The sequence below is a fragment of the Camellia sinensis genome, chromosome 3 (genome assembly GCF_055761805.1).
Source record: "Camellia sinensis isolate YWXY chromosome 3, ASM5576180v1, whole genome shotgun sequence".
NCBI lineage: Eukaryota > Viridiplantae > Streptophyta > Magnoliopsida > Ericales > Theaceae > Camellia > Camellia sinensis.
In genome coordinates, this window is record NC_138963.1 from 110,792,673 (window position 1) to 110,936,851 (window position 144,179).

At 42.3% G+C, this 144,179-nt stretch overlaps 1 protein-coding gene across 1 annotated transcript; it reads right to left on the bottom strand.

Moving 5' to 3' along the window:
- Positions 1-73,590: 73,590 nt before the first annotated feature.
- Positions 73,591-76,381, bottom strand: LOC145821754 (uncharacterized). Its single transcript, XM_082918316.1, has 3 exons — positions 76,312-76,381; positions 74,337-74,449; positions 73,591-74,067 (listed from the first exon to the last, which is right to left on the bottom strand). Exons 1-3 carry the CDS (start codon positions 76,379-76,381, stop codon positions 73,591-73,593), a joined length of 660 nt encoding a protein of 219 aa, XP_082774442.1.
- Between the last annotated feature and the right edge of the window lie 67,798 nt (positions 76,382-144,179).

Here is a 144,179-nt window from a genome sequence, read left to right on the forward strand (position 1 = left end):
ACCACCACCCACTCGCTACCACCCGCCATCCGCCACGGTCACCCACCCACCCACCCACCACCACCCGTTACCTACCCGCTACCACCACCCGCCATCCGCCACCCACTCGCTACCATTAACCACCCGCCACCGTCACCTGTCTACCACCACCACCACCACCGCCACCACCCACCACCACCAGTTACCCACCACCAACTACCACTCACCACCCACCTGCCACCACGCACCACTACTACCACCACTACCCACTCGCTACCACTTACCACCCGCCACCGTCACCCACCTACCCACCTACCCACCCACCCCCACCACCCACTTGCTACCACCCATCACTCGCCACCATCACCCACCCACCATCACCATCCACCACCATCCACCACCACCCGCCACCACCACCCACTTGCTACCACCCGCCATCCACCACCGCCACCGTCACCCACCCACCCACCACCACCACCACTACCACCCGCTACCTACCCGTTACCACCACCCGCCATCCGCCACCCACCTGCCACCACCACCCACCACCACCCACTCGCTACCACCAACCACCCGCCACCGTCACCCGCCCACCACCACCACCACCACCACCACCACCACCCACCCGCCACCACCCACCACCACCAGCTACCCACCACCCACCGTTATCACTTTCCACCACCATCTTCCGCCGCCACTTGCCACCACTTGCTATTTCTCACTCTTTTTTATATTTTTAAACATTTTGTCAATTACCAAACGCGTTTATAGGTTATGTTTTTCTAAAAATAAACAAAAAATAAACAAAAACCAGTTTATAAAATTTTTGTAAATATAAACTGAAAACGTAAATGTTACCAAACACACCCTTATAAATTTATATGGGGCTTTTACTCATAAATTCTATTGTACACACTTATATGTCACTAGGTCTCATGACTTTTTTTCCTTAATTTATTCCCATTATATAAGTTGTTTGGAAGACAAAATGTTTGAGACATTTTTACCCTTAATTATGTGCAAGAGCAAATCTAGGAAGTCGTCAACATACTTGTATGGAAACTATTTTATTTTTTTTTAATTTTTTTTTATGTTCCAAACTTTATAATTTCATATTTTTTATGTATACATCTATTTTTTATATAAAAAATCTGTCGTTTTAAAAACTATTCAACGATATCTATAAACACAATATCTCAATTGATTATAAAATTATGTAAAATGAAAAAAAAAAAACCATAAAACTTCACCCATGTTTTTTTGGGGTAGGTAAACTTCACACTTGTTTGATTTTGAAAATATGAAAATTTTCAATTTTGAAATTTCACATTTTTTTTTTTCAAATGTCACATAGTTTCTCAATTAAAAGAAAAAAAAAAAAATTCAAACTTTCAATTCTAATACAGTGTGAAATTTCACATATTGTAAATGAAAAATAAAATAAATTTCACAATGTCATATTAAGTCCTAAAGATATATTTTTTTTAATTTATATTTTTTTTTGTTGAATGATTTTTGTAATTTTATAGAATAAAATATGTGAATGTTCACACTTTGTTATGAATAAGAATAATGTGAATATTACTATTCTGAATTACCTAAAAAAAAGACTGTGGTGTAATGGGTTTAGGAGTACTCTATTGTCCAAGAACAGAATCCTCTTCTCTATCATCTTCTCCTTTGTTTTATATTGTTTCCCTAGTGACCTTCCAAGGGCCCACTGTTTCCTCTTGGGCTTTGACCCCATTCATGGACCCCCCATATAGCCTGTGAGATAATAGGTTTAGGTGGCCCTTTAAGCCTGGTTTTATTCGGCTTTGGCCCACTAGACTTAATATGGCCGACTTATCTGACCGTGGGCTCTGCGTGTTTCGCCGACTCGCATTGTGCCAGCCCAAAGAAGATATTTCATATATTTGGCTACCACAATTGCCCCCCGAACATTCAATTAATATATGTTATTCGACGTGGTCAGTTGAATATTCCGACAAATCTTGGAAGTCGAAAATATGGCGCACGCACCTCTTTTGGTATTGATACATCAGATCAGTCACATTTGGGGTCATCATTGCTTCCTTCCCCTTCATAGTTTGATGTTCATTTAGTGCGGTTTTTAAAAATTGTACGTATTGAATTTTGGCTCCTTCGCATTCTTCATACCGTTCTTCCTCCCTTACGACTCCTGTGTTTCTGACTCTGCTTCATATCGCTTCTTCACTTTGCTCTCTCGTTCTGACCTGTAAGTCTCTTTCTCTCTTCATCTTTTGTTCATATTTCAATCCCCTTTGTGCATTGTTATTTATCTTCTATCCTTTTTGGAATGGCGACTCATTTGAAAGCTCTCTTTTCTGATGAGCGAGTTGCCGCCTTCCGTTGTCACTTTTTAATCCCTGATGACGTCCACCTGTCCCTTGTGGTAGACAGTGTACTTAATAAGAGGGCTGATGCAAACACTATATTCTTCCCTCTATTGTCAATTGCTAAGGGTGGGGTTCATTTTCCCTTGTACCCCTTCCTGAGGACCATTTTGCGCTACAAGGGTTTAATTCCCTCTTAACCCAATGTGAATTTTTTTCGTATAATCATGGGTTTGGTAGAATTGAATTGCCGACTAGGGCTTAACTTGGCAATTCCAGCGATTCGGCATTGCCATGTCTTGGCGAAGTCAACTGGTCGTCAGGGCCGTTATTTTCTTAGAGCCAAGGACATAGATCACCATTTGGTGACTATGCTCGCTAGCTCTGGAAAAAGAGTCGACGACGTCATGGTTGCCATTCGAGGTAACTAGGAATTCAGCGAAGGAGAAGTTCGCCAAGACCTTGTGCCGAGATGAAAGGGCGAGCCAGGTGGCTTAGATTTTAGTTTAGGTGTTATATTCAGCTCCTAAAGATTACTAAACTAGTTTGTTTTTTGTAGGTAACGACTTAAAGAGAGTTCTTCTGTCGGCGGGCCAAGCCATTCTTAATTAGTTGAAGACGACCCTTAGATACAAAAGGCTAGCCAATCTGCAAGGACAAGGACACGTGACACACATTCTGCTGAGATACGAGCCAACCTATGCAACCTTTTCAGCAACAGATCATATTCCTGTGCCAAGAGAAGAGTAGTATCTCACGACGCTTATATTCCTCAACTTTAAGAGCTCAAAGGACATCGGCCTTGAAGGTCCGAGAGCCGAAGAGGCTGAACCAGAGGGCCGTTTAGAAGAGCAGAGTTCAAACGTGAAAGCTAGACAGGGGATCCGTTTGGAAGAAGAAGAGTTGAATAGAGAAGTTGAGTTGGCTTTTGAGCAACTCAAGCAAGGGGACAGCGGCCAAACCTCTATTTCAGGCCGAGTGGAGATTGCTTCTCCAGAGGACATTTTTTCCGAATTAGGAGATTTTCCTAGAGTCGACTCTGAAGAAATGGGCGGTGAGTCACTTACCCAATTTGCCAGAAGAAGAAATCCAAAGAAGATGGCAGTACGCAGGAGAGCTAGTGGTGGAGGGAACTTAGAAACTCCCCCTCCGGTGGCCGTCGTAGCAACTCAAGAATTGATCGTGGCTGATAAAGTCCCCGCTCGTCAGCCGATGGAGACTTTGGGCTCTGGTCAAGTCGATCAAAGGGGTGAAAAGCGCCCCACCGAATATATTGCCGAATCGCCAGAAGAATCGGTTGACAAACAACAAAGGCTGGAGTTCGTTTTCTCTGGATTCGGCTGAGCCATTCGTCATCCAGCCAAGGATAAAAAATACGCCGGTTCTATCCAGCGGATCAACCATTAAAGATCCCACTGTGGCCCTCAGTGTGGCATTGGCACTTTCACTTTCATCAGATAGGGTCGCGTTCTGTGCTGAGCCAGACGTCGTCTCTATTGCTTTGGCAGTGCAGTCGGCTATACTGGTAAGTGCACTGGGATGAATTTGTTTTTCCATTTTCATGTTTAATTTTATGTTTAATGTGGTTGCTGTCTTACTTGTTTAGACAGCAGGCAGGATAGTGGAGATTGACCGTCGTCATTACGATGTCGTAGAGAGACTCAATGTGATCGAAGTCCAACTTCAAGATGAAAAAAACAAGGTTGTCACTGCGATCGCTGATTTGAAGATGGCGACAGATAAGGCGGAGGCCAAAGCAAGGAGGGTAGACGAGGAGTAGGAGAAGGCTGCAGCCGAAAGAAGAGAAAGCTAGGAGCACCGAAGAGAGGGCTGTCAGCATGGACGGTGAGTTGGAGTTGGCCAAGGTAGAGAATCTGAGATTGATGGTCGAGATGCAAGAAGCAAAGAAGGCCTAAAAGAAAGCGGAGGTAGATACAACCAAAGCTTTTGATGCCAACGAACTTCAAGGCAAAGGATTATATGTTGACGAAGCACTGAAGTTCAAAAACTGAGGCTTCAAGCATGGCTGACTTAAAGCTTTGGCGGCTGCCAAAGTGAGTCTTGATCTACCGATTCCGTATGAATAGCTAGAGGTTGAACCTCTAGAATCAGATCCAAAGGATTTTGAAGAATTTTAACAATAGTGTGCTTATTTTTGCTGTTTATTTTGTAATTGTTTAGTGTTAATATAGTATTAGAAATGTTTATGTATTTAGGGCCGTTTTCATTGATAAAATGATACTTTCTTTGTATTTAGTTTATGAATGAAAAATGCCAGTTCTGAGAAGTGATGTGTGCATACAAATGAATGGTTTATGTTTGAAATTATTGTAATGAACTTATGTGTGATGCTCAAAGCAAAAAAATGAACTTCGACAAATGGTCAAGTGGGGCAGCAGAGTAATTCGGCCAGATATGGATGAGTCGAGTAGATGAAATATCTGCCCTTGCCCCAATTGAGCATAAAGTTTTCGTCGAGTACAAAAACAGGGCCTTCATGATCAACTGATCAAATGGGGCAGAAGAATAATTCAGCCATATATGGATGAGCCGAGTAGATGAAATATCTGCCCTTGTCCCAATTAAGCATGAAGTTTCCGCCGAGTACAAAGCGTGGCCTTCATGGTCAAATGGGGTAGAAGAATAATTCGGCCATATATGGATGAGTCGAGTAGATGAAATATCTGTCCTTGTCTCAATTAAGCATGAAGTTTCTGCCGAGTACAAAGCGTGGCCTTCATGATCAAATGGGGTAGAAGAATAATTCGGCCATATATGGATGGGCCGAGTAAATGAAATATCTGACCTTGTTCTAATTGAGCATGAAGTTTTTATAAAGCGTGGCCTTTGTGATCAAATGGGGCAAAAGAATAATTTGGCCATACATGGATGAGTCGAGTAGATGAAATATCTGCCCTTGCCCCAATTGAGCATGAGGTTTCCACCGAGTACATAACACGAAAAATGGTCATGTGGGGCAGAAGAATAACTCGACCATATAAGATTTAATTTGGCTGATTAATAGTGTCGATGACGGCGATCGCGATCGCATCGTTAGCAAGGCACGTTGTAATTAATAAAGGGGGCGTCATTAAATAGCCCTTGCGCAGCCCACGAAAAGGGTATCCAGTGTTAGTGAGTAGTGAGTAAAGGGGAAGATGCCAAAGTATCTGCGCAATTACTATAGTGTGAGCGTATGTCTGGCAAATTATTTTTTAACAACAAAGGTGAAGGAAAAAGTTTAGTAGAGTTGGACACAGAAATGGATCGTGGAATAGCTTCTCGTGTGAATACTGTGGTGTTAGAGGAACAAGGAAGACGTTATTCACCTTGTCGACAAAGCAGGTCTCCAAGGAGGAGCGAAGTAGAGAAATCGCCCAGAGACGGGCCTCAACAAAAAGGCAACGACAGAGCGCCAAGTGCACGAGCGTTCGTTCGACAGGAGCCGAGCTGACCGCTACGTCCTCTTTGTTTCGCTGTGTTTATTGGTAATAAGCCCATGATTGAAGTGGATTCGATCATTCACGATGCCAATGTGGCGGTGGACTTTACTCGTCAATTTTTTTTGCTTAAGGTACAACAATCTATGATCGGGCGGAGCGATTATGAGGTGTTCATAGACGGAGTCCATGGGTCGATCAAGGGACTTTGTAGTGCATACGGGACCGGCATGCGGCTACGAGCGGCTTAAAAAGAAATTGTTCAAAAAGATGGATAGATTCGAGACTTGAAATGTCGCACTGAGAAGGCGAAGAGCGAAATACGCAAAGCTAGTGCTGCCGAGAAGATTCCTGTAGGGTCGGCGAATACGGCTGTCACCGTTAGAGTAAACTAGCGTCTGATAGATCATGCCATAGCTGAACTGGACACGGCCGCTGTATTTGCCAAAGAAACCATTCGATCCCACGCGTATGAGGAATGTTATTTTCACAGTCGGAAAGTCGGTATCGTGAAAACCAAGGAAAAGCTGGCCGATGATGTTTGTCGTTGCGAGAACTGTGGTTTCAAACACGAATGGCTCAAGGCTCTTTGGGCCATAGTTATCGACGACTCTTCGCCCCTGTACCGAAGCTACGAACTTTCGTTTGAAGCATATGATGCCGAGAAGACTGGTGACGAAGAGAAGGCAAATGATAGGGATCCAGCAGTTTAGTATTCTCTTGTAATTTTAATGTCTTGTGTGCCATTTGTTCTAATAAAACTCGAATTACTTTGGTACCAAGCGTTTGTTTCTTTCGTTTGATATGGCATCACTTGTATTATCTTTTATAATTAGTTCGAAAAAATCCAATCGTCTATGACATATTATTTAGTTGATTGTGACTTGCACAAGGGGCGCTGTGAATTTAGAGTCGTATATTGGCCAATTGTGCCAAGCACAAAGGGCGCTCCGAATTCGGCCAATCGTGACCTGCACGAGGGGCGCTCTGAATTCAGAGTCTTATATTGGCCAATTGTGCCAAGCACAAAGGGCACTTCGAATTCGGAGGCTTATTCGAGTGATCGTGACCTGCACGAAGGGCGCTCCGAATTCCGAGTCTTATATTGGCCAACTGTGCCAAGCACAAAGGGCACTCCGAATTTAGAATTTACTTGGATGATCACGACCTACACGAGGGGTGCTCTGAATTCGGAGTCTTATATTGGCCAATTGTGCCAAGCACAAAGGGCGTTCCGAATTCAGAGTCTTATTCGGTCGATCGTGACCTGCACGAGGGGTGCTTTGAATTCGGAGTCTTATATTGGCCAATTGTGCCAAGCATAAAGGGCGCTCCAAATTCAAAGTCTTATTTAGTCAGTAAATCAGGTAGATATGAGCCATGAAGATTCATCGAGTTATAGAGATACATTAGTGGAAAAGACTTGATTCATTGATAAACTGTAAACATACATTTGTGCAAAAGAAACTGAGTCATTACATAATTACAAAAAGCTAGTTTTGATGCCGTTTAATGGTAGAATTTGCGCAAGTGGGTTGCGTTCGAAGGTCGGGAAAGCTTATTACCTGTCATATTTGAGAGCCGATATGCTCCGGCCCCAGCAATTGAGTCGACTTGGTAAGGACCATTCCAGTTGGAGCCCAGTTTGCCATCTGCCAGATTTTTGGTGGCAGGAAGCACCTTCTTAAGAACCAGTTCACCTGGGGTGTATCGGCGTTGTTGCACATACTAGTTATACGATTTGGCAAGTTACTGCTAGTATCAGGCCATATGCACAAGGGCTCGATCACGATGCTCTTCAATCAGATTGAGGTCCAAGGCCAACATCATATCATTTTGCCCCAAGTCAAATGCCTTTGATCTTAAAGTTGGCAGGTTGATTTCGAGAGGAATAATGGCTTCCGTACCGAAACACAAGGTAAATGGAGTTTCGTTGGTAGGTCGTCTCGGTGTGGTGCGATAAGCCCACAATACACTGGGCAGTTCTTCAACCCACTTTCCTTTGGCCTTTTCTAGGCGGTTCCATCTAGGATCACTCTATTGGTGGGCTCAGCCTGGCCGTTGCTCTACGGGTAAGCTGGTGAGAAGAAGTATGGCTGTATACCGTATGTGCTGCACAATTTGCGATAGACACCACAGTCAAATTGGGTGTCGTTGTGGGATATGAGTGCTCGCAGTATGCTAAATCTTGATATAATGTTTCTCTACACGATGCGTCTAACGTCTGTATCCTGGATATGTGTCAATGGTTCCGCCTCTACCCACTTTGTGAAATAATCCGTTGTAATAATCAGGAACCGTTTATTCCCTGGTGCTCTTAGGAGTGCTCCAACGATGTCCAGTCCTCATTGGGCAAAAGGTCAAGGGCTAGTGACGTCATTCAATTCTTCCGCGGGCAAATGAGTCAAGGAGGAGAATTTTTGGCATTATTTTTCACTTCTTTAAGTAATTCTCTACGTCGGTTCGCATGGTGGGCCAATAGTACCCCTCGTTGACGGCTCGGTGGGCCAGTGAACGTCTTCTGAAATGGGCGCCGCAACTTGTAGACACCCCATTTTTGACCGTCCTCAAGACTTGGACGTCACCGTTTGAACACTCGGTGATCATCCATGTTTGTGTTCGTCTTGAGTTCCCGGAGGTCTCGGCTTGTGCGCCTTGCCTCAGGATCTCTCGACTCGACTGTTTAGTGTCTAGTTTTGCACCAAACACTTGTGTTTTGCCTTGGAAGGGCAGGGAATGCCTTGTGAGGCATCCCCACACACCACCGGCCATGGCCAGAGGCCACCGGCTGGTGTTTTGTTACCATCGGCAATGTATATTGCCGGTCGTCATTCTTTGTTGCCGGTCGGCACTAAATTTTGACAAAATGGCATTTTTGAGCAGCCGACTACTGTTCATCTACTTTTGGTAGATATTTTGTGCCAGCTGTGATAGCTGGCACCCACTCTGTTCCCCTCCATACACGTGTATGGAGGGATTTCCCTCTAAGCAAGCTTGTTTGATAAGCTTTGCAAAGGGGACTTCTATAAGAGGAAGGCTCTTCTCCCTTGCTTAGGGTTAGACATTTTAGAGACAAAAAATACAGAGGAGAGCTCTGGTTTTAGGGTTAGGGTTTGATACACATTCTATCTCTCTTTCTCTCTCTTGAGTGTTCTAGGTGCATTTGTTCTTAGTATTGTACACAAACACACACTACTACACCTTTTCTTGGTTCCTTGAAGGACCAGAGGTTGTTCTTGGTGTTCTTGGGTGATTTTGAGCTTGGAGAACCAGCTGGTCCACCATTTTTGAAGAAAGTCTTCAAGGGTAAGAAACTAGCCCTTTTATTCCCCATTTTTGCATACTATTTTTTCCTATCTTAGAACTATTTTTGAGCTTAGTGTATAATACAAAAAAGTTCTGTTTTTAGGCTCTCTAAATAGTTTGTTTAGAGTGTTTTGTGGTTTGAGGTTGTTTGACCCCTCCTAAGCCTTGTAAGGATCTATTTTGTGCTATTTTGTGTAAGCTCCGAGACCTTGGTGTTTGGGCCTCCTCACCACTGAAATCTTGAGGGATTTCAGAGGTGAGGATGGTGCCTTGAGGTCCCAAGAAGGAGAGGGCCACCCCCTCTCCTTGTTGTCCTTGAAATGGACCATTTTTGGCCTCTTAAGGGAGCACCTAGCTAAGCTTCTTGTTGACCATGCCTTGGCTGTTTTTTGTGCTTATTATGTCATAATATGCCTCTGTTTTTTATTGGTTTTGGTACACCATGCATGCTTAGCATACCTACCTTGTAATGCCATGTTTAGGCCTTAACATGCCTTAGGTTGTGAGCCTTTGTTCTAGCATGTTTTAAGTCTAGCTTTGTGAAGCTTTTGTGCTTATTTTACCATGCTTGAGGTCTGTCCATAGTTGTTTGGGTCGGCCATGGCACGCATTGTATAGCCCCTTTGCATTTTTGGTTTGTTGGCCTTAAGTGTGTGAATGTGTAGCATGCATCCTTGCCTTAATTTAGTGGGATGGGACCATTTGCCATGCTATTTCAGTCCCTTTAACATGCTTGTATGCTTGCCTTGGGTGCCTCTTTGAAGCTTTGGAAGCTTGTGTAGCATGCTCCATGTTTTGATATTTGTGCATGCCTTTGAATTTAGGACATTTGGATGCCATCTAAGTGATCTTTAGGCCTTGTTTTAATATGCTAAAATTCTGTTTTTAGTCATTTAATTCATGCCATGTGTGGTTGCACTAAGTGTAGTTCAATGCTTCTTTGGTGGGCTTTAGGAATTGGGCCATATTTGCATACATGTGTGTGTGTGTGTGTTTGGTCCCATTTCCTTGGCTTTGGTCACTGTTTTGGGCCTAATTAGAGCTGCCCAAATCATGTTTAAGTCCATCATTTGCTTGCTTGCATCCTTACCTTGCATGTTATTTGTATGCTTGCATGTACATCTTGCATTCCCATGTTGCATCCTTAGCTTGCATGCCTAGGTTGCATTGCATCTAGCATGCATGTCTTGTTCCTTGATCTAGTGATAGGAATTGGGCTTTGGTTTGTTGGTTTGCATTGCATTTGACATCAAAATGTGCACACTTGGTCCCTTGGGCCATCACGCATGGAAATGCGCGATTGGTGGTCCGAGAACCAAGGAGCATGTCCCTTTGACTCACTCACATGATAAGGAACATGATTGGTGCATATATGGCTTGAATTGTTTTGCCATGCAAAGTCATGTCCTCTGCTGCTGTCAAACAGGTTCTACAGGCATTCTCTGCCGATCGACTGCATGAAGTGCCGACCGACAATCAATTAGCAGCTGATGGATTCATTATGTGCCGATGACCACCAGACCACTGCCGGTGACCATTCTACTCAGCCGGTGATGTCTCCCAATGTCCAGAGAAGAAACTCTGAGACTTTGACAGTCTTCAGAGGAGCAGAGCAGGGAAAACAGAGGCAGATTGCGCATGGCAGTGAATTCCCGAGCAGGACCGAGCATGCATTGCATCGAGCTCTCTTTCCGAGGCAGTTTACTATTTTTCCTAGCTTAGTTAATTTGTCAATTAATTAGGTGATTTGTAATAATTAATTAGCTTGTAGGTGTAGACACCCCATTTTTGACCGTCCTCAAGACTTGGACGTCACCGCTTGGAACACTCGGTGATTATCCATGTTTGTGTTCGTTTGGAGTTCCCGGAGGTCTCGGCTCGCGCGCCTTGCCTCAGGATCTCCGAACTCGACTGTTTAGTGTCTGGTTTTGCACCAAACACTTGTGTTTTGCCTTGGAGGGGCAGGGAATGCCTTGTGAGGCATCCCCACATACCACCGGCAGTGGCTAGAGGCCACCGGCTGGTTTTTGATGCCATCGGCAATGTATATTGCCGGTCGGCACTCTTTGTTGCCGATCGGCACTCAATTTTGCCAAAATGACACTTTTGGCCGGCCGACTACTGTGCATCTGCTTTTGCAGATATTTTTTCACAGCTGTCTTGCTTTTGGCTCCCCTCCATACACGTGTATGGAGGGATCTCCCTCTTTAGAAGCTTGTCTTGTAAGCTTTACAAGACAAAAAGCCTCTATAAAGAGAAGCCTTGTCTCTTGGCTTTAGGGTTAGACACTTGAGACATTTTAGAGATAGAAAAGACAGAGAGAAGCTCTGGTTTTAGGGTTAGGGTTTGATACATATCCTATCTCTCTTTCCCTCTCTTTAGTGTTCTAGGTGTTTTAGTCCATACTATTGCACACAAACACCTAGTGTTTCACCTTCCTTTGGCTCCTGAGGTTCTAAGGGGCTGATTTTGGTGTTTTGGTGTTGGATTCAAGCCAAGGAGGGCCATTGGAGCATCATTTGTGAAGGTGGTCTACAAGGGTGAGAAACTTCCCTTTTATTCCCCATTTTTGCATCTTGTTTTTGCCTATCTTTGAACTATTTTTGTGCTTAGTGTATAATACAAAAAAGTTCTGTTTTTTAGTCATCTTGATTGTTTATTAAGAGTGTTTTTTGGTTTGGAGGTGTTTGACCCCTCTTAGGCCTTGAAAGGCCCTATTTTGAGCCATTTTGAGCAAGTTTCGAGACTTTGGTGTTTGGGCCTCTTCACCACTGAAATCTTGAGGGATTTCAGTGGTGGAGATGGTGCCTTGAAGTCTCCAAAAGGGGAGGACCACCCCCTCTCCTTGTTGTCCTTGAAATGGACCATTTTTGGCCTCTTGAAGGAGCATCTAGCTAAGCTTCATGTTGACCATGCCTTGGCTGTTTTTTGTGCCTATTATATCATAATATGCCTCTGTTTATTGTTGGTTTTGGTACACCATGCATGCTTAGCATACCTACCATGTAATGCCATGTTATTGCCTTAATATGCCTTAGGTTGTTAGCCTTTGTTAGAGCATGTTTTAGGCCTAGTTTTGTGAAGCTTGTGTGCATATTTTGCCATGTCTTAGGTCTGTCCATAGTTCTTTGGGTCGGATTTGGCATGCTTAGTATAGCCCCTTTGCATTCCGGCTTGTTGGCCTTAAGCGTGTGAATGTATAGCATGACATTTTTGTATTGATTTGGTGATTTGGAACCATCTACCATGTCATTTCAGTCCCATTTGCATGCCTATACGTTTGCCTTGGACACATCTTTAATGCTTTGAAAGCTTGTGTAGTATGCTCCATGTTTTGGCCATTGCGTATGCCTTTGAATTTGAGCCACTTAGATGCCATCTAGGGAGTCCCCTTTGCGTGGTCTAGGTCTGCCTTGAACCTATTTTAAGTCCTCTTAGCCTTGTGAGGCTTGGTTAGCTTAGCCATGGTTCAACCCCCCTTGACTTGCTTCAAGTACTTGGACCATTTGCATGCTAATGTTTAGCCTATCTTGTTGCTTGGTTTGACATCATCGTAACATGATTTACAATGCTTACCTTGCATGCTATTTGTCCATGATTGCCTCATTCAAATGTGCTTAGAAATAGCCCTTTGATGCTTAAGCATTTGGGCCTTAACATGTGCATGCGTGTATGTGTATTTTGGTCCCTTGTTTTGGTTACTTTGGCTACTGTTTTGGGCCTATTTAGAGCTGCCCAAATCATGTTTAAGTTCACCTTTTCATTGGTTGGCATTGCCTCATGTTTGCTTGTATGCTTGCATAAATGTCTTGCCATGCCATGTTGCATCCTTAGCTTGTATGTCTAGGTTGCATTGCATCTTGCATACATGCCTTGTTCCTTGAATTGGTGATGGGAATTGGGCCTTGGTTTGTTTGTATGGTTTGCCTTTCATTTGACATGAAAGTTGTACACTTGACTCCTTGGGCCATCATGCATGGAAATGCGTGATTGGTGGTCCGGGAATCGAGACACATGCCCTTTTGAGTCATTACTATGATAAGGGACATGATTGGTGCATATATGCCTTGAATTGTGCTGCCATGCTTTGCCTTGCCCTCTGTTGCTGTCAATGCAGATTCTGCAGGAACACTCTGCTGACCGGCAATTTCTAGTGCCGATCGGCAATCATTTCCCTGCCGATGGATTCATTTTGTGCCGGTGGCCACATGCTACTACCGGTGGTAATCCCACTCAGCCAGTGATGTCTTCCAGTATCCAGAGAAGCAATCCAGAGGTTTTGGCAGCCTCCAGAGGAGTAAAAGAAGGAAAACAGAGGCAGCCTATGCATGGCGGTGCATTTCCGAGCAGGATCGAGCATGCATTGCATCGAGCTCTTCCCCCGGGGCGGTTTATCTGTTTTCCTAGCTTAATTAGTTTGTTAGCTGATTAAGAAATTTGTAATATTTAATTAGCTTGCGTAGTTAATTAATTTGTATTATTTATTTGGTCCCTCCGAGCGAGGGCAAATCTGTAATAAGTGTGCGTGAGTGTGTGTATGTCTTCCAACCTCACGTCTTTCTTCCCTTTTATTTACCTGCTTATGATGGTAGATTAGGGCACGTTTAAATTAGCATACCTCATGCAATGCATGCGTGCATTCAGGCATTTGCTTTACATGCACCGGGCTCGGCGCATCATTCTAACCACATCTGTATTTCAAATTCCAAACTGAATACATTTTGGTGGTGCATTTTCACATGTCATTCATAGACTAGCCGAGCCTACTCTAGTGGCATTTTGTATGCGATGCATTAGGCACTTAACATAAACTAGGACATGCATGTTTGCTAACTAGTTTATTGTTTTGGCACGGAGTACGATGTAAGTATTTTAGCTTTAGCATCCCGCATGCGTGTGAATGTTGCCATGACAGTATGCTTACCATGTGGCTAAGTGCTTATATGAGATAAACTGTTTGAATGCCTGTGGGTGAAGGTTGGATTGTTTGAGTTGGAAAAACTCGTTGAAATCCGTGTTTTAGCCTACTTGCGAGTAGCAAATTCCAAAGTACTTTTTTTTAAAGACAAACGGATATGCAATGCTTATTTCCAAATTAGGCAATCTAGTCTATACTTGTTTGCCGTGCGCATAACATAGTAATTCTAGGCTAATAACCGGAATAAGAACACATAACGTTTTCAAAATCGGATATCATGGTTAGTAGAGGCCGGTCTTCGGACCGGGCGAAAAGGGGTGCTCATAGCTGACCTTCCCCGATCGTACCCAAGCTCCCGAGCCGAGACAACTCCGGTGATGACGGACATGTGGCCTTCGGCACCGAGTCAGGGTTTCCTAAATTCCCCCAAAAATAAAATATTTAGGTGGCGACTCTGTATCTGGCAAAGCAGTCCATGTTTGGCACTTCTTTTCAAAAAATCTGTTTCTCAAAACGATTTGCCGGATTTGGACTCTTTGGTTCAGATTAAGAACCGTGACACAAAATCGAGTCCAAACTGTAGCGAGGGCCCCTCGCGGGACGCGTCTACAGTAGGTTAATTATCTGTACTATTCTTTCGGTCCCTCCGAGCGAGGGTAAATTTGTAATAAGTGTGGGTGAGTGTGTGCATGTCTTCCAATCCCCACTTCTTTCTTCCCTTTTATTTACCTGCTTATGATGGTAGACTAGGGCATATTTAAATTAGCATACCTTATGCTATGCATGCGTGCATCCATACATTTGTCTTGCATGCACCGGGCTCGGTACATCATACTAACTGCATTTGTATTTCAATTCCAAATTGAATACGTGCATCAACTGATTGCATTTCACATACCATGTTTAGGTTAGCCGAGCCTACTCTAATTGCATCATGTATGCGTTGCATTAGACATTCAAACATGGACTTGGATCATGCATTGTTTACTAACGAGTTTATTATTTTGGCATGGAGTACGATGTAAGTATTTGTGCTTTAGCATATCTCATGCGTGTGAATGCTATCATGACAGCATGCTTACCATGTGGCTAGATGCTTATGTGATAAACTATTTGAATGCCTGTGGGTGAAGGTTGGATTGTCTGAGTTGGAAAAACTCGTTGAAATCCGTATTTTAGCCTACTTGCGAGTAGCAAATTCCAAAGTGTTTTTCAAAACAAACGGATATGCAATGCTTATTTCCAAATTAGGCAATCTAGTATATACTTGTTTGCTGTGCGCATAACGTAGTAATTCTAGGCTAATAAATGGAATAAGAACACATAACGTTTTCAAAATCGGATATCACGGTTAGTAGAGGCCGGTCTTCGGACCGGGCGAGAGGGGGTGCTCATAGCTGACCTTCCCCAATCGTACCCAAGCTCCCGAGCCGAGGCAACTTTGGTCATGACGGACACGCGGCCTTTGGCACCGAGTCAGGGTTTCCTAAATTCCCCCATTTTAAAATATTTAGGTGGCGACTCTGTATCTGGCAAAGCAGTCCATGTTTGGCACTTCTTTTCAAAAAAATCTGTTTCTCAAAATGGTTTGCCGGATTTGGACTCTTTGGTTCAGATAAAGAACCGTGACACAAATCGAGTCCGAACTGTAGTAGCGAGGGCCCCCCACGCGGGCGCGTCTACACAACTGCCCTCATATATCTCGGCTAAAAAATCCTACACTAGGTCTAGATGCACACACTCCAAATACGGCCCAGAAAGAGACTTCTTGTAGAGTTTCCCATTGGAATCTAAATAGTAGTGTAGGGCTTTGTTTCGTAGCTTATGGGCCTCTTTCTTATCTGTTGGAAGCCGTTCTGATGACAGAAATGCGGCAATGAGGTCCATCCAACTCGGCTCCAAATCAATGACGTTAACACTGGCGGGTTTAGGATGGTTGATACTTGGCTTGGGGATGAATCCCATCTCAATGGTTCGCTTGATTTCTGAATTAATTGCGGAGGCAAGGCAGGCAAGAGCATTTGCGTGGGTATTTTGATCACGAGTAATCTGATTCAACTCATGGAAATCGAACTATAAGAGTAGTGAATTTGTCGTCTTTACGTAAGCAGCCATTGGTCACCCTTAGCTGCATACTCCTCCTTTAGTTGATTGATGACCAACTTTGAATCACAGAAGACTTGTAGGCGTTTGGCACCTAAATGAAGCGTGTTACAGAGGCTGACTAGCAGAGCCTCGTATTCGGCCTCATTATTTGATGCATCAAAACCAAGTTTCATCGCTTGCTCGATTATTGCGCCCTAGGGTGTCATAATCACAACTCCCCCCCCACTACCACGTTGGTTAGAAGAACCATCGCAGTATATCTGCCAGATATCTCTAACGTACATTTGCCACTTCTGTTAGGGTTGGACAACAGGTTGCACCGGTTCCAAATCGGCATGACAACCTGTGAACATGGAAACGAAGTTAGCCAAAATCTGACCTTTGATAGCCGTTCTGGAAGAGAATTGGATGTTGTACTGGCCGAGTTCTAAGGCCCATTTCAAGACGCGCCCTGACAATTCTACGCTGCGAAGTACTTTTCGGAAAAGAGTAGTCTGTCAGCACAGTTATGGTATGGGCTTGGAAGTAGTGCATTAATTTTCTGGTGGCCACTACGAGGGCCAGAATTAGCTTTTCCAATGGTAAATACCGTGTTTCAGCGGCCACCATTGCCTTGCTAACATAGAAACTAAGCCTTTGCTCACCTAGCTCTTCTTTCAACAATACGGTGCTAACCGCCCGATCAAATGCCGCGAGGTACAGGATAAGTGGGTCGTCCGACGATGGAGTTGTAAAAACTGGTGTCAAAAAGAGGTATGTTTTTAATCCATCAATGACAGTTTGGCATTCGGGGGTCCACTGGAATGCCTTTTCCTGTCGGAGTGTGTGAAAGAACAGCCGCATTAGTCTGAAGAATGGCTGATGAATCTGTTGAGGGTTGCGGCCATTCCCATTAACTTTTGCACTTCTTTGGGCGATTGAGGTGAGCTGAGTTCCATGATTCCCGTAATCTGCTTTGGGTTGGCTTCTATTCCACGATGGTTCACAATATTGCCAAGGAATGTGCCAGAACCAATGCCAAATGCATATTTTAAGGCGTTAAGTTTCATCTTGTATTTCCGAAGAATATCAAAGGTTGTGGACAAGTCGGCCAGGTGGGTGTGCTTTGCTTTGGACTTTACCACCATGTCATCAACATACACTTCCATAGTATGGCCGAGTTGATCTTTAAACATTGTAGTGACAAGCCTTTGGTAAGTTGCCCCGGCATTCTTCAGGCCGAAGGACATGACTTTATAACAATAAGTGCCTCTCGGGGTGAGGAATGCTGTTTTTTCTTGGTCGTCGGGATGCATGGCGATTTGGTGATAACCCCTATAGGCGTCCAGGAAGCTCATACATTGATGATGAGCAGTTGCGTCGACCAGTTGGTCAATTTTGGTGAGGGGGAAACAATCCTTGGGGCAAGCTTTATTGAGGTCCGTGAAATCCACGCAGATATGCCAAGACCCATTTTTCTTCTTGACGACGACTGTATTGGATAGCCAGGTGGGGTAATTCACTTCACGGATCACACCGACTTCCAGAAGCTTGTCTACTTCGGCAACAACGGCTAAAGTGTGTTCGGCTACGGATCGGCGACTTTTCTGGATGATAGGCTTAGCAGTTGGGTCTACATTCAAATGGTGTTGTGCCACACTTGGGTCTACACCCGGCATCTCGTAAGGCATCCAGGCGAGCACATCAATATTGCTGAGAAGGAATGAAATCAACTCCTGGTAGTCGTCATCATATAAACATGTGCCAATTAGGAAAAACCTGTCTGGTTCGTTTACAAGTTTGATTCGATCAAGATCCTTAGTCGCCTTATCGGCGAGAAGTTTTTTGATGTCCTCAAGGCTTTCTTGGTCCGAAATTTCGATTGAATTTACTTCCATTTCCTTTGGTTTTTTGACTGAAGTCGTAAGGTAGCACTCCTTCGCCAACTTCTGAGAGCCGCAAATCTGCTCAATGCCGTGTTGCGTTGGGAAGTGAAGGAACTGATGGTAAGTACTTGGTATGGCCTGCATTGCGTGCAACCAAGTTCTTCCCATGATCAAGTTGTATGGCGATGGAAGTTTTACGACTAGAAACTCTACGTCCAGTGTCGTTGTGCCTGCACGCACTACGACCCTGAGTTTGCCCAGAGGGTATTCAGGATTAGTGTTGAAGTCAAACTGGGGGCACTCTGCCGGCATGAGGTGTGATGCCGTGAAGCCGAGTTTAAGAAAGGTCTTGTAGTACATTATCTCTGATGTGCTTCCCTGATCTATCAAAATGCGTTCAATAACAAATTTGTTGACGCGTAACTCAATAACGAGAAAGTTGTCATGGAGAAGGACCAACCCTTCGATATCTATGTCATCGAAGCTAATTTTGCCAATTGAATGAGGCCGTTTGGCTAGTGTGAGTGGCTTAGATGGGCATGGTTGTGATTGGTGAGATTGAATCGCATGGACATTACTTGGTGATGGAAGACTATAAATCATATGGATTACTCCCAGTGGTGGTGACTCCAGGTGTAAGGCTATTGCGTTGGGTGTGTTGACCTTTCATGGGAGGTATTGACCTAGTCGGCCATCCTATACCAACTCTTCGAGATGATCTTTCAAGGTGTAGCACCTGTCGGTTTCGTGCCCATGATCTTTACGGTAATCACACCGCCGATCCCTTCACCTTGCGTTTGGGGGCCCAATCATCTTGGTTGGCCATTTAAAGAAGGGACGGTATTGAACTTTGGTTAGTATTTTACTGATTGGCTTGGTCAACTCGGTATATTTCTTGTCAGACCATCTGGGATGCTTGTTCTCCACTTGATATTGTTCGCTCGATCGGCATGGACGCTGGTCTCTCAATCGGCAATTGTCTTGGTGACTTTCTCGTTTTGGCCTACTTCATGGTTCAGGGCTCACTTGCGGCGAAACTACGCTTATCGGATACACCAGAGTGGGTGCGTCCGTTTCCATGACCTTCTAACCTGCCTTGACGCGGAGTGCATCGTCCTCCACTTTGCAGTACTCCTCAACCTTCTTCATCAAGGCCCACACAGTTTTAGGAGGTCGCCTTGTCAATGAGCTCCGGAGCGGACTGTCAGGGTGTAAACCCATCTTGGAGGCAATGATGGCCATGGAATCATTGCAGGCGTTGTCGACTAAATTGAAACATTCCCACTAACGCACCGAATACTCAAGGAGGGTTTTTACTGGATTGATTTGCATTGCCCAGAGTGAGTCGGCTTGTTTTGGTTGAGCTTTGTTGGTGATGAACCTTGCTTGGAAGGATTTTTGGAGCTGATAAAAACTTTAAACTGAGGCTGGTTTGAGTTTATAATACCACTGGGCCGCTAACGAACCCAGGCTGCTTGGGAACATGTGACACATAAGCGCCTCATTGTCAGTGTGCAATGTCATTGCCTGCTTGTAATGGCAAATATGATCCGTAGGATCTGACTTACCGTCATACAATGTAAACGTCAGTGCCTTGAATTTTTTAATCAGGACGGCCATTGCAATTTGCCGTGTGAAAGGATTATGTCTATCTTCTCCTTCCGAATCATCACCTTTTCCTTGTCCGTGCCGCACATATGGACTCTCTTCAGATGAGTTAGAGGTGCAATACGCTCCTTCTTTCTGGGTTCTTGAGTTGACGAGTCGGAGGTAGTGCTACTTTCATGCCTCCAGTGTCGACGTCGTGGATTATCTTTCTTCTGTTTTAGTGACCGACCTCGTTCGAGATGCGGTGGGGTCTATTGTGATTTGGTTAACTCCAGAGCCAGCTCCTTATGTAATCATTCGTTGTCAGCCGCCATCTCTTCCAGTCGTTGTTTGTTTCGTTTTGCCTGGTTTATTATCATTTGCATGGTTTTCTATATCGAGGTTTAAGGTGAAGACTGAGTTACTGCATCGAAATATAAAGCTCTTCTTGTTCTCCAAACCAAGCATGGTTCTTGGCGTAACGTCGTTAGCCCCCAATGGAGGATTGTCTGTTACGTCTGTCATGAACGAGCTCGAGTATTCCCACAGACAGCGCTAATTGTGGTGTAATGGGTTTAGGAATACTCTATTGTCCAAGAACAGAATTCCCTTCTCTGTTCTCTTCTCATTTCTTTTGTATTGTTTCCTTAGTGACCTTCCAAGGGCCTACTGTTTCCTCCTGGGCTTTGAACCCGTTCATGGACCCCCTATATAGCCCGTGGGATAATAGGTTTAGATGGCCCTTTAAGCTTGGTTTTATTCAGCTTTGCCCACTGGACTTAATATGGACGACTTATCTGACTGTGAACTCAACGTGTTTCGCCGACTCGCACTATGCCAACCCAAGGAAGATATTTCATATATTCAGCTACCACAAAGACTAATGTGAATTGTTTTTTCTTTTTGAAATGTGTGAATATTCACACTAGTTTTTACATTTTCTAAAAATTAATAGCATTTTATTCATTAAAAATATAAATATTCACATTTATAATTATCACATATTTTAGAAAATTCACACTAAAGAGATTCATATTATTATCTAACTGTGGAGATTTTTTTTGGGAATAGAAATATTTTCATTATATGTATATATAAAATAAAAAATAAATCGTATTGTAGAAGATAAATTAGATTAGATACTCTAATGAAATATTCTTCTATGAGAGTATCTCCAATCCTTCATCAAATCTTTCATCAAATTTAAATTTGATGAAAAATTGATGAAACCGGTACTCCAACCGTTTCGTCAATTTGGTATCAAATTGAGGATTCTTGGAGCCTTTCATCAAATTACTGTAAATAGCTATTAGTGTAGAAGGACTGGACAACTGAACAGTTTCCCCTTGGACATCGACTTCTTTGCAAATTACGTTGTCCGATCGACTAGTTGGACATCCTTCCGGTTGTCCTCCTAGTCAACCGATGATTTGATAAAAATTGAAAATTTTCCATTGGAATGCTCAGTATCAGATCAAGTTTTTACTCAAATTTTTTGAAAAAAAAAGAGTAAACGTTGGAGATACTCTAATCAAATTACAGATTGAATTAAGATTCTATTACCAAATTTAGATATTATTAAAAAATAATTTTTCGATCTTTTTACAAGCTATAAGACCGAATGAAATTGTAAATTTTGAATATGACCAAATGATATGCAAGTTTTAGTTAAGGAATTTACGAATAAAAATTGTACGAGCACAAAATAATCTTCACTTGTATAATCCTGTTGATCAAGCTCGTATTCGTTCAAGCGTCGATGTAATACCTGAGATCACAAACATGAGATAGCTGGCGGGTGTATACTGGAAACCCCTTCGATGCCTAAGTTGTCAAGTAAACTAAGGATACAAAAGCTCTGTGAGTGGGAGTATGAATTGCCATACCTAGATGAGAGTTTGGCTCTAGCTTTTGTAGGCTCTGCATGGCATAATCCTAGTAGGACTCTAATTCTCCTTAGTAAAGTCCTCCTAGAAATCACGTTCCCAAAGGATAATGCATATCCTTTGACACCTTTCTCACTGCAAGCCAAGTGAGATGGCTCAACTCTTCGCTCAGTTAGCGCAATTGACCTAGCTAATTTCACCTTGTTCGCCACCAATAATACCGAACAACACGCCTTGCCGTCCTAAGCTTACATGGCGTGCCACCATGCTATCACAATGCAACCCATCAAGTAGCTCAGTCGGAACCTCATTCCTAATTTCGTTCAACCGTCTTCTGCTATAGCTTGGTTAATGCTTTGACCGCCACTAAGTAGCTGGGCTTTTATCAATCCAGTCAACTATCTTTGACCGGTCTATCCTTTGTTCGGCCCAACACCAAGTTTGTTCTTGCTCTTAGCTCGGCCCAAGTTACATGGTCTCTTTTACTTAGCTTGGCCCAATTTGGTTACACAAATTACCCTCTCAATTTCCCCTTAATTCCATTTGCAACACATGATTGGGATTACCCTGTCAAGCCGAGCTAGGCTACTCCAGTTCGTCATCATTTCATTTTGATCCAGAGCGATCTAATTTGTTATACATCACGTTCACCAACCACGCTGACATAATGTCATTTTTGGGACACGTGGTCGGCCACCATTGCGCCTATGCACTATCACAGATGTCACGCACTGGCCAAAAATTTGAAACGTCCTGTGTATTCATCTTATGCATATATATAAACAAAACATATACGATTTCAGTCTCCACTTTTCATCTTCCTCGCTTGCAACCCTAAAGCCAGAGCCACAACTCTTCATATTCTTACATTCCTGTCGCAGATCGCTGCACCTCCACTAAAACAGTAGGCTCGCAAGGCCCGTGAGCACATTTCCATCAATTGGAACCTGATTCACCCCTCAAACCTATAAGTTCTTCGAACTCCTCAGTATTTCCATTAATAACCATATGTTCTTCAAAATTTTTGGCATTTTCGTATGGTTAAACCACTATCCATGTCTTATGAATAGTACTTTAGTACTTAAAACTACTAGAGTTTAGACAAAATGAGTTTGGAAACTAGGTTTAGGGTCTGTGATTACCCTTAAAATTCCATAGGCCAAGATGAACATCAAACGAATGGGTCCAAAACCAGTTAGACACTGTCTTTTTGATCTAAAATTACATTGGAGCCGAGCGAACATCCTGTTTGCAATGCTTTCAGTGAAACCCATCGAACTAAGACTTTGCTCATCATCAAGACCAGGCTAAAATCATGCCTTTCGGTTAGGACCGGGCCAAAACCTTGCCTCTTGGCCAGGACCGGTTAAAACCTTGCCCCTTGACCATGACTGAGCTAAAACCTTACCCCTTGGCCCTAATTACCACCGAGCTAGAGCCTTACTCATTTTCATGGCCAAACTAAAACCTTCCATAGACCTCAAACCGAGGTCCCTGTTTGCGAGTGAGGCCAAACTAACACCTTTAGCTCAATGACCAAGCTAAACAACACTAGCACTCTCCTCTACCGAGCCACCTGTTAAAAGTTTTATCACACTCCACACGATCTACACTGTTGCCTTAGCTTGGTCAATCACTTGAGCATAACACAATTCGTTTTCGATCGTGTAGACTCAATTAAGATTTGTCAGGTACACCATCACAATTGCCCCTTGGCAACGCCATTCAGCCAAACAAACACACGCAAGTTTGTAGCCATGTTGTGAACCCAATCAAAACTGCTAAATTGTAAACTTAAACTCCACACCCGTGGGCAAATATTGTTTCTTGGTTAGCTCTCATGGTGCCATAGCTGAATTTCGATGATAGTACAACGTCCCCTATGATGTGCATTTCTTTTTAGCCGAACAAGATATAATCCCTTGGGGAAAAACTGGGTTTTGTCGCTTTACCGTGCTATCCATCATTGAGAGAGGGCTACGCTTTCCTGTCCAGCCATTAATTTGTGAATTCCTTAGGCAGACTAGGCTTTGCCCAACCCAACTTTCCACTAACACCTATCGAATGATCAACGGTATAGCCAAGCTAAATTGTTGCCTAGGACTTAACCTAGGACTGGTCAAGGTATTTCACCAATATTCTCTCGATCAATGCGATGACGGTTGGTGCTACTACCTGAAGGTGAAAAGAGGCCGAGAGAAGATCATCAAGAGAACACTAGATAAAGACTTGCACGACTATGACCTTCTTTAGGTCTCTGGCAATTATGAGGACCAAAAGTCCCTGGTACCAGGCTACGACATTAATTGCAACAAGAGGACAGCCAGTATAAGTAGAACGGTTTTGCTTTTCTTATTTTAGTAATTTTGACGCCCCAACGCCAAGCTAACTATTCTCTTATTTTGTAGATTTGAACCTTCTAAAGAAGAGGTATGCATATGCAAACCAAGATACTCTTCGCACCATGCTGAGATACTGACAATGGGACTGGACCGATCTACTCATCTTTAACCTGACCTATCGATACAATGGGAAATGGAAGAGCAAAGTAACAGACTTTCTCCTCGAGCCGTCGTCTGAACTAGATCCTATCTTACCAGAGATCAATATGATTTCCCTGACTGAGGAGCAAGACATGGCTAAGAAGAGAGCCATATGAGCCCACATCATCGAGCAAACCTCCATGGTGCCTGCTAATGCTTAGATTGAGCAGTGTCCTACCAAACAAAGGAGGTCAGTCGTGATTGCCCTGTTAATAGCTAGGGCGTCTTCATCTCGGCTCAACAAAAGGGCCTGGACTATGTCCACTAAGTAGTATTTGGTGGACGAAGAAGACACGGAGCAATAGACTACCAAGCTGCTTGATCATGAAATTCTTTTAAACGAAAGCTTGACCGAGTGAGATATCCCATCCACCCCATAGTGTAGGCACCAACTTTGACCTAAAAGGGTTGAGCTGTGACCACTGAAGACTTAGTCTGTGCTGATAAGGGTCATAATTTTGCCTTCAGTTTGGCCAAGAGTCTCTGCCTTCTGTAGACACTCCATTTTTGACCGTCCTCAAGACTTGGACGTCACCGCTTGAACACTCGGTGATCATCCATTTTTGTGTTCGTCTTGAGTTCCCGGAGGCCTCGGCTACGCGTCTTGCCTCAGGATCTCTCGACTCGACCATTTTGTGTCTGGTTTTGCACCAAACACTTGTGTTTTTGCTTTGGAGGGTAGGGAATGGCTTTTGAGACATCCCCACACTCCACCGGCCATGGCTTGAGGCCACCGGCTGTGTTCTGTTGCCATCGGCCAAATGTGATGGCCGGTCGGCCAGTTTTACTGCCGGTCGGCCACTTTGATGGCCGGTCAGCCAAGTGTGGTTTTCAACAGATATTTCTGTAGACAGCTGGCAGCTGTCATTCTAGGCCATACCCCAGCCCATACGTGGACGTGGGTGTTTTGAGGAGTTGAGATTGATACATATCTATATCAATCAAGCTCTCTCAAACAAAAAAAAGAGGGGAGAAGGAAGGGAGGAAGGGAGATAGAACTTGGAGCAAAAAAAATATCTCTCTCTTTCTCTACATTTTCTGCCTCTCTCTCTAAGGTTTAGGACTTGTTTGTGCTTAAAAGTGCATTTTCTTTGCACTTTTGCACACAAACACCTAGTTCTCTACTCCCTTTATTGAGCTGAGGTCCTTGGAGATGATTCTTGGGGTGATTTGAAGCCCTTTTTGGTCCAAAAATTGCTGATTTGCTGCTGTGCTTCAAGGGTAAGACTTTTGTCCCTTTTTACCCCTTTTTTGTAAAGCTTTTTAGCCTATCTTGCATCTGTTTTTGAGATTAGCATATAACATATAAAAGTTTTTTTTTTGAGTGCTCTAAATATTTTGTTAAGGGTGTTTTAAGCTTTGGGGTTGTTTGACCCCTCTTAAGGCTTGTTTGGCCCTTGTTTTGTGCCATTTCGGTTGAGCTGCGGGACCATTGTGTTTGGGCCTCCTCACCACTGAAGTCTTGAGGGATTTCAGTGATGAGGATGGTGCCTTGAGGTCCTAAGAAGGAGAGGGCCACCCCCTCTCCTTGTTGTCCTTGAAAAGGGTCATTTTTGCCTCTTGAGGGAGCATCTTGTTTAAGTTTGTGTTGGCCATGCTTTAACTGATTTTTGTGCTTATTATGTCATAATATAGCTCTTTTTTCAGTTGGTTTGGACACACCTTGCATGCCTTGCATACATGTCTTGTAATGCCACATTTTTTGCCTTAACATGCTTTAGGTGTAGACCCTTGTTCTAGCATGATTTAGGCTTAGCTTTGTGAAGCTTACATGCATATTTTGATGTGTTAAGGGACTTTTTTAGGTCATTTGAGTCATTCATGTCTTGCTTTGTATAGCTACCGTGCAATCCCTCTTGAATGCCTTAAGCTTTGGCCTCTCTAGCATGCATTACTTGCATTGTTTCAGTGGTTTGGAACCACTTACCATGTTATCTCAGTCCTTATAACATGCTTGTATGCTTGCCTTTGATGCCTCTTTGATGCCTTATGAGGTTGTGCCTTGTGCTCCATGTTTGGTCATTGTGCATGCCCTTGAATTTAAGTCATTTAGATGCCATCTAAGTGGTCTTTAGGCTTTGTGTTAATATGTTAAAACCCTGTTTTGATCATTTAATTCATGCCATGTTTGGTTTTGCTAAGGGTAGTTCAATACCTCCTTAGCTTGCCTTAAGCACTTGGACCATTATTGCATGCTTTGCTTGCTTTGATTACTCGGTTTGGCACCTCTCTTTCATGCAATTTCAGAGCTTATGATACATGCCATATGCCCATGTTTGTCTTCCTTTAAATGTGCTTAAAGGTTGCTTGTTTGATGTTCAAGTGTTAGCCCATTTGCATGCATGTGCGTGTGTGTATTGGTTATCATTTCCATAGTATTGGCCACTGTTTTAGGCTTGTTTAAGGGCAGCCTAATTTAGTTCAAGTCCACCCTTTGGCATGTTGTTGCGTGCTTAGCTTATGACATGTTGTTGCATGTTGAAATAATGTTGCATTTGGCATGTATTCTCCTCCTTGTTTTGGTTGCTTAACATGCCATATGTTTTGCATGCTTGTGTCTTGACATTGTGCCTTGTATGCTCATTTAACTTGCATGCTTGTTATATGCCTTGCATGCTTCCCATATGCTCATGTTGCATGCCTAGTTAACATACTTAGGTTGCATTGCATTTGCATGCATCTTTCACCTCTTGATCAAGCCATGATAGAGGTTGAAAGCCCCTTGGTTTGTTTATGTGCATTGCATCTCATTTGAAATCGAAAGGCACACTTGATTCTTTGGACCATTATGCATGGAAATGCACGATTGGTGGCCCGAGAATCGAGGCCCATCCTCCTTTGAGTCATAAATATGATAAGGAGTGTGGTTGGTGCATACATTGCTTGAAATACATTGCCATGCCAAGTTCTATCCTCTGCTGCTGTCAAAACAGATTCAGCAGGAAGATTTGGCCGGCCGGTAGTATTGAGTGCCGACTGGCAAAGAATGCTTGGCCGAGATCATAATGTTTAGCCAATGACCATTCTCCATGGTCGGTGATGATCCCACTTAGCCGGTGGTGTTCCACAACACTCAGAGAAGCAACCTTGGGAGTTGTGCAATTTTCAGAGAAGCAGAACAGTCAAAGCAGAGGCAAACTTGTGTATGGCGTTGGATTTCCAAGCAAACCCGAGCACGCGCGCATTGGATCCTCTTCCCGAGGCCTTTACTACTTTCTTAGCTTAGTTAAGTTGCTTAATTAATTAGGTGGTCTATAATAATTAATTAGCTTGTAGGTTAATTAATTTGTATTATTCTTTTGGTCCCTCCGAGCGAGGGTGAATTTGTAATAAGTGTGGGTACGTGATCTGAAAATGAAATACAGATTGTTATTTACTATTATTGACAATACAGTGTAAAGCGAAGCTTAAATGAACCGCAAGTAAAACATACCTCTGCGGGGGTAATAGTGTCGAAGTAGCGGCGGAAAAAGATGAATGTCTCCCGGGGCCTCCGCACGCACCTCACGTCAAAGCGACGCGAAAATGGGACGACGAGAGGGGTCTCTACGTCTGGCACTGGGGCGAGTCTCGAGAAGTAGGCGTAGACCCACAACCGCAGAGCCAATACCAGAAGGGTTATCAGATAAAGCAGAACACAAAATAAAGCAGAAATTGCAGGACCGTGTATTGTGCAGTGTATTGAGCAGAGTGTACAGTGTGTGTAGTGTACAGTCAGTGTAAAGCAGAGTATATGTGTGCCGTGTGTGCAGTATACAGTCAGTGTAAAGTAGAGTATATGTGTACAGTGTGTGCAGTGTACAGTCAGTATAAAGCAGAGTATGTGTGTGCCGTGTGTGCAGTATACAATCAGTGTGAAGCAGACCACAGTGTGTGCAGTGTACAGAGTACAAAAAATGTAAAGCAGAAATGAAAAGCAGAGGAGAAAACGTACCTCCCAAGCTCGCCAATAGCCCCCAAGCAGCTGTCCGCTACAACGGGAGGCTGAGCTCATATACCCGTACAGAGTGGCCAAGGCAGCGCCACCCCAGTCATAGCGCAAGATCCGAGTGACATCCACGAGAGCGCTGAGCAGGAAGAGGGGCACAGTGTTCGCCCGGTCGGCGAAGATAGTCGTCCCCAGTTGGAACATGAGAAAGCCGCGCGCGTATCGCTCTACCGCCTCCTGAGTCATCGTAGCCTCCTCGACTAAGGCTGGCTGGACTCTGAACTAGACCTCCAACCATAAATATCGAATGAAGCCGGGACGTGCGAGAGGCGGCACCTCACCATGAAGGTAGATCTGAGCAGCCTCCCACTCGTCCATGTCGGTGTCGAAGGGGATCGAATCACCCCCTACCCCGATGCCGGTGAGCATTGAGAAATCATAGGGAGTCATCATCATGTCTCCCGCGACGGAGAAGTGGAATGAGTCAGTGGTATCCCACCACCTCTCCACTAAAGCAGCAAGGAGAGACCTGCTCGTAGTAAGGCGCGAGAGGCCCCTGCAGAATGCGCCAAATCCGGCCTGGTCAACAATGCGACGGACTGCGTCCGGTAACTCCATGTACCAGTCCCTGGCGGCAACATTCCCATACTCGCGGACAGTATGGGAATCTCACTGTTCAAAAGCAAATAGTTGCGAAGAATGTAAAATGTACAATTTTGAAGAGTATTCAGAATTGGTGGCAATATAGCGTGTGTGCACGTTTTCAGGTTCAAACATACATTGGGTGCCGGTGTGCTAGCAGGGAACTACAACATGTGATGTGTCAGCGTGTTTAAGTGGTTCAGTACAGATATAGTGTGTGTGCATATTTTTCAGATTCAAACAGATATCGGGTGTTGGTGTGCTCGCAGTGGAATACAGTGTGTACTATGTCAGTGTGTCTGAGTGATTCAGGGCCAGTGTAGTGTGTGTGCACGTGTCAGTTTCAAATAGATATCAGTTGCAAGTGTGTTCACAGTTAACTACAATGTATCTGAGATAAGCAGTTAAAGAATATAATCAACTATAGCAGTTAAGTGTTCTACATTGCGAAAAATGAAATGGAGGAGAATATACCTCAGAAGCGCCATGTGATAAGTGTGACTCCGGTTCACGCAGAAGCAGCTTTGATGGCACACCTCTCCCAAAATCTCGGAACTGATGAAGTCCGTCGGGAGGAAGCACGTGAATCGCCGGCCGGTAGGTCAACGGGTCGAACGGGCGAACGCTCAAGGGGAGGAGCTCAGCCTCTAGATCCATCTCATGCTCTGGGGGAGTCCTGCCCCGTGGAATATCATCCGCCATGTCAAAAGTGGTGTGAAAATGGCCGGAAGAGAGAAAATTGGCCTAGAATGCGAAGAGTCAACAAAAAGTCAACCCCGAGAGGGCGGAAAATGGCCAGAAAAGCCGGGAAATGGAAGAGGCACGGAAATCGAGAGAAACTCAGGGGAAACAAACCCCAAGAGGTGGAAATAGAAAAGGAGACACCGAAACGAAGAAATGTTCGGTTCAAAGTGTTTGAAATGCGATGAACTTCACGAATCAAACGTCGAAAAGGGCGTGAAAATCAAGGAAAACGATGGAAATGAAGAGAAGAAAATACTCTAGAGAGAGGGAGGAGAGAATTTCGGCTAAGTGGAAGTAAGAAAAATAGGGTTTGGAACCCTATTTTAAAAGACCCGAGCCAAAAAGACAAAACTGCCCCGATTCAGGTATTTTTGGCCGGTCGGCTACATTTTTGGCCGGTTGGCCAAATATTTGGCCGGTGAGATGTTTCGATAGCTGGTGGACAGCCGGTGACTTCCCCTTTTGGCCGGTGAGCCACCTACAGCCTTGTTTGGGTCAAATTAGTGGTTTTGGACCTTCATTGCTCAAGTCAGTGCAAGAACAGTGCGTTTCCGAAGCTCAACCAGCCTCTGTTTCAACCTCGGACTATGTCTTCTGTGCGTGGCACTCGGATATGTGCAAGGTGTATCCTTTTTGTATCCTTTTGTCTCTTTTAAAATTCGAAAGTTGCCCCACGTGGGTTACATTACAACGCTCTATCGTGAACGCGCACTGATTTTGCGTCATTTCTGTTACGTCGTTGCACACACATCTCACATTGTCGTGCGCATGTCATAATCATGCATTCAAAATAACAAAATTCATGTATTTGCCTGGTCTGGCGAGACCTTAAACCCGCTCGGTTGCATTGTCATGCATTTCAAACGACGCGCGTGGTTGCGTATTCGGGTTCACATGCATTGTCATGCATATCAAAAGACGTGCGTGGTCACGCACTTACATCAACATGCATTGTCATGCATCTCAAAAGCCGCGCGTTGTCGCGCATTTTAAAATCATGCATTATCATGCCTTTTCAAAAGAAAAACAAAAAAGAGAGCAACATGCATCGCTACGGTCTGGTGAGACCTTAAGTACGCTCGGTCTAGGAGACCTTAAATCCTCTGAAGGTGCAAGTCCTTCAGTGTTTGTCGTGCCCGGACGACTTTTGATAAGTTGCATTATACATGTATTTCAAGCGACTCGCGTCGTCGCATGTTCAAGTTCACGTGCATTTCAAAAGCCGCATGTTGTCACCCGTTTCAAGATCATTTGCATTGTCATGCATCTCAAAAGCCGCACGTTGTCGCGCATTTCAAAATCATGCATCATCATGCATTTGCATTTCAAAAACAAAAAAAAAACATGCATATGTCATGCATCATTGTAAATAATGCATATGTCATGCATCATTATAAATAGTGCATATGTCATGCATTCATTGTAAATAGTGCATATGTCATGCATACCACTGTAAATAATGCATATGTCATGCATCTGACTGCAAATATTACATTTACGCCCATCTGTTGCATATTGTAGATATTGCATTGTAGCTTGCATGCATTCACTGCATCACTTCCATCTAGGGTTTGCGCCTTTCCTTGTTGAGCTTGGTCTGGTATGTGCTTATACTTTTCATGTCTATACACTCATAGTCCTGTATGACCGTTCTATGTTAGACGTGACTTGTTCGTGTCCATGCCTTTCCTAGGCAAGATACGGCTTGGCCGTAGGCTTTAATCCACTGTATCCATTCCACTGCATACTTGTAGATATTGCATTGTAGCTTGCATGCATTCACTGCATCACTTCCATCTAGGGTTTGCGCCTTTCCATGTTGAGCTTGGTCTGGTATGTGCCCATACTTTTCATGTCTATACACTCATAGTTCTGTATGATCGTTCTATGTTAGACGTGGTTTGTGTGTGTCCATGCCTTTCCTAGGCAAGATTTGGTTTGGCTGCTTGCCATACCCATTGTATATATATTACATTATAGTGTAATTTTCGCATCCAGCATTAGGATCATTGGTCTTTCGTTAGTGGGTCATTTCCCCACTTATGTCATTCCACCCAATTACTTGTTCATGTGTCCGTCTACATCACTCATAGTTCTGCATGTGTATGCGCCTATTCCACGTTGGTATGTTGGTTTGAGGGTTGCGGCACCATTTCTATGGTAGACGAACTTTGCATCTCCATCAATCTATTTAACATTTGTGTGGTTTTGAACCGCTCATGATTGGATCATGATTCAATTGCATTGCATGTCGTTTGCATTGTTTCAATTGCATTGCATTTTCATTTGCATTGTTTATACATAGTTTTGTATATATTGCATATCATTTTGCATTCATTTTGCATTGTTATGCATGTTGCTAACAATATTGTACCTGTTAAGTTTGCTTTCTTTTCAGGCACGATATTGTATGTACGGTTCATTTGAGGCTGGTGCAACCAGACAAACCGGACAGGTATCGTATCCTCCGAGTGAGACGTATCGAGAATCGCATAATTCTCTTACATCCGTTCTGCATTGTAGTGTAGTTTGGTGTATGCTAGCTTAAAACTGTCGCATGTTATGCTTCGTTACAGCTTTCTTTACATGACCATAAGTTATGTTCGGCTTTGTGCATTGTCTTGCATTTTGCCCCTGCCTTCGGGCGCATATCTTGTTTGTCTTGCATGATTGTCTAAGTCTTCGGCCTTTTCAAAAATGGAACGTCTCTGGGCTTTGACATTCACTCCCGTCATTGTTATGACTTTCGAGTTCTGTCAAAGAGGGGCAACTGTAGACACCCCATTTTTGACCGTCCTCAAGACTTGGACGTCACCGCTTGAACACTCGGTGATCATCCATGTTTGTGTTCGTTTTGAGTTTCCGGAGGCCTCGGCTACACGCCTTGCCTCAGGATCTCTTGACTCGACCGTTTTGTGTCTGGTTTTGCACCAAACACTTGTGTTTTTGCTTTGGAGGGCAGGGAATGGCTTTTGAGACATCCCCACACTCCACCGGCCATGGCTTGAGGCCACCGGCTGTGTTCTGTTTCCATTGGCCAAACGTGATGGCCGGCCGGCCAGTTTTACTGCCGGTCGGCCACTTTGATGGCAGGCCGGCCAAGTGTGGTTTTCAACAGATATTTCTGTAGACAGCTGGCAGCTGTCATTCTAGGCCATACCCCAGCCTATACCTGGACGTGGGTGTTCTAAGGAGCTGAGATTGATACATATCTATATCAATCAAGCTCTCTCAAACAAAAAAAAAGAGGGGAGAAGGAAGGGAGGAAGGGAGATAGAACTTGGAGCAAAAAAAATATCTCTCTCTCTACATTTTCTGCCTCTCTCTCTCTAAGGTTTAGGGCTTGTTTGTGCTTAAAAGTGCATTTTCTTTGCTCTTTTGCACACAAACACTCAGTTCTCTACTCCTTTTATTGAGCTGAGGTCCTTGGAGGTGATTCTTGGGGTGATTTGAAGCTCTTTTTGGTCCAAAAATTGCTGATTTGCTGCTGTGCTTCAAGGGTAAGACTTTTGTCCCTTTTTACCCCTTTTTTGTAAAGATTTTTAGCTTATCTTGCATCTATTTTTGAGATTAGCATATAACATATAAAAGGTTTTTTTTTGAGTGCTCTAAATATTTTGTTAAGGGTGTTTTAAGCTTTGGGGTTGTTTGACCCCTCTTAAGGCTTGTTTGGCCCTTGTTTTGTGCCATTTCGGTTGAGCTCCGGGACCATTGTGTTTGGGCCTCCTCACCACTGAAGTCTTGAGGGATTTCAGTGATGAGGATGGTGCCTTGAGGACCTAAGAAGGAGAGGGCCAGCCCCTCTCCTTGTTGTCCTTAAAAAGGGCCATTTTTGCCTATTGAGGGAGCATCTTGTTTAAGTATGTGTTGGCCATGTTTTAACTGATTTTTGTGCTTATTATGTCATAATATAGCTCTGTTTTCAGTTGGTTTGGACACACCTTGCATGCCTTGCATACATGTCTTGTAATGCCACATTTTTGCCTTAACATGCTTTAGGTGTAGACCCTTGTTCTAGCATGATTTAGGCTTAGCTTTGTGAAGCTTACATGCATATTTTGATGTGTTAAGGGACTTTTTTAGGTCATTTGAGTCATTCATGTCTTGCTTTGTATAGCTACCATGCAATCCCTCTTGAATGCCTTAAGCTTTGGCCTCTCTAGCATGCATTACATGCATTGTTTCAGTGGTTTGGAACCACTTATCATGTTATTTCAGTCCATATAACATGCTTGTATGATTGCCTTTGATGTCTCTTTGATGCCTTATGAGGTTGTGCCTTGTGCTCCATGTTTGGTCATTATGCATGCCCTTGAATTTAAGTCATTTAGATGCCATCTAAGTGGTCTTTAGGCTTTGTTTTAATATGTTAAAACTCTATTTTGATCTTTTAATTCATGCCGTGTTTGGTTTTGCTAAGGGTAGTTCAATACCTCCTTAGCTTGCCTTAAGCACTTGGACCATTATTGCATGCTTTGCTTGCTTTGATTACTCGGTTTGGCACCTCTCTTTCATGCAATTTCAGAGCTTATGATACATGCCATATGCCCATGTTTGTCTTCCTTTAAATGTGCTTAAAGGTTGCTTGTTTAATGTTCAAGTGTTAGCCCATTTGCATGCATGTGCGTGTGTGTATTGGTTATCATTTCCATAGTATTGGCCACTGTTTTAGGCTTGTTTAAGGGCAGCCTAATTTAGTTCAAGTCCACCCTTTGGCATGTTGTTGCGTGCTTAGCTTATGACATGTTGCATGTTGAAATAATGTTGCATTTGGCATGTATTCTCCTCCTTGTTTTGGTTGCTTAACATGCCATATGTTTTGCATGCTTGTGTCTTGACATTGTGCCTTGTATGCTCATTTAACTTGCATGCTTGTTATATGCCTTGCATGCTTCCCATATGCTCATGTTGCATGCCTAGTTAACATACTTAGGTTGCATTGCATTTGCATGCATCTTTCACCTCTTGATCAAGCCATGATAGAGGTTGAAAGCCCCTTGGTTTGTTTATGTGCATTGCATCTCATTTGAAATCGAGAGGCACACTTGATTCTTTGGACCATTATGCATGGAAATACACGATTGGTGGCCCGAGAATCGAGGCCCATCCTCCTTTGAGTCATAAATATGATAAGGAGTGTGGTTGGTGCATACATTGCTTGAAATACATTGCCATGCCAAGTTCTGTCCTCTGCTGCTGTCAAAACAGATTCAGCAGGAAGATTTGGCCAGCCGGCAGTATTGAGTGCCGACCGGCAAAGAATACTTGGCCGAGATCATAATGTTTAGCCGATGACCATTCTCCATGGTCGGTGATGATCCCACTCAGCCGGTGGTGTTCCACAACACTTAGAGAAGCAACCTTGGGAGTTGTGCAATTTTCAGAGAAGCAGAACAGTCAAAGCAGAGGCAAACTTGTGTATGGCGTTGGATTTCCGAGCAAACCCGAGCACGCGCGCATTGGATCCTCTTCCCGAGGCCTTTACTGCTTTCTTAGCTTAGTTAATTTGCTTAATTAATTAGGTGGTCTGTAATAATTAATTAGCTTGTAGGTTAATTAATTTGTATTATTCTTTTGGTCCCTCCGAGCGAGGGTGAATTTGTAATAAGTGTGGGTGCGTGTGTGCTTGTCTTCCAACCCCCACTTCTTTCTCCCTTTTACTTACCTGCTTTGATGGTTAGTATTAGGACATGTTTACTTTAGCATACCTTATGCTATGCATACGTGCATCATTCATTAGTCTTGCATGCACCAGGCTCGGCGCATCATACTAACTGCATAAGTATTTCAAATCTAACTTGAATACGTGCTACTTGTGCATTTTCACATGTCATTTATAGACTAGCCGAGCCTACTCTAGTGACATTCCGTATGCGTTGCATTAGGCATTTAAACATGGACTTGGACCATGCATGATTGCTAACATGTTCTTATTTTGGCACGGAGTACTAGGTGAGCTCTTTATGCTTTTGCATCTCACATGAGTATGAACGTTAACATGATAGCATGACTACCATGAGGCTAGATGCTTATGTGATATAAACTGCTTGAATGCCCGTGGGTGAAGGTTGGATTGTTTGAGTTGGGATAACTCGTTGAAATCCGTATTTTAGCCTACTTATGAGTAGCAAATTCCAAAGCGTTTTCCAAACAAACGGATATGCAATGTTTTGTTCCAATTTAGGCGATTTGGTCTATACTTGTTTGCTGCGCGCATAACATAGTAATTCTAGGCTAATAAATGGAATAAGAACACCTAACATTTTCAAAACTGGATATCATGGTTAGTAGAGGCCGATCTTCGGATCGGGCGAGAGGGGGTGCTCATAGCTGACCTTCCCCAATCGTACCCAAGCTCCCGAGCCGAGGCAACTTTGGTGATGACGGACACGTGGCCTTTGGCACCGAGTCAGGGTTTTCTAAATTCCCTCATAAAAAATATTTAAGTGGCGACTCTGTATCTGGCAAAGCAGTCCATGTTTGGCACTTCTTTTCTAAAAATCTATTTTTCTCAAAACGATTTGCCGGATTTGGACTCTTTGGTTCAGATTAAGAACCGTGACAATTTGAGAGTCCTGAACTGTAGTGACCCACAAAATGAACAGAACCCGGGGGGGGGGGGGGACTCTTCCTCCCGGGGCGTTCGGGGACGTCTACACCTTCTTGCCGACATGGAGAGGCATGAGCAGCTAACCAAGCCGAAGGCAATCCGGTTGGCCACGAAGTTGTTGGTTCTAGTGAGTGTCACACCCCCACTCATTCTCTTACCATCTTCGTATTTGATCTTCCTAACCTCCAGTGTGCTTTGTAGGCCATGTAGAAGAATCAAGTAGCGGCCAACGCGTGCTCAACTTGAGGAAGGCTGCGAAAGTAGCCATTATGGATAACGTTGCCAAGGACGCTAAGCTAAATGAACTGAAGGCACAGCTGGATGAGGTAAGCACTGTGCGTGACTAACTGGTCGAGTAAGTCTGCAAGGTTGAGAAAGACACACAGAAGGCCTTGGCTGACAAAAAGAATAGGTATTTGCGCGAGCTAAATAAGGTCAAGGATACCAAAAAAGTTGAGATCAAAGTGCTAGAGAAGGAGATGGAGGATGCCGAGGACCGAGGCTACGCCGAAGGTGAACAAGCTTAAGTTTAACTATACAAGGCTGCCAAGGATATCTTCTTCAAGTGCGGTTAGAAGGCTACTACAGAGGAGCTCGGCTAGATCCCTGACTCAGAGGTCTTTCTGAATCCACCCTTGCACTTTATCCCAAGTTACATGGCGACATATGCCAGTGCCATGCAGCAAAAATTGTTGGAGATGGATGAAGACAGTCCGGCGACCGACAGTCTTGCCTTGGTTGCTGCTAATCAAACATGCCAGCCAACTCCTCTAGCTCAGCCAGAAGTGACCAACCAAATTCTGCCAAGCATCACCATCGACATGGACATCACCAACCTAACCATTAAAGATGGTGCTGGTGCCGCGCTGAATCCAAATGAAACCGATGCCTCAACCGAGTTGGGTGATCTTCCATGTGACCAAGCTATAAATTGCTTCTAGTTTTACATTTTTCTTTGTTTTTTTTTCTTTTTCTCCTTTTCTTTTGCTATGTAACCAGGCTACGTGCCCTACTTTTGTAAATGACTTTCACATTAATGAAAAATATAACTTTTTGCATGCCTAGTGTGTTTTGGCATTACGATCAAGTTTGAATGCATATTTTGTCGAGCTAATCAGCTTGGCAAAGATTTCGGAGTTGGTTAATCCCGCCAACCCACTTTGTCTAGCTAGCCAGCTCAATCAAAGAATTCAAAAAGTTGGTCAATCCTGCGAACCCACTTTGCCAAGCTATCTAGCTCGATCAAAGATTTTCCCCAGAGTTGGTCAATCCTAAAAAATCACTTTGCCGAGCTAATCAACTTGATCAATGAATTCAAGAAGTTGATCAATCTTGCCAACCCATTTTGTCGAGCTAACCAGCTCAGTCAATGAATTCAAGAAGTTGATCAATCTTGGCAACCCATTTTGTCGAGCTAACCAGCTCGGTCAAAGAATCCAAAGAGTTGGTTAATCTTGCTAGCCCACTTTGCTGAGCTAACTAGTTGGGCAAAGATTTTCCAAAAAGTTAGTCAATCCTGCCAACCCACTTTGCCAAGTGTAGCTGGCTTTTCATGCTCCTCGGAGAGGTTTAGCCTCCTCGGGTACGATAGCCCTATAGTTCGGACTCCAGTGGTTCTAAATTTGGTTTCACAAGCGCAATGTAAAATAGATAAAAAAAAAACAAATGATAGTCCAAATCTGACAAATTCTAGAAAATCCATTAATCATCAGAGATGCCAAAAATGGACTGCATTGCCAGATTTCAGAGTCGCCACCTAAATATTTTTGAAAAATTTAAGAAATCCGTGACTTGTGTGAAAGGCCACTTGTTTGTCGTAACCAAAGTTGTCTCGGTTTGGGAACTTAGGTATAAGAGGGAAAATTCATGAATTTAGCATCCCCCTCAGCCGATCAAAGATCGGCCTCTACTAATGATGATGTGAATTTTATCAACATTATATGCTGTTGTTCTGATTTTATTATGCTAACTTACTATGCGAGGCACACAAGTATAGACTATTTCACTTACTTTGGAAATGACTTGATTTTATCTGATAATTTTAAAAGAGTTTTGAGTGTACACAACTAAAAAGGAAATAAATGAGCTCGTACATACATTTGATCAAAATCATCCCCAATGCAAGTAAAATAACCTTCATCCATAGGCATCGGCATAGTTCATTTCGAGTAAGCACATAGACTCATGGTAAGAAGCTAAGCATGGCAACAATTACACACATGAATATGCTAAAGTGAAAAATGCTCACCTAGTACTCTGAGGTAAGCCAAAGAAAAAGAAAGTAATTAGAAAAATGCATGACTATATCAATGCACATGATTAATACAACACATGCAAGAATGCAACTATTAGGTTTGACTTTTTATCTCATATGGATTAACTCAAAGCATGTGGTAATGCACGTATTCAAGCAAGTAGGAAATGACAATGATATTCAAAAGTGATGAATTGAACCTTAATACATGCAAAAATTGATGCAAAGCATGGTAATGATATGAAACAAAAACATGATACTACATACAACCATAATAAGCATATAATAAAAGGGAGAAAGAAATGGGGTTTGGAAGACATACATCACATATTACAAATTTGCCCTCGCACAAGAGGGTCTGAATGTCCTAATTAACAAATTATTACAAACACAAATGAATTACCAAATTATTACAAAACACAAATGAAAGTGACTAATTAATTACAAATATGAATCAAAGTGGCTAATCTAAAGGAATTAAATGAAAGGTGGGGAATTACGTGCACACGGGCAAGAACATCCTCTGGAAACCCCCTCTGCTCACTACTAGAAGCTGCTCTGTTTTGCCAACAACATTCCTCTATGTAAACACTCTGAAGCCCGACTGAACCATAATGAGGCCTAGTCGGATCCAACTAAATACGACCGTGCCTCAGTTTGGCCCAAAAAACTTGTTTTGTTTTGCTGAAAAACCACCACTGTCATTCAAACAAAGTGGTCGGCTGCCCTACTGAATTGGTCGGCCGTACAAGATTGTGGCCAGCGGGCCACTGCTGCTGCAGAAAGACCTATTGCAACAAAACTGGAATAGAACAAAACAGAAGGTTTCCAAAAGATGTTCATCCTTCCTTCTCTCTCCTATCATGAAAAATTCTCAAGGAGAGAGTAGGTTTCCTTCACAAATCATCAAACATCCCAAGGGTATTTAAATGATGATTAGTGAAGCAACAGGATGGCAATTAATGGATACAAAGCTAACTAAAACTAATTATAAAAGGTGCAAACAAAGAAATGGCCAAAACCCACTTACTCTCATGGAAAACAAGACCAAGTGAATACTCAAGCTCATAGAGAATAGGTTTAGAAGGAGCCATTCTTGGAGGCAAAGCTTATGCACAAAAGGTTCCATCATTAGGAAAACCAAGAGACTCTTCTTCCTACTCATGGAAGATGGATTGAAACCTCCATTTCCATGCTTCAAAGGAACTAGAAGAGAGTCTCTAATAGGATTGTGTAGACACACCATTTTTGACCGACCTTAAGACTCAGACGTCACCAATTGAACGCTCGGTGATGTTGCATATTGTGCTCATTCTGAGGTTGCGGTGTCTCGGCTGCGAGCCTTGCCTCCGAACTTCGGAGCTCTTTTGTGCTTTGCCTCGGTTTGCAAACCAGGTCCTGTTTTCTCTGTTTTCTCTTCCCAAAGGGAGGGAGTGGTCTCATAGACTATCTCTCAGTGGCCGTAGGCTACGTTTCATGGTCGTAGGCCATTTTTCCCGTTTGGAGGCCAGTTTTCGATTTTCGGAGCCGTCGGCCGTGTGCCTCGGTTCGGGACTGCTTAACTACCTCTGTTTGCTCCGATTTTTGGAACACACCTTGCTTCATCCCTTTTGAGGGACATTGTGGCCCGGGAGACCACCTTCGTGGTCATACGCCACTTCCGGTGCCTAACAGCCTACTTTCGGGGCCTCGAACCGCGTGCTTTGGCCCCCGAACCTTCGTTTTGCATCCGTTTTGGTCCATTTTTGGTAGAGACCCTATTTTCAGTGCTATGGAGGTGGTAGGATGGTGGGAGGCCACCTTTTCCCCTGAAAAACCAGTTTTCTCATTTTCTCTCTCCAAAAGCCGATTTTTCTGACAGAAAGTTGGTTTTTCTCACTTTTGAGCCACAATTTTTGGTTTTTCACACCATCATTCTGTTGTGCTCATCTGGGAGGCCACCAATATGAGTAGGCCGACCAGTAATTCTTCTTGACCCTTTTGAACCCCTCTAAAAAGCTGGTTTTTCTCTCTCTTGGGTCACATTTTTGATTTTTTCACCACACAGCTGTATTCTACTCATCTGGGAGGCCACCTTTCTGGGGAGGCAAACCAGCTTTTTTGCTTGACCCTTTTGACCCCTAGTCAGCCGACCAGGGGGAGTGGCCGGCCGGCCACCTTAGCTGGTCGGCCAGCTTTCTACTTTTTTCTCTTCTCAAGTGTGTTCTAGCTGTGCCAGCTGTTTTGCACTTGACCCATTGTCCGAGGGTTTTGTCCCTGTTTTGGTCCCTAAAGGGGGGTTTTGACCCCTTTGCTTGGTTGGTAGGAGGAGTTTGACCCTTTTGGTCAAGCTTCTTTTAGAAGCTTTGAACCTCTCTCTTGGCTTCTCCAAGAAGCCTTACTTCTCTCCCTCTATATAACCAACCCTTCATCTCATTTTGCAAGGGTTAGACATTTGGTTAAGGCATACACCCTCCATCCTCCATAGCCTTCTTCTTCAAGCTCCAAGCCCTAATATTCTTGGCCATTTTACACTACACCTCATAGCCTACTACCCCCACCATCCATTCTAGCACCTTGGAGGTCATTTGCAGAGCTTGAGGAGTCACATTCTTGGTCCAGAAGTTGCTGAGGGTCGGCTCTACAAGGGTAAGTCTTCATTTACCCCTTTTTTGCACTATTTTTCTCTATACTTTAGCTCCATTGAAAGAATTTTCGAGCCTCGATGTAAACTGAAAATAGTCTTATTTTGAGCTCCTCTTCATGTTTGATTAAGGATACTTTTCTGTTTGAGGTCTCTTACATCCTTGTATGCTTTATCTCTCTTTTAGGGCTTATTTTGCATGATATATTAGCCTTATTTGTGAGCATTTTTGGACCTCGGCCTAAACTGAAGAAAGTCTTGTTTTGACCTCCTCTTTAAGTTTTATTGAGGTCACCTTTCTGTTTGGAGTCATCTTCTTCCTTGCATGCTTCACTTCCTCATGCTTTGAGCCATGCATTTGAGCATTTGCATTGGTCTTGTTTTGGCATCTTGGCCACTGAAATCCAGTGGATTTTTAGTGGCCTTGATGTGTCTTTGAGCTCCAAAATCATAGAGGAGTGACCTTCTCACCCCTCATTCTCTTTGCTAGCATGGTTGGCCTTCCAGAGGGACCCTATTTTGCATGCATTGAAGTCATGTTTTAGGCCTCATTCTGAGGGTTTTAAGGTCTGGCTAAGCTTTATCAAGAGCCCATTTTTCCATATTTTATGTCTATGATGCATGTATAGAGCAATCCCATTCAAAGCATTTCAAAGGGGCCTTTCTTTGCATGTTTCCGAGATTGATTTCAGGGCCTATTTGGTGGGTTTTAGGGCTATCATAACTCATTTCTAGAGGTGGTTTTTCCATGTTACATGTCTATCTTGTATGTGCTTAATAACCCCTTGTATGACCCTCTAAAGGAACTCATCATTTTTGCATGCATTGGTTGCATTTTAGTGGTTATTTGGGCATATTTTGACATGTTTTATTCACTGTTTTTGGCTGGTTTGATGAGTTCTCATAGGCTTCATATACATGCCATGTAAACCATGCTTGCTAGCCAAATTTGCATGCTATTTTAGTTCATCATGTTAGCACTTTTTGGCCATGCTTTAAACTAGAAATGTGCATGTTTTGGGACTGCCTTGGCTCTTTCTTTGTATCTCATGGCCAAATAATGCTTGCTTTGCATAGTTATAATTCAATACATGTGCCTAACTTTGAGTTTCGGGGCTTATTTCATGCATCGGGTGCCTTATTTCATGCATCGGGTGCCTTATTTCCATGTTTCGGGATCATTTAGCATCATGTTTCCGTGCTGGAAATTACATGTTTGTATGCCATCTTTCATCCCTTGCCATGCTTTGGTAGAGTGGCATTTTATGCCTTAGGTTCGGTCCTTGGTATGCGTGCACGTGTGCACGCATTTTGGTTGTCTCTTTTCCATCTCATGGCCACTGATGTGAGTGTGGCTGAGGTCCATTCATGTTGGTGTAAGTCCATCGTGCATTGTGTATGCCGTTTCGGTCCATAGCATTGTGTATGCTGAGTTGCACGTTAGAGCATTGTGTATGCCATGTTACATCGAGCATTGTATATGTCATTTCATAGCATTGCGTATGCTAGGTTGTATGATTAGTCGCATTGTGTATGCCATCTCATTTGCATCATGTTTGGGATAGGAGTTAGCCCAAGCACGGGAAACGAGGGACGTTTCGTACTCTGAGTGACGGAACGTGTCTCAATTCCCGGTTGCCGACACTCCGGATTACCCATGATGGAGTTTAGGTCTTGTTGTGTTTTCATGTGCATTCATTTTATATTGAGTCGTGCAATTCGACTCCTCGACCATCATGCATCGATATGCGTGATTGGTGGCATGAGGATCGAGGACTACACTCCCTGAAGAGTAGTCATGCTTATATGTGTGAAAATACTTTGCTATGCCCCTTTGTTGCTCTCTGTTGCAGTAAATCAGAAATCATCGGCCTTCTGGAGCTTTGCACAATATTCCAAGAACAATTGCAAACAGAGGCAAACTGGGGCATCGTAACGGATTTCTGCGCAAGGCAACTCAAGCATGCATCATTTATCATTTGGAACAGAGCTGAGGCGGTCCATGGATTTGCGTGCTAATTTACCTGCTTTCCTAGATTAATTTGTTAATTAATTAGGATTTTGTATTTATTCGGACTGTATATTATTTACTCGGACCCTCCAAGCGACGGCACAATTATAATAAGTGTGCGTATGTGTGATGTATGTCTTCCAACCCCACGTATTTCTCCCTTTTTATTTACCAGCTTATGATGGTTAGATTAGGGCATGTTTCAATTAGCATACTTATGCTTGCATGTTTGCATCATTCATCTGTCTTGCATGCACCAGGGCTCGACGCATCATACAAACTGCATTTGTATTTCAATTCCAAATTGAATACGTGTTAGCTGTAGCATTATCATATGCCATCTTAGAATGGCCGAGCCTATTGTAGTTGCATTCTTGCATGTGTTGCATTAGGCATTTCAGCATAGTTAGGATTCATGCATGGATTTCTAACATAGCTTTTGTTTTGGCTTGGAGTACTCGGTAAGTTTTATGCTTTAGCATTCTTGCATGTGTGTGAGTGACTGCCATGATAGCATGCTTGCCATGAGGCTATTTGCTTATGTGATATACCTGCCTGAATGCCTGTGGGTGAAGGTTGGGTTATTTGGATTGGAACAACTCATCGATTGCGAGTTTTAAGCCCACTAGATAGTGGCAAAACCATGTTTTCTAAGCCCACCTGAGGGTGGCAAATCCACATTTTCGCCTACTTGCGAGTAGCAAACCGTTTTCAAAACAAACATGAGATGTTTTGTTCCAATTCAGGCGATCCAGTCTATACTTGTATGCTGTGCGCATCACATAGTAAATCTAGGCTAATAACCAGAATAAGAACGCATAATGTTTTCAAAACTATATATCATGGCTAGTAGAGGCCGATCTTTGATCGGACGAGCGGGGGTGCTCACGAAGTGACCTTCCCTAATCGTACCCAAGTTCCCGAGCTGAGGCAACTTTGGTGATGACGGACACATGGCCTTAGGCAATGAGTCAGGGTTTCCTAAATCCCCCCAAAATAAATATTTAGGTGGCGACTCTGTATTTGGAAAAGCAGTCCATGTTTGGCACTTCTTTCTAAAAAATCTGTTTTCCAAAACGATTTGCCGGATTTGGACTCTTTGATGACTCATCGGTCTTGCATTGCACTCCGCGAGATTAGATACAGGACCGTGACACAAATTGAGTCCGAACTGTAGGGAGGCCTGAGGGCGCGTCTACAGTTTCTGGCGACTCTGCTGGGGATTTAGAGAACTTGACTCGAACTGATGATATCTGGTTTTGACTGCACTTATATGTTTCTTTGCATTGCATTTGCATTGGTGCGCCTAGGACACCGTGTTTGCCATCTGCTATTCCTGAGCGGTTTGCCAGAGGCTGCGTGCCATATGGCTTACCGGGTACGGGCTCTGCCAGTATGGGAACACAAACCCCGGTTTTACCGGGCACCCTTTTTGACCATTCGATTTAGTGCATATTCGGAATCCATAGTGACCATTCCAAACTAGGACAGGTTGCTTACCCGATCGTAGGTTGTTTGAAACCGCTGCGTGCGTAGTGAAACCCTAGCTCTTGATAAGATAGGACAGGGAAACCCTACCCTAACATAGGGGTGTTTTGGCTCTCACTTATCTGTTATGTGCTTTTAGAGTGCGTCTCTACAGGGAATACATGTATCAGTTTGCGAGTTTGGGCATCAGGCCTGCGGGTACTAGCTCAGTGTTTGAGAATCAGTTATCTGCGGGTATCAAATTCAATTTTCAGGGACAGTGATCCGGGGATAATAAATCAGTGTTTGAGGACAGCGTGTATTCAGCTTATCGACCGTGTGTTGTTATGCCCAACAGTGTGTTATGTGTTTATTTTAAGCCGTTATGCTGTCCGTTTGTCTGGTTATTTATTTCCTTATTGCTTTATTTATCTTTTTGCTAGGGAGGGCAGTTTTAGCACAACTGCTTTAGACCAAGCAGATATTCCCCAAGCACCCTGGACAAGAGGTCGCCGACTCAATCGATCTGAGGATCTGGTTGATGGACAGCCAGTGTATCATTCCCTACCCCTGGTTATTAGACGGAGGTCGAGAAGATGAAGCGTATCCGAGCAAAGGTTGCCAGAGCAGTGGATTCCCCCATCAGTGGACAGTCGGATTGAGATCCCAATTGTTGCTATACAGATAGACCTGTTAGTAGTTCAGACAGATCAGGGCATTATGGTGGGACCGACAGGAGTTGAGGAAATGATGCGTCAGATGCAGGACACCATGATAGCCATGCAGCAGGATGCTGTTCACCGAGATGAATTTGCCAAACAACAGGTCGAGATCATGGCCCAGTAGGCAGACTTAATTTCCAGGTTGCAACAACAAATTGGGGCATCTGCTTCACACCCAGTTCCTCCCACACTAGGAGTCTTGGCACCCGGGGAGGCACCAAATGTCCAGATAGATACGAACATACCAACGGGGCCAGCTCTGCCCCCAATTCTGCCTCAATTATCTAAGGCACCTACGCCTGTCAATCAACCGGACTCTCCCTTCGAGTTCGAGGTAGACCACACAGCACTGAAATTGAGCAAGCTTGAGAAGTTGTTCAAGAAATCGCAGGGGGTGAAGTCCATTCCAGACATCAAGGACGGGTACACCGATGTGGCTGTGACGCTGCCAGATAGATTCAAGATGCCACAAATCGACCGCTTTGACGGCTCTGGGGATCCCATGGTTCATCTTTGGTTGTTCTCAGATATACTACGGCCAATGGGCCTCACCAGACCACAAAAGCTTTCACTATTCGGTCGGACCCTGTCGGGTGTGGCCGCTATCTGGTATGCGAAGTTAGAGGATGATGTCAAGCGGAGTTGGGATGAAATGGCCGAGGCCTTTGTCGCGCAATACTCTTACAATACCCAAATCGAGATTACGACCCGAGATCTCGAAACAACAAGGCAGGAGCCTAAGGAGAGCTTCTCGAATTTCGTAGCTCGGTGGAGGGCGAAGGCTTCAATGATGACCCTGAGGCCTACTGACAAAGATCAAATCAGGATGATTGTGCGCAATCTCCAGCCAAAACTGATGCAAAAAATGATTGTGCTCCCCTTCCCCACTTTTTCAGATCTACATGAAATGGGGGTACAAATCAAAGATGCAATGAAACAGGGTCTGATTGACCAAGATAGAGAACAGCCCAGAAGAACCTTTAACCGCAACAACAATGCAGGCCCAAGTGGCGCTGCAACTGCAAAAGCTTCGGAGGTGAGCATGGTCACCACAATTCCCCCTCCCCTTCCAAGACCCATGGCAGCCACACCTTTCTCCGGTGCATCCGGAAGCAATACACAGACCACCAAATACCAACCCAGAGGCCAAAGAACCTTCACCCTATTGTATATGCCCCTGTCCAAGGCTCTAGGGGTATTAATCAGGAAAGGGCATCTAAAACCCCTGGAGCCGATGCCATTACCAAACCTACTCCCCCCCTCTCACAACCCAGCCAAATACTGCGCATATCACCAATAACATGGTCATGACACTGACCAATGTTTCCGACTGCGTCATGAGATTCAAGATCTCATTGACAAACAGGTAATCCTGTCCCCAGAAAAACCCAACGTCACAACTAACTTGCTCCCTACACACAACCATGCTCCACCTCCCAAAAGAGTCAACTTTATCCAAACTGGGGTTATGCCTTACGATCCTAGCATTTATATCACTCCTTCCCACCTACCTAAGCTGGAGGTGCTCCTTCCTGACTACACTGACTCCTTGTGCATGTTGGACATCTCCAGAACCCAACCTGAGCCAATGGTGGTGACTGGCAAAGACAGAACAAAGGAGATTTCAGAGGAGAATGGAATTGTTCAATCAGGGTTTGAGCAGTCTGGGAGTATCGCTGGGGAAGCCTACGATCCGAGTGATTACATTCCGTCAGTAGGCCAGTTTGAGCCTAATATTGAATTGCAGAGAGGGTAGAGCTGTGTGTGATCCGAGGGGATGGATTTGAGCAGGGGGCAGATGGTTTGACGGCTGTGGAAGAGGACTTGGCCAACATCCAGTTTTTCAACGACCAAGATCCAGGAGACGCGGCAGTCAACTGGTTTGATTATGAGGAATCGACAGAGGCTACTGGGTGGCTTGATGACCTACCAGACGTCGTCGAAGAATCTCAGTTGGAACAGGGCCCGGCAGGGGTGCGAATATCAATTGTGGTCAGAAGGGCCAGAAATCAGAATGTATTGTCGGAGAGCGCCGGTACTAAAAATTTCGCTCAAGATTTGGGCATTGTGAATGCAGGAAAAGCTGAACAACAAACTGCACCGATACAGGTGGAACAAGAAAGGTTTTGGGATTCTAAGAGAATCAGGAAAGCTAAAGCCCATGAGGGGACCGAAAGTGCTATGGGCACAAGGACAGAAGATGCTGCGAGCATGTGGGTTGAAGGTACTGCGAGTACAATCATATCGGAGCCGGACAGGTGTCTGTCGACTGCCAACGGAATGTGGTGGGAGGACGATGATTTACGTCTTGCCCACACGGATGAGGATTGGGGGAGCAATCAGCCAGACGATACCTGGTATATCGGTGAGGTCGATCATATGATGAGAAGCGGGCGGTATTTCAAGCCCCCGCACCTAGACTAGCCAGAGGCATCTGCGAAGGATAAGGAAGCTGAGAGACAGAAAGAGAAGCGAATCGAAGAAGAGGCTGTACTGAAGCAGTTAAAGAAGATACAAGTAGACATCTTCATCTGGGGACTGCTTATGGCATCACGAGTACACAGACAGGCTGTCTTATCGGCCATGGACATGGCCAAGCTCTCTATAGACACCACGCCCAAACAGCTGGTGGGCTTAGTTTTTCCGGGAGGAGCTACCCCGATGTTGACTTTCTCTGACAAAGAGCTACCACCTGAGGGTGCGAACCATAACAGGCCACTCTACATCTCCGTGGAATGTAGAAACAAATGGATACCCGTGGTGCTAGTAGACACAGGGTCTGCCATCAACGTCCGCTCGGCAAGGACAGCGTATGCCATCGGTTTAAAGAATGCGGACTTTGTGCCGACAGCCCAGGTAATTCGGGCGTATGACAACATAAGCCGAGAAGTCACGGGCACAGTAAAAATTCATACCAAGGTTGGGCTAGGACAACATGAGATAGACTTCCACGTCTTAGAAGTTCCGGCAACTTTCAATATGCTCTTGGGGCGGTCGTGGCTGCACCAGGTGAAAGTAGTGTCATCCACCTTGCATCAGATGGTGAAATACCCCCATAGGAAGGGAGTAGCCATCGTTTTTGGAAATTCATCGATCCATCCACCGCCAGAGGTGTCTACGCCAGTCCTAGAAATTGAGCACGGCATGGAGGATGTGTTTATGTTGGGTTTTACCCTAGCTGAGGCCCGGGTCATGCAGAACATCTTAGCTGTTAATGAGGGGGTGCATGTCAGTGCTTAATCAGTATACCTCATGAACAAGCTTCAACACATCCCCGGGATGGAATTGGGAAAGGGCGGCCGGAAGGGTGTCGCAGCATTGGCCGAAGTGCCACACAACCCCCATACCTTTGGCTTGGGTTATCTACCCACTAAAAAGGATTGAATAAGGAAGGGAAAGGAAATGGCTGGGAGAGCCAGAGCGAAGCAGGCTGGGAAGCGTTTTGAGCTGATGCACAGGCCCATTCAGGGTACCCTAAACGGACGCTTCATCCGGGAGGGAGAGGACTTTCCATTTTGTGGCTTCCCAGAGCCATGGCTGAACGCGGAGAGGAAGCGTGTGCTTGGTTTCGAGATCTTCTTTGATCTGCAGTTTTTCGGGGATGACGTTGCCGAAGAGCAGACGGACCCATTGGCTGAGGCTGAGCAGAGTAAGAAAGTGCAGTCTGAGGACGCTAAAAATGAAATGGGGGTAGCGCTGGCGTGTCTACTTTCAGATCCTCCGATCAAACAAAAGTGCTTGGGGGATAACTTTTCGGTATGCATGATCGAGAATGGAACGGCTGCGGGCCTACCAACAACTATTTTGGATGCATCTATCGTACCCTCCCTCATTTGGCAGTATGAAGAGGGATTTTTGTCCAGCAGCACCGGGTCAGGTAGTGAGCCAGAATCTGATTCCACCGAATCTTGTGAGTCGGAATCAGGTTCCAACCTGACTGAGTCTGAGTCTGGCAATCCTGGGGATGATAACCCAGATGCCACAGTCTTGTCCAGGTCGTCTTTTTCTTTCTCTTTTGAGTCTGTTGTAACCGAAGAATCGAACGATTTGGATGTGCTTAATGAAAATCAAATAGTTGTGGTTTCTGAGTACTTTTCTATGCCCTTGATTTATTGCATTAATTCAGACTTTCAAAATTTTGATAAAAACGACGAGGAAGAAATTTCTCTGATTTTGCAACGCTTAATTGAACAAGAGCAGGAAAGATTTGTTAAACCCTTAATGGATGAAATCACTACTGTGAATGTCGGTACTGAGAAGGACCCATGGTTGGTCCAGATCGGGTCCACGTTGTCTTCGGAGGAGCGCGAGCGCTTAGTCGCTTTATTAAAAGATATCAAAGACGTTTTCGCGTGGTCCTACGAAGACATGCCTGGAATCGATCCTGAGATTGTACAGCACCGGATCCCTCTTGACCTCGAGGCCCGACCCATTAAACAAAAATTCAGAAGGATCTGCCCGGACTGGGCCCTCAAGATTAAGGAAGAAGTCACCAAGCAAATTGACGCAGGTTTCCTACTAGTGTCCGAATACCCGACTTGGTTGGCCAACGTTGTTCCAGTACCGAAGAAGGATGGTAGGATCTGGGTATGCGTGGATTTCAGGGACTTGAATAGAGCTAGTCCGAAGGACGATTTTTCCTTGCTGCATATAGATGAGTTAGTGGACTTCACGGCGGGACATGCTTTGCTTTCGTTCATGGATGGCTTTTCGGGCTACAACCAGATAGTGATGGCACCTGACGACTGAGAAAAGATTGCATTCACCACCCCGTGGGGGACTTATTACTGCAGGGTAATGCCATTTGGGCTGAAGAACGCTGGAGCTACATATCAATGGGCCGCGACCACAATATTGCACGACATGATCCACAAAGAGGTTGAGGTGTATGTGGACGGCATGATTGTCAAGTCCAAAGAAAGGGAGGGCCACTACACCACCTTGCAAAAGTTCTTTAATAGGATCAGAGAATTCCGGTTGCGGCTGAATCCTCAGAAGTGTACGTTCGGTGTCACAGCAGGGAAAATGCTGGGGTTCCTCATGACACAGAGAGGTATCAAAGTCGACCCTTCTAAAATCAAGGCCATCTTAGAAATGCCACCACTAAGGACTGAAAAGGAGGTGCGAGGCTTTCTGGGTAAAGTGCAATTCATAAGACGGTTTATCTCAAAATTAACCTTGACTTGTGAACCACTTTTTGGTCTCCTGAAGAAAGGAAAGAAATTTTTATTGGGACGGCCGATGCCAAGCTGCTTTTGAAAAGATCAAGGAATATTTACAGAACCTACCCGTGTTGTCATTGCCAGAACCGGGGAGACCGTTGATATTGTACCTTTCGGTAACTGAGACCGCAATGGGCTGCATGCTCGCACAGGAATCAGAGGACAAAGTGGAAAGGGCCATCTACTATCTGAGCAAGAAGATGCTAGAGTATGAGACTTGCTACACACCATTGGAGAAGGCTTGCTTGGCCTTGGTATGGGCTACCAGGAAGCTGTGGCACTACCTGTTAGCTCACTCCGTAATGTTGGTTTCGCGGTTAGATCCCATCAAATACCTTTTCGAGAAACTGGCACTTACGGGTAGGCTAGCTCGATGGTTGCTGTTGCTTTCCGAATTCGATCTAAAATATGTGACGCGCAAGTTGGTTAAGGGAAAAGCAGTAGTAGAGTTCTTAGCCGATCATCTAGTGGAAGGGGGTGAAGCAGTTGAGTACTTATTCCCAGATGAGGCCATTTTTCATATCAACGACGAGTTTTGGACAATGTACTTTGACGGAGCGTCAAATCAATTCGGGTATGGGATAGGAGTGTTACTAATAGCACCCGACAATTCCCGTATCCCTCTAGCCTTCAAACTCCGATTCAAAGTCTCGAACAATGAAGCAGAATACGAGGCATGCATTGCCGATCTAGAAGCAACCCTGGAACTAGGGGCAAGACGGTTGGACGTCATCGGGGACTTGAACCTTGTTGTGTGTCAAGCAAAAGGAGACTGGAAATTCAAAGAAGAAAAGATGATGATGTATCACCAGACCTTGGACTTGTTGATTCCTCGGTTTGAGAAGCTAAACTTTGCTCATCTACTAAGAGAGAACAACAGGTTCGCAGATTCTTTAGCAACTCTATCTTCCATGATAGACATCCCGTTCGGAGTCCGGATGCGTCCAGTCATTATTGACCAGAAATTTACGTTAGCCTATGAGTCGATTGTTGTGAGTCGATTGCTGCTATAGATAAGGTTCACGACGAAAACCCCTGGTATTACGATATTTGGAATTTCTTGGAGAAGGAAGCATATCCGCCAGGGGTAAATGCCAAGGATAAAAGGGCAATTAGAAGAATGGCTGTTCAGTTCATCATCTATGGAGGTAAATTGTATAAGAGAGGTCATCTGGGAATGAACAAGCTGTGCGTTGAAGCCGAAGAATTGAAGCGCCTGATGGAGGCCATCCATGGAGGGGAATGCGGTTCGCATATGAACGGAGTAATGCTAGCGCGGAAGATCCTCAGACAGGGTTACTACTGGTCCACCATGGAGGAGGATTATATCGGCATTGTTTGGCGATGCCACAAGTGTCAAATTCATGCAAATCGCATGAACATCCCGCTGTCGAAGCTGTATAATATGACTTTGCCATGGCCATTTTCAGTTTGGGAAATCGAGGTGATCGGGGCTATTACTTTAAAAGGGTTGAGTGGGCATGAGTTCATCCTAGTCGTGATAGATTATTTCACGAAGTGGGTTGAGGCCCAGTCTTATGCAGTGTTGAAAGTGTCACATGTTGCAAAATTCATCAGAAACAACATCATCTGTCGTTATGGGGTCCCAAACGAGGTCATTTCAGATAATGGTTCCCACATCAAGAAGGAAGTGATTGACTTGTTGGAGAAATACAACGTGGCCTTTCATAAGTCGTCTACATATCGGCCGCAAACCAATGGAGCGGTCGAGCCCGCCAACAAGAATATCAAACACATATTGTAGAAGATGGTGGAAACCCACCGGGATTGGCTAGACAAGCTGCCGTTTGCTCTGTGGGGATACTGGACTTCAATTAGAACTTCTACTGGGGCGACTCTGTATTTATTAGTTTATGGGATGGAGGCCGTTCTACCTATTGAAATTGAGGATCCGTCTTTACGAGTGCTGGCTGAGTGTCAGATAGCCGAAGCAGATTGGCAACAGAGCAAATTTGAAGAACTCATGCTTTTTGACGAGCGCAGACTAAAAGCACTGTACCATGTTCAAGGTTATCAGCGCAGAATGGCCAGGGTTTTCAACAAGAAAGTTAACTCCAGGAATCTAAAGGAAGGAGATTTGGTGCTCAAGGACAACCGAGCTCCCATCCACGACCCTAGGGGCAAGTTCAGACCCAATTGGACTGGTCCCTACATCATTAAGTCTATCTGGTCAGGTGGAGCTGTGGTTCTAATGGACCTAGATGGCCTAGAGTTCTCGCAACCGATCAACATGGACAAGTTGAAGAAATATTACCCCTGAGAGGCTCGCTAGGCCGAAAACCCAAAAGGGCGACCTAGGCAGAAGTTAGAGTACAGAAAATTGGAAAATATAAAAACTGAGCTCGCAAGGTTAAAAACCCGCAAAGGGCGGCCTTGGCAAAAGTTAGAGCGTAAGAGGAGAGTGAAAATACTCGAGTGAACCTAAGCCTAAACTACGTAAGGCTTGATTCCCATCTTTGGGATACGTAGGCAACTTCATCCTGAAGTTCAGCCATAAACTTTTTCTTGATCAACTTTGTCCATTTGATCATCTAGGTCATCTCTGTCTATTCAGCATTCAAGAGCTTCAATCATAATCTCCGGTGCAGTGCTATTCAGACTAGGGGCAACTTTCCAGTTACAGAGATCCGGGGTTGTGCATCTCAGTGACAGATTTCAGGCGTGTCCAGTTCTGATCCATATCGAAAATGGTTTTGAAAAGGTTTAATAAAAGTTGACTTTGTTCAAAATTAATCTTTTTTACAACCTAGACCATTTTTGGACCAAAGCGGAAAATTTTCAGTACCCACAACCTTCAATTTCATTGATTTCAATACAGAGTTCTCTTGCTCTTGCATACAAATTGAAGTTGCTTTTTATTACAATCATAAAGAAAACTTTAAAGTACGAATAGAGCAACAAATCTAGGGCATAGCTAAGTCAGGTGTTCCTGCGCCCCCTCCCAGAGCTGGTCGAAGCCTCTGATACCAAAGTGGGCCCTTCCTGTGCTTCTTCATTGAGCCAATCCAAGCACTCATCAGACAAAGTGCAACTGAAAGTGGGAGCGGGGGCCAGGAGTTCTCTAGTTCTCCATGCTGTGGCATACCGGGCAAGCTGTGCGCCTCGAGCCGGGAATGCGGTAGGATACTCCATCCCCTTTGGCGGGCAAGTCTGATCATGACCGAACTGGCGCCGGAACCGGAACGGAAAGTAGAACACACAGTGAGTCAGACCAATCAACTGGATCCCGGTCTGCCGGGACATGCTATAGCTCATTGTCGGGAGATTGAGCCAAGGACAGCGCCAAGCAATGTGATCCACAGACAAATTGCACATCCAGTCGAACTACCATCCCTCATCAAGGGCATCGACTAGTCATTGTCGGAAGAAGTAGCCGCAAGCTGAATAGGCTGGGCAAGAGTCCACAACTTGCAATTTATCCATCAACCATACTTGGGGAGGGATAAAAAATGAGAGAATAAAGAATAGAGAGACGTACGATGAGAGAAAAGTGAGAAAAGGGTTTTGTGAGAAAGACCGAGCCTGAGGGCCGAGTGGTGTGAACAATATATATGTGAGAAAGGGTGGGAAACATTACCTGCAGCAGTAGTGGACTCCCCGCAAATCTGGTCGTCTCTTGGCGATAGAAAGCATCCAAGCCCATCAACGTCTCGACCAATGTCATGACAATGCAGCTCTTTCCTTCCTTCAAGCCTTGAGCAACTTCAATCAGATGAATGCTAGATCCGCTAAAGCCCGGGGCAAGCAAAAAGTGAGATAGCATGCACAAGCAAAGGGCGTGTTGCCGAAAACCTTGCCAATGATGGTCGCCGCGGTTACCGGCATCAGAAAAGCGATGAATCAAGCCAAGGATATCTAGTTCCCCGTTGCAGATCAGAGACCGAGCATCATGCATGGTGAGCCCACACATTTGTCCTAAAGCTTGGGCGTGACAGAAGCGAAACTGGGACAAAATCTCTTCATGGCGTTTAGATTCCATCAAAACTTGAAAATCTTCGAAGGTCGAACACATCTCTTGCCGGCCAAAGCTAAAGACATGTGTCACCGGGTTCCAAAACCTTGCCGCAGCATGGAGGAAAGGAAGGTGCAGCAAAGTACGGCTCAGCATGAATAGTGCATTCAAGCCGAAGCCCCGGAAGTTTAACTTTTTCGAGCCGTCTAAAGTAGTAATCCAAGCTGCGAGATTTTCGACGAGAAACGCCTCTATTTTGGTGCAAAACTGAGGTGAAATGAATGAGCCACGGAGCTAGGACTTTTAAAGAGGATAAGGCACTGTTCGGGGGACACGTGTCAAAAAACTGATGGTTGCTAAGCTAGGTGGTCGGCCGACCATCTTTTCCGGTAGCCCGACCACCCCCTTTGGTCTCTAAATGAAAAAGCTGGTCAACCTGCTCCCAAAGGTGGTCGGCCATGGAGGAAAACACCCCTTGGTCTTTTCCTAGCTTCTAGAAGTGAGTTCCTGGCATTTCCATGCATCAGGAATGTTAAAGGTGCGAGTTTCCCTCTGTTTCGGATGCGTTCTGTCACCCAGATCGTCCGAAATGCATTTTGTTTATCAAAGTTGTTGTTAAGTTTTGCTTATCGAGTTGTTGTTTTGCTTATCGAGTTGTTGTTTCGTTTGTTGAGTTGTCAAGTTTATCGAGTTGTTAAGTTTTGTCGAGCTGTCGAGTTTTGTATATTGAGTTGTTACTCTCTGTTTAATCAACGTTGTTGTGTCTTGTTTATCGAGTTGTAAACTTGCTAAGGTTTTGTTGTTTCTTAGTAAGTTAAGTTGTTTAGTTTGTTGTGTCGGTTCATTACCTGACTTGGCGAATTTTCGATGCTCAATTTTCATTCAATCTTATTTTGTGCAAAATGATGTGATGCGATGCAAGAACATAAAATGCAACACTCTTTGAACAAAAACTATTTCATTCCAACAAGCTTCCTTTGTTACAACATTTTACAAACAAGGGTACAAGTTTTACAGAAAATAAAACTGCCTAATAATGTACAATGTGCTACAACTACTAGTAAAAAGGTAAATAAAGCAGGGAACAGCTGCATCAATGCTCTCAAGCACAGGAGTAAGAGGCCCTCTTCGTCCTCTTCTGCGGAACAGCCACAGCACCATCATCGCCATCTGAGTCAGAGCTGTCATCCTCGGGATCCTCCTCGGCCTCATCTCCAGAACTTTAACCGGAACCACCCTCTCTGTCAGCAGATGTCTCTGACTAGAGATGCGCAAGCTCCTCCTCCTCGCTGGACTCCTCATCTATGATAGGTGCTTTGCGCCCACCTTATTTGCGACACGACTCCCCTCTCCTAGCTCCTCGGGAAGGCCTAGATGGCCCGGCTTGTGGCCAGGTATGTAGCGGAGGCATCTGAAAAGAAAGATTGCAATACATCAGCCAAAGTATGTATATTAGATGCAGATGCAAGAAAACTACATGAAGTGGGTGCATGCAGATACAGTACATGAATGTGGTGTGTGTCAGGTGTGCTCTATACATACAGTAAATCAATACAGTAAGATGTTCAAGTTCAATATGTCATCAGAAGTATGATAAATGCAAGAAAATTAAAGAGTACCTGGAAATCGAGGATGGACAGCTGCTCGAGCGAGGCCACTAATTCGAGCATCCCATCCATGTACTCTCTGGGTGGCTGCAAATACAAGCTCAGATCATCAATGACTGAATGAATGCCTAAGTATCTGAGTGATAAATGAAAAGCAGTAGAGCCTACCGGTGGTGAGTCAGGGTCACTGACATATCGATGATCAGGCATAAGAGGCTCTATCGGAATCGGGTAGGAGCTCCCGTATCGCCAACCCGTCAATTCGGTCGGAATGTCTGGCCATCCTGCATGATGATAAGTCGGGGGAATCAGGGGGACCAGTCCAGCCCCACCCCTAGATGTACCAGCCCTACTGGTCGAAGGAATGTCTCTAGCTCGGGTCCGACTCGAGGATAGCATGCCAGTAGACCTCCTCGTGGGGGTACGGACACCTGCCAATGGAGGCATCAAATATGTATGATGGTAGGTCGCGTACTCTCCGTCCTCCAAGTGTAGCAATACATCGGTGCCTAACCTGGCATCAGTAACACCCTGGGGAGTGAGCCTATCGGCAGACCGCATGTCGACCGAAGGTGCTGTAGGGACACTCTGCTCGGGGTAACCCATAGTCTGTTGAAGGAAGCGTTCCCCCAGGAACCAGGCCCTACCAACCGGACCCTCAAACAGGATCCTGTACCTAAAGGCGGCCCATCCTCCGGCAAGCTGAAATCGAAGGTCCCCACCCAAAGGCACCCAAGGCTGCCATGCAATCTGTAAATAACCAATGCATAAGCCGATTAGAAATCGTAGATGTGCAAAATAAATCAAAGGTGAAAACATGGAGAACTGAGAGTTCTGAATTACCTCTGTCGGCCGCTGTAGACACCCCATTTTTGACCGACCTTGAGACTCAGACGTCACCAGTTGAGTACTTGGTGATATTGCATAATGTGCTCGTTCAGAAGTTTCAGAGTCGCGGCTGCGAGCCCCGCCTCCGGACTTCCGGACCTTCTTCGGTGCCTTGCCTCGGTTTGCGAACCGGACTCGGTTTTCTCTGTTTCTTTTCCTGAGGGGAGGGAGAGGTCCCGTAGACCATCTCTCAGTGGCCGTGGGCTACATTTGGTGGCCGTAGGCCGTTTTGCCCATTTCGGAGCCCGGTTCCCGATTTTCGGAGCCGTCAGGCCGTGTGCCTCGGTTTGGGACCGCCTAACCATATCCGTTTGCTCTGATTTTTGGCATACATCTTATTTTCTCCCTTTTGAGGGACACTGGGGGCTGAGAAACCCACTTCGAGGTCGAATGCCACTTTCAGTGCTTAACAGCCCATTTTCGGGACCTCGAACTGCGTGTTTTGGCCCCGGAACATTCGTTTTGCAATGGTTTTTGCTCATTTTTGGCAGGTACCTCTGTTTTATCACAGGGAAGGTCACTGAAGGGTGGGAGGCCAGCAATTGTTGCAGCAACCAGTTATCTCTCCTCCGGAGCCTCCCGGCGCCCGTTTTCCCAACTTCCGGGCTAATGTTGAACACCTTGGAGTTAGTGTTGCCAACTTTCGACCACATATCTGTGATCTACACACATGGGAGGACCCTAAAAGTTCATGGCCAGCCACTATTTTTGATCAATCGGCCACTTCTCCTAACCGAGACCTTTTCTTGAGGGAGCTTGACCCTTTTGGACCTTTTTTTTTAGCTTCTCCAAGAAGCTTGACCTCTTTTAGCTTCTCCAAGAAGCTTGACCCCTTTTTTAGCTTCTCCAAGAAGCTTGACCTTTTTGTTTAGCTTCTCCACGAAGCTTGAACCTTTTGACCCCTTTTCAAAACTTCTCCAAGAAGCTTGACCCTTTTGAACCTTTTTGTTTAGCTTCTCCAAGAAGCTTGAACATTTTGACCCTTTTGGCTAGCTTCTCCAAGAAGCTTGAACCTCTTGACCCTTTTTGCCTAGCTTCTCCAAGAAGCTTGGCCCTTTTGCTCCAAGCTTCTAAGAGAAGCTTGGCCCTTTTGGTCAAAGCTTCCAAGAGAAGCTTTGCCCCTTTGGTTTCTCTATATAAAGAGAACCTCTCCTCCCCTTTAGGAGGTTAGAAAATTGGTTCTTCAAGCCTCAAGAGACAAATCCTCCTCCATCTCTCTCATTTTCCTAAAAAGCTTCAAGTACTACACCACCATTTACACTACAACACCAAGCTCTACCACCACCACTCCATTCCAAGGGCAAGGAGAGGAATTCCAGAAGCTAAGAGGCAACAAAGTTGGCCCAAGAAGCAACAAAAGAATTGATCTTCAAGGGTAAGTCCACTTTCTCTCTTTTGAGCTCTTTTTTTGCAACATTTCTTAGCCTTTCTTTCTTGTACATTTGAGCTCCGACCAAAACTGGAAAGATCATTATTTTGAGCTCATTTTCATGTCTCATTAAGGGCTCAACCCTGTTTGAGCCCTCCATGTTGCACTTGCTTCAATGTCCTCCTTAAATACCGTTTTCTTGCATGCTTTGGCAGCCCATTATGCTTCCATTTTTGGACGATTTGCAGGCCTAGAGATAGTCTTATTTTGACCTTCTTAACTGTTTCATTAAGGGTCTTTGGCCATTTGTGGAATATTTTGCATACCTCATGTTATAGCCACTTTTGAGCCTAATTTTGCATTGCATTTCTAGCATGTTTTTATTCTGTTTTGGCTGTTTTACAGTTCTGGAAATATGCTTATTTTTGGTCCCTCTTCAATGTTGTAGAAGGGAATTTTTCAGTTTGAGCATTGCATATACCACTTGCCTCTTTGGCTACCGTTTGGTTCTTTTTCTTGCGTGTTTAGTTAGCCTACCATGCTTTTGTTTTCGGCCATTTCACAGGCCTAGAGATAGTCTTATTTTGATCTATACTTCATGTTTCATTAACACTTTTTTTTCTGTTTGGTGATTATTTTGTATACTTCATGTTATAGCACCTTTTGAGCTTTGTTTTGCATCACATTTTTAGGATATTTGTATACTGATTTTGAGGCTTCCATATACTGTAAATGTTCATATTTTTGGTCCCTCTTCAGTGTTGTAGAAGGAAATTTTTCAGTTTGGGTTTTGCTTATACCACTTGCTTCATTACCCCTCTTTTGCCCCCTTTTCTTGCATACTATTTTTCCCTTACCTATGCTTGCTGTTTGGCCATGTTTATAACTGTGAAAGTGCATCTTTTGGGACTGTCTAGCTTTTGTCTTTGCATTGCATGTCCATATTGTGCATGTTTAGCATAGCTATAGGTCATTTCGGGTGCCTAATGTTGCATTTCGGGACATTTCCTTGCATTTCATGTCATTTCGCCTCATCCCGGGGCTGTTTCCCCTTGTTTTGTTGCTGGAATTCCATTAGCATGCTTGCATATCATTTTTGTCATGTTGCATCACATTTTATCATTGCCTCGGTTTGCGTGCCCGTGTGCACGCATTTCGGGGCACCTCATTTTTATCCGACGGCATCCTATGTGAGTGTGGCTGACGCTCACTCATGTTGGTATAAGCCCATATCATGTTTCCATATCATTTCATCGCATTCTGCCATTGCCTCGGTTTGCGTGCCCGTGTGCACGCATCTCGAGGCACTTCATTTTTCATTCATCGGCATCTTATGTGAGTGTGGCTGAGGCTCTCTCATGTTAGTATAAGTCCATGTTGCATTTTTCATGTCATTTGCATTGCGTATGTATTGCCTCAGTTTGCGTGCCCATGTGCACGCATTTCAAGGCACTTCATTTTCTGCCATCGGCATCCGATGTGAGTGTGGCTGAGGCTCTCTTATGTTAGTATAAGCCCATTTGTCATTTTCATGTCATTTTCATATCATTCTGTCATCGCCTCGGTTTGCGTGCCCGTGTGCACGCATTTCGAGGCACTTTATTTTCTGCCACCGGCATCCGATGTGAGTGTGGCTGAGGCTCTCTCATGTTGGTATAAGCCCATTTGTCATTCCCATATCATTTCATCATATTCTAGCATTGCCTCGGTTTGCCTGCCCGCGTGCACGTACTTCGAGACACATATCATTGCCTCGGTTTGCGTGTCCGCGTGCACGTATTTCGAGACACATGTCATTGCCTCGGTTTGCGTGCCCGCGTGCACGTATTTCGAGACACATATCATTACCTCGGTTTGCGTGCCCGCGTGCACGTACTTCGAGACACATATCATTGCCTCGGTTTGCGTGCCCGCGTGCACGTACTTCGAGACACATATCATTGCCTCGGTTTGCGTGCCCACGTGCACGTATTTCGAGACACATATCATTACCTCGGTTTGTGTACCCGCGTGCACGTACTTCGAGACACATATTATTGCCTCAGTTTGCATGCCCGCGTGCACGTATTTCGAGACACATATCATTGCCTCGGTTTGTGTGCCCGCGTGCACGTACTTCGAGACACATATCATCGCCTCGGTTTGTGTGCCCGCATGCACGTATTTCGAGACACATATCATCGCCTCGGTTTGCGTGCCCGCGTGTACGTATTTCGAGACACACATCATCGCCTCGGTTTGTGTGCCCGCGTGCACGTATTTCGAGACACCTATCATCGCCTCGGTTTGTGTACCCGCGTGCACGTATTTCGAGACACCTATCATCGGCTCAGTTTGCGTGCCCGCGTGCACATATTTCGAGGCACCTCATTTTCAGTGCATTTTGTCATTTTCTCGGTTTGTGTGCCCGTGTGCACGCATTTCGAGACATCTCATTTTCATAGCATTGTGTATGTTAGGATTGCATCTTAGTTGCATTTCATGCATATCATGCATATTGCATCGTGCTCGGAATAGGAGTTAGCCCGGGCGCGGGAAACGAGGTACATTTCGTACTCCGAGTGACGGAATGTGTCTCAATTCCCCAGTCACCGACACTCCAGATTACCCATGATGGAGTTAGGTTTTAGCTGTAGTTTCATGTGCATTCATCCTATATTGAGTTGTGCATTTCGACTCCTCGGCCATCATGCCTCGGTATGCGTGATTGGTGGCACGAGGATCGAGACATGCATATATTTGTGCAAATACATTGCTATGCCCCTTTTCTGCTCTCTGTTGCAGTAAAACGAGGAGTCAGCAACTTTTTGGAACTTGGCACGCATTTCAAGAACAGGTGTAAACAGAGGCTAATCGGGGCATTCCGGTGGATTTCCGCGCAAGACAATCCGGACATGCATTATCCATCAGAAGCAAGGCAGTCCCTGGCTTGCACGCCAGTTTTACTTGTTTTCTTAGTTAATTCATTAATTAATTAAGAATCTTGTAATATTTTCGGGACTGTAATATTTGGACTGTATTATTTATTTGGACCCTCCGAGTGAGGGCACAACTGTAATAAGTGTGGGTGAGTGTGATGTATGTCTTCCAACCCCACGTCTTTCTCCCTTTTATTTATCCGCTTTTGATGGTTAGATTAGGGCATATTTCAATTAGCATACAGTATGACAGCATGTTTGCATCATTCATCTGTATTGCATGCATCGAGCTCGGCGCATCATACTAACTGCATTGTACTTTCAATTCCAAATTGAATACATGGTAGTTATAGCATTCCATATGCCATCTTAGAATAACCGAGCCTGCTATAGTTGCATTTTGCATGTGTTGCATTAGGCATTTCTGTACACTTAGGATCATGCATGATTTCTAATATAGTTTCTATTTTGGCTTGGAGTACTCGGTGAGTTTTATGCTTTAGCATCCTTGCATGCGTGTGAGTGAATGCCATGATAGCATGCTTACCATGAGGCTATGTGCTTATATGATATAACTGCCTGAATGCCTGTGGGTGAAGGTCGGGTTATCTGAATTGGAGTAAATCATCAAATGTTTCAAGCCTACCTGCGGGTAGCAAAACCTCTTTCAAAAAAGGCAAACATGAAATGTTTTGTTCCAATTCGGGCGACCCGGTCTATACTTATATGCTGTGCGCATCACATAGTAACCTAGGCTAATAACCGGTATAAGAACTCACAATGTTTTCAAAAATTGATATCATGGTTAGTAGAGGCCGGTCTATGACCGGGCGAGCGGGGGTGCTCACGAAGTGACCTTCCCCAATCGTACCCAAGTTCCCGAGCCGAGGCAACTTTGGTGATGACGGACACGTGGCCTTTTGGCACCGAGTTAGGGTTTCCTAAATTTCCCAAAATAAAATATTTAGGTGGCGACTCTGTATCTGGCAAAGCAGTCCATGTTTGGCACTTCTTTCAAAAATCAGTTTTCCTAAAACGATTTGCCAGATTTGGACTCTTTGGTTCAGATTTAGAACCGTGACTGCGAAAGTCGAGTCCGAGCTGTAGCGAGGTCCCCCCGCGGGCTTGTTACAGCCGCACCATGTCGAAATACTACCGTAGGTAGGGGAGAGTCTCCCGAGGTCTCGGCCGGTACTGCCCCTCAAACATGAGCGAGTAGGGGATCATGAGGGACGCCTCCACCTCGAGCTTTGGGGCTAGCATCGGGAAGTACGCAAAAACCCATAACTGTGGAAAACAGGGCAAAAACCATCAGAATACAAAATGTTGAGTGCAGAATTCGAATACGGAATGCTGAGTGCGGAATGCGAGTATAGAATATAAAGTGCGCCGTGCGTGCAATGTACAGATAATGAAAAGCAGAAATGTAAATCAAAGAGGGCAGAAGGTACCTCCCAAGCTCTCCAGTAGCCGCCAACTATGTTCCCCCGTCCGCGGGAGGTCGCGCTCATATAGCAATAAAGGGTAGCCAAGCTGGCGCCACCCCAGTCATACTGACTGACCTGCGAGAGGTCTACTAGTGCACTCAGTAGATATAGCCCAACGGTGTTCCCCCTATCGGCGAACAGAGTGGTCCCGAATAGGAACATCAAAAACCCCCGGGTATACTGTGCTACCTCCATGGGAGTCTCGGGCACCCTCCCTCTGAACTGTATGGAAAACCAGGTATACCGGACTCGGCCTGAGGATCTGTCGACCGGCGGGCGAGCTCCTAATAGATAAATCCAGGCGGCCTCTCACTCACCCATATCCTCATCATATGGGATTGGCCAGCCTCCCATGTCGAGGCTCGTCAGAATCGCAAAATCAAACGGGGTCATAGTCATGTCCCTGGTAGCAGAGAAATAGAAGGAGTTGGTGGTGTCCCACTATCTCTCTACAAGCGCACCCATCAACGTCCTACTGGCAGGATAGCGGGATATCCCTGTACAGAAAGGTCCAAACCCCGCCTGGTCAACCCACTCGCGGACAGCCTCCGGGAGCTCTGCGTACCACTCCCTCGCGACAATGGAGCCATACCCTCGCATGATACGAGAAGACACCTTCATTCATAATGAACACATGTATTCAGTTTCAGAATGAAATGAATAAGCTGTGTGCAAATGACATGTATAAGCTGTGTGCAAACCAAATCAGATCCAATGCTGTGAGCTGCGTACAATCAAAGTTTGAGCTGTGTGTTCAACATCAAGTATTTGGGCTGTGTGTTCAGATTTCAAAATCAATGGGCTGTGTGTTCACCTCAAAGTTTGAGCCGTGTGTTCAACATCAAGTATTTGGGCTGTGTGTTCAAATTTCAAGATCAGTGGGCTATGTGTTCACCTCAAAGTTTGAGCCGTGTGTTCAACATCAAGTATTTGGGCTGTGTGTTCAGATTTCAAAATCAGTGGGCTGTGTGTTCACCTCAAAGTTTGAGCCGTGTGTTCAACATCAAGTATTTGGGCTGTGTGTTCAAATTTCAAGATCAGTGGGCCGTGTGTTCACCTCAAAGTTTGAGCCGTGTGTTCAACATCAAGTATTTGGGCTGTGTGTTCACCTCAAAGTTTGAGTCGTGTGTTCAACATCAAGTATTTGGGCTGTGTGTTCAGATTTCAAGATCAGTGGGCTGTGTGTTCACCTCAAAGTTTGAGCCGTGTGTTCAACATCAAGTATTTGGGCTGTGTGTTCAGATTTCAAAATCAGTGGGCTGTGTGTTCACCTCAAAGTTTGAGCCGTGTGTTCAACATCAAGTATTTGGGCTGTGTGTTCAAATTTCAAGATCAGTGGGCTATGTGTTCACCTCAAAGTTTGAGCCGTGTGTTCAACATCAAGTATTTGGGCTGTGTGTTCAGATTTCAAGATCAGTGGGCTGTGTGTTCACCTCAAAGTTTGAGCCGTGTGTTCAACATCAAGTATTTGGGCTGTGTGTTCAGATTTCAAGATCAGTGGGTTGTGTGTTCACCTCAAAGTTTGAGTCGTGTGTCCAACATCAAGTATTTGGGCGGTGTGTTCAGATTTCAAAATCAGTGGGCTGTGTGTTCACCTTAAAGTTTGAGTCGTGTGTTCAACATCAAGTATTTGGGCTGTGTGTTCAAATTTCAAGATCAGTGGGCTGTGTGTTCACCTCAAAGTTTGAACCGTGTGTTCAACATCAAGTATTTGGGCTGTGTGTTCAGATTTCAAGATTAGTGGGCTGTGTGTTCACCTCAAAGTTTGAGCCGTGTGTTCAACATCAAGTATTTGGGCTGTGTGTTTAGATTTCAAGATCAGTGGGCTGTGTATTCGGATTTCAAGATCAGTGGGCTATGTGTTCACCTCAAAGTTTGAACCGTGTGTTCAACATCAAGTACTTGGGCTGTGTGTTTCAGATTTCAAAAGCATTGGGGTGCATGTTCTACTCTCAACAAGTGTGTGCTGTGCGTTCACAATCAATTTATGGGCTGTGTGTTTAGAAATTCAAGTGATTAAGCTGTGTGTTCAAAATGCAAACAGAATGCTGTGTCATAGGCTAAAGTGTTTAGAACAAGCTATGTGCTAGAATGAGCAGATAAGCATGGTAAAAGCGTGGAATGCCTGGAAAATGCAGACTACGTTACATATGGCAGAAAGTGTAAAAGTGAAGTACATACCTCCTGTGCCTGATGGGAGAGGTGAGACTCCGGCTCCCGCAATAAAAGATCCACCGGTGCTCGATCATCGAAATCAGTAAAATGATAGAAAACTGCTTGAGGGAGGACATGTGTTGGAGGGTCGTACCTCTCAGGAATAAATAGTCGAACCCTCGGAGGTAGAGCCATAATATCTGGATCATCTCCGGCGCCTGGAGGGCCTCCACCCTGAGGAAAGTGACCAGCCATTTCGAGATATCTGCAAAACGGAGCAAAAATAAGCAAAATGAGCCAAAATTGGAAAAAGTCAGCAAAAGTCAACTCTCGGGAAATGAAAAAGTCAACAAAAGTAAACTCTCTAGAAAATCTTCCAAATGTTGAGACAAACATACCTCAAGTGGTGAAAATGAGAAAAGAAGCTCCAAAATCAAAAATTAATCGGTTCAAAGTGAAGAGAACTGAAAGTTTTCGCGAAATAACTTAACGTGGGGCGTTGGAAAACGCATATAGAGGGCAGATCTGAGAAAGAAAATGCTCTAGGAAGGGAGAGGGACTAATTTCGGACCTGATGTTATGAGCAAAAAGTGTTTGGCTTTGTGTATTTAAAGAATGAGAGCAAAAAGACCAAACTGCCCCGGATTTGGGCTAGGTGGTCGGCAGACCATCTTTTCTGGTAAGCCGACCACCTCTCTCCCTCAAACTTGGTCGGTGGCCTCCCCCTGGGACCAAACCTGGTCGGTGGTATTCCTAAGGTGGTCTCCAAGGTCTCTGCAAATTTTGGTGATGATTGAAGTCCCCGGGACCCGAGAAAGTACAAGGAAAGTGCGCTTTTCGTCGCGAAATCCCTCCGCGGGAACTTCAACTCCAACTTTCGATGCGTGTCTCATCGTTACTTGTCAAAAAGCAAGGTGTATAATTTTTTGAATATGTTGCGACCCCTCCGGGAGGTAAACCGGAGGTCGCGATTGAGTCGCCCTCGTCAAGAACTGGCATTTCTTTGCTCATTGTTTTGTGACGAACATGCATTCGGGTCTGTACTTATCCTGCATTGTTATGTACGTCACTTGCATTCTCATGCACATCACTCGCACTGTTGTGCACATTTCACGGGTATTGTCATACCCTCATGATTGACTTGCGTTGTCACGCGCGTTCCTTCTCGCATGGCGATGCACTCACCAATCGGCACCACGTTTGTCTGCATTCGATATAGCGTTGAACATATGTTGCTAATTATGTTGTGCTTGTTAAGTTTTCCTCTCTTGCAGGCACGATATTGTATGTACGGTTCATTTGAGGCTGGTGCGACCAGACGAGCCGCATAGGTATTGTATCTTCTCCGTGCGAGACGTGACGAGAATTGAGTAATTCTCTGCATTCTTAACTGCATGAAATGTAGTTGTTGCTTTGCATTCTTGCTTAAAACTGTTGCATCTATTGTGAATATGTGCTTCGTTACAGCTCATTGCATTTGCGTGATCATGAGGTACCTTTGGCTTCTTGCTTTGTCAGTTGCATTTTGCCCCCCGCCGGCGGGCATGTCTCTGTTTATCTCGCCCATTGCCTAAGTCTTCGACCTTGTCAAAAATGGGTCGTCTCTGGGCTTTAACATTCACTCCCGTCAATTACGACTTTCGAGTTCTATCAAAGAGGGGCAACTGTAGACACTCCATTTTGACCGACCTTAAGACTTAGATGTCACCAACTGAACGCTCGGTGATGTTGCATATTGTGCTCGTTCTGAGGTTGCGGAGTCTCGGCTGCGAGCCATGCCTCCGAACTTCGGAGCTCTTTTATGCTTTGCCTCGGTTTGTGAATCAGGTCATGTTTTCTCTTCCAGAAGGGAGGGAGAGGTCTCGTAGACCATCTCTCAGTGGCCGTAGGCTACGTTTCGTGGTCGTAGGCCATTTTTCCTGTTTGGAGCCCAGTTTCCGGTTTTCGGAGCCGTCGGCCGTGTGCCTCGGTTCGGGACCGCTTAACTACTTCCGTTTGCTCCGATTTTTGGCACACACCTTGCTTCCACCCTTTTAAGGGACACTGTGGCCTAGGAGACCACCTTCGTGGTCATACGCCACTTCCGGTGCCTAACAGCCTGTTTTCGGGGCCCCGAACTGCGCGCTTTGGCCCCCGAACCTTCGTTTTGCATCCGTTTTGGTCCATTTTTGGTAGGGACCTTATTTCCATTGCTAGGGAGGTGGTAGGATGGTGGGAGGCCACATTTTCCCCCGAAAAACCAGTTTTCTCATTTTCTCTCTCAAAAACCCGGCTTTTCTGACAGAAAGTTGGTTTTTCTCACTTTTGAGCCACAATTTCTGGTTTTTCACACCATCATTGTGTTGTACTCATCTGGGAGGCCACCAATATGGGTAGGTCAACCAATAATTCTTCTTGACCCTTTTGAACCCCTCTAAAAAGCTGGTTTTTCTCTCTCCTAGGTCACATTTTCGGGTTTTTCACCACACAGCTGTATTCTACTCATCTGGGAGGCCACCTTTCTGGAGAGGCCGACCAGCTTTTTTGCTTGACCCTTTTGACCCCTGGTCGGCCGACCAGGGGGACTGGCTGGCCAACCACCCTAGCTGGTCGGCCAACTTTCTGCTTTTTGCTCTTCTCAAGTATGTTCCAGCTGTGCCAGCTGTTTTGCACTTGACCCACTGTCCGACGATTTTTTCCCTGTTTTGGTCCTTAAAAGGGGGTTTTGACCCCTTTGCTTGGTTGGTAGGAGGAGTTTGACCCTTTTGGTCAAGCTTCTTTTAGAAGCTTTGAACCTCTCTCTTGACTTCTCCAAGAAGCCTTACTTCTCTCCCTCTATATAACCAACCCTCCATCTCATTTTGTAAGGGTTAGACATTTGGTTAAGGCATACACCCTCCATCCTCCATTGCCTTCTTCTCCAAGCTCCAAACCCTAATATTCTTGGCCATTTTACACTACACCTCATAGCCTACCACCCCCACCATCCATTCCAACATCTTGGAGGTCATTTGTAGAGCTTGAGGAGTCACATTCTTGGTCCAGAAGTTGCTGAGGGTCGGCTCTACAAGGGTAAGTCTTCATTTACCCCTTTTTTGCACTATTTTGCTCTATACTTTAGCTCCATTTGCAAGCATTTTTGAGCCTTAGTGTAAACTGAAAATAGTATTATTTTGAGCTCTTCTTCATGTTTGATTAAGGATACTTTTCTGTTTGAGGTCTCTTACATCCTTGTATGCTTTATCTCTCTTTTAGGGCTTATTTTGCATGATATATTAGCCTTATTTGTGAAAATTTTGGACCTCAGCCTAAACTGAAGAAAGTCTTGTTTTGACCTCCTCTTTAAGTTTGATTGAGGTCACTTTTCTGTTTGGAGTCATCTTCTTCCTTGCATGCTTCACTTTCTCATACTTTGAGCCATGCATTTGAGCATTTGCGTTGGTCTTGTTTTGGCATCTTGGCCACTGAAATCCAGTGGATTTTCAGTGGCCTTGATATGTCTTTGACCTCCAAAATCATAGAGGAGTGACCTTCTCACCCCTCATTCTCTTTACTAGCATGGTTGGCCTTCCAAAGGGACTCTATTTTGCATGCATTGAAGTCATGTTTCAGGCCTCATTCTGAGGGTTTTAAGGTCTGCCCAAGCTCTGTCAAGAGCCCATTTTTCCATATTTTATGTCTATGATGCATGTATAGAGCAATCCCATTCAAGGCCTTTCAAAGGGGCCTTCCTTTGCATGTTTCCGAGACTGATTTCAGTGCCTATTTGGTGGGTTTTAGGGCTGTCATAACTCATTTACAGAGGTGGTTTTTCCATGTTACATGTCTATCTTGTATGTGCTCAATAACCCCTTGTATGGCCCTCTAAAGGAACTCATCATTTTTGCATGTATTGGTTGCATTTCAGTGGTATTTGGGCATATTTTGACATATTTTATTCACTGTTTTTGGCTGGTTTGATGAGTTCTCATACGTTTCATATACATGCCATGTAAACCATGCTTGCTAGCCAAATTTGCATGCTATTTTAGTCCATCATGTTAGCACGTTTTGGCCATGCTTTAAACTAGAAATGTGCATGTTTTGGGACTGCCTTGGCTCTATCTTTGTACCTCATGGCCAAATAATGCTTGCTTTGCATAGTTATAATTCAATACATGTGCCTAGCTTTGAGTTTCGAGGCTTATTTCATGCATCGGGTGCCTTATTTCCATGTTTTGGGATCATTTAGCATCATGTTTCAGTGCTGGAAATTACATGTTTGTATGCCATCTTTCATCCCTTGCTATGCTTTGGTAGAGTGGCATTTTATGCCTTAGGTTCGGTCCTCGGTGCACGCATTTCGGTTGTCTCTTTTCCATCTCATGGCCACTGATGTGAGTGTGGCTGAGGTCCATTCATGTTGGTGTAAGTCCATCGTGCATTGTATATGCCGTTTCGGTCCATAGCATTGTGTATTCTGAGTTGCACATTAGAGCATTGTGTATGCTATGTTACATCGAGCATTGTATATGTCATTTCATAGTATTTCGTATGCTAGGTTGTATGATTAGTCGCATTGTGTATGCCATCTCATTTGCATCGTGTTTGGGATAGGAGTTAGCCTAAGCACGGGAAACGAGGGACGTTTCGTACTCCGAGTGACGGAACGTGTCTCAATTCTCGGTCGCCGACACTCCGGATTACCCATGATGGAGTTTAGGTCTTGTTGTGTTTTCATGTGCATTCATTTCATATTGAGTCGTGCAATTTGACTCCTCGGCCATCATGCATCGATATGCGTGATTGGTGGCACGAGGATCGAGGACTACACTCCCTGAAGAGTAGTCATGCATACATGTGTGAAAATACTTTGCCATGCCCTTTTGTTGCTCTCTGTTACAGTAAATCAAAAATCAGCGGCCTTCTGGAGCGTTGCGCAATATTCCAAGAACAATTGCAAACAGAGGCAAACTGGGGCATCGTAATGGATTTCTGCGCAAGGCAACTCAAGCATGCATCATTCATCATTTGGAACAGAGCTGAGGCGGTCCATGGATTTGCGTGCTAATTTACCTGCTTTCCTAGATTAATTTGTTAATTAATTAGGATTTTTTATTTATTCGGACTGTATATTATTTATTCGGACCCTCTAAGCGAGGGCACAATTGTAATAAGTGTGCGTGTGTGTGATGTATGTCTTCCAACCCCACGTATTTCTCCCTTTTTATTTACCAGCTTATGATGGTTAAATTAGGGCATGTTTCAATTAGCATACTTATGCTTGCATGTTTGCATCATTCATCTGTCTTGCATGCACCAGGGCTCGGCGCATCATACTAACTGCATTTGTATTTCAATTCCAAATTGAATACGTGTTAGCTGTAGCATTATCATATGCCATCTTAGAATGGCCGAGCCTATTGTAGTTGCATTCTTGCATGTGTTGCATTAGGCATTTCAGCATAGTTAGGATTCATGCATGGATTTCTAACATAGCTTTTGTTTTGGCTTGGAGTACTCGGTAAGTTTTATGCTTTAGCATCCTTGCATGTGTGTGAGTGACTGCCATGATAGCATGCTTGCCATGAGGCTATTTGCTTATGTGATATACCTGTCTGAATGCCTGTGGGTGAAGGTTGGGTTATTTGGATTGGAACAACTCACCGACTGCGAGTTTTAAGCCCACTAGATAGTGGTAAAACCATGTTTTCTAAGCCCACCTGAGGGTGGCAAATCCACATTTTCGCCTACTTGCGAGTAGCAAACCGTTTTCAAAACAAACATGAGATGTTTCGTTCCAATTCAGGCGATCCAGTCTATACTTGTATGCTGTGCGCATCACATAGTAAATCTAGGCTAATAACCAGAATAAGAACGCATAATATTTTCAAAACTAGATATCATGGTTAGTAGAGGCCGATCTTTGATCGGACGAGCGGGGGTGCTCACGAAGTGACCTTCCCCAATCGTACCCAAGTTCCCGAGCCGAGGAAACTTTGGTGATGATGGACACGTGGCCTTAGGTAACGAGTTAGGGTTTCCTAAATCCCCCCAAAATAAATATTTAGGTGGCGACTCTGTATCTGGCAAAGCAGTCCATGTTTGGCACTTCTTTCTAAAAAATCTGTTTTCCAAAATGATTTGCCGGATTTGGACTCTTTGATGACTCATCAGTCATGCATTGCACTCCGCGAGATTAGATATAGGACCGTGACACAAATTGAGTCCGAACTGTAGTGAGGCCCGAGGGTTTGTCTACAGATTGATGAAAGAGCTCTCATATAGCTTTGAAGCAAAAGCAAAATTAAACTACGTAAAAGCAAAAAATGAAAGCTATGGAGAGATGAGTGCAAGCTCATCTTCCTACTCATGAAACATAGATGAAACATCCATTTCCATGCTACAAAGAAGGAACTAGAAGAAAGCATCGCAATATATTCCAAGAATAGAGATAGAAGACAAGATTCAAACTATCTATATAAGCTTTAAACACATATACGTAGTTCATATTTAATCAAAATCTACCTAAAATAGTGCTAAGAATGAAAGAAAAGAAGCAAAAACATGAAAAACAACAAGAGAGCAATATTAGAGAACAAGCCTATGGAAGAGTGGCTAACCCTTCCACCTTCAACAACATTTAAATCACATTTTAAAGCATAAAATACTCTGAAAATCAGTATTAAAATGAAGAACAAGAAATTATGTAATGAAAAGAGTTGAAAGATCAACCCCTAGAGAAGAGGAAAAACTTCTTGGTTCACAAACCACAATCTAAACACTCCAAGTATGTAAAATTGTGTTCAAAATCTCAGCAAAAGGCTTCAAATTCAAGCTTCAATGGTGTATCTATAGTGTATCTATATCAAGAGGGTGGAAAAAAGCTTTGGGCAATTGTCTAAACTTTTGGAAAAATGTTATAACCCTAAATTCAGAGATAAGGTGTTGTTTTTATAAAGTTTCCACCGCCTTTCAATGTAAATATCTTCAAAGGATAGCAACTAGCCAAATCTCATACACGGGAGCAGCTGGCTGCTGCAAAATATCTACTTCGCTGAACGTGGCCGATTGACCAATGAATTGTACAGCCGACCCAAAAAAGTGGCATGTCGGTCATTTTTTGTTTTGTTGCTACTGAGAGCTGGTCGGGCCAAATACAAATGGCCGGGCCAATATACAAACGATCGAGTTCTAAACATTTGAAAATAGGATTTTTAAAGGGTCTAAAACATTTTAGTCAAAATAGGGTGTAAGGTTGGGATTAGAAGCTGAAAACTGAATGCTTTTGCTGAAGACTCGAAAGATTACACAGTTATAACATTTCATTATCGAGTGTTCTGAATGAAGCGCCCAAGTCTCAAAGGCGGTAAAAATGAGGTGTCTACACCAAGCTAACCAGCCGGACAAAGATTTTCCAATGAGTTAGTCAATCCTGCCAACCCACTTTGCTAAGGTAAACAATTGGGCAAAGATTTTCCAAAGAGTTAGTCAATCCTGCCAACTCACTTTGTTGAGCTAACAAGCACGGTCAAAGATTTTCAAAGAGTTGTTCAATCTGCTTTGCCGAGCTAACCAGCTTGGTAATAACTTGAGATTTTGGATTGAAGCGGTACAAACACAGTAAAACTACAACAAGACAAGGTTTGAAAAATAATTATACTTATTTTATTAATGCTGACCAAAAAGAAGGAAAAATTACAAGTGCTAAAACTAAAAGTAAAATAACTTCGGACTGGTCGTATTTCACGGCCTTAGAATAGCTCTGCCATCCACATCTTCCAAGTGGTAAGCTCCTTTTTCAGCTAACCCCTCCACTTTGTATGGTCCTTCCTAGTTGGGTCCCAACACTACTAGAAAAAACACTTTCTGTGACGAACATGCTTGGTCGCGAAAAGTATCATATTTGGTCGCTAAAACCTTTTCGCGACCAAAATATGTTGGTCGCGAGTTGGTCGCTAAAGCCTCGTCACAGATAGTTTTCTGCGACCAAAAAAGCCTTTGGTCGCTAAAAGTGACCATTCGCGACCAACTTTTTTGGTCGCGAAAAGTTCAATTCATATTAGCCAAAAGTAGACTTTTAGCGACCAAAGATAAGTTGGTCGCCAAAAGTCAGCACCTTGACCCAAAAAAAATAATTCTTTTGTGCTCCCTGGGACTTGAACTCCTGACCAAGGAGTCACCATGCACCCAATCCACTCTGCCAATAACATATTTCTTGTTCATATTTGACAAAAAAAATATATAACCCATAAAAATTGGGTTATATATTATTTTATAAAACTTTTAATGCCTAAATAGAAAAATAGTATGTAATTACTGTAGTATCATTTTTTTAAAAATTTATCCCGCCATAACTTTCTGTGACCAACTTTTTTTTTTGGTCGCCAAAGGGTAATCTTCCGCGACAAAAAAAGCCTCTGGTCGCCAATAGTAGACTTTTCGCGACCAACTTTTTTTTTTGGTCGCCAAAAGGTGATCTTCCGCGACCAAAAAAGCCTTTGGTCGCCAATAGCATACTTTCCGCGACCAACTTTTTTTTTTGGTCGCCAAAGGGTAATCTTCCGCGACCAAAAAAGCCGTTGGTTGCCAATAGTATACTTTCCGTGACCAACTTTTTTTTTTGGTCGCCAAAGGGTATACTTTCCGTGACCAACTTTTTTTTTGGTCGCCAAAAGGTGATCTTCCGCGACCAAAAAAGCCTTTGGTCGCCAATAGTATACTTTCCGCGACCAACTTTTGTTTTTGGTCACCAAAAGGTGATTTTCCGCCACCAAAAAATTGTGGTCGCCAAAAGTTAAATTTTAGTCGCAGAAAGTGGACTATTTGCGACCAAAAAAAATAAGTGGTCGCCAAAAGTGTTTTTTCTTGTGGTGCAATTTTCCATCACCAATCACCAAAGTGTTCCCCATGGCTTTGCTTAGAACCTAATCTCCAATCTTAAATTGCCTTGAATGCACTGCTTTGTTATATTTCCTAGACAATCCTTGCTGATATGGAGCAATGTGGATCAGCGCTTTCTCTCTTCATTCTTTTGCAAGGTCTAATTCCAAGGTTATAGCCTCCTCGTTGAAGTTTGGGTCAAAATTCCCACTTTTGATGGTAGGAAGGCCAACTTCCAATGAGATCACTGCTTCCATGCCATAAACGAAGGCGAATGGCATTTTCACGATTGACTGCCTTGGTGTGGTTCGGTAGGCCCACAAAACATGGGGGAGTTCTTCAACCCACTTCCCTTTTGCCTTTTCTAACCTCTTCTTCAAGCCATCTAAGATCACCTTGTTCAATGCTTCGAACTTACCATTGGCCTGAGGGTATGCCAGTGTGGAGTTGTAGAACTCTATCTTGTGCTCTTCACAAAAGCCTCTGAAAATTCGTTCGTCAAACTGAGTGTCGTTGTCTGGTATCAAAGCCTTGGAGATTCCAAACTGAGTTATGATATTCTGCCAAACAAACTTCTTAATGTCTTCTTCTTTGATGGAAACAAGTGCCTTTGCTTCAACCTATTATGTGAAGTAGTCGTTCGTCATAATGAAGAATTTCTAGTTGCCTGGTGCAGTTAGGAGTGGGCCCACTACGTCTAATCTCCACATTGCAAAGGGCCAAGGGTTAGTCAAAGGTAAAAGTTCTCTGGTTAGTTGATGGATTTGATGTGTAAACTTCTGGCATTTTTTGCACTTCCTGACATACTTCTCTGCGTCTACCTGTATGCATGGCCACTAATACTCTTCTGAGATAGCTCGGTAGGCCAAATATTTCCCCTATTGATGACTTCCGCAAATTCCTTCATGAGAAGGAAGATGGGACAAACAGAGAAGAAAGATGGGACAACCTTCTCTCGAGTTTTTCTCGTGACAGAGAAGGAAGATGGGACAAACACTCTGTCTACACTGATTCACCTCATAACACAAAAATAGAGTTTTGCACCAAATTGATGCATGGCCGGCCATCTGTAGACCCAGTTGGCCATCATTGATGCATGGCTGGCCCTCAGTGTGTGGCCAGCAGTGCAATTTTGCAAGAAAACAAAGACAATGGCTAAAGGTGAAACATAGTTGACTTGGACAGACAGAGTAGGTCTTAGGTGCTGTGCATGCAACCTTCATCCATCTTCATTTACGCCTTTGTCGAATGCAATTAATTGTTCCATTAGCGTTATGATTATTAGTGCTATAATTAATCTTATTATAATTAGTATTGTTGTAGCCATTTGCTTATTGATAATTGGTATAGCAAGTTAAATTGTTGTAATAAAGTAGTTAATTAGCTTAGTTAAGTTAATTATTATTCATTTACCCAGTTTTGTAATAGTTAGTTTAATTCGGGCTTTCGGACATTGATTCGCACCCTCCTGCATGAGGGATCAAATGTTGTAATAATGTTTATATCTTCTAACCCCACGTCTTTCTCCCTTTTATTTATTCGCTTATGATGGTTACTATAGAGCACGTTTCATTAGCATTCTCATGCCTTGCATCCACTTGCATTGCATGCACCAAAGCTCAGTTTATAATTCAAACTTACATTGTCATTTAAATAATTCTTTGAATACGTGCTTAGACCGCATGCTATCAAATTGTTTCATATGCAATGTTTATAGCCGAGCCTATTAAATACATGATGCATGCGTTGCATTAGTCATATTGCATAAAATTAGGAACATGCATATTTTTCTAATTATTTTGCTTTGTTTTGGCTCGGAGTACTAGGTGAGCATTTACTTGCTTTAGCATATTGCATTGAATATTTGTGTTGCCATGTCAAAACATATCTTTCATGAGGCTAATTGTTTAAATGATATAACTATTTGAATGCCGGCGGATCTGCTAGGTGCTTGAACCGGGATAAGTTGATTGAATATCCATTTTAGCCCACTTTTTCAAGTGGCAAATTCACAAAATATTTTCAAAACAAAACATGAGATCAAGTGTTCCAATTCTTGCAAACTAGTCTATACCTTGTGTGTGCGTCACATAGTAAAAATAGCTAATAAACCAGAACAAGAGCATATAATGTAAATAAGAAAGGGTGCTCAATTCATGATTAGGTAATCTTGTTCTGGTTTATTAGCTATTTTTCCACCCTTGTGTGCGCATCACTACCGCTCCGTTGTACCGTTTGATCCACCTTTCACTTCTCGGTGTTAGGTGTGAGAGGTATATTAGGTAATCTTGCCAAGGTACCCCTTTTGACTATTCAACCTAGTTGTATATAGTGAAACTATAGTGACTATTCAAAATTTGGACAGGATGCCACCCATTTGTAGGATGTTGTGAAACTTGTTGTTTGAAATAGTGTGGCCTAGATCATGCCATAAATCTAGGACAGGCTAACCTTACCCTCTCATAGGGGTGTTTTGGTTCTTTTACTTGATATGTGATTTTACAGTGAGACTGTACAAAATGGTTCATATCAGTAAGGTTTGAAAACAGAGTTCAGTGAGGGATTACAGTTTAACTATATGTCTTGACTGTTATGAATTGGGGCCGAAGTATTGTCCGATTTTGATTTTGTTTTTCTTTCTTTCTTTTTGCTAGGTAGTTTACCATCATAGTTTCAGAAAGACCCAATATTTCCTAAGTTGTGTGGACTCGTTTCAGCAGGCTATGTAAAGCTCGAGACCTTGTTGGTGGTCAGCGTGCTAGTCTTGTTTCCTCCAGTCACTCGACGAAGAAGAAATAGGCAATCAGTAGATTCAGTACAAAGCATTCCACAAACACGTACCCATTCTCAGTCAATCAATTCACCAGCATCTAGTTCACTCGGATTAGCAATGGCACAGAACATAACACCAAAAGTGGAGGGATTCGCCGCCATGATGATTGTCGTCCAAAGAACTATGGACACTATAAACTAAAGGATGACCGCACAAAATGAAGTCATCGCCGATTTGCGGCGTGCATTTGGGGCATCAGTATCAACCGTGCATCCGGTGCCTACTACTCAGCCAAACCTAGATCTATTCCCACTAGCAGAAAATCTACCAGCTCTAGATCCTCAAGACATATTTCTCCCAGCTCCAACTTGCCGTCCTCCAGTTCAAGCTCCTCTAGGGATCTTTCCTTTCAATATCAATGAGATTGATCCAACGTTCATCAAAATCACCAGATTGGAAAAAGCATTGAAGAAATCTCAGGGCTTCAACTCTATTCCAAATATCAAAGATGGGTACACTGAGGCTTCGATTAGACTATCAGAGAAATTTAAGATGCCCCACATCGACAGATTCGATGGGAGTGGGGATCCGATCATGCATGTCCAACTATTTTCGGATGTATTGAGGCCCATGGGTTTGTCTCGAGCGCAGAAGCTTTCGTTGTTTGGAAGGACCCTGTCTGATGTGGCGGCCATCTGGTATGCTAAATTGAAGGATTCTACAAAACGAAAATGGGAGGAGCTATCTGAGTCATTTGTCAATCAGTACTCATATAACACTCAGTTAGAAGTAACCATCAGTGAGCTGGAGGCTACAACCCAGAATCCCAAAGAATCATTTATTGATTTTGTCACCCGGTGGAGAGCCAAGGCAGCCCGAATGACAAACAGGCCTGCTGAGAGGGAACAAGTCCGCCTAGTGGTCCAGAACCTAGAGCCAGACATGTTGTAGAGAATGATAGTGGCACCATTGTCCACATTGCCTCCTTACATGAGCTGGGGGTCCAGATCGAGAGTGCATTCAAAAAGGGCATCATCCACAGAACTAGCAAACCCACAAGAAGTTCGTTCTCTTGGAATACCAATGCTAGTAGTAGCACTATTCCACTGCATGCAAATGCTAGCAATGTCGTCACAACAGCCAAGATGGCTGATCCTTTTGCTATTACCACAATCTCACAACCTTCACAAAATACTCGTCCACCCTAAAACCGTGGAGTCTTTACCCCTCTCCATATGAGCCCAACTCAAGCCTTCAAGTTATTGATATAAAAGGGGCATCTTAAGCCTCTCGATCCTCGTCTACTTCGAAACCCATTACCACCCAAACATAACCCTACATAGTATTGTATCTTCCATTAACAACATGGCCATCTCATAGACATGTGCTACTGCCTACGTCATGAGATTCAGAATCTCATCAACAATAAAGTCATAGCCCCACCCACAAAACCAAACATAACAACTAACCCACTTCCTGCACATAACCAAGTCCCCCCGCCCAGAAACATTAACCACATCCATACACTACCACCCACCTTCAACCCTAGTATATACATTACCTCATCCCACCTACCAAAACTGGAGGTGGTCATTCCAAAAGCCACAGACATGTGCATGATGGATTTAACACCATAAACCCCATGCAAGCCCGTGGCAGTGGAAATGGGAAAAGAGAAGAATGCACTGAAAACAGGGTCGTCTGATACCCGTGTCATAGAGAATGGAGTCTTGCTCGTGAAAGAGTATGATCCCATCTTATACATTGTGGCCATTGATTAGCCAAAGCTAGTGGTCATACTGCCAGATTTTCTCAGCATTAATGCTATCGGGGAAGACCAAATAGCACAGAATCGGAATGAGTGGCCCAAGCAAGGCCTGCATGACTTAGCAAACCTAGAGAAGGATCTGGTAGAATTAGAAGAGGATCTAGAGGATTTTTACTTCTTCGAGAAAGAAGACACAAGCTGTGTACAGATGGGATGGTGGGACTGAAGCCAACCAGAAACTAGTAATGGTTGGTTGAGTGAGAAAGATTCCAATGTGGAGGAATAAACAGGAGAGACTGAGAGAGAAGAAAAGGAAATTTCTGTTAAGGCTAAGGCTGAGGCTGCACCTCTTATTGAGAAAGAACCGGTACTGGAACAATTTCAAGAGGAAAGGATAGAGGAAATCCAAGCAAAGATAGCTCTGGAACAAGGCAAAGGAAAAAGGAAAGAAGAAGCTGAGTCCACAACCGACAACATTCAAAACACTAAGAAAACATAATGGGATCCCAAGGACCGAAAGTGGATATTGAGGAAACTTAGAAAGTACCGGGATGTTGAAACCCAAGTTGTGGTAGAAGAAGAATGGTACGATGATGGGGAATATGTTTTGGGTAAAACCCGATGCCAGTCCAGTCTTGACTTTGGGAGAGTGGTGGGAGGACAACGACCTAAGTCATGCTTACACTGACGAAGGTTGGAAAGCTGATACCCCGGCTAACACTTGATACACCGATGAGATCAATCACGTGACTCGGAGCAGTTGATACTTCAAACCCATAGCGTTAGACTAGCCAGAGACCTCTGGAAAGGAGGCTGAGAAAGCAAAAAAGAGGGATGTGGAAGAAAACATGGTAGTGAAACAACTAAAGAAGATTTAGGCCGACATATCCATCTGGGGACTGATAATGGCATCTCAGGAACATAGACAAGCCCTGCTCGAAGCAATGAACCAAACCAAACTGCCCATTGACACCACCACTGACCAATTGGTGTCGTTGGTTACCTCTGGGGATGTTATACCAGTAATATCCTTCACGGATAAAGAATTGCCTCCCGAGGGCGCCAATCACAATAGGCCTTTGTATGTCACCTTGGAGAGGCGAAAAAAATGGATTCCTGTGGTATTAGTAGATACCAGGTCAGCAATCCGGGAGAGTGCCCTGTCAGAACTGTTTATGCCATCGGTTTGAGGCCGATTGATTTTACACCTACGACCCAAGCTGTCCAGGCTTACAATAATACAAGCAGGGATGTCATGGGAATGTTCAAGAGCAATATCCTGATTGGTTCATCCGAACATGAGGTGGAATTCCATGTCATAGATGTTCCAGCCACATTCAACCTGTTACTGGGAATTCCCTGGCTCCATCAGATGAAGGTTGTGTCATCAACAGTCTATCAGTTAGTGAAGTATCCCTTCAAATGCGGGATCGCCATTATGTACGATAACTCTACGATCCATCCTCCTCAAGGAACCACTGCATCATTACTGGAGATCATACATGGGGAAGAGGACGTGTTCCTTTCCAGCTTTTCTTTGGAAGAAGCCCGGTTGGTCCAAACTATTATAGCAGAAGGTGATGGGGATTATGTGAGTGCGCAATCCATATACATAATGAACAAGCAGGGGCATATGCCCGAGTTAGAACTAGGCCGAAGTGGTAGGCAGGGAGGTATCGTTGCTAAAAAATTGAGTCATAACCCCCATGCCTTCGGACTAGGATACAAACCTACCACCGCAGATTGGAAGACGAAAGGGTAGGAGCTGAGAGAAAGGCTAAAGGCAAAGAGGACTGGGAAGCAATATGAGTTAGTCCACAAACCTATACCAGGAACCGTGAATGGACGCTTTGTCTGCCAAGGGGAAGATTTCCCATTTTGTGGATTCCTAGAGCCCTGTTATGACTGGGAAACAAAGACAAGGTATCTGGGGTTTGAGATCTTTTTCAGGCACTAGTTACCAGAAGAAGAAGATGAACATGCAAACCTAAGCATTGGTACAGATCAAGGAAGCACTGCAAACATGGGCATTAAGGAAGAGGAACTACTGGGAAAAGCCCTGGCTGACTTACTGATGAATTCCACTGCTAGAGCTGAGACCACCAACTTAGGGGATAGTTTTACTATCTCAATTATCGGGGATAACCCAGCAGCGAATTTCTTCAATCTTATCGTGGATGCATTTGAGGCTCCGAGCCTGGTCTGGAAATTTGAGTAAGACGTCATCAATAGTTCTGAATTGAATAGTGAGTCTGGATCTGATTCCACTGAGTCTATGGAGTCGGAGTGAGATTCAAGTTCCTTTGAGTCTGGTACTTCTGGGAATGGTAACTCGGATGCCAAAGTCTTGTCCATGTCATCTTTTAGTTTTTCCCTTGAGTCCACTGTAATCGAAGATCCAGACTTTTTGAATAGGAATGCTGTGAATGGTGTCTACTTCTCTATGTCTTTGGTTTGTTGTATTGATCTTAATTTTCAAAATTTTGACATAAATGAAGAAGAAGAAATTCCTTGGGTTTTGAAAAATTTGGTTGATCATGAGGAGGGGAGGCATGTTAAGCCTTGAATAGATGAAATCGTATCAATTAATGTGGATACTGAGGAAGATCCTCGCTTGGTCCAGATCGGGTCCACGTTGTCTTTGGAGGAACGTGAGCGATTATTCGCTTTATTAAAAAAATTTCAAAGATGTTTTCACATGGTCCTACGAAGATATGCCTGGAATCGATCCTGAGATTGTACAGCACCGGATCCCTCTCGACCCTGAGGCCTAGCCAGTTAAGCAAAAATTGCGTAGAGTCCACCTAGATTGGGCTTTGAAGATTAAGAAAGAAGTTACTAATCAGATTGAGGTAGGGTTCTTGCTTGTATCTGAATATCCGACGTGGTTGGCCAATATTGTTCTAGTTCTGAAGAAGGATGGCAGAATCAGAGTCCGTGTTGACTTCAAGGATCTGAATAAGGTTAGTCCGAAGGATGATTTTCCACTGCCGTATATTGATGAGTTGGTAGACTTCACCGTGGCCATGCAGTGCTCTCATTTATGGACGGATTCTCCGGGTATAACCAAATTTTGATGGCACTTGAGGATAGGGAAAAGACCGCTTTCACCACTCCCTGGGGCACCTATTGTTACCGAGTCATGCCGTTTGGGCTAAAGAATGCTAGGACCACTAATCAGAAGGCTACAACTACCATTTTGCAAGACATGATCCATAAGGAGGTTGAGGTGTACGTAGACGATATGATTGTCAAGTCCAAAGATCGAGAAGGCCTCTACACCGCCTTGAAAAAATTGTTCCAATGGATCAGAGAGTATAGATTAAGGTTGAACCTGCAAAAATGCACTTTCGGTGTAAGAACAAGAAAAATACTGGGATTCTTAATCACACAGAGAGGAATTAAGGTAGACCCTTCCAAAATTAAGGCCATCTTTGAAATACCACCACCAAGGACTAAAAAGGAAGTGCGCGGTTTTCTGGGTAAAGTGCAATTCATAAGGCTGTTTATTTCAAAACTAACCTCAACTTGTGAACCACTATTTGGTCTCTTGAAGAAATGAAAGAAGTTCTAATGGGACGATCGCTGTCAGTTCGCTTTTGAGCAGGTCAAGCCGTACCTGCAGAATCCACCTGTGTTATCACCGCCAGAACTGGGAAAACTGCTGATATTGTACTTGTCAGTGACAAACTCAACCATGGGGCGTATGTTAACTCAGGAGTCAGAGGCCAAGGTGGAGAAAGCCATTTACTACTTGAGCAAGAAAATGCTAGATTATGAGACCCATTACACTCCCTTGGAGAAAGCTTGCCTAGCCTTGGTATGGGCTACCTGGAAATTGAGGCACTACCTGTTAGCTTAATCTGTAATCCTGGTTTCGATATTAGATCCTATCAAATATCTTTTCGAGAAATCAGCGCTTACGGGTAGGCTAGCCCATTGGTTGCTTCTTCTCTCCAAATTTGATCCTATATATGTTACACGCAAGTCTGTTAAAAGGAGAACTGTAATAGAATTCCTAGCAGATCACCCAGTAAAGGGGGATGAAGCGGTGGAGTACCTTTTTCCAGATGAAGATATTCTACAAATAGAAGAAAGAACGTGGATGATGTACTTTGACGAAGCAGCCAATCAATATGGTTATAGGATCGGTGTGTTGCTGATAGCACTTGATGACTCTCATACACCCTTAGCCTTCAAACTCCGATTCAAAGTATCCAACAACGAAGTAGAGTATGAGGCGTGCATCGCTGGTTTAGAAACCACCCTAGAACTAGAGGCAAAAAAGTTGGACGTCATCGGCGATTCGAACTTGGTTGTGTCTCAAGCCAACGAAGATTGGCAGGTTAAAGAAGAGAAAATGAAGGTTTACCATCAGGTCTTGGACATGCTGATTCCGAGGTTTGAAAAGTTAATGTTTACCCACTTGCTAAGGGAGAACAACCGATTCGCTGATGCACTAGCAACTCTATCTTCCATGGTCGACATTCCATTGGGAGTCAGGATGTGTCCGATCATTATTGAACATAAGTACATGCCGGCCTATGAAATCATTGCCGCAATAGATGAGGCTTCAGACAAGAACCCCTGGTATTATGATATCTGCAATTTCTTGAAAAAGGAGGCGTATCCGCCAAAAGCAAATGCTAAGGACAAAAGGGGAATATGGCGTCTAACTATTCAATTCACTATCTACGGGGGCAAGTTCTACAAAAGAGGCCATTTGGGAATGCACAAGCTGGGTGTCGAGGAAGAAGAGTCAAAGTGCCTTATGGAGGCCATTCACGGAGGAGAGTGTGGAGCCCACATGAATGGTGTAATGTTAGCCGAAAAATCCTTAGACAAGGTTACTACGGTCAACCATGGAGGAGGATTGTATTGGTTTTGTTCGGCGCTGTCACAAATGCCAGATTCATGCTAATCGTATGAACATTCCGCTATCGAAGCTCTACAACATGACTTCACCATGGCCATTTTCTATTTGGGGAATAAATGTTATCGGCGCAGTTACGCCAAAAGGGTCAAACGAGCATGAATTCTTTCTGGCAGCAATCGATTATGTCACGAAATAGGTGGAAGCCTAGTCTTACTCTATCTTGAAAACATCATATGTGGCTAAATTCATCAAAAACAACATCATATGTCGGTATGGGGTGCCCAATGAAATTATCTCCGATAATGGAACACACTTCAAAAAAGAGGTGATAGATTTTCTTGAAAAATATAACCTGGCTTTCCGTAAGTCATCAACCTACAGGCCCCAGACTAGTGGGGTTGTTGAAGCTGCTAACAAGAATATCAAGAGAATTCTACAGAAGATGGTGGAAACCTATAAAAACTGGCCAGATAAATTGCCATTTGTGCTCTGGGGCTATAGAACCTCAATCCAAACATTTAGAGGGGCGACCCCTTATTCTCTTGTCTACGGGATGGACGCTGTTCTGCCGATCGAAATCGAAGTGCCCTCGCTACGAATTATGGCTAAGTGTCAGATAGTAGAGGCAGATTGGCAGCAAAGTAGGTTTGAGGAGTTGATGTTATTTGATGAAAGCAGACTAAGGGCATTGTATCATGTCCAGAGCTATCAACGTCGAATTGCTAGGGCTTTTAACAAAAAGGATAAGTCCCGAAATCTCAAGAAAGAGGACGTGGTACTGAAAAACAAACGAGCTCCCATTCATGATCCTAGGGGCAAGTTCAAACCTAACTAGATTGGTCCTTACATCATCAAGTCAATCTGGTTAGGAGGGGCAGTTATTCTTATGGACTTGGCTGGCTTGGAGTTCTCACAACCGATCAACATAGACAAGTTGAAGAAATATTACCCCTGAGAGGCTTGCTAGGCCGAAAACTCGAAAGGGTGACCTAGGCAAAAGTTAGAGTATGAAAAATTAGAAATAAAGAAAATATGAGCTCGCGAGGTCGAAAACCCTAAAGGGCGGCTTTGGCAAAAGTTAGAGCGTAAAAGGAGAAAGTTAATACTGAAGTGAATCTGAACCAAACTACATAAGGTCTGATTCCCATTTTTGGGATACGTAGGCAATTTCATCTTGAAGTTTGGCCATAACTATCTTCAGTTCAACTGTCCTATCCACTTTAAAGTCATCCGTGTTCATCACGTATTAGTTTGGTTGTGCCTCGTACTTCGGCCAGAAAAGTTGAGTACAGAACAGCAGTAATTATATGCAACTATGAGCAATTATGATTTCTTTTGATTCGGGATTGTACATCTTGAGGATCGATTCTGTGTGTGTCAAGTGGTGATTGTTTCTGGAAAATTGTTTTGAAATGTTTTAATAAAGTTGATTTTGTTCAAAATTTACCCTTTTACAACTTGGACCATATTTAGGACCGAAAGGAAAATTTTCAATACTCATAACTTTAATTTTATTGATTTCAACATAAGTACATTCTCCAAACTCTTTGATTTAGATCAAAGCTGCTTTTTACATCTTAAACTTGAAAAGAAAAGATCAAAGCAATAAAACTAGAGGCATAGTTAAGTCGGGTGGCTCTATACCAAAGATGGTCTAACCTCTGCCTCCTCTTCAAGCCAAGCCAAGCCAAACACTCCTCAAACAGGGTGTAATTGAAACTAATGGCAGGGGCTAGAATCTCTCTCCTTCTCTAGGCCGTGAGATACCGGGACAGATGCAAACTGGAAATGAAACGGGGTACTCTACCCCCTCCTTTGGATGTATTTGATCATGCCCAAACTGGCATCAGAACCGGAGAGAAAAATAGAACACGCAATGTGTAAGGCTAATTAACTCTACACCCAACTGGAAAATAGAACACGGGCCATGCTGTAGCTCATATCGGCTAAATTAAACCAAGGGCAACGCTAGGATATATCAGCTGCGGACCGGCTGCACATCCAACCACACCATAAACCCTCTGAAGGAAAATCTATTAGCCATTGGCAAAAGAAGTAAGCCCTGGCCGAGTATTCAGGACTAGGTCCCATTACCTGCAGTTTATCCATCAACCATACCTGGGGAGTGATGAAAAATAAGAGAGATTAAAGAATAGAGAGGTGTGCGTTGAGAGAAAAGTAAGAAAAGGGTTTTGAGAGAAAAATAGAGAATAAGTAATGAGTGATGTAAGAATTATAAATTAGAAGGGTGGAAAATAATACATGGAAAAGTAGTGGGCTCCCTACAAAACGGGTAGTCTCTCCCCAACAGAAAGCATCCAAACCCATCAAAGTTTCAGCCAGTGTTAAACCTATGTAGCTCTTGCCCTATTTCAAGCATTGAGCTACTTCGATCAACCGTATGCTAGCTGCGCCAAAACTAGGGCAAGGAGGAATTGTATGATAAGGCATAAACAGAGAGCATGTTGCCTATATCTTCACCAAAGAAGGTAACTCCTGTCACCAATAATAGAAAATCAATGAACTAAACTAGGGATGTCCAGCTCCTTGTCATGAGCCAAAGACCGAGCCTCGTGCAATGATAATCCACACATCCGTCCCAAAGCCTGGGCATGGCTAAAACCAGGCTAAGGCATGATTTCTTCATTGCACCAGGATTCCATTAGTGCTTGAAATTCTTCAAGTGTTGGACACATTTCTTGAGATCAAAATTGAAATACATGTGTGACCGGGTTCCAACATCAAATCGCGGCATGGAGGAATAAAAATCAAAGAGAAGTGCGGCTTAAAGGGAAAAGGGCGTTTAGGTCGAAATCGCAGAAATTCACCTTTTTCGAGCCATCCAAAGTGGCTATCCAGTCTCGAAGCCTGTTGACAGGTAACATCTCCATCTTGAGAGCAAAATATCAAGGACTTGTGGTTCTGCCAAAAAAACAACATGAGAGCACTATTTATAGAGTTTGAGAAGGAGTTGAGCATGACAGCTGGACAGCACTGACCGACATCGCACTGATAGCCGGCCGTGCATCAGTGATGGTCGGTCGTGCATCAGTGAAACCTGACTGGGTCTTGGTGCTAGTCCAGTTTAGTGTAGTTGTAGCAAAAGCTGGCCTTTGTTCTGGTGGACCACGGCTGTTCTTTTGAGTTTTGTTTTGTTTTGTTTGTACCAAGTGTTTGTTAACTTTTTCGAGTTGTTTTCATTTCATTTTTCTATTATCAAGTTGCATTTTACATTTTGACAGGTTGTAAGTCATTATTCGATTCATGAATCAATTCAAGAACAAGCATTCACAGTTCTAAAGGATACAATGCAAAGGGTTACACCATTCATCACATGCAAATGCCATTCATCATATTGTGCAAGGAAATCATTCAACAAAAACTTGTCTTTTATAATTAGCGGGTCCAGCCTCGATTATTGTTTTGCAAAACAAAACGAAAAACAAAAGAAAAGTCTTCAAAAGCAAAAAGGTGTATCTGGAGCTAGTTTTTTAACTATATTGCAAAACGGAAAAAAAATTTAAAAAAAAAACAAAACAAAACCAAAAGCAAAAGCAAAATCATCATCATCATCAATAGCCCATCCTAGCTCTCTTCTTCCTCGGCTGCGGAGCAGGTGCATCACTGTCATCACTGGGGCAACTGGATTGCAAGTTAACGTCCTTTTCCTTATCCTCAAGGTCGTGGAGGAGGTCCTGCAGATGCAGCTAGTACAAGCTCAAGCTGAAAAGAGGACATATATCAGTATGAATAAACAAAGTGTATAGTATGGAAACAAGTACAGTATGGCAACAACAGTAGACTATAGATAGAATATAACTCGATCCCATGGGTGACTAAGGCAGTCTGCCTCCTTCGTACCATCAAGAGTAGTCGGTCGATTGTATGAAGAAGGTCATCATTGTACGGCCGAGAGATCTGCAAAAGAATAGAATCTGAGAAAAGGCAGACAGAAATAATAACAGGCAATGAATAGAAATGACAGAGAACAATCTAGAGTGCAATATGGAGTACCATAAAGGAATGTGTACCTGCTTGACGCTAGGGGCAAACATGAGTCTGCAGTCCCTCTCCTCAATGTGCTCAAGTGGGATCTGTTCTATCACTCTATCCGAATGCATGTATACGATCTCAGTGGTGATCACAGGAAATCCAGGAATGGGAGCAACAGTAAGGGCACCTCTAGCAGGCGCATCGCCAACCCCAGCAGTAGCAGCAACAGTTACCTCCAGCACAGGTCGAGCCACGCTTGGGGTAAGAGGTGCCATCACCCGGGTGTGTAAGAAGGTAGTGAAGTCGCCAAGCTCGTGATGATGATCGCCATCCTCGCCTATCATCAAGAGGTCCAGCTCAAGACTGTCCCGTAGATCATCTACTACCCTCATGCCACGAGGGGGAGGATGTAGAATGTCGGGGTCAGCAACGCCCTGCGTCTGGCGGATGAACCTCTCTCCTCGATAGTATGCCCGGCCAAAGGGGCCCTCGAACAGAATCCTCATCATAGAGGCATGGCAGGCAGCGGCGTAGGACATCCTTAACACCTGGGGAATGCCCGCCCAAGGGTGCCAATTAACCTGTGAAATCAGTGCAATGTCAGATCAGTGCAATGTTAAATCAGTGCAGTATAAGGAAATCAATTTCAGAAGTTAGTACAATATGAGAATGACAATATGGTACAGATGCAACGGCATGAGAATGACCATATAGTGTGGGAAACAGTGTAATATGCTTATAGTATGTAATAGTTAAAGGCTGGTATTTTTTTACCTAGTTCGCTGTGATCATGTCAAAGAAGCGACGAAAGTACGGGAAGGTTCGGTCTACAAGGCAGCGTCACTCGAACCGCGAGATGTAGTATTGGGAGCGGTGTACTGACAACTCGATCGGCCTTACTAGGACTAGAGGGGAGTGAAATATGTGTAGACCCAAAGTGGCAAACAGAAGATACGAGAAAATAGATCAGATAAACAAGAGATGCAATAGTGAACAGAATGTAAAGCATATCAGAAAAGTGAGTGTAGGGTACACCTCCCAAACCCTCCAGTAGCCACCGAGTGAATCCGCCTTGCGGCGGGAGACGGAGCTCATGTAGCAGTATAAGGTGGCCAGGCCAGTGCCACCCCAATCGTACTCCACCACCCTTCCTCTACTCGTGTGTGACGCGTTAGGATTGAAAATCGGTTAAAAACATTGGGTGTGCTGGGTGTTCACACCATTCTTCCTCCTTTTACGTGTGACGCGTTAGGATTGCAAATAGGTTAAAAACATCTGGTGTGCCCTGTGTTCACCCCACTCTTCCTCCTCTCGCATGTGATGCATTAGGATTGTAAATCGATTAAAAACATCGGGTGTGCCCGGTGTTCACACCACCTTTCATCCTCTCGCATGTGATGCGGTAGGATTGCAAATTGGTTAAAAACATTTGGGTGCGCCCAGTGTTCATACGACCCTTCCTCCTCTCACGTGTGACGTGTTAGGATTCCAAATTGGTTAAAAACATCGGGTGCCCCCAGTGTTCACACCACCCTTCCTCTACTTGCGTGTGACATGTTACGATTGCAAATCGGTTAAAAAGTGTGCCCGGTGTTCACACCACTCTTCCTCCTCTCGCGTGTGACACGTTAGGATTGCAAATCGGTTAAAAACATTCGGGTGCACCCGGTGTTCACACCACCCTTCCTCCTCTCGCGTGTGACATGTTAGGATTGCAAATTGGTTAAAAAAATTCGGGTGCGCCTAGTGTTCACACCACGCTTCCTCCTCTCACGTGTGACGCGTTAGGATCGCAAATCAGTTAAAAACATCGGGTGCACCCAGTGTTCACACCACCCTTCCTCCTCTCACGTGTGACACGTTAGGATTGCAAATCGATTAAAAACATTAGGTACGTCCGGTGTTCACACCACCCTTCCTCCTCTCGCGTATGATGTGCTAAGATTGCAAATCGGTTAAAAAACATTCGGGTGCACCCGGTGTTCACACCACCTTTCCTCCTCTCGCGTTTGACGCGTTAGGATTGTACCTTCGGTTAAAAACATTCGGGTGTGCCCAGTGTTCACACCACCTTTCCTCCTCTCGCGTGCAGCGCGTTAGGATCTCGATTGAGACTTTGGATGCGCTCGATGGTTACGTCACCATTCGTCTTTCCTACGCGACGCGTAGTTAGGCTTGCTTAATTTTCTTACATCCTTTCTACATGAAATGTAGTTTGGCTCGTTTTTCCCATGTGAGGCATGTTTGTTTACTTACTTCTTTTCATGATTGGAATTGGTGTACCTTGTTTCAGTTTGTTTAAATGTGGCATTTCTTTGCATTGCATGTGCATTCAAGTGTTTCATTGTATGATCATATGTTATGTTCTTGCATCATATGTTTGCATTTTGCTCCTAAAGTACGCTGGTTTGATTCGTTGCAAAGGAATACGCAAGCAGCTTGCAAGCGCAACCAATTTAATTTATGTCTTACTTTTTTGCCCAAGTCTTGCGGCCTCGTTAAATGGGTCATCTCTGGGTTTTGACATTCACTCATGTCATTTCATGACTACTCGAGCTTTGTCAATGAGGGGCAACTGTACACACCCTATTTTGACCGCCCACAATACTTAGGCGCTTGGTTTGATACACTCAATGATCAAAGTTGAATTGTGTGTTTTGAATTCGCAGCAATTCGAATTTAGTCAAGCTCTTGAAATAACCTCAAATCTTCAACATTTACCTTGTTTGAATCTCTGAGTCCCATTTTTAGACCTTTTTCCACCCTGAGCTGAGTTTGAACAAAAAAAACAATGAAGGGCATCAAAGCCCGACCGGGCATCAGTGATGGACGGCCGTGGCTATGAATGGTCGGCTGGCCTTTGGTGGTGAAAAACACTGTTTTGGGTAGGAGGCTGCCGGTTGTCCATTTTTGAAGATATTTATCACCTTTTGAGCTCAAATTCTATAAAAACGAAATTGTGTTATTGTTTAGAGGGTTGAACAAAATTTAGAAAGTCTATATACACCTTGAGAGCTCCTCCCTCCTCCTTCTTCCATAGCAAGCAACCTTTGAGCTAACCTAGCTTCCTTGTGTCATCTCCATACACGATACACAACCTTGTCTCACCATCTTAAAGCCTTGGTTGATCTTTGAGAAGCATAATTCAAGCTTGAGAGTGTGTTGGAGCTTAGTTTGATCACAAACAACAAGCTTACTCCTTTGAGAGGTATAAGCCTGCTATCTTCCTTCTTGCCATCACTTCTTTCATTTACTACTTAGTTCTTATTGTTTTATGTTGTTTGATCCTATTTGAAGTGTTTAAGATTGGGTTTGAAGAGCTACCAAAAGAATAGAGAGAGTTTAACACTCTTTCTATATCTTTATCTATAGCTCAAACATTTCTTTTACACTCATTTTGTTTGCTCATTGCACTGATTTTCAGAGTTTAAAAAAGGCTAAAAATCATGTTTTGAGGTTTCAAAAGTGGAGGGGTTAGCTACCTTTCCTTGTTCTTGCTTCCTAGCCTTGTTTCATCTTTTTGTTGTTAGGCTTTTTCAGGCTTTTTTCGTGCATTTTAACCTCTGTTTTTCATGTACTAAGGGTTGTTTTAGGGTTTTCATGCTTTGTTTAGTTCTTTTGTTGTCTCATAAGTTTGCATACATAACTTGTTGCATGTTGTTCAAAGCTTTTCTTTACTCATTTCCATGTCTAAAAGTCTAATTTTAACAATCAATCCACCATCCATCTCTTTCATTCTTGAGAATGATTTCAACCGATTGAGGTTGCTCAAAATATGTAAGAAAGGCTCCCACTTAATGGCTTAATCTTTTCGAAGATTCATTGCCAACGGTATAGTCTTTCTCTCATGCTTTAGAAGAACCTCTTGTTTGACATTACTTCTTGTTTAGAGGACTTTAACATCACCATGGACAAATGGATTAAAGAATGGCAAGACTTCATAAAATTGGTTGAAAACTTGGAACAACCCATATAAGGAAATGGTTAGAATTGCTTGAACTTGGCCGGACATTATGCCTAGTTCCTTGTGTCAAGAGTCGTCACATGCTAATTCATGGCATTTTGATGATTCTTGGAGCGTTGCAGCCTCCCTTTTTGAGCTCACTCCATGACAAGAGGGAGGGGTGGTCTCATTCATTGCAATCATTGACTTTTTTTCCAAAATTGTATCTGAGATCATCAAGTAATCAATTTGCTCATTGATGGCGTTGGAATCAATTTCAACCTTCTCTCGAGTTTTTCCCATGATAGAGAGGAAGATGGGACAAACAGAGCTTGAGAACACTCTGTATGCACTGATTCACCTCAGAACAAAAAAATAGAGTTTTGCACCAAATTGATGCACAACCAACCATCTGTAGACCCGACCGGCCATCATTGATGCACGGCTAGCCCTCAGTGTGTGGCCAGTAGTGTAGTTTTGCAGAAAAACAGAGACAGTGACTGAAGGTGAAACAGAGTTGGTTTGGATAGACAGAGTAGCTCTCAGGCACTGTGCATGCAACCTTCATCCATCTTCCCTTACGCCTTTGTTGAATGTGATTAATTGTTCCATTAGCGTTATGATTATTAGTGCTATAATTAATCTTATTATAATTAATATTGTTGCAGCCATTTGCTTATTGATAATTGGTATAGCTAGTTAAATTGTTGTAATAAAGTAGTTAATTAGCTTAGTTAAGTTAATTATTATTCATTTACCCAGTTTTGTAATAGTTAGTTTAATTCGGGTTTTCGGACATTGATACGCACCCTCCTGCGTGAGGGATCAAATATTGTAATAATGTTTATGTCTTCTAACCCCATGTCTTTCTCTCTTTTATTTATTCGCTTATGATGGTTAGTATAGAGCACGTTTCATTAACATTCTCATGCCTTGCATCCACTTGCATTGCATGCACCGAAGCTCAGTTTATTATTCAAACTTACAATGTCATTTAAATAATTCTTTGAATACATGCTTAGACCGCATGCTATCCAATTGTTTCATATGCCATGTTCATAGTCGAGCCTATTAAATACATGATGCATGCGTTGCATTAGTCATATTGCATAAAATGCATATTTTTCTAATTATTTTGCTTTGTTTTGACTCGGAGTACTAGGTGAGCATTTATTTGCTTTAGCATATTGCATTGAATGTTTGTGTTTCCATGTCAAAACATATCTTCCATGAAGCTAATTACTTAAATGATATAACTGTTTGAATGCATGTGGATGAAGGCTAGACGAGCTCTAAGTTTTGAACTCATGAGATCTCTACTGTAAGTCTAGACGAGCTCATGGGTTCTCTATCAACTCATGAGATCATAATGCAAGAAGGAAAGAAGAAGACAACAACAACAAGAAAGGAATAGCCTTCAAATCCACCTCGAAACATCAAGAGAATGAGGAAGATGATTCAGATGATGATGATAAGGAGGAAATGACATTCATTACTAGGAAGTTCAAAAGGTTTCTGAAAAAGAAACAAGGCATGAAGAAATTTTTCAGAAAAGACTTCAACAACAGAGATTTTCCAAGGGGAGAAAATCACAATAAATCTGAAGTTACATGCTATGAATGCAACAAACCTGGACACTATAAATCAAAATGTCTGGAATTTAAGAAACAATTCAAGAAGGACAAAAAGAAAGCCATGATTGCAACATGGGGAGAAGATAGCGATGAAAGCGACTCAGAAACCGAAGTTTGCAAAAATGAGGTTGCTCACCTATGCCTAATGGCACTTGGAAGCGAAGGTGAGATAAATGATGAATCTTTTACGTTTGATGAATTACATGCTGAATTTAAGAAACTTGGTTTGAAAAGTAACTGTCAAAAGAAAGTGATTTCAAGTTTATCAAAAGAAAATGAATCATTGATTTCCAAGATCAATGTTTTAGAAAATGAGGCCCTAAAAATGAAAGAGGAAGATGATATTTCAACTCAAAAAAAGTCTTCAATTTCTAAAAAAATGTTAGATGCTTTGCAAGACAAAAATGAGTCTTTAAAAAGAGAGAAAATTGTTTTAAGAGAAAACATCAAAGTCTTGAAAAATATCCATTCAAAATTTACTCAAGGAAGAGATACATTAGACAAAATTCTTAAAGGTCAAAATCAAACTTTCGGTAGAGCCGGAATTGGATATGAACCTTTTTCAAAAGGAAAAACTTTCAAAAATGGTTTTATTTACGTATTTTCTAGACATTCACATATTGCGTGTCATTTTTGTGGTAAAAATGTCATATTTCACCTTCATGTCCTGTTAAAAGAAATCTTTTTGCTAAAATAAAAAATATGTGGATCTCTAAAGACACTTCAAGAGCTAACTATTATGGACCAAAGAAAATATGGGTACCAATAGAAAAAACAAATTTTTGTATGTATGTTTCAAGACAAAATCCAGTAACAATAGATGGTATTTTGACAGTGCATGTTCGAAGCACATGACTGGAAATAAAGGTATGTTCGCCATACTTCAATCAAAGGATGGCAAATATGTAACCTTTGGCGACAATAGTAAAGGAAAGATCATTGGTTTAGGTAATATTGGTAAAAAAGCTTCTCCTATTATAGAAAATGTTTTACTTGTTGAATGTTTAAACATAACTTACTTAGCATTAGTTAATTATGTGATAAAGGTAATAGAGTTATTTTTGAGAAAACTCACTGCATAATTGAGAACACCAAAGATTATAAAACTCTATTTGTAGGACATAGACGTGAGAATATATGTGTTTGATTTGCATAACTTGTCTTCTCATTTTGATGTTAAATGTTTATCTACAATAAATGAAACTGGTTGGTTATGGCATAGAAGATTAAGACATGCTCATTTAGATTTAATTTCAAAACTTTCAAAAAAATGAGTTAGTCATTGGTTTATCTAAAACTAGTTTTGAAAACGAAAAAATTTGTGATGCAGGCCAACTTGGAAAACAAACTAGAATTTCTTTTAAATCCAAAAATATTGTTTCAACTACTAAACCTCTTCAACTCTTGCATATTGATTTATTCGGACCATTTAAAACATTAAATTTAGGAGGAAAATCGTATGCCCTTGTTTGTGTTGATGATTATACTAGATATACATGGGTATTATTTTTAGCACACAAAAATGAAGGTTTTTATAATTTCTCAAAACTATGTAAAAGAATTCAAAATGAAGAAGTCTTAATATTTGTAGTATTAGAAGTGATCGTGGTAGAAAATTTGAAAATGATAATTTTATTTTGCTTTGTGATGACTTAGGCACAGATCATAATTTCTCAGCCCTTAGGACTTCTCAACAAAACGGTGTGGTTGAAAGAAAAAAAATAGAATTCTTGAAGAAATGACCCGTACTATGCTTTGTGAGAATAATTTACCTAAATATTTTTGGGCTGAAGTCGTTAACACTGCATGTTATGTTGTAAACCATGCCATGATTAGACTTATTCTTAAGAAAACCCCTTATGAACTTTGAAAATTTAGAAAATCTAATATTAGCCACTTGTATGCTTTTGGTTGTAAATGCTTTGTATTAAACAACAATAAAGATAACTTAGGAAAATTTGATGCTAAATCGGATGAAGTTATATTTCTTGGTTATTCGAATTCTAGTAAAGCTTATAAGGTATTTAATAAAAGAACTTTACTTGTTAAAAAATCTGTACACGTTGCCTTTGATGAATCTAACAACGTTGTTTCCAAGAATCTTGTAAATGATGACATTGCATAAACAAATCCAAGAGTGGAGAGCATTTACGCAAAAAATGAAGAAAATCCATCTCCTGAACAAAAAAAAGAAGTCACAATAAAAAATCTTTAAGAGGAATATGCTCGTCTAGTAATCGAATCAAATCTACCAAAGGAATGGAAGTATGTTCATGGCCACCCTAAAGACCTTATCATAGGTGATGCAGCGAAAGGTATAAAAACTCGTTCCTCTATTAAAAATGTTTGTAGTAATTTAGCATCTGTTTCACAAATTGAACCAAAATCGTTTTTAGAAACTGAAAAAGATGAAAATTGGATTTTAGCAATGCAAGAAGGATTAAACCAATTTGAAAGAAATGACGTTTTGTTTTTGACCCCTCGGCCTAAGGATCATGCAGTTATTGCTACAAAATGGATTTTTTAACGTAAAATGGATGAATCTGGAGTTGTTACTAGAAATAAAGCTAGATTGGTAGCCTGTGGTTATAATTAAGAAGAGGACATCCATTTTGATGAAATTTTTGCATCGGTTGCTAGATTTGAAGCTATTAGAATATTACTTGCTTTTGCATGTTTTAAAGGTTTTAAATTATATCAAATAGATGTTAAAAATGCTTTTTTAAATGGATACATTTTGGAGAAAGTTTATGTTGAACAACCTCCCGATTTTGAAAATTATAAATACTCGAATCATGTTTTCAAACTCTCAGAAGCTTTAATATGTTTAAAACAAGCTCCTAGAGCATGGTATGCAAGATTGAATAATTTTCTACTTGACAAAGGTTTTTCTCAAAGAAAAACAGATGTAACTCTTTTTATAAAAACCAAAAAGGAGAATATGTTAATTGTTCAAATTTATGTTGATGATATTATTTTCAGTGCTACTAATGAAAATTTGTGCAAAAAGTTTGCTAAAGATATGTAGGGTGAATTTGAAATGAGTTTGATGGATGAGTTAAATTACTTCATTGGTTTACAAATTAAACAATTCAATGAAGTGATTTATTTAAATCAAACGAAATATATTAAGGATCTACTCAAAAGGTTTGAAGTGGAATCATCAAAGCCCACAACAATTCCAATGAGCACATCAATAAAAATCAACAAAGATGAGCAAGGTAAACCTATAGATGAAAAGAAATATCAAGGTATGATCGGTTCCTTACTCTATCTTACTGCAAGTAGACCCAATATAATGTTTAGTGTTTGTATCTGTGCTCGTTTTCAATCCGCATCCAAAGAGTCACACATAACTGCAATCAAACGTATTTTCAGATATCTCGTTGGCACTCCAAATTTGGAATTGTGGCATCCTAAGGGAATTACCTTTGAACTTTTTGGTTACTCAGATGTTGACTTTACAAGATGTAAACTTGACCGAAAAAGCACTAGTGATCACTCACTTCTTGGTTTTGCAAAAAACAAAACTCAGTGGCTTTGTCAACTGTTGAAGCAAAATACATTGTTGCCGTTAGGTGTTGTGCACAATTGCTTTGTATGAAACAACAACTTCAAGATTTTGGACTTCACTATGATCATATTCCTATAAAATGTTACAACACAAGTGTCATTGACCTTTCAAAAAATCCTATTCAGCACTCACGCACTAAACACATTGAAATAAAGCATTATTTTTCTTAGAGATCATGTATTCAAAGGTGGCATTGAGCTCTAACTTGTGCCTATACACCAAGCCTCTTAATAAAGAATAATTTTGTTATATTAGAACTGAATTTGGTATGATGAATACTCCCTTATAATAATTATATATATAAAATAAAATAAAATATAAATAAATAACCAAAAAAACAAAAAAAAAACATTTTTTTATTATAAATCCTCTCTTTCTCTCTTTGCTCACCCACTCATCGTACCACTCTCTCTCTCTCTCTCTCTCTCTCTCTCACCTACTCTTTGCCTCTCTTGCTTTCCCTCTCCCTCATCCACTCTCACTCTCACTCTCTATTTTTTCTTTCGCACCCACTCTCTCTCTCTCTCTCTCACCCACTCTTTGTCTCTCTTACTTTCTCTCTCCCTCGTCCGCTCTCACTCTTACTCTCTATTTTTTCTTTTTCATCCACACACACACACACACACACACACTCTCTCTCTCTCTCTCTCCCTCTCATCCCCCGACACAATTTTCATCAACACCATCATCCATCTAAATCCATCCCTGATCTTCTCCATCATCACAGTTCATCACCATCATCATCCACCCAAATCCCTTACTGATCTACCAAAATCCATCACAAATCTACATAAATCCATCACCGATCTACCAAGATCTATCTCCTATCTACATCATATCCATTACCAATCTTTACCGTCCTTTCCGATCCTCTCCATCGACCTAAACATCATCATCACCGATCTTCATCATTGTCACCGATCTTCATCGTTGTCGACAATTTTTACATCCACCAACATCTTTTCCCCTATCAACATGTTAAAATTATTTTTGCATTGTGTTATATTTCTTATGGTTGTATGTACTAGAAACTCTCTTGTATTTAATAACAATTGCTTTTACCTAGTGTAATGTCCCAAAATAATGTCCCGAAATAAATACAATTAACTATCCACAATGATAAGTAAATAACAATATAAATCAGAGTATAACATCCTTCCATTACACTAGACTTAGTTGTACAAAAGGGTGACACATGCTAATAAATATTCATGAGTCCTAACCCTAAATCTATAACATGTCTCAACAACAAAGATATGCAATAGAAGTTAAACAAATAATTGAAATGCCCTGAAGGCTACAACTTTTCAAGACTGTACTTGGTTACATCAAAATGGATTTAAATCCAATATAGATAAAGCCCTAGGCTTGTACAAAATAATTACAACAAGAAACAAAATGAAGCTCTTGCTTCAATCTTCCCAAGCTACTGCCTTGGCAGAGGCATCTCACCAACACCTAAAAATGGTTTTCCCATATACATGAGTCAAAGCCCAGTAGAAATAATACAATATAATATATGAATCTTAACAAAGATGTAAGGGTGAAATGCATATGCAATGCTCATGATCAAAACGTCACATTTCTCTTTTCAAAAACCATAGAAGGTCCGATTTATATCACAGCTCATCATTCATTCTTTTTACATTAGAAAACAGGGCCATGAATCATAACTTTGGGAATCTCAAAGTACAAGTTTTCATGGATATTTCGTCCGCGGAAACCGTGAAATGGCACCCATGTAAACGTAGTCTATACAAGCATTACTATTGTCATTTTATGGATATTTCGTCTGCGAGAACCAGCACCCATGTATACATGCATTTTTTGGGATTTTCACCTTGGACACACAAGCTAACTTGATTTGGTGATACACACCTCTTTTCCACGTTCACCCATTTTTCTCAAAATCATATATATTTGCAATGTATTAAATGAGCAACGATGTTCAATGCACATGGATGAGAAATTAGTTTCAATTCATCTAATCATCATGCAATTTCTACAACAATCATAGCTATCCTCCATCGATAGTCCAAAACATATATTTTTAAACAGATATAAAATCTTCAATATAGATAAACTTTTCAAAATTTAAGATGTAAGCGATAATACATATTCAACTCCACTATCCATAACAATATCCATCTAATTTCACATTTTCAACATCAATTCCATTTATTTATACAAAATAAACATTTGAAACATTTTGTGCAAAACTTGTTTTTCTTCCAATATCCATTCCCAATATCAAAATCCATACTTTTATCACAACTTAACTTTATTTCCACTCCCACAACCATTTTTAATACACCCATTTGAAAACCTCTCTTTTGATTTTAAACCAAAATCCTAGGTTTGTTCAAGATCCTCCAAAACCACAAGATTGTTTTATAAAAACAAATAGCTAAGTTAAAAATCATAAAAGAGTGTAGATGATCCCTACCTCAAAGCTAGAAGATGAGACAAATATGGATGAAGCCGAAACACAACTCTATTTAAATGAAAACAAAGCCCTAGGTGAACTCTACCTTTTTAACAAAAGGAGTAGGGTAGAGAAATGGGTAGATCTTGGTGTATTTGTAGAGAGAATATGAGTTTTAGAGAGAGAGGGTCTCAACTTATAGTTTTTAGAAAGTTTAGAGAGAGATATATGAAAAAGTGATGCAAAAAAGTGACTTTTATGGACTGATATACGCGCAGTCCGCTCGAGCACAAGAAGTGATGCTCGAGCGTCCAGACACAAAAATAATTACCGCTTGAGCGTAGAAAGTGACGCTCGAGCGCAGAATGCACTCTTCCAGTAGTTTTACAGACAGAAGGCCAACGCTCGAGCGCAGAAAGGACCTCTTGAGCACAATACCGCTAGAGCAGAAAAGCTTCGCTCGAGCGAAGAATAACAAGTTCTAGTAGTTTTGCAGACCTACGAAAGTACTGAGAGTTCACAAAGACTGCTTGAGCTCGAGTACAAGAAGTGGCGCTCGAGCGTAGAAGCAAAATTTTGGGCAACAACGTTTTTGAAAAACAAGGTACTAACCTGTTCCAAACGCAACCAACACATCCCAATAGCCAAACTCAAGGAGGGAAAAGAGTAATAAGTCATGAACAACAATACAAAACCATAAAACCCGAATCCAGGATATCAAATGGGTCGGGTCTTAAACTAGAATCGCTATAACCTCCACCCCTTTAGGAATTTCGTTCCCGAAATTATAAATCAAACTTTAAAACCAAGTTTAAACCAATTACAACAATGATAATCAATCAATTCCAATACCATGACTCATCTACTGGTTATTCATCCCCATCAACATGATAAACAAGTTCTCAATACTGAATGTACAATTCACATTTCCAAAACATATGCAATGTTTATATTAAATCAACATAGCAAAAGTTTCAATGCACGCTCAAACTTTAACAAATAGGTCTGGATACTTCTCATGGTCTTCCAACTTACGTTCCCAAGTTGCTTCCTCAGCTCCGTGATTTCGTCACAATACTTTTACCAAAGGAATCGTCTTGTCTCGCAAGACTTGGTCTCGAGTGTTTAGAACTCTAATAGGCCTCTCATCATACAAAGCATCCTCGTCTACCTCTAAATTGGTTCAATCCAACATATTCGATGGATCTGGCTCATACTTCCGAAGCATGCAAATATGAAGCACGTTATGAACCCCAGAAAGGTGTTGTGGCTAGGTCAAACGATAAACTACATCTCCAATCTGTTCAAAGATCTCAAAAGGCCTAATAAATCTAGGGGACAACTTCTCACTCTTCCCAAACCCCATTTAGGTGATATCTTCAAGAAGATGTGATCTCCTACTCCAAAGGATAACGGCCTTCTCCTGCGGTTGGCATAACTCTTTTAACGACTTTGAGCCATGACCAATCTCTTACGGATAAGTGCAACTTTCTCCGTCGTTTCCCGAACTAACTCTGGACCCAACATAGGTGCATCACACATCTCAGCCCAACACACAGGAGATCTACACGGTCGGCCATACATGGCCTCGAACTGTACCATGTCAATACTCGACTGGAAGCTGTTATTATAGGCAAACTCCACTAAAGACAAGTTCCTCTCCCAAGACCCCTTAAAGTCAAGAATATAACCCTGAAGCATATACTCTAGAATTTGAATGGTGTGCTTTGGCTGACCGTTAGTTTGAGGAAGATATGCGGTGCTAAAAGTCAATCTCGTGCCCAAGGCACTCTGTACGCTCTGCCACAACCGGGCCATGAAACACGGATCTCTATCTGAAACAATGGCCAAATCTCTTGTTCGTCAACATTTTGGGCGTCGCTGCACCATTATTCTAGCGATGATACAAAATCCCATAAATGATCACAATAAGAAATAAGAAAAATTATTATATTTTTTGCAAATCATATATATATTTTTTTCACATGTGTTTGTATGATTTTCGTTCTGGGCACTAAAAATTTTCTTCTCTATAAACACTTCATTTCTCCATATTTTATTTTGATGATGTCAAAGGGAAAGAAAAATATAAATATGAATATGAATTGCTATGCATGTGCTATAATTATCAAATATCTTATGTGGAAAAATTATCAAATATTTTGTTGATTTTAATTTTGTGTCAAATCTATACATATATTGCTATCATCAAAAAGGGGGAGATTGTTAATCATGATGTTTAATTTTGATTATGTCTAATTTTGATGATGTCTAAAATATTAATTGTGATTTTTTTATATCTGCATATCTTATAATAATTTGACACAAAATATAAATATATATTATATCATTTTGATACATGTTGCACCGAATTCAAATTTATTTTACAATCATATTTTACGTACTAATTACAAACATAGTTGACTTATATGGAACATCTTTTGAATGTATTATATATATAATATATTAATAAATAGTCGGTGGCGGTGTGGTGCATCAAAATACATATATAGTCAAAGTTTTGAATATTATAATATATTAATTATAATGTTCAACTTGCCTACAAAAGAAAAAAGTGTGCTGAAGTTTGACTTCAAGGAGTGCCACACAAGATGATGGAGCATCTTCTGTCTCCTTGTAATCCGAAGAAGAGTCTGCCTTTCTAACGGATATATTTTTTTGTGTATAAATAGAAGTGTTTTGGGTGAAGAAAAATTAAGAACTTGAAGAGAAAAAAACTGTGTACTTCAAAATTTTGAGTGTATTTTGTACTTTGCTATTTCACTTTCAGATCTAAGTGTTGTCTTTGTTCTTACACTTTCATATCTACTCTTTGTGAGAAAATTATTGTAAAAGAGGGTTGAAGGATCTCTTATCCTTATTAATTATTTTGTGAGGGAATTTTGTAAGAGTGAGACATTTATTGTTGAGTGAGACTCAATAAATAAGAGTAAGACCTGTGTAAAATCCACAAGTTTGGTGAAGTTTTGGTGCTGTATTGATTCGTTTTGATAGTAAAGAAATTCTCGAGGAGGATCCTTGAGGAGTGGACGTAGGCCCGGCGTGTCGATCTACTACAAATCTCTATGTTTTATTTTCTCTCCCTATATCCTTTATTTTATATAGATTATTATTGCCCTATTTTTATTTATTAAAAATTGAATATTTTGATTACTATATTTAATATTATAATTTTTTTTAATAACCCAATTTACCCGCCTCTTTCGTTGCCTACCTAGGATAACAGATGCCAGCTTTGATCGGCAAAATAATCTTGCCAACTAGCCATTTAGGCATAGAGTTAAAACCTACCAACGGTGAGGTAGCAGGCGCCAAGTCTTTATCCTCTTAACTTCAATTGTTTAAAAGTCTCATAACACATTATCTCACACGAACTCCCTTGGTTAATAAAGATTCTCTTGATGTCAAAATTCTTGACGCGCAAGGTGACCACTAGCGCATTGTTATGGGGGTTTTTCAACCTTGCTAGGTCTCTATCGGAGAAAGAGATTACACTTTTTTGCTTATGTCATTCCTTTCTTCACAGTCGGTTGAACATTTAGCACCTCCTTCATGTGCTCTGCCTTTTTTTATCATCCCCCTGAGCTCATAGGCTCACTCAGGCTCAATAATACCATTGATCACATTAATTATGCCTTGAGACAGACCGTCAACTGGCATTCTGTTTGGCACGTTGTGGTCTTGAGAGGCTGGTCGTGCTCTCTTTTCAATGTATCAGTCCAAGTGGTCCACTACCACCAATTCTTCCAAGTGCTGTTTTAATGGTGTACAACCTTCAATTAGATGGTCGAATTCATCGTGGAAAGTGTGTCAACATCTCTCATTATAGCCCCTCTGTGTTTTCCCTAATTTGGCATGCCGCTGAACAAAGGGTTCATCACTTATTTCGCTATGTATTCGGTAGATGGGATTTTTGAAGACCAACGTGATGGTGGGGCAAACCTTCAACTTCCTTGCTTTGGCGTCCTCATCGTTTGGTGGACCGTCGAGATTATTGTTGTTCGACCGGCTTTTCTTTTCAATCGTGTTTACCTTGGCTGAAGTCTTTTTGACCGACATCACTGTCGTGCCAGACTTTACCTTGGCACGAGCGCTATCCTCCTTCACCCTTATGTGTTTATGGACTCTCTCCATTAAGGCCTCCATGGTAAGGGGTGGAGTCATTGTCATGGAGTCTCTCAGCCTATACCCAACGGGCAAAGCTTGCTTGTACTGTGCAATAGCTAGATTGGTAGGATATTCACTAATCTGATTGAAGGTCTCCCAACACCTGTTATTATAGGACTTCAATGCTTCTTTTTCGCTCATGTCAATGGCGAGCAATTGGTCGATCTCCACAGGCATTTTGGTATTTGTTTTGAACCTGGTAACGAATGCCTCAGTGAACTGTGCCTAGGAGGCAATGTTGCCCTCTGGCAATCTCTCAAACCAAGTCAAGCCTAATTCCCCAAGACTTAATGGAAACAGAATGCACATTAAGGCCCCATTCCGTTTATGTATAGCCATTACTTGTCGAAAGTGGCTAAGGTGCATGTACAGATCTGACTTCCCATCGTAGATCGTAAACTTAGGCTGGTTAAAGCCTGAAGGCAATGGTGCATTCTATATCGTCAGAACGAACGATGAGCTCTGCAATGTTGCCAACGCTCTGTCTACTGGCTCATAGGCGAAGTGTGACATTAGCATTGCAACCTCGACGCTTCCATGCGTCCTAGGAGCCAATCGCTACAATGTAGACACCCTTTGAGGGTCTTGTGCCTGGGCAACTTCTCTCCTTCATGCCCTTTTATCCAAGACAATCCAGAAATCTATCGACTTGGGCAACTCAGTATGTCGTATAGATGTTTGATGAATGTATGAGGGTCAATAACTACTTCACTCAATGTATGACCTTTCAGACCTCATCCTCTCAGATCTAGAGTAATAAGTTCTGGAGGTTCTTGAATGAGTGTCGCCTATCCGGAGGTTTCTACTCTCGGAATGCATGGGCGTGGCATGTCTAACATGATCCCTAGAACGGTAGGATTCGGCTCGCCTTTCGTGAATCTCCACCCCAGCCACGCCTTTGCCCTTCACTTGGCGCTTTAAAGTCTCCATGTCTGCTATCATCCTTTTTATCAACTCGTTCTACTTCCTCACCCAATCCTCCAAAACCTGGGTGTCTGTCCATCGCCTTTGTCCATCCGGGCTTCGAGAGTGGCAAGGACTTAAACCTTGCTTTTCTTGTGCACCCTTGTGAGGGTTCCATCGTTGTGGGTCTAAATTTTCCATGGACAGAGTATGGGGCAAGTCACCACGCCTCATGTTTCCCTCTAGCATTTGGCCATCAATGGCAAACTACAGAAGATCTTCATTGTGAGCCACTAAAACTCACTGAAGGAAAATTTGATCAAAAGGTAAGTTGTTTGATGCTTCCCACAAACAGCGCTAATTGTATGAGTACGAAATAATCTTCACTCGTACAATCTTGTTGATCAAGCTCACGTTCCTTTAAGTGTCATGTAAGCTAGCCAGTGGGTGTGTGTTGGAAACCCCTTCGATGCCTAAGTCAGCAAGTAGACTAAGAATACAAAAGTTCTATGAATTCGGGAGTATGAATTGTCATACCTGGATGAGAGTTTGGCTTGAGCTTTTGTCGGCTCCGCATGACATAATCCTAGTAAAACTTTAATTTCTCTTAGTGGGTTCCTCTTAGGAATCATATTCCCAAAGGATAATGCATATCATTTGACACTCTCCTCACTGCAAGCCAAGTGAGATGGCTCAACGCTTTGCTCAGTCAGCGCAATTGGTCGAGCTAATTTCACTCTATTCGCTACCAATAATACCGAACAACACACCTTGTTGCCCTATGCTTATACGGCGCACTACTATGCTATCACATCACAGCCCATCATGTAGCTCAGTCGGAACCTCATTCCTAATTCTATTCGATCGTCTTCTGCTATAGCCCGGTTAATGCTTTGACCACCACTGAGTAGCTGAGCTTTTATTAATCCAGTCAAGTATCTATGACCGGTCGATCCTTTGTTTGGCCCAATACCAAGTTAGTTCTTGCTCTTAGCTCGGACCAAGTTACACAGTCTCTCTTCTACTTAGCTTGTTCCAATTTAGTTACACAAATTACCCTCTCAAACACTTGAACTTACACTTTAATTTTATATTTATTAAATATGCAATAGATATCTTTAATTACAAACATGCAAAAGAAAGATGTTCAAAATCCATGTGGGTGTCATGATTCTTCTTGATTTCTCTTTCTTAATTTTTTTATTACATTTATTTTTAGCTTGAGAAATTTTTTATTACATTAGTTGGCAGGATATTTCTAACATGATTTTCTCCCTCGTTTTTTCCCGGCAATGGTTGGTGGTAGAATTGTGAAACATGACAAAAAAAAATTTGGTTGCGTTTGGTAGAGTTTTGTAAATATGATTTAAGAGTATGAGTTGTATTTTGAGTTTGTGAATTGTGGAATTATGATTTAAGTATAGAAAATTCATTTGGTTATGGTTTTTGAAGAGAGTGTTGAATTGAGTATGGAATTGAGTTTTAAAAATTTGATTTGACATGTGAAGTAAGAAAATTTGTTTGGTTATGAGTTTTGGAATGAATTTTCAAAACTTAATTCAAATTGTTATAACTCATAACAAAACACATTATTTTCACACTACTAAAAATTCTGATCAACACTTATAACCAAACTCTTTTTAAAATTCAATTAAAAAAATTATTATTAATAGAAAATAACATTAATCAATTTTTTAATTGAAAATACCACAAAAGAAATAATTTTTTTTTTCAAAATAAATATTCAAAAAATTTAAATCATAAATATTTAAATAATTTAAATAATCTAAAAAATTTAATAAATGAAAAATTAAAATAAATATTAAAAAAATTTAAATCATAAATATTTAAATAATCTAAAAAATCTAAAAAATTTAATAAATGAAAAATTAAAATATATATTCAAAAAATTTCAATCGTAAAAATTTAAAATGTTAATATTTTAAATTTAAAAACAACTCTACACTCAAATCGTAACCAAATACATAAACAAAACTTAATTAAAAAATTATTTTTAAAACTCATAACTAAACACATAACTCAAAACTCCGTACTACTTTTACAACTTTACACTCAAATCGTAACAAAATACATAACAAAAAAAATTAAAATATTTAAAAATATTTTTATAAAATAGAGTTTGAATTTATTTTTATAAAATATTTTAAAAATTAAAAAATTAAAATCGTAATATTTTGAAATTAAAATATTTAAAAATATTCAAAAAAATTAAAAAATTAAAAAAACCGCAACATATTTAAATATTGAAATATTTAAAATATTTAAAAAATTAAAATATTAATTTGAATTAAGTTTTGAAAAGAGTTTTGAATTATGTGTTTGGTTATGAGTTTTGAAAAGTAATGATTATATTTTGAATTGAGTTTTAAGAAATAGATGTAAAATTATAATTTCGAAATTCAAAAGAAACAATACATTCAAATCAATGAGTGAAACTATAATTTGAAATCCTAACCAAACGGAGCCTTTGTTTTTAAAAATGAAATCATGTGGTTAATAAAGAGAGACTTGTCAATGAAAAATTATTGATTGATTTTCGCACGCCACGGCCACGTGATACTTTTTTTTCAATTAGAAATTATTATGTTATTCATATTTTTAAATTATTTAACAGAATAATTGTTTACCACCGAGCAAAAGCCTTACTCATTTTCATGGCCAAACTAAAACCTTGCACATACCTCAAACCGAGCTAATTGTTTGCGAGTGAGGCTGAACTAACACCTTTAGCTCAATGACCGAGCTAAAGCAACACTTGCACTCTCCCCTGCTGAGCCATCTATTAAAAGTTTTATCACATTCCACACGATCTACACTGCTGTCTTAGCTCGGTCAATCACTTGAGCATAACACAATTTGTTTTCGATCGTGTAGACTCAATGAGGATTTGTCAGGCACACCATCACAATTGCCCCTTAGCGATGCCATTCGTCCAAACAAACACACGCAAGTTTGCAACCATGTTGTGAACCCAAGCAAAACTGCTAAATTGTAAACTTAAACTCCACACCTGTGGGCAAATATTGTTTCTTGGTTAGCTTTTATGGCGCTATAGCTGAATTTTGCCGAGAGTACAACATCCCCTCTTACGTGCATTTCTCTTTAGTTGAACTACAACATTAAACAGTAAGTAGAACAGTTTTACTTTTCTTATTTTAGTAATTTTGATGCCCCAATGCCGAGCTAACTATTCTCTTATTTTGCAGATCTGAACCTTCTAAATGAAAGGTATACATATGCAAACCAAGATACTCTTTGCACTGTGTTGAGATACCAACAACGGGACTGGACCGATCTACTCATCTTTGAGCTAACCTATCAATATAGCGGGAAATGGAAGACCAAAGTAACAGACTCTCTCCTCGAGCCATCATCTGAACCAGATCCTAACCTACCATACATGAATCTAATTTCCTTAACCAAGGAGCAAAACATGGCCAAGAAGATAGCAGTATGAGCCCTCATCACCGAGCAAACCTCCATGGTGCCTACTAATGCTTAGACCGAGCAGCGTCCTGCCGAGCAAAAGAGGTCAGTTATGATTGCCCTGCTAATAGTTAGGGCTTCCTTATCTTGGCTTAGCAAAAAGGCTCGAACTATGTCCACCGAGCAGCATTTGGTGGATGAAAAAGACACCGAACAGCAGACTATCAAGCTACTTGACCATGAAATGCCTTTAAAAGAAACCTAGACTGAGCGAGCTACTCCATCTACCCCCAGTGTGGACACCGACTTTGACCTACAAGGGCTGAGCTGTGACCACTGAAGACTCAGTCTGTGCTGATAAGGGTCATAATTTGGCCTTCAATCAGGCCAAGAGTCTTTGCCTTATTGCTGACATGGACAGATATGAGCAGCTAACCGAGCTGAAGACAATCCAGTCGGCCACAAAGTCATTGGTTCTGGTGAGTGTCACACCCCCACTTATTCTCTTACCATCTTTGTATTCGATCTTCCTAACCTCCAGTGTGCTTTGTAGGCCGTGTAGAAGAATCAAGTAGCACGCCAACGCGTGCTCGCCTTAAGGAGGGCTACCAAAGCAGCCATTATGGATAACACTGCAAAGGACACTAAGCTAAAAGAATTGAAGGCACAGCTAGATAAGGTAAGCACTGCGTGTGACCAGTTGGTCGTACAAGTATGCACAGTTGAGGAGGACAAACAGAAGGCCTTGGCTGACAAAAAGAATACGTATTTGTACGAGCTAAAGAAGGTCAAGGATACCAAAACAATCGAGATCAAAGTGTCAGAGAAGAAGATGGAGGATGCTGAGGACCGAGGCTACGCCGAAGGTGAACAAGCTTAAGTTCAACAATGCGAGGCCACCAAGGATATCTTCTTCAAGTGTAGTTGGAAGGCTGTGGCAGAGGAGCTCGGCCAGACCCCTAACTCAGAGGTCTTTCTGAATCCACCCCCCTCACTTTATCCCAAGTTACATGGTGGCATATGCCAGCGCCGTTCAGCAAAAATTGTTGGAGATGGATGAAGACAGTCTAGCGACCAATGTTCTTGCCTCGGCTACTGCTAATCAAACATGCCAGCCAACTCCTCTAGCTCGGCTACAAGCAGCCAGATTCTGCCGAGCATCGCCATCGACAAGGACGTCACCGACCTAACCATTAAAGATGGTGTTGGCGCTGTGCTAAATCCAAATGAAACCGGCGCCTCAACCGAGTTGGGTGACCTTCCATGTGACCATGCTATAAATTTCTTCTAGTTTTACATTTTTTTTTTCTTTTTCTCCTTTTCTTGTGCTATGTAACTGAGCTACGTGCCCCACTTTTATAATTGACTTTCACATTAATGAAAATTACAACTTTTTGCACGCCTAGTGTGTTTTGGCATTATGATCAAGTTGGAATGTATATTTTGCTAAGCTAATCAGCCTGGCAAAGATTTTTAAGGAGTTGGTTAATCCCACCAGCCCATTTGTAGACACCCCATTTTTGACCGTCCTCAAGACTTGGTTGTGCTTGCAGGTACATCCAGCCACAAGTTCGATTGCTCGTCGAGTACTCGACTTTCGCGGCGGAGCATCACAGGTTTGAGCTTTCCAAACCCTGTATCCTTTCTGCCCTATTTTTTGGACCATGTGTTGGTCCTTTCAGCTTGATTCTCATAGTGCACTGCCGGCCACCGTCTGCCACTGTCGGCCATGCTTTTTTCCCTGCCTGCTATTGATGAAGCCTGCCGGCCATCAATAAGGCACTACCGGCCACAGCTAATGATCGACTGAACATCTTGTCTCAGCAGATTTCACTCCAAATCTTTTGAGCCAGCTGGTTTTCACTTAAGCCTCTTTCAAGCTTGTTTAACAAGCTTTGCTTTGCCTCTCTTCTGTATAAGAAGAGGCTCCTCCTCCATTTCAAAGGTTCAGAAATTTGAGGTTTTGAGTTATACATATAGTTTTGTATCTATACCTCTCTTTTGTTTTGTGCCCTTAAAGTGTAGTTTTTTCTTACTTTAACACACAAACACACACTCAAACACCTTGCTTGTGTTGCTGAGGCTTCTTGAAGTTGTTTTGGGTGTTCTTGAGCTAGTTTGAGCTCAAAAAGGGTGCTGGAGTTGCGGCCTTGAAGGTGTTCATCAAGGGTGATTTTCTAACCTTTAAATCCCCTATATTTGCTTAAGCTTTTAGCCCTTCTTGCATATTGTTTTAAGCTTAACTCTTAACTGGAAAAAGTTTTTTTTTTTTTTTTGCATGCTTAAAAAGTTTGTTTAAGGTCACTTTTTCGTTTGGGGTGATCTACCCCCTCTTAGGCCTTGTTAGGCCTTATTTTGAGCCATCTCCTTTAGGCTCTTGTTGTAACCTTTGCATGACCTTTCTACCACTGAAATCCAGAGGATTTTCAGTGGTGGAAAGGTGGTTTTGGGGTCTTAAATAGGAGAGGGTCATCCCCTCTCCTTGTGTTGTGTTTACTTACTTTGAATGCCTCATGTGTGAGCTTGTTTACTATGCTTATGTTGGCCATATCTTAGCATGTATTTGTGGTTATTTTGCTGTGGCATACCACTGTTTTGGGTTGGTTTGGTTGGTACATGCATGCATAATACACTTGTAGTGTAAATCACATAAACTAGTCTTGTATGCTTCATGAAGTAGCATGTCTTTCTAGCTTATGTTGACTCCATTTCAGTAGGTTTTTGGTGATGTTTTGCCATGTCATACCTCTGTTAGGGTTTGGTTTGGTTAGCCTTAGCATGCTCCTTGCATTTGTAGTGCAATTCCATGAAATAGCCTAACATGCATCATGCTTTAACATGTCATTCTAGCATGCTTTTGTCCTAACTTAAAGAAGCTTTTGTCCATGTTTTAATATGCATTAGCTCTGATTTTAGTTATTATAGTCATGCATGCCTTGCTTTGTATAGCTATAGTGCATTCTAGCTTGTTAGCTTTGTGTATCAAGTTCACTAGCATGCATTGCTTGGATTGTTTGAATGATTTGGCATCATTTATAACGTGATTTCAGTCCATGTTTCATGGCCATACGCTTGCATCTTTCACTATTTCAATGTGTTGGAGGGTTTGCCCCTTTATGTCTTAATATGAATCATTGAGTATGCCTTCATGCCTAAGCTTGCGAGCTATCATTTCAATGTGTTTTTGGGGTTATTATGCCATGATATAACTCTGATTTTTGTTGCTTAAGTCACCCCATGCTTGGTCCTAATAGGTGTAGTGTAATCCACCATATTTGCCTTGTATGCATTGTGTCTTATGCCCTTCATGTTAACATTATTTTGGCTTCCTTCCATGCATATTTTAGACTCACTTTAACATGTTCTAGGACTGTTTTGGGTTGCCTTTGCCATATGCTTCATGCTTTGTATAGTTGCAGTGCAATTGGCTTTGCTAGCTTTGTGTTTTAATGACTCATGCATGTCATCTTTGAGCTATTTAGATGATTTGGCATCATTTAATACTTCATTTCAGAGCTTATAACATGACTATGTTCCCACTTCATTCATGCTTTGAATACCTTTGAGTATTGTGCGTTATTGCCTTGTTTATGGCCTAGCTCGTATGCTCGCATGCCTAGGTCCTTGAGCCTCTATCTTAGCATATTTTGGTCTTTGTTTAGACCTATTTCAACTCTGTCCATCATTGGTTCATGCATATTTGCCATGTATTGCATGCCTCCTTTGCAGTCGTCTTTATTAGCCATCATGCTTTAGGACCTTGGCATGCTATACTTATGTTTGTTTGAATGATTTGGCATCATTTCTTACTTAATTTTAATGCATTTAGTGTTGTTACACTTCCGCATTTATCACTCCTTGAGCCTTCTTGAGGGTTGTGCTCTTAGGCCTAGTTGATTGGCCAATGCATTGTGCATACATGCCGTATCTTTCGGTGGTTTCATTTTGGTGTTATGGCTACTAATTTGGGCATGGCTGGGGTCTACCCATTTTGGTTTAAGTCCATTGAGCATTGTGTATGCCATGTAGTTCACAGCATTGTGTATACCATGTAGTTCATTGCATTGTGTATGCCATATAGTTCATTGCATTTGTGTATGCCATGCTCATCTCATTGCATATGCTAGTTGTCATTTAGCATTGTGTATGCTAGTTATTGTTCTTAGCATTGTGCATTGTGCATGCCATTAGACTTGTTAGGTTGTTCATGTTGTTTGCATGTTTTGCATTGTGTTCAATCCGATGTCATATTGAACACGAGGAAGATTGGTTCATTTCATACTTGAAGTGATGAAGTGAGCCAATCATCCTTGGTCTCCATTGCCTTTGATTCCTCATGATAAGGGGATGGTCTAAGTGTTTTATTTGTCATGCATTTATTGAAATTCGTACAAGTTGGATCTTTGGTCATCATGCATCGAGATGCGTGATTGATGGTTTTGGATCCAACGGTCTCCCTTGATGCTTTGAGGTGATATGGAGTGGCATAGTACGTACATACCCTTGGGAGACCCTCTCCTTTCTCTATTTTGTGCTCTACTGCAGCTTGGTGTCATAGCACACCAGTGGCTGGCAGTGCCACACAGATGGCCGGTAGCTCTTCATTTGTGGCCGGCAGTGTGCACTCTTGGCCGGCTGGGTGGTCGACAGCAGCTCCTCATGGCCGGCAGGCCACTGGTGCACTCCCCAACATGTTTTTGGTAAGATCCAGCAGCTAGTTCTTAAGGACACCCTGTAGACAGAGCCTCTAAAAAAGCATTTAGAGAGCTTTCGGGACGAGAATCGAGCATGCATCTTCAACTTCTTCAAGGCAGAGTTGAGGCGGCCTAGTCTACATATTTTAATGCTTAGCATTCGGTGTTGTAACTTAATTAATTTGTTTGATTAGTTTTGTGATGTAATAATTAGCTGTAGCTAGTTATTCAATTTGGTTGTGTAATAATTAGTCTAATTAGATTATTAGATTAGTTATGTAGCTTAGTGTAGCTTTTGTTCGAACCCTCCGTCGATAGGGTGAATTTTGTAATAAGTGTGCGTGAGTGTGTGAATGTCTTCCAACCCCACGTCTTTCTCCCTTTTACTTATCTACTTTCGATGGTTAGTTTTAGGGCATATTTTGTTTAGCATACCTTATGCTTTGCATGCGTGCATCCATTCATCTGTCTTGTATGCACCAGGCTCGGTGCATCATACAAACTGTATTGTACTTTCAATACGTTACTTGAATACGTGTTCAACAGCATGTTATCAAGTTGCATTTCATATGCCATCTTAGAATAGCCAAGCCTATTTTAGATGCATTTTCACATGTGTTACATTAGCCATGTTAACATGAACTAGGATCATCCATGATATCTAACTAGTTCTTTGTTTTGGCTCGGAGTACACTGTGAGTGTTTACGCTTTAGCATACTGCATATGTGTTATTGATTGCCATGAAAGCATGCTTGCCATGAGGCTAATTTCTTAGTTGATATAAACTGCCTGAATGCCTGTAGGTGAAGGTTGGATTACTTGAATTGGAACAATTCATTGAAATCCTCGATTTAGCCTACTTGTGAGTAGCAAACTTCAAACCATTTTCAAACAAACGGATATGCAATGTTTTGTTCCAAATTAGGCGATCTAGTCTATACTTGTTTGCTGTGCGCATCACGTAGTAAGATTAGCTAATTAACTGGAATAAGAGCACATGTGTTTTCAAAAACAATATATCATGCTTAGTACAAGCCGATCTTTGATCGGGCGAGCGGGGTTGCTCATTGCATGACCTTCCCATCTCGTACCCAAGTTCCCGAGCCGAGGCAACTTTGGTGATGACGGACACGTGGCCTTAGGCACAAGTCAGGGTTTCCTAAATTCCCCCAAAATAAAATATTTAGGTGGCGACTCTGTATCTGGCAAAGCAGTCCATGTTTGGCACTTCTTTATAAAAATCAGTTTTCCAAAACGATTTGTCAGATTTGGACTCCTTAGTGATTTATCGGTCTTGCATTGCACTTTGCGAGATTAGATTCAAAACCGTGACATTGAGTCCAAACTCTAGTAAGCTAATGAACAAAACGGATTTTGCGCCAATTCGCACGCGGAGCCCGGGACGTTCGGGCGCGTCTATACCACTTTGTTGGGCTAACCAACTCAATCAAAGAATTCAAAAAGTTGGTCAATCTTGCGAACCCACTTTGCCAAGCTATCTAGCTCGGTCAAAGATTTTCCCTAGAGTTTGTCAATCCTACCAACTCACTTTGCCGAGCTATCCAACTTGGTCAATGAATTCAAGAAGTTGATCAATCTTGCCAACCCATTTTGCCAAGCTAGCTAGCTTGGTCAATGAATTCAAGAAGTTGATCAATCTTGCCAACCCACTTTGTCGAGCTAACCAGTTGGGCAAAGATTTTCCAAAGAGTTGGTCAATCCTACCAACCAACTTTGCCAAGTGTAGCTGGCTTTTCGTGCTCCTCGGAGAGGTTTAGTCTTCTCGTTTACGATAGCCTTACAATTCGAACTCCCGTGGTTCTGAATCTAGTTTCACAAGTGCAATGTGAAATAGATAAAAAAAAACAAATGAGAGTCCAAATCCGACAAATTCTAGAAAATCCATTAATCATCACAGATGCCAAAAATGGATTGCATTGCCAAATTTCAGAGTCGCCACCTAAATATTTTTGGAAAATTTAGGAAACCCGTGACTCGTGCCAAAGGCCACTGTAACATGCCCGGGGGGTATCCTTGCACGTTAAATAGTTCGGACCCTCGGTCTCTTTGATTTAGTCTCACTAGTGCAATGTGAAACATAGATGAGAATCCGAATTTGGCAACTTTTAAAAAATCCATTTTATTGCAAAAGCTTTTGCCAAAAATGGACTGTGTCATCAGAGCTTAGAGTTGCCACCTAATATTTTTGGAAAATTAGGAAACCCATGACTCGTGCCAAGGTTGTCTTAATTCGAAACCTTAGGTATGAGAGGGGAAGGTCATTAATTGAGTACCCCTACTCACCCGATCAAAAGATCGACCTTTACTAAATCATGATATTTTATTTATTTTATATGTTCATATTTCGATTATTTAATAAATCCTAATAATTACTATGTGAAGCATACAAGTACAGACTATGTCATTTATTTTGGAATAATTTGATTTCATGTAGTTTTGAAAGAGTTTTGGAGATGTACAACCCAAATAAATTGAGTTTACAAACATGAAAATCAACACTATTCCAAATTAAGAGATACAACCTCCATCCACTGGCATTTATATATTTATATCAAGTAAGCAAGTAGCCACATGGTAGGATGCTTAAATATATAATAAGAAAGACGCACACAAATGGGATGCTAAAGCATAAAAATTTACATATTTACCGACGTCCCTCGAATAGCTAGAAAACAAAGTTAGTAAAACATGCATGATCTTATATACAAAATCCTAATGCAATTCACTCATGAGATGCAACTAAAGATTCGGCTTCTAAAATATGACATGTGAATCATCTTAAGAACACGAGGTAGCATACATAATCACATAGGAATTGATTAAATCCGCAAATACAAACTTAACCGAATCAAGATGCATAAAACATAGATGCAAAGCATGGATATAACGACAAAAAATAAAATAAAATAAACATGATGCATATTTAAAAATAAGGAAAGCAAGTAAAAGAACGGGATAGAAAGAAGTGGGGCGGAAAATTATTACAACACTTTGAATAAATTATTACAAACCAAATTAGATTACAACAACACACTATGAAATATAAAGTAAGAAAATAAATATGAGACAAACAAACCACTTGGATTATAACAAAACACTATGAAATAAGAAGCAAGAAAATAAATATGAGATAAAAAATATAAGAAAATGAAAGACTACAAATTCACCTTCCAAAGAAAGATTGAACTTCTTGATTTCCAAACTTCCTCTTGATCATCCTCAAGTTTAGGAAGTGTGTTATCAATCCTCAATTTGAAACTAAAATGGAACTTTGGGTATGTATGGTGGAAAAAATGGCTAACTCTCTTATTTTTTTCTCACTTTCAACAACAACACTCACTCTTTCCTTTGATCAATCACTACTGAAATTTAGCTATTTCAGAATTTTTGGAGGAGTTTTGGGTGTAGGAAAGATGGAATTTCAGTTTGTATGAAAGGTATGGGGTGTATATGGAAGATAGGAGTATTTGTGGCTCAAAACTCAATTTTTCTCTCTTTTTTCACTCTTTTCTCACTCTTTTCTCTTCAATTTCATGGGAGACAAGAGGGAGAGTAAAGGTCAAAAAGAAGGTGGGAGACAAGGTGGGAGACAAGAATGTAAGAGGAGGGCAAATTTCAACGTGGTTGCATGGGATACTCCTTTATGGATGCAAATAAAAGCTCTTGTTGACAATGGTGGATGATTCGGTATAATGGAGGATGAGTGGGTGCACTTGAATGGATCAGAAAATAGGTAAATGGGGTGTCCCAACCGAACCAAAACCAAGAAAAATAGGGCTGCTGTTGTTTTAGGTCGAGTCAACAAAATCTGCTATTAACCCTAACTTCAAACGGGCATATCTCCCTTATCCGAACTTTGTTTTAGGTGATTTTTGGGTCTAAATCGAAACCCCAGAAGTCTACTTTCCAATGGTGGTGGCCTGATATTTAAATTCCAAGTGTACAAAGAAATATTCCTAATTTAGTGAAGGCTGTTCATTTCTCTCAAGCCAGGTCAACAAAATCTGCTCTTAAGCTCAACTTCAAATGGGCATATCTCCCTTATCTGGACTTGGTTTTAGGTTATTCTTGAGTCTAAATTGAAGCCCCAGAAGTCTCATTTCCAATGGTGGTGGCCTCACATTTAAAATCCAAGTGTACAAAGAGATATGTCTAATTTAGTGATGGTTGTTCATTTCCTTCTTAACAATTTGATGCTCATCCTTTCCCTAAACCAGTTTTCTTCCATCCCCTCCTGTTTCCTTCAATTCCAAACCTATCCAAACCTATAAAGAAGATGTTTTTAAATATATATTTTTTAAAAAAGTTCATCACCCTTCCATTTATTTGTACTTTGTCCTTACTTGGTTTACTGAAAAGTACAATATTTTAATTAAAATGGGAGTCTCAGAACATCGTAGAAATATTTGGAAGAGTATTTTGAAAAGAGGGTTTTATGGCCTAAAATAGTTTGGCCAAAAATCTGTGAAGGTTGGGATTAAAGCTCAGATTCCATTGTTCTTGTTGAGGATTGCTCAGGAACACATTCTGATTGTCATCATCGAGTAATCAACAGAAAGTGCCCAAGACTTAGGGCTGGTCAAAATAGGGTGTCTACAGCCACTTGTCCATCGTAACCAAAGTGGTCTAGATTCGAGAACTTAGGTATACAAGGGGAAAGTCATGAATTGAGCACCCTCCTCACCCGATCAAAGATCGGCCTTTACTAATGATGATATGAATTTCATCAACATTATATGCTCTTGTTCTGATTTTATTATGCTAACTTACTATGCGAGGCACACAAGTATAGACTGTTTCTCTTGCTTTGGAAATGACTTGATTTTATGTGATGATTTTAAAAGAGTTTTGACTGTACACAACTCAAAAGAAAAGAAATGAGCTCGTACATACATTTGATCAAAATCATCCCCAATGCAAGTAAAATAACCTTCATCCATAGGCATTCGAACAATTCATTTCGAGTAAGCACATAGCCTCATGGTAAGATGCTAAGCATGGCAACAATCACATACATGAATATGCTAAAGCGAAAAGTGCTGACCTAGTACTCCGAGATAAGCCAAAGAAAAAGAAAGTAATTAGAAAAATGCATGACCCTATTAATGCACATGATTAGTGCAACACATGCAAGAATGCAACTATTAGGTCCGGCTTATTATCTCGTATGGATTAACTCAAAGCAAGCGATAACGCATGTATTCAAGCAAGTAGGAAATGACAATGACATTTAAAAATGATGAACTGAACCTTAATGCATGCAAAAATGGATGCAAAGCATGGTAATGATATGAAACGAAAACATGAAACTACATATAACCACAATAAGCATATAAATAAAAGGGAGAAATTAATGAGGTTTGGAAGACATACATCACATATTACAAATTTGTCCTCGCACAAGAGGGTCTGAATGTCTTAATTAACAAGTTATTACAAACACAAATGAACTACATAATTATTACAAAACATGAATGAAAGTGACTAATTAATTACAAATATGAATCAAAGCGGCTAATCTAAAGAAATTAAACGAAAGACAGGGAATCACGTGCGCACAGGCAAGAACAACCTCTAGAAACCGGCTTTGCTCACTGCCAGAAGCTACTCTGTTTTGCCAACAACAGTCCTCTGTGTGGACACTCTGAAGCTCGGCCGAACCACAATGAGGCCTGGTCGGATCCAATTAAATATGATCGTGCCTCAGTTTGGCCTAAAAAAACTTGTTTAGTTTTGTTGAAAAACCACCATTGATGTTCCAACAAAGTGGTCGGCCGCCCTACTGAACTGGTCAGCCGTACAAGATTGTGACCAACCGGCCACTACTATTGGAGAAAGATCTGTTGCAACAAAACTGGAACAGAGCAAAACAGAAGGTTTCCAAAAGATGTTCATAATTCCTTCTCTCCTGCCATGAAAAGTTCTCAAGGAGAGAGTAGGCTTGCTTCACAAATCATCAAACATCCTAAAGGTATTTAAATGATGATTAGTGAAGCAACATGATGGCAATTAATGGATACAACGCTAACTAAAACCAATTATGAAAGGTGCAATCAAAGACATGACCAAAACCCATTGAATCTCATGGAAAATAAGACCAAGTGAATACTCAAGCTTAGAGAGAATAGGTTTAGAAGGAGCCATTCTTTGAGGCAAAGCTTATGCACAAAAGGTTCCATCATTAGGAAAACCAAGAGACTCTTCTACCTACTCATGGAAGATGGATTGAAACATCCATTTCCATGCTTCAAAGGAACTAGAAGAGAGTCTCTAACAGTCTAGATGAAAGAGCTCTCATATAGCTTTGAAGCAAAAACAAAACTAGCTAAGTAAAATCAAGAAATGAAAGCTATGGAGAGATGAGTGCAAGCTCATCTTCCGACTCATGAAACATAGATGAAACATCCATTTCCATGCTACAAAGAAGGAACTAGAAGAGAGCTTTGCAATATCTTCCAAGAGGAGAGATAGAAGACAAGAATCAAATTATCTATATAAGCTTTAAACACATATACACAGTTCATATTTAATCAAAATCTACCTAAAACAGTGCTAAAAATGAAAGAAAAGAAGCAAAAACATAAAAAACAATAATAAAGTAATATTAGAGAACAAGCATGTGGAAGGGTGGCTAACCCTTCCACATTCAACAAGATTTAAATCACATTTTAAAGCCTAAAATACTCTAAAAATCACTATTAAAATGAAGAACAAGAAATTATGTAATGAAAAGAGTCGAAAGATCAACCTTTAGAGAAGAGGAAGAACTTCTTGGTTCACAAACCACAATCTAAACACTCTTAAGTATCTAAAATTGTGTTCAAAATCTCAACAAAACGCTTCAAACTCAAGCTCCAATGGTGTATCTATAATGTATCTATATCAAGAGGGTGGAGAAAAGCTTTGGGCAATTGTCTAAGCTTTTGGCAAAATGTTCTAACCCTAAATTCAGAGGGAAGGTGTAGTTTTATAGAGTTTCCACCGCCTTTCAACGTAAATATCTTCAAAGGAGAATAACTAGCCAAATCTCATGCATAGGAGCAGCTGGCTACTGTAAAATATCTGCTTCGCTGAACATGGCCAGCCGACCAATGAATTGTACGGCTGGCCCAAAAAAGTGGCATGTCGGTCATTTTTTGTTTTGTTGATACTAAGAGCATCAGGCCCAAATACAGACGGCCGGGCCAATATACAGATGACCAGGTCCTAAATGTATGAAAATAGGATTTTTAAAGGGTCTAAAATATTTTAGTCAAAATAGGGTGTAAGGTTGGGATTAGAAGCTGAAAATTGAATTCTTTTGCTAAAGATTTGAAAGATTACACAGTTATAACATTTCATCATCCGGTGTTCTGAATGAACGCCCATGTCTTAAGGGTAGTAAAAAATGAAGTGTCTACACCAAGCTAACTAGCCAGGCAAAGATTTTCCAAAGAGTTGGTTAATCATGCCAACCCACTTTGCTAAGCTAAACAGTTAGGCAAAGATTTTCCAAAGAGTTAGTCAATCCTGCCAACGCACTTCGCTGAGCTAACAAGCTCGGTCAAAGATTTTCAAAGATTTGTTCAATACGCTTTGTCGAGCTAACCAACTCGGCAATAACTTGAGATTTTGGACTAAAGCGGTACAAACACAGTCAAACTACAACAAGACAAGGTTTGAAAAATAATTATACTTATTTTATTAATGCTAACGAAAAAGAAGGAAAAATTACAAGTGCTAAAACTAAAGTAAAATAACTTCAAATTGGTCGTATTCCATGGCCTTGGAATAGCTCTGCCATCCACATCTTCCAAGTGTAAGCTCCTTTTCCTGCTAATCCTACCACTTTGTATGGTCCTTCCTAGTTGGGTCCCAATTGGCCATCACTAGGCACCAAAGTGTTCCCCATGACTTTGCTTAGAACCCAATCTCCAATCTTGAATTGCCTTGAATGCATTGCTTTGTTATATTTCCTAGACAGTTCTTGCTGATATGAAGCAATGTGGATCAGCGCTCTCTCTCTCTCTCTCTCTCTCTCTTCATTCTTCTGCAAGGTCTAATTCCAAGGTTATTGCCTCCCCGTTCAAGTCTGGGTCAAAATTCTCATTTTTGATGGTGGGGCGCCGACTGCCAATGGGATCACTCCTTCCATGCCATAAATGAAGGCGAATGGCATTTTCCCAATTGACTTCCTTGGTGTGGTTTGGTAGGACCACAAAACATGGGGGAGTTCTTCACGCCACTTTCCTTTTGCTTTTTCTAACCTCTTCTTCAAGCCATCTAAAATCACCTTGTTCAATGCTTTGAACTGATCCCGGTGTGGAGTTGTAGAACTCTATTTTGCACTCTTCACAAAAGCCTTTGAAAATTCTTCCGTCAAACTGAGTGTCGTTGTCTGGTACCAAAGCCTTGGAGATTCCAAACCGAGTTATGATGTTCCGCTAGACAAACTTCTTGACATTTTTTTCTTTGATGGAAACAAGTGCTTTTGCTTCAACCCATTATGTGAAGTAGTCTGTCATCGTAGTGAAGAATTTCTTGTTGCTCGGTGCAGTTGGGAGTGGGCTCACTATGTCTAATACCCACATTGCAAAGGGCCAAGGGTTGGTCAAAGGTATGAGTTCTCTGGCTAGTTGGTGGATTTGATGTGCAAACTTCAGGCATTTTTTGTACTTTCTGACATACTTCTCTGCGTCTACCTACATGCATGGCCACCAATACTCCTATGAGATAGCTCGGTAGGCCAAAAATATCCCCCATTGATGACTTTCGTGAATTCTTACATCAATTTTGAACAAAAAGGCCTCAAGCCTGCTAGGGTGCACACACTTCAAGTACAGCCTGGTGAAAGACTTTTTATACAATGCCAGAGATAGAGAAAGCCAAAATTGTTGTGTTTTTGCCCGAATCTTATTCACCTTCTTCTTGTCATCTAGCAAAATTTGATTTTTTAAAAAAGTGATGATGGGTTCCATCCATAAAGGTCCTAGCTCAGTGCACAATACTTCTGCTACTTAAGGTTCTTTAATACCTGGTCTTGGTAGGAAGTTGATTAGCAAAGGGTTTGGAATAGAAATGTATGACATTGATACGAATCCAGCCAATTCATCCATCTTGCTATTTTCATCTCGGCCAATCTGTTCTATCTTGATGACTTTAAACTTCTTGATTTCTGTTCTGACCAGCTTTTGATACTTGGCCATTCTGTCGTCCTTCACTTTGTACTCGCCGGATATTTGGTTAACCACCAATTGGGAGTCGTTGTACACCATTAGTTCGGTAGCCTTCATTTAGAAGGCAAATTTCAAACTGGCCAAAAGTGCTTCATACTCCGCTTCATTGTTGGACGCTAGAAATCCAAGTTTGATCACCTATTCGATAGTTAGGCCATATGGCGAGATGAGGACTATTCCAAGTCTAGCTCCATGTCTATTAGAAGCTTTATCTACGAAAAGCTTCCACATCTTTCCCACGAACAACTTCCAACAGGTGGATGGGTTTGAAGATGTCTTAGGGTTTGAAACTTCAGTTTTATCTTCCAAGTCATTTTCTACAGCCTGTTCGTCAATCTCTTTGTTTGGTTTCCCTACCATTTCTCCTTTAGGCATATCCCTGCAAATCACACTCGTAGTTGTACAGCTTACCTCATTACCCCTCGGCAATGTGTTATTTACGTTTGTGGGCAGTGCAACCATTGCTACGCTCAATGGTACATTGCACGGTTCCCTCGTTTGAGGTGGTAATTCAACTTGTTGCTGGGTAGTGGGGGGTTGCGTTGTTCTCGCGACACTCCCTCCTTTTGTTCAATTTCCTCAGTCAAGTCAACTAGGCAAACAGAATAGCTTCTTGGGACAAACTCTTCCATAAAGTCCGCTAATGTTTGGGCCATTATCGTTATTCTAGGTTGGAACGTGATGTCAAATTGTCCTAATTCTACTGCCCATTTCAAGCTCCTTCTAAAAAAGTCTACCCTTTCGAATAGGGCCTTCAAAGGAAACGCAATCAATACCACCACAATGTGTACATGGAAAGAGTGCAACAATTTCCTTGATGCCATCATTAAAGCTAAGGCAAGATTTTCTAATTGCAGGTATCTTATTTAGGCATTTAGAATTGTCTTGCTCACATAAAAAAAGGGCAAGTGTTGTATTCTTTCTACGCGTAGTAGCATTGCACAGATTGCATGCTGGGAAACTGCAAGGTATAAGTAGAGTTCCTTTCTAGGCACTGGAGTTACTAGAATTGGAAGAGAAGACAAGTACTTCTTCAAGCTTTCCAGAGCTCGGTCATATTCTTCGTTCTACTCAAATTTTTCCTTGAGTGCCTAGAAGAATAGTCGACACCGGTGTGACAACCCTCACCCCTGATTAGTGCTAATCTCTTATTGAGCATGATAAGTAATTGAACAGACCAAAATTCTGAACTGAATGCGTGAGTATATTGCTTTACTTGCATTTCTATATGTTTGTCATTTGATTGATCTGTTCATGTTTTAACTTTGAACTGCGAATTGAAGGTCTCATCGGCGACTGAACCAAAAATTGGTTAGTGTTTTATGCTAATTAAAATTTATCTGATTTTATGGTAGGTTTAATTAAAATTTGGTTTGGAATGATTAATTAGATTAATTAATATTAAATCACATCAGCTTGAGTTTATTACCTTTTTGCCACTAGTGGACATTTAGGCCATTAACTGATTTTAAAACACATTTTGCACCATTTCTTCACCCTTTTCTTAAACCAAATGGTGGGAGAGGGAGAGTATAAAAGAAAACTTGAGTTCATCAAATTTGGCGTGGAAAATTGCGAGATTTGAAAGGAATTTGCCTATTTGAGCTTCCATACTTGAATACAAGACCTAAGGTAGAGAATTCATCCTCTCATTTATGTATTTGAGTTGTTTCTTGCATGGTTCATGGAGATTTGGAGTTTAAAGTCAAGGATTAATTTGAAAGAGTCGAATTGTGAGCTAATTCATGCATGCATGTACATGTTCTAGCATTTTGAGGTTGTTTTCATGAAAATTCTTACATGCATGTTCATGTTTTTATTATAGTCCATGAATTCACCATGATTTTGAGTTCAAACTTGCATTTGGTTATGTTTTGGAGCATTGGAGTTCTTAGGGACTCATGCATGTTATGTTTTTACATGATTCATGAAAGTTCCTTTGAAATTGTGTTCAATTGTCTCACCTTTGAGCTTGATTTTACAAATTGATCTTTGAAACATGTTGCATTATGGGTATTTAAGTGTTTTCCAGAAAATTAGCCCAAAAGGATCGAATTTGAGGCTTAAATGCTTGAGTTTTGTGCTTGAGGATCAATTTGAAAATTCTAGATTTTGGATCCACGCTCGAGCGGGGAACTTCACGCTCGAGCGTGCACTCTGAGTACATGCACTTCCGCTCAAGCGTAGAAAGTCACGCTCGAGCGTGAAATGCTTATGCCCAGAAGTTCTTGTGTTTTGCAGTTCGCTCGAGCAGGGGACTTCACGCTCGAGCGAAGGTCTGAGTCTTACGCTCGAGCGTGGGTCGAGCATCCATCGAGCGTGAAAATCGTGCATCCAGTACTTTTCTTGAGTTTGCAGTCCGCTCGAGCAGGTAATGCCACGCTCGAGCGGAGCTTCTTTGTCTGCATGTCCGCTCGAGCGTAGAAAGCCACGCTCGAGTGTGGACCCCTGTTTCAGCAAAATTTGAAAAGTGTTTTGAAATATATTTTTGCATCCTCATTCCATCCTAGGCATTCCTAGGCCTAGTCTAAGGCATCTTAATGAGGATAATGTTATAGAACCACACCAAGTCAAGTTAGGGGCTAAGTTATTAATCCCTAGTGTGTAACTTAGTGTGTGTTCGTTCTATTACTGTGTAGGGTTGGCATTCGAGGACACTCATTAACTTGTCTATAGCCCAGTGCTCTGTGAGTAACAATGTTGTAAAGATATGTTCACTGATGATTATTTTCTGAACAATTAACTGTACTGTTTTCTGAAGTGATACTGTTTACTGAATGAATGATGTCTATGGCTAGTGATCCTCAGCTAGTCACCTGAAAAGACACAAACACTCCGGTCGGGGGTGCCGGAATTAGCACTCCGACGGACAAGTCAGTTCTTGTACTCCAAATAGCTTGTCTTCTAAGTTCAGCAAAAAGTGATTGTTACATACCTACTAAATCTGTTATTCCTATATTTATACCTGTTTCTTTTGGGCCTCGGGGCTAGGGCCTACTTTTTAATCATTGCCTTTCTTTTATTCGGCCCATATATTATATTCGGCCCCCTATTCTCACAGGATACAGCCAATTAATATCAACCTTCTATAGTGCGTGCCTTCTGACTTCGCAATTATTCATCTTCCACAATTGCCCCCCGAACTCCCCATTGACGGTAGCTAATCGACGTGTTTGGTTTTGAATTTGAAAAGTCAAAATAGGTCAGACGGCTTTGCATACCCTAATATAGATGTCAGAATGCGCACACCTTTTCGGTCATCATTATACTTTCCCGCCTCGTTCGTGCATCCTTCGCATTTATTACGATTTGAAACTTCAGTCTTTTTGAATGCATAATTCGTCAAGTATTCGATACTCTTCGACCGCCAGCAGGTATCCCTTCTCTGACTCGCATTTTCTGCAATTCTTCTCCGTCTATCCTTGCCCTGTTTACTCCTCGTAAGTCTTCTTCTCTCTTCTTTGCAATCCTATTTTCTATTTGTCATTTTGATTTCGGCAGAACCTTGAATCCCCGCGAATATGGCTAAACACTTGAAAGACCTCCTTTCTGAGGGTCATATTTCCAGATTCCGGCGACACTTTTCCATTCCTGACGATGTCCACTTATCTCTTGTAACGGACAGTACTCTTGATATGGAGAGGGAGGATCAAAATACGATCGTCTTCCCTCTCTTATCCATAGCGGAGGGCAGAGTCCGTTTTTCCCTACATCCATTGCTTAGGGTCGTCCTTCGCTATTGGAGTCTGATTCCTTCTCAACCCAACGTAAATTTCTTTCGAATCATCATGGGGGTGATAGAGTTGAACCGACGCCTTAGGATCAACCTTGGCATTCCGGCGATTCGGCACTGCTACGCTTTGGCCAAATCTTCCGGTCGGCTGGGGCGATACTTTCTCCGGACCAAGGACACTGACCATCACTTGATAACCATGCTTGCCAGTTCTGGCAAGAGAGTTGACGACGTAATGGTCAATGTCCGAGGTAAATGGGAGTTCGATGAAGGCGAAGACCGCCTAGACCCTATTCCTAGACGGAAGGGTGATCCAGGTTGCCATGTAACGCCTCGTGTTTGTTGATCTGTCTTTTATTCAGCTTTTTTCCTTTAATCACCCCTTGTTCTTTGCAGGTAACAGATTGAAGAAGATTCTTCCCTCAACCGACGATGCAGTCCTTGAGGAAATTAAGTTTGCACTCAGATACTTCGGCCGTCCAAACATACAAAAGCAAGAGAGAGCTGCTCACATACTCCTTCGATACGAACCTACTTATACTACATTCTCGGCCGCGGACGGCATTCCAATTCCATCTGGCGATCAACACCTTTCGACTCTTCTCTTTCCCAGCTTCAAGAGCCTTAGGAAAATTGGCCTCGAAGATTTGGATTCGGGGGAAGACGCGGAGCCGGTGGTAGAGGTAGTTGCCGAACTAGCCAGAGAGGTCGCTGAGGAGGCCGAAGAGGTCGACGAGGCGATACGCTCGGCGTTCGAGGTTGCCGGACTTAACCAGCCTTCACCGTCCACTTTGGGTCGGGCAGAGTTTTTTTCTGGAGATATTTTTGCGAATTTGGGAGACCTACCCGGCGATTTTTTCGAAGGTATGGCTGGGGAAAACCTTACGCAGATGGCACAAAAGAAAAATACCGAGCGAATGGCTGCTCGAAAGAAGGTCGAGGCCGCCCATTTTGTGCCCACCTTGATTAAAACTTTCATACCCGTTATTGAAGAGACAGCTCAGGTTGCTGCAGCTGAAGCGGGGAAGGAGGTTGAACAACAGGTCATTGACGAACGGCTAATTCTGGAGGAGCGGGGAAAAAAGCGTAGTGCCGAGGGAGAGGCTGGGTCGGAGATTAGCCCTGCTTCCAAACGGCCTCGTTTAGAAGAGTCAAACATGGTTGCTCCTTTTATTGTTCGGCCAAAGATCAAAGATACGCCGATCTCTTCTAACGCTTCAGCCATTGAGGATCCAGCCGTGCCGTTGAGCCTGGCGGCTTCAATTTCCTTGCCGACTGACAACGCAGCCTTTCGCGCCATGCCGGATGTTATGGCCGTAGCCCTATCTGCGCAGTCGGCGCTCCTAGTAAGTGACCATCTCAAATTCTATTGAATTTGTTTTCATTAAGGTATCTGATGATCCCAACTTGTTTTGCAAACGGTTGGTAGGATCGCGTCCCTAGGCCGCCGCCGACATGATGCCCTTGGCAGGATTGATCATTTGCAAATGGAGGCGGACGGTCAAAAGAGTAGGGCAAATACGAGCGAAGAATGCTTAAGTTAGCCAAGGAGGCGCTTGCCGAGGTGGTGGTTCAATTAGAGGAGCTCAAGGCGGCCAAGGAAAAAGCCGATTCTGAGGCTTCTGCGGCATTTGAGGTAGGAAAAAGCACAGCCTTCACAGAATATGTAGATGAAGTCCCCAAATTCGAGAATCGGGGGTTCAAACATGGGTGGCTCAAAGCCCGTGCTGCCGCTGGAGTTACATTGGCCTTGCCAATTCCCTACGAGCAAGTGGATGTTGAGCCACTTGAATATGACCCCGAGGATTGATCTGGGAGACATTTCAATTTTGTTAAGTATTTTTAATTCCGATGTAAGTTTTTATTCGGTAGACTTTTGTTGGTTCAGGGTAGTTTTCATGTATAAATTGGTTACTATTTGCGCGCAATTTATTAATGAAAATTTACTTGTTATTTCACCACCACTTGTACATAGTTTGTGAAGTTATGTTAATGAAGAATGTTTTGCCTTTCACTACTTTGGATAAAATCATTGCTGTGTTTGAGCTTTCAGAGATTGAATATCTTATGACAATATTGATTTATCATTCATATGCCGAGTATTGTGGGCATTCAAGCTGAATAGGTTGGTGAAATTGCCCTGGCCCCAGGTGGTTCATGATCGTTCGGATGCTGGATGAGACGACCTTAAGAATTTTGAAGAATCGATTCGTGAGCCGTCTGGGGCACTTGGGCCGAATATATTGATGAATCTTAAGAATTTTGAATAATCAATTCATGAACTGGCTGGGGCAGTTGAGCCAAATAGATTGATGAATCTGCCCTTGCACCAGGCGGTGCATGATCATTCGGGCACCGGATGAGACAACCTTAAGAATTTTGAAGAATCGATTCATGAGCCGTCTGGGGCACTTGAGCCGAATATATTGATGAATCTTAAGAATTTTGAATAATCGATTCATGAGCCGGCTGGGGCAGTTGAGCCGAATAGATTGATGAATCTGCCCTTGCCCTAGGCGGTGCATGATCATTCGGGCGCCGGATGAGACGACCTTAAGAATTTTGAAGAATCGATTCATGAGCCGTCTGGGGCACTTGAGCCGAATATATTAATGAATCTTAAGAGTTTTGAATAATCGATTCATGAGCCGGCTGGGGCAGTTGAGCCGAATAGATTGATGAATCTACCATTGTCCCAGGCGGTGCATGATCATTCGGGCGTCGGATGAGACGACCTTAAGGATTTTGAAGAATCGATTCCTGAGCCGTCTGGGGCACTTGAGCCGAATATATTGATGAATCTTAAGAATTTTGAATAATCGATTCATGAGCTGGCTGGGGTAGTTGAGCCGAATAGATTGATGAATCTACCCTTACCCCAGGCGATGCATGATCATTCAGGCGCCAGATGAGACGACCTTAAGGATTTTGAAGAATCGATTCCTGAGTCGTCTGGGGCACTTGAGCCGAATATATTGATGAATCTTAAGGATTTTGAATAATCAATTCATGAGCTGGCTGGGGCAGTTGAGCCGAATAGATTGATGAATCTGCCCTTGCCCCAGGCGGTGCATGATCATTCGGGCACCGGACGATTGAGGTTTTCGCAATTAATCAGATTGCCTCGATGGCGCTGCCTCTGTAAAGGATAAATGAACAAAGGTACAACCTTGGAGGAAGATTTATCGTGTGAATGTCGAACAGACTCTTCTTTAATAGCAAAGGGGAAGCAAGGACGATAGCTGAGCTGGGCGGAGACATGAATCGAGGTGGTGAACCTTCGCGCACAGGAAGTATGAGTTCTAGGGATCGAGAGAGGCGTCAGTCTCCTCGACATCGAAGCAGGTCACTCAGGCGGGACAAGCAGTCGCAGGGCAGATCTCCGTAACCCCGAGTCGAGAGGGGATCTGACGTGAATCTGTGCCCATTAAGCTTTGCAGTATTTGTGGGGAATAGACCCATGACAGAGGCGGACTCGATCATTCGAGACCCAAATGTAGCGGTCGAATTTGCTCGACAAATTTTTCCTCCTGAGGTTCAGCAGTCAATGGTAGGTCGACAGGACTACGACGTATTTCGCGAAGGCATTCACGGGGTGGTGAAGGGGCTTTACACTGCCTATGAAATTGGCATGCGGCTGCGCGCTGCTCGTTGAGAATTGGAGAAGAATGAGAAACGTATTCAAAGTTTGGAGGCTCACACGGAGGCGGCTGAGCGTGAGTTAAGGAAGACCAGGGCGGCTTAGGCACAACCCGCCGGGCAGGGAAACCCAATTGTGGAGGAAAGGGTTACCAGTCGGCTCATCAGTACTGCGCTCACCGATCGTGAGACGGCGAGTATGTTTGCAGTGGAGTCTGCGAAGGGGAGGGCCTATGAAAAAGGTTTTCATAAAGGCCGAAAAGTTGGAATCAAAAAGACCAAGGAGAAGCTTGCCGAAGAGGTTTGCCGATGTGAGAATCATGGATTTAGGCACAGTTGGATCAAGGCATCTCAAGCTGCGGAAGCTCTTCGAGCGTCGGGCATTGATTCGGCATCACCACTCTACCATAGTAAACATTTTTCGTTTTCCGCTTTTGAAGTCAAGAAAAGTGAGGATGAGGGTCACGCCGTATAAGAATACGCATTGTAAGGTTGGAACGCAATAAAAACTATGTAATTTATTGTTGGATTGAATAAAAACGTTCTATTATAAATATTTCGTCGTAGTTTGTATTCGGCATATATATGTTTCATTTTATTACATTGATGTTTGAATGAATGTACAAACATTGATCGTATAGTGATACGCCAGCTTATAGGTGGGGTCGGCCTAATTGTGATGGCCATTTATTCTTGAATGTGGCCACTGTAATTTCAAGAGGCCAAAAGTCAGTACGTGGAGTGGCTGTGGCAAATTCCAGTCGGCGCGGGTTCTAAATGCTTGGCTGGTTGGATTGATAACGCTGCCCCTATCCTAGTCAGTGCATGTGTTCCAAAAAGTCATTTGGGTACCTAGGCAGTGGTGAATGTCAATCGACGTTCGTCTCTTGGGGTTTTGGCGTTAATGAAATTGCCTCGGGGTCACTGCTAGCATTTGAAAATAAATAGAATGGACTCTTCGTTCCAGTGACCTTATTAATATAACGTCATTTGTTGCATGGGGTTATATAATATTATGGATGTAAAATAGAGTTTCTTTAATCAGCCAAACTCGAACTTTGGTCAAGCTTGATGCCGCAATGGATCGCAGCGGAGAATTCTCCGATGTGGGAGGTAGGTCGTTAAAAAAGGAACGGGAGGCGCGTCAACCTCCAAGTCGTCGAAGCAGATCACCCCGAAAGGAGACACAACGACCGTTGCCCTTAACCTTCATTGTCTTGGATCTTGGCCTTGACATCGTGGATGGTGTCAGAGGGAGGTCCAGAGATATGCTAATTCGGGCGCGGTTGGATCAAGGCATTTTGAGCCGCGGAGGCTTTCCAAACGACGTGCATTGATTCCGGGCCTCCGCTGTATCAACGTAATTAATTCCCCTTTTCGCCTTAGAAGTTAAAGATAGATATTGTAATGTTCGAACGTGGGTTGCGTCTTTGTAACAACTGTTTGATCAAATAAAAAGTTTTATTTCAAACATTTGCGTCTTACTCGGGATTTTTTATATGCTTAGGTAAGCACCTTATTTCGAATGTTGGCATGTTTTGTTTCGTTTTGTTCGTGCCGAAGGGTGCTCCGAATTTGGAGGTATGATCTGCCCTAGGGTGTTACGCATCAGAGGCGCTGTGAATTCGGAGTCTTAATCGGCCCAAAGACATCTTGCGCCGATGGGGCTCCGTAACCGGCGTTTCAATGCGGAGACTTTAATCGGCCCTAAGGTGTCATGCACCAAAAGGGGGCTCCGAATCCGGAGACATAGTTTGGCCAATCGTGATATCCACGAAGGGCGCTCCGAATCTGGAGTCTTAGTCGGCCCTAAGGTGTCATGCACCAAAAGGGGCTCCGAATCTGGAGACTTAATTTGGCCAATCGTGATATGCACGACGGGTGCTCCGGATCCTGGAGTCTTAGTCAGCCCTAAGGTGTCATGCACCAAAGGGGGCTCCGAATCCGGAGACTTTAATCGGCCCTAAGGTGTCATGCACTAAAAGGGGGCTCCGAATCTAGAGACTTAGTTTGGCCAATCGTGATATCCACGAAGGGCGCTCCGAATCCGGAGTCTTAGTCGGCCCTAAGGTGTCATGCACCAAAGGGGGCTTCGAATCCGGAGACTTAGTTTGGCCAATCGTGATATCCACGAAGGGCGCTCCGGATCTGGAGTCTTAGTCGGCCCTAAGGTGTTATGCACCAAAGGGGGCTCCGAATCCGGAGACTTAGTTTGGCCAATCGTGATATCCACGAAGGGCGCTCCAGATCTGGAGTCTTAGGCCTCGTTTGGGAACAGGCTAATTTAGTAACTTTTTGGCTATTTGGCTAAAAAGATAGGTAAAAAAAACTTGTATGTTTGGGATGACTTTTTGGCTAATTACGAAAAGATGTGCAAAAAGTAGAGAGAAAAGAGAATCTTTGACTTTTTGGTATGAGTTGTTGGCTTTTTGGCTAATTTAGTAACTTTTTGGCTAATTGGCTAAAAAAGTAAGTCCCCAAACGAGGCCTTAGTCGGCCCTAAGGTGTCATGCACCAAAAGGGGCTCCGAATCTGGAGACTTAGTTTGGCCAATCGTGATATCTACGAACGGCGCTCCGAATCCGGAGTCTTAGTCGGCCCTAAGGTGTCATGCACCAAAGGGGGCTCCAAATCCGGAGACTTAGTTTGGCCAATCGTGATATCCACGAAGGGCACTCCGAATCCGGAGTCTTAGTCGGCCTTAAGGTGTCATGCACCAAAGGGGGCTCCGAATCTGAAGACTTAGTTTGGCCAATCGTGATATCCACGAAGGGCACTCCGGATCCGGAGTCTTAGTCGGCCCTAAGGTGTCATGCACCAAAGGGGGCTCTGAATCCGGAGACTTAGTTTGGCCAATCGTGATATCCACGAACGGCACTCCGGATCCGGAGTCTTAATCGGCCCTAAGGTGTCATGCACCAAAGGGGGCTCCGAATCCACAGACTTAGTTTGGCCAATCGTGATATCCACGAACGGCGCTCCGAATCCGGAGTCTTAGTCGGCTCTAAGGTGTCATGCACCAAAGGGGGCTTTAAATCGGCGATATGACGAGCGCTACAATGGGAGTTGGGAAATGAATTTGAGCGACAAAGAAAAATGGTTTGCATTGCAGAAGTGAAATGTATACAAGTATCAAAGCCCACAGGTCGGGTCAGTGATAAGGTTTTCATAATATCTCTGCTTGTGCCGATTGCGGGGAGCCCCGGATTTCTTCAATGCCGTGGGCTGTCGGAAAACGTAGAAGCTGATGATAAGTGCTTGGAACGGCCTTCATAATATGTAACCAAGTTCGCCCCATGATGACGTTATACGGCAAAGGGAGCTTTACGACCAGGAATTCTACTTCGACTGTTCTGGAGCCCACTCGAACAGGTAGAGTGATCTTTCCTAATGGGTACTCAGGGTTCGTGTTAAAGCCAAACAATGGGTGAGGAGCCGGAGACAAATCTGACTTGTTGAAGCCGAGTTTGATGAAGGTCTTATGATACATTACCTCTGAAGTACTCCCTGGGTCTATGAGAATGCGTTCAATGGTGAACCGATTTACGCGTAATCTGATGACCAACAGATCGACGTGGGAGGCTGTTGCACCGCTAAGATCGGAGTCATTGAAAGTGATTGTCGGAGCTTCTCTGGGCCATTCGATCGGAATATGTTGCTTTTGGGGGATTGGATGCGATTGGATTGCGTGCACGGTTGAGGGCGCTGGCAGGCTGTAGATTATATGGATCACGCCAAGTAGGGGTGAGTCCTGCCTCAAGGCTAGTGCCTTGATTGGCTTGTCGTTTCTCACGTACTGCTGCAGTCGGCTGTCTTGCACTAGTTCTTCCAGGTGATACTTTAATGCGTAACAATTCTTAGTCTCGTGACCGTGATCTTTGTGATACTCGCACCGCCTATCCTTTCTTCACGTGTTGGGAGGTCCCACCATCTTCGACAGCCATTTGAAGAATGGAAGGTGTTAGACCTTGGTCATTATCGCAGTGATTGGTTCGGACAATTCTGTGTACTTCTTGTCAGCACGCCTCAAGCACCTGCTGTCGACTTGCAGTTGTTCATTCGTCCGATGGGAGCATTGATCGCTTGATCGGCGAGAGTCCCGCCTTTTGTCTCTTTTAGCGCGTTGCCGTGGCTCAGGGCTCGGAGGTGGCATAGAACTTATTGGTTGAGCAATTTCAGGGAGTGTTGTTTTGTTGGACGTTTGTCCAGCTTTAATTCTCAAGGCATCGTCTTCGACTTTGCAATACTCCTCAACTTTCTTCATCAACGCCCAGACTATTTTAGGGGGTCTTTTGGTCAGGGAATTGTGAAGAGCACTGTCAGGGTGTAGTCCCATTTTGAAGGCGGTGATGGCCATGGAATCGTTGCAAGCGTCGTCAACGAGATTGAAGCACTCCCAATAGCGCACGGAGTATGCTCTGAGTGTTTCTCCTGACTGGATCTGCATAGCCCAGAGAGAGTCGGCATGTTTCGGTTGTACCTCATTGGTGATGAACCTGGCCCTGAAGGATTTCTGTAATTGATGGAAGCTTTTGATCAAAGCCGACTCTAGCTTGTAATACCACCTGACAGCTAATGGCCCCAGGCTACTGGGGAATATTCGGCACATGAGGGCCTCGTTGTCTGCATGTAATGTCATGGCCTGCTTGTAGTGACGGATATGATCGGTGGGGTCTGATTTTCCATCGTAGAGAGTGAATGACGGAGCTTTGAACTTCTAGGGCAGGGCCGCCCTCGCAATCCGTCGGACAAAGGGATCATGCTGGTCGTCTTCATCTGAACTGCTTCTTCTGCGCTTGTTCCTTGTACGAAGACTCTTTTCGGAGGAGCTAGAAATTTTGGATCGTCCCCTCTTGTTGAGCTCCATGGACAGTGAGTTGGAGTCGCTATCGGTATCCCTTGGTCGGGCTCAAGGTCGTTGTTCACCTGCCTTCGGAGGATGTTTGGGATCTTGGCACACGGCTTCTCTGGATTTTTCCACTTCCAAGGCCAAGTCTTTACGAAGACGTTCATTTTCAGCGATCATGTTCTCTAGCCTTTGTTTATTCTGCTTTGCTTGTTCCATGATCGCTTGCATTGTCTCTTGCACTGAAGTCGTTAGTGAATCGAAGTTCAAGGCGCGTCTTGCAGCGATGGTTTCCTTTCCGAGCATATTTGCTGGAGTGAGGTCATCTCTCTATGTGGCCTCGTCGGTGGCTATCGGAGGATCTTCAGTCACACCTGCCATGGATGTATTTGAGTATTCCCACAGACGGCGTCAATTGTGGAGAAGTGGTTTTGGGAATACTCTTCATATCCTGGGAGACGCTACTGATCCTCAGCTAGTCACCTGAAAAGACACAAACACTCCAGTCGGGGGTGCCAGAATTAGCACTCCGACGGACAAGTCAGTTCTTGTACGCCAAATAGCTTGTCTTCTAAGTTCAGCAAAAAATGATTGTTACATACCTACTAAATCTGTTATTCCTGTATATATACCTGTTTCTTTTGGGCCTCGGGGCCAGGGCCTACTTTTTACTCATTGTCCTTTCTCTTATTCGGCCCATATATTATATTCGGCCCCCTATTCTCGAAGGATACAGCCGATTAATATCAGCCTTCTATAGTGCACGCCTTCTGACTTCGCCATTATTCGGCTCCCACAATGTCCTATTTATGAACTGTACTCGTGGCATCCATAGCAACTTACTGTTATTGTGCTGTTACTGCTGTTGTTACTGCTACTGTTACAGAGATCTCTATCGGTTCCAATACTTGGAACCAATACTGTATACTGTTATGATGGCCATCAACTGACTGCTTGGTCTGTTAAGACCTACTGTACTGTTTGTTATTTGGTGTACCACATATAATTGATATGACTGATTTATTACTGAAAGGACATTCATTCTTAACCTCTTTACGTATTTGTTACTGTTTATATTTATATGTAGGTGTTCAGGCACCGGATCGATGCTAAGAGCGTCAGGTTAAGCCCCAGTTTTGTCAAGCCAACCATTGTGCCTCACCTCGAGGTTCCAAGTGCTACCAAGCCAAGGTTGTGTTAGGGTGTTTTAGATTCACCCCTTTTTGTCTCTGTCTTGTATTAACTGTTTAAGACTTGACTGTACAGTTATGGTTAGGGATCTGGTCCCTGACATGGATGTTTGTATATATGTCGCATGTACATATGTTTTGGTTATCAATGTGGCATGTTTATAAAAAGTCTTTTTGCATCCAAATTATCATAGCTCATTGGACATCTTTCATTTACTGTTTTGGCTTCCGCCAGCCCCTTTACTCTATATTACTGTCATTACTGTTAAGCAGGCCTTCGGTAATCACGGATTACTGGCCGGTTACAGTGCTAAACCCATAGGGATGGGTTTGGGTTGTGACAGAGTGGTATCAGAGCGATACTAAAGAACGAGTTATACCACACACACGTGTCCAAATAAGCTATAGGATGTCCTAGAAAAGTAATTAGGGCATTACATGAGCAAGAAGAAGTGTGTGTGGCCATGACATGAATATATGTGCTAATGTGATAATGTGCTCAGGTAAGCAATTCCTATGTTTATAATTACTGTATTGCATATAGTGGAATGGACAATGCAAGAACTACTAATGAATCTGAATCATCCGAGGCAAGGATGGCAAGGTTGGAAAGAACAGTTGAACTGTTGACTGAAGCTTTAAGACAACAACAGAACCAACAGCCCCCACCTCCTCCAGTTCAACCGGAGCAAAATGTTAATGAGGATATAATTGCCTTGACACAGAAGTTCAGTAAAATGAAACCACCATCATTCCAAGGAGGCCTTGAACCACTAAAGGCCGAAGCATGGGTTTTGGAAACCGAAAAATTATTTGAGGTGTTTCTGTGTTCTAAAGCACACAAAGTGTTATTGGCCACCTTTACTTTACAAGAAGAAGCTAGGTGGTGGTGGATGCTCGTCTGTGATGTAAATAATGTCATGACTTGGGCTCAATTTAAAGAAGCTTTCTTTGAAAAGTATTTCCCTCAGTATGTCAGAGATCGAAAAGTAACTGAATTTGAGCAGTTGAAACAAGGCACCATGTCTGTAGCAAAGTATGAATCAAAATTTACTGAACTTGCCCGATATGCACCACACATGGTGGACACCGATTATAAAAATGCCCAGAAGTTTAAAGGCGGGCTCATTGTCGAGATACTTGATCGAATTAATGTTCTGAAGCTACTGAAATATGTGGATGTTCTTGATCGGGCAATAATAGCTGAGTCGAATATCGAGGCATTGAAACAGACTGAAACACCGGCGTCTGAGTGGCACAGTAAGAGACGGGGCTTCAAGTTTAAGAAAGGCCGAAATAACTCATCAAACAAGAAGCAAAATACAGGGTCAACAACCAGTTCTAGTCAGGGAAACAATTCCATACCACCCTACTCTGAATGTGGGAAAAGGCATAAAGGGGTTTGCTATAAAATCTCTAGTGCTTGTTATAAGTGTGGCAAAGTGGGTCACATGGTTAAAGATTGCCCTTCCACTTCTCAGGGCAATAGTAAAGCTGCAGCTAGCACAGCAGTATCAACTGTTGCACCGAAACCCAATCCCAAAGCTACCAGAAAGGAGCCTCTAAGGCAAGGCCGAGTGTTCGCACTTGTACCGGGAGATGTGCAGATTACCGAGACCGTTGTGTCAGGTATACTCTCAATCTGTACTCAAAATGCTTATGTCCTGATTGATTCAGGGTCTACACATTCATATGTCTCGCATGCTTTTTCGCGAAAACTAAATAGACCACTGGAACCCATGAATTATTTGTTAGCTGTATCTTCACCTGTTGGGGGATCCATGACTTGTGCTTATATGTACCCTGCATGTGAAATTATTGTTGGGGATGTGCATTTGTATATTGATTTACTACCTTTGAATATCGATCATTTTGACGTAATATTGGGAATGGACTGGTTAACAAAATATCATGCTACCATAGACTGTGTAACAAAACAAGTTGTTTTTCGTCCACCTGGATTGCCTGAATTTGCATTTAACGGAGTTGGTGTAGTGCCTCCCCCATATCTAATTTCGTCTATGAAAGCTTTTAAACTGATTAAGAAGGGATGTAAAGGGTATTTATGTTGTATATTGACTGTACCTACCGATGCTAAAGCTAATGTGGACAGTATTCCTATAGTCAGAGAATTCCCAGATATTTTTCCAGATGATTTGCCAGGGGATTTGATTGACAGGGACATTGAGTTCACCATTGATGTGATTCTGGGTACACAGCCAGTTTCCAAAGCTCCGTACAGAATGGCACCTACTGAACTGAAAGAATTGAAAATTCAGCTGCAAGAACTGTTGGATAAGAAGTTCATCAGGCCTAGTACTTCGCCATGGGGCGCTCCAGTTTTGTTTGTGAAAAAGAAAGACGACTCATTGAGACTCTACATTGACTACCGTGAACTGAACAAGGTAAAAGTGAAAAACAAGTACCCATTGCCTTGTATTGATGATTTATTTGACCAGTTACAGGGTGCTCAAGTCTTTTCAAAAATTGACCTTAGATCCGGATACCACCAGTTGAAAGTCAAACCAGAGGACATTGAAAAGACTACCTTTCAAATGAGGTATGGACATTACGAATTCCTTGTTATGCCTTTCGGAGTTACTAATGCACCTGCTGCATTTATGGACCTTATGAATAGAATTTTCAAGCCATTCCTCGATAAATTTGTAGTTGTTTTCATAGATGACATTTTGATTTATTCCAAAAGCACGGAAGAACATGAACATCATTTGAACATTGCCTTACGGACCTTAAGAGAACAGAAACTGTATGCAAAACTAACGAAATGTGAATTTTGGCTAGACAATGTAATGTTTTTGGGACATGTGATCAATAAGGATGCATTTCAGTTGACCCACAGAAGATCGAAGTAGTAGTGAATTGGCCCAGACCGACTAATGTTACCGAAGTCTGAAGTTTCTTAGGCTTAGCCGAATACTACAGAAGATTTGTGAAGGACTTCTCTAAAATTGCCCTACCATTGACTCAGTTGACTCAAAAAGGGATATCATTTGACTGGACTGACCAAAGAGAATAAGCTTTTCAAGAGTTAAAGACTCGACTTGTGACTGCACCGATTCTTACCATATCCTCAGGTACGGATGGATTTACCATATTTAGTGATGCTTCTTATAAGGGTTTGGGATGTGTCTTAATGTAGAATGGTAAAGTTATTGCATATGCTTCCCGACAACTGAGACCGCATGAGAGAAATTATCCGACCCATGACTTAGAACTTGCTACAGTAGTGTTTGCATTGAAAATTTGGCGTCACTATCTTTATGGGGCAACATGTGAGGTGTACACAGACCACAAGAGTTTGAAATACTTCTTCACACAGAAAGAATTAAACATGAGGTAGCGGAGATGGTTAGAACTGATAAAAGATTATGACTTGCAAATTTTGTACCATCCGGGGAAAGCTAACACCGTTGCCGATGCACTGAGTCGGAAATCAGTTGAAAATTTAGCCTGTTTACTCACCGGGCAGAAAGAATTGTTATGTGACCTTGAAAATTTTGGAGTTGAGATTGTTTTGCGTGAACAAGGTGGAACCTTAGCCACTATTTCTGCTCAACCGGCACTGATTGAGGAGATTAAAGAGAAACAACAACATGATGACTTTTTGAAAAAGGTCATTGATGAACAGGAGTCCAAACTGAAGCCGGACTTTAAATTTGGGAACAAGGTGTTGAAATTCCAGGGAAGGTTGTGTGTACCGAATGATTCTGAACTGAAAAGATGAATTTTGCAAGAAGGCCAAAATTCGAAACTGTCTATCCATCCAGGAAATACGAAAATGTACCAATACTTGAAACTGAATTTCTGGTGGCCGGGAATGAAGAAAGAGATTGTTGACTTTGTATCGAAATGTCTTCATTGCCAACAAGTTAAAGCTGAACATCAACGACTCGCAGGCTTATTGTAGCCCTTACCAATACCGGAGTGGAAATGGGAACATATCACTATGGATTTCATTGTTGGTTTTCCTCGCTCCAGTAAAGGTTTGGACTCAATTTGGGTTATTGTTGATAGATTGACTAAATCTGCTCACTTCTTACCCGTCAAAACAATCTATAATGCGGACAAATTGGCTACAATTTATATTGATGAGATTGTTAGACTGCATGGAGTGCCTGTATCTATTGTTTCTGACAGGGACTCGAAGTTTACATTGAGATTTTGGCAAAGCCTTCAGACAGCATTGGGTACTGAACTGAGACTGAGTAGTGCATACCATCCTCAGACAGATGGCCAGTCAGAAAGGACCATTCAAACTCTGGAAGATTTACTACAGATGTGTGTTCTTGATTTTCAGGAAAATTGAGAAAGTCATCTACCTTAAGCTGAATTTGCCTACAACAACAGCTTTCCCTCGAGTATTGGTATAGCGCCTTTCGAGGTCTTAGATGGCAAGAAATGTCGATCTCCTATCTGCTGGGCAGAAGTTGGAGATGGGCCTTTGCTTGGGCCCGAGATTGTATAGGAAACCACCAAAAAAATGAAACTGATTCAGCAGAGATTGAAAACCGCACAAAGCCAACAGAAAAGTTATGCGGATGTCCGGAGGCGAGACCGGGAATATGAAATGGGTGATCATGTTTTTGTTAAAGTGACACCCATGAAAAGGCAGACTCGTTTTGGAGTCAAGGGTAAGCTAGCACCGAGGTATGTTGGGCCGTATGAGATTATTGAAAAAATTAATCCGGTGGCGTATCAAGTAGCGCTTCCTCCTGAAATGGAGCATATGCATAATGTCTTCCATATTTCAATGTTGAGGGACTATCTTCGGGATCCCTTCCATGTTATTGAGCCTACCCGTGTAGTGCTAAGTGATGACTACACTTATGAAGAACGACCTATTCAGATTGTGAACCGACGAATCAAGAAGTTGAGAAACAAAGAAATTCCGTTAGTGAAAGTGGATTGGCAAAACCACGGTGGCACTTATGCCACTTGGGAAAGTGAAGATGATATGTTGAAGAGATATCCTGAACTGTTCCCCCTGGATCCAGTGTTCTTCCAAAATGAAGGTAATCCGAGTTTGGAGGGCCAAGCTCTTTTAAGGAGGGAAGACTGTGACAACCCTCACCTCTATTAGTGCTAATCTCTGATTGAGCATGATAAGTAATTGAACAGACTAAAATTCTGAACTGAATGCATGAGTATATTGCTTTACTTGCATTTCTATCTGTTTGTCATTTGATTGATCTGTTCATGTTTTAACTTTGAACTGCGAATTGAAGGTCTTATCAACGACCGAACCAGAAATTGGTTAGTGTTTTATGCTAATTAGAATTTATCTGATTTTATAGTAGGTTTAATTAAAATTTAGTTTGGAATGATTAATTAGATTAATTAATATTAAATCACATCAGCTTGAGTTTATTACCTTTTTGCCACTAGTGGACATTTAGGCCATTAACTGATTTTAAAACACATTTTGCACATTTCTTCACCTTTTTCTTAAACCAAACGATGGGAGAAGGAGAGTAGAAAAGAAAACTTGAGTTCATCAAATTTGGTTTGGAAAATTGGGAGAATTGAAAGGAATTTGCCTATTTGAGCTTCCATACTTGAATTCAAGACCTAAGGTAGAGAATTCATCCTCTCATTTATGTATTTGAGTTGTTTCTTGCATGGTTCATGGAGATTTGGAGTTTAAAGTCAAGGATTAATTTGAAAGAGTTGAATTGTGAGCTAATTCATGCATGCATGTACATGTTCTAGCATTTTGAGGTTGTTTTCATGAAAATTCTTACATGCATGTTCATGTTTTTGTTATAGTCCATGAATTCACCATGATTTTGAGTTCAAACTTGCATTTGGTTATGTTTTGGAGCATTGGAGTTCTTAGGGACTCATGCATGTTATGTTTTTACATGATTCATGAAAGTTCCTTTGAAATTGTGTTCAATTGTCTCACCTTTGAGCTTGATTTTACAAATTGATCTTTGAAACATGTTGCATTATGGGTATTTAAGTGTTTTCCAGAAAATTAGCCCAAAAGGATCGAATTTGAGGCTTAAATGCTTGAGTTTTGTGCTTGAGGATCAATTTGAAAATTCTAGATTTTGGATCCACGCTCGAGCGGGGAACTTCACGCTCGAGCGTGCACTCTGAGTACATGCACTTCCGCTCAAGCGTAGAAAGTCACGCTCGAGCGTGAAATGCTTATGCCCAGAAGTTCTTGTGTTTTGCAGTTCGCTCGAGCAGGGGACTTCACGCTCGAGCGAAGGTCTGAGTCTTACGCTCGAGCGTGGGTCGAGCATCCATCGAGCGTGAAAATCGTGCATCCAGTACTTTTCTTGAGTTTATAGTCCGCTCAAGCGGGTAAAGCCATGTTCAAGCGGAGCTTCCTTGTCTGCATGTCCGTTCGAGCATGTACGCTCGAGCGTGGACCCCTGTTTTAGCAAAATTTGAAAACTGTTTTGAAATATATTTTTGCATCCTCATTCCATCCTAGGCATTCCTAGGCCTAGTTTAAGGCATCTTAATGAGGATAATGTTATAGAACCACACCAAGTCAAGTTAGGGGCTAAGTTATTAATCCCTAGTGTGTGACTTAGTGTGTGTTCGTTCTGTTACTGTGTAGGGTTGGCATTCGTGGACGCTTATTAACCTGTCTGTAGCCCAGTGCTCTGTGAGTAACAATGTTGTAAAGATATGTTCAATGATGATTATTTTCTAAACAATTAACTGTACTATTTTCTGAAGTGATACTGTTTACTGAATGAATGATGTCCTATTTATGAACCGTACTCGTGGCATCCATGGCAACTTACTGTTACTGTGCTGTTACTGCTACTGTTACAGAGATCTCTGTTGGTTCCAATACTTGGAACCAATACTATATGTTGTTATGATGGCCAACAACTAACTGCTAGGTCTGTTAAGACCTACTGTACTGTTTGTTATTGGGTGTGCCATATATAACTGATATGACTGATTTATTACTGAAAGGACATTCATTCTTAATCTCTTTACGCATTTGTTATTCACTGGGCTTTAGCTCACTGTTTATATTTATATGTAGGTGTTCAGGCACCGGATCGATGCTAGGAGCGTCAGGTTAAGCCCCAGTTTTGTCAAGCCAACCATTGTGCCTCACCTCGAGATTCCTAGTGCTGCCAAGCCAAGGCTGTGTTGGGGTGTTTTAGATTCACCCCTTTTTGTCTCTGTCTTGTATTAACTGTTTAAGACTTGACTGTATAGTTATGGTTAGGGATCTGGTCCCTGACATGGATGTTTGTATATATGTTGCATGTACATATGTTTTGGTTATCAATGTGGCATGTTTATAAAAAGTCTTTTTGCATCCAGATTATCACAGCTCATTGGACATCTTTCATTTACTGTTTTGGCTTCCGCTAGCCCCTTTACTCTGTATTACTGTCACTACTGTTAAGCAGGCCTTCAGTAATCACGGTTTACTGGCCGGTTACGGTGCTAAATCCATAGGGGCGGGTTTGGGTCGTGACAACCGGTCTGACGACCGACTTATGAATCTGTTTAGCGCGACAGCTAGGCCTGTCAAGTGTTTTAGTTCCTTAATTGCGTTTGGTCTTTAAAGCTCTTGAATGGCCTTGATTTGGGAAGAATTTGCTTCAATTCCGTAGTTGGTTACTAAGAAGCCTAGAAACTTGCCTAATCCAAAGCCAAATGCATACTTGGACGCGTTTAGCTGTAGCTTGTGAGTCTTCAAGATTTGAAACATCTCGGCAAGGTTGTTGAGATGGTCTAACTCATTAGCTGTAGCTTGTGAGTCTTCAAGATTTGAAACATCTTGGCAAGGTTGTTGAGATGGTCTAACTCATTCTTACTCTTGATCACTATATCATCGATGTAAGCCTCCATTGTTCTACCTAGCAATGGCTCAAACATCTTGGTGACCATTTGTTAAAATGTTGCCCCTGTATTTTTTAGGTCAAAGGACATGACCTTGTAACAATACAATCCTTTTGGCATTGTGAAGGACGTGATCTCCTGATCCAGTTCATACATAGCGATCTGATGATATCTACGATATGCATCGAGAAAGCTAAGTCGATTGTGACCTACAGTTAGGTCCACCAGCTGATCAATCATTGGAAAAGGAAAACTATCCTTTGGGCACGCTTTATTGACCGTTTTATAGTCCATACAAATGCGCCATTTGCTATTCTTCTCGGGCACCACCACAGTGTTTGAAATCTACTTTAGATAATGGACCTCTTTGATTGCCCCTACTTCCAACAGGTTCCCCACCTCTTTTGCTATTATTTAAGCGTAGTGTAAGGCCGATTTGCAAGCTCTTTGTATAACCAGTTTGGCAGTGGGATTGACGTTGAGCTGCTGACAGATGAAGTTTGGATCAATGCTAGGCATGTCGTATAGCATCCAGGCAAATACTTCGAGATTGGAGATCAAAAAATCCATGATCTCATTTGTTTCAGTGTTGGACTCTTTGGGTCGTTCTCATCAATCCTTATTTCCACCAAATCTTCCACGGCCTTCTATTTGGCTGCCTTGCCGACGTCTGCAAACATCTCGTTGCTTTCTAGTTCCTCTACCACCTGCACGAATCTTTTGGCGACACAATTGCCATTCACCGTCACGAAGCACTGTTTGGACATGATTTAGTCTCCCAAGACCTCCTCAATTACCCCGGCTTCATTTGGGAACCGAATTACTTGATGGTAGGTTGACACTGCCTCTCACATGGTGTGCAACCATGCTCTTCCAAGAATGATGTTGTAAGTGGATGGTGTTAATCATGTCGTTTAATTTTGATGATGTCTAAATTATTGTTTGATGAATTGTGATTTTTTTTTTTAATTCACATATGTTATAATAATTTGACACAAAATATAAAAATGTATTATGTCATTTTGATACATGTTGCACCGAATTCAAATTTAATTTACAATCATATTTTATGTACCGATTACAAACATAGTTGATTTATATGGAACATCTTTTGAATATTATATATATATATAATATTATTAAATAGCCGGTGGTAATGCGGTGCATCAAATATATATATAGTCAAAATTTTAAATATTATAATATATTAATTATAATGTTCAACTTGCCTACAAAAGAAAAAAGTGTGCTAAACATTGACTTCAAGCAGTACCACACATGACGATAGAGTGTCTTTTGTTTCCTCGTAATCGAAAGAAGAGTCTGCCTTTCCAACGGATATATTTTTTGTGTACAAATAGTAGTGTTTTGTGTGAAGAAAAATTAAGAACTTGAAGAGAAAATATTTGTGTGCTCCAAAATTTTGAGTGTATTTTGTACTTTGCTCTTTCACTTTCAGATCTAAGTGTTGTCTTTGTTCTTAGACTTTCATATCTACTATTTGTGAGAAAATTATTGTAAAAGAGGGTTGAATAACCTTTTATCTTTATTCATTATTTTGTGAGGGAATTTCGTAAGGGTGAAACATTTATTGTTGAGTGAGACTCAATAAATAAGAGTAAGACTTGTATGAAATATACAAGCATGGTGAATCTTTGGTGTTGTATTGATTCGTTTTGATAGTAAAGAAATTCTCGAGGAGGATCCTTGAGGAGTGGACGTAGGCCCGGCGTACCGAATCACTATAAATCTCTGTGTTTGATTTTCTGTCTATATCTCCTTTATTTTATATTGATTATGGACCAAAGAAAATATGGGTACCAATAGAAAAAATGAATTTTTGTAGGTATGTTTTAAGACAAAATCTAGTAACAATAGATGGTATCTTGACAGTGCATGTTTGAGGCACATGATCGGAAATAACGCTATGTTTGCCACACTTCAATCAAAGGATGGCAGATATGTAATCTTCATCGACAATAGTAAAGGAAAGATCATTGGTGTAGGTAGCATTGGTAAAA

Excerpts from the sequence above, each read along its gene's own strand:
- LOC145821754 (XM_082918316.1), bottom strand. The coding sequence starts at position 76,381 with ATGGCGGCGAATCCCTCCACTTTTGGTGTTATGTTCTGTGCCATTGCT. Across the intron at positions 74,450-76,311 it reads TCCGAGTGAACTAGATGCTG|ACAGAGTGTTTGTCCCATCT; the intron begins GTGAATTGATTG and ends GAATCAGTGTAG. Across the intron at positions 74,068-74,336 it reads TCATGAAGGAATTTGCGGAA|GTTGAAGCAAAGGCACTTGT; the intron begins GTCATCAATAGG and ends TTCACATAATAG.